Genomic DNA, 144,179 nt, shown 5'->3' with positions numbered 1-144,179 from the left:
AAAGCAGGTAAAAGTGTAAAGGATATGGATGCAAAGATAAGGGTGCAAAAGGGTTTAGCAGCACTTAATCATTGAATTCTTTAACATTTACAATAGTGATTCAGTAGGGCTCACTACAACAATGGCTTAACCATAGATTTGAGACAGTTACATTCATACCATAATCAATTCACAGGCACACAGGTAAAATTATGTGTACACTGGTTTCTATGGGTGTAAAGGTTCCTATCAAACGTTCCCCTCAGGTTCAGTGAAATACTCACACCAAATCACCAATACTCACACCAAATCATCAATGCTCACACCAAATCATCAATGCTCACACTTTGCATTTCCTGACAGGCAAGGGTTTCACTCTGAGGAATGTAGGGATGTGGTGGGGTGGGGAATCAGCCTCAGCCTTGTTGTCAGAGATGGTTCCTTGAGTACCACAGGCTTGGCTTGGGAGCTCTGAGAGGTGCCCCAGTCACAGGGAGGTGCTGGTGCAGCTGCTGCAGTCCAGGAGAACTCAAAGGGTCTCACTTAGGACCACCATTTACAGGGTCACAAGATGACTGACTTTGGCCATCAGTAGGTTTCCCTCCTGACCATAACCCAAGCCAATAATTGCTGTGCTTTTTTTGCAGCTTCCCAGAGTGCTGTGACAATGGTACCATTCCACCCAGGCTACAATTCACACTGGTGCCACTCCACTCAGGCCACAGCCCAGGTAAGAGGTTTACCAAGGTTACAAAGGCTAATTGCTTATGCTTTGTTTCCCGCCTTCTTTGGGAAGCTGATGTTTCTGGCACTTTCCACCTCTACCATGCAAGAGCTCCTGGTACAACCAGGGAGTGATTTATGGCTGCACTGGTGTGGTCAAGGGACACTTCATCCCTCAGCTGGTTCCACCAGGGTTTATCAGGAGCTTCTGAGGTCACAGAGCAGGCCCAAGGATGAGGAGGGTGGCAGATGCACCACCACAACAATCCAGAAGCACATCACCAAAGGTGCATGAAAACCAGTCTGTGAGATGGATGGAAAACCAAAGGGAAACTCGTTTTCCAATTTTGTCTCAAAAATTTAAAAAAATGAACATGAATTTAAATTTTTCCTAAGGTTGGTATCCTTTACATATTAGAAGATGTTTTTATTAGTCTAGCTTGCACAGGGATGAATCCTGGAAAAATTTGTAAGGGAAACCTTGCGGAGTTCTTGTTCTTTCAAATTACCTTCCACATTTTTTTTCTTCTTACTTTAGTGGACAAAAAGTAGAAGGAGATTCATCCTGGCCAGCAATGAGTTGGCAAATCATGAGCTCTGGATTCAGATTGGATATTGGGAAGAACTCCAGCCAGGACACAAAGGAGAGAAAAAAGTTACTGAGGTCGTATCTGGCTACAAAAATGCTGTTAGAGAGAGAAGCAAGTGAAGGACAACCTGGTGTGTGTACAGAAGCATGGAAGGATGTCCTCATGGCTTAATTCAAAAGCCATGAAAATTAAGAAGAAAAATTAGGAAAATTAAGAAGACAAATTCTCATTTTTGCCAGAATTTGTCCGATTCTGAGAGCACTGTTAGTCATTGGCCAGTGAGTTTCTATCTGCTCTCCCTCTGAAATGAGGATGTTGATGCTCATCTAAACCTATTCAGAGGGAGGTCTGAGTGTCAAGTACAAGTGTACTGAAATAAAGTTGAGGCAAAATTGTGATCAAAAATTTGACAGCCACCATAGTTGACTCCAATTCAGTGTTAGCACTCATTGCCTCTTGTTAGCCCTGATCTTTCTTCCTTTCTTTATTTTCTTGCCTGGTCTCTAATTTAAACCTCCAAAGGGTGTCTACCACTAGACAGTTATAATCTCCTTGAGGCCTCTAAACAATTTCATAAACCAAATCCTAAATGGAAATTAGAAACAGGCAGGAGAGTGAAGTGTCTGTTGCCATAAAGAGCTGAGGAGGATAAATAGCCAATCCAAGGCATCCTGAGTGCATGCTCCAGGATAATCTCTATATTTCTCTGGACACAGCATTGTGAACATCCTCAAGATCAGCTGATTACTGAGATGAATTAGCAAATAAGAGCCCATTACATCAGGTGTTGAGGAGGACTTTAATTGTGCTCAGGCTCCAAATGGGAAACTTTATACTGTGTCACAGCTGTTAAAACAGCAGAGCCTTATGGAAACAGTCTTGGATTACTGGCCCCATGGAGTGAAACATTTTGAATGGAAGGGATTATGCTTATTATTTCTCAGTGCATTGTGTTTTCTTAGATGTTTGTACTGTCATTATTATTATTTACCAAGTTAGTTGATACATACACATGCTTAATGATGTTTGCATGTATATTTAATACTTTCTTCACTGGTGTAATTTGAGTGTGATCGTAGGGAAAATAACATGAGATACATGAAATAGTTGCCCTTTGTTAAGATTAAGATCCTAAGAAACTTGGTGAGTTTGCTTCTTATCCACTTGCCAAGTGTCCTACTGCATTTTACCTGATGAAATCAGATCCTCAGGTAGAGTTTAAATGGAATTTGGTGAGAAAATGTCACCATAGAGGGACTGCCTTCAGTCTTAGTATAGACCATTTGTGTTCAGAATAAATTTCTGTTTTATCAGAAGAGCCAAGTGGGGAAAAACCCAGAGTAATTGATTAAAACTTTTATACATGGAATTTGTCTGTTGCAAAGGGAAAGCACCAGACTTGTAAGTTGCATTTCCAGTTCATTTGTTATTCTGTATTTCATTACAAATATGAGCTCCTGAAGCTTCTGGGTAGAGATATGGCAACCTGATTTAATGCTCCTCAGGGAAATGCCTTGGACTCTGTGCACAGACTTTCATAGAAGAAGGGCTAATTTGTGTATATAAAAGAAAAAATGGCCATCTAATAATGTAGTAAAAACTTTTCTATTGCACATCTCAAGTTTCTTAGAAGCATGTTCAATGCTGAGAACAAATATGTGAAGGTTATTTGAGAAGAGTGGATAAATGTGGAAAAGATGAAAAATCAATGAATACAGTATTTATCATGAAACACGGTTATAAAAAAGGAACCAAGTAAAGAAGAAATATTTTCAGTCTGTTGGAAGATGCTCAAATCCAGCTGCCCAGGTATGTCTATAGAAATTTCTCCCTGCAAATAGGAGTTTTAAGCATGTATTTACTTTCTATGGGCTCTGTGGGCCAGTAAGCACTGTTTCTGTGCTGAGATGGTGCTACTGCCTCAAAACTTCATGAGCCAAACTTTGCATCCCTCTGGATATGATTAGTATGAAACATGAGGTGTGAGCTTTATCTCTATCTTTTTATCCACAGCTAAGGCAATTGTTCTAATGTTCTAGCTAAATTTTGGCATGTTGTTTTCAGACAATCGGACACATGAATCAAAGAGGGAAAATACAATGCAATGCTCCAGAGCACCAGCTTAGCCAGAGATGCCTCAAGGCATAAAAATTTCAGGCAAATGGTCTTTTTCTGCAAGAGTGCCCTAAGCACCACTGACGCTATGAAAATGAATTAACAGAAATATCAATACAATTCCTTTTATGTGTAACTGCTCATGTTCAGAGAGGAACCTGACAAGGTCTCTGGTGTCAAGATGACCCTGAGATGTTAGAAAGTCTCTTTTTTCCCAGCCTCAAGGCTGAAGAAGAAGACAGGATTCCTTGGCTCTCGTTCTCAAGGTTGTTTATTTTTTCTTACCTATAACATTCTTTCTCTGACCTGCTGAGATCTGTCCAGCAGGTCGGGTTGAGGCACACTGACTGCCTCAGGACAGTGTTATCTTTTTATACTAAGAACTATTTATTTAGTGCACTTTATTTACAATAACTTCCCAATACCTATCACCTATGTTAGACAGTCTGTCTCTACTCTAAACCAGTCCAAAAGTGCCACCATCACCCAGAAGATGGAGGACAAGAAGAAGAAGAAGGACAGAACTCGCCCAGGTTCCTCCATCTTGCCTCTTGAACCCCCATTCTAAAAAACACCAAAATTCTAATTTTCCATCCTGTGGCAAATTAACTATCATTCTACTCAAACCCTTGTGGCTTGTAACTCCTCACACAAAGTTGGTAATTGTTGCCATGGGTTAAAATCGAAGGCACAGGTGGTTTTGACTCCGTGCCAAGATCTCAGAGCCCCCTACAAGGGTCTCGAGTCCTCCAGGGCAGTCAGAGGGATGTCCTGGGTTCTGACAGAACCGATGCACGCCCAGCCGTGCTGGTGTGGGACTCGCCTTGTGCCCGATGGAGGCAGAGCCTTCTCTGCAGGCAGGGCCGGGAGCTCCGGGGCCGCTCAGCACCGCGGACAGCGGCGGCATCACCGCGGGGCCGGGACGGGAACGCGGACGGGGCTGCGGGAACGGGACCGCGGGGGGAGAATCGCTCCCACCTCTGCAGGGCAGGTCTGGCACCGACACCGGCACAGGAGGGAGTTTAAACGAATAGATCTGAACGTCTCACAAAATGCGGCTGTAATTTAAAGGCAGGTCTTGATAAAGCCAAAATGACAGGTCAGGGATGAGGTGCCATGTCATTAATTTCTTTAATCAAGACAGATAATTCAGGAAAGGCAAAATTGTTTCAAATGAAAGACTTTGTTGCTGCAACTCCCTTTTGATACCACAGTGCACACCTTCCTTTGGCAGGTTTGCCTGCTGGGTTCAGCCCTACAGCTCTAACCACAGAGAGATCTTCTTCCTGCAGGTTTGTATGCTGAGCATGATGCCACAGGTAGGAAATACCCCTGTGAGCAGCTGGAATCAGCTGTCCCAGCTGTCCCCCAGCCTGCTCACTGGTGGTGTGGGCTGAGGAGCAGAAAAGGCCTTGATTCTGTGCAAGCACTGCTCAGCAGTAACAAAAACATCCCTGAATTACAGACACTGTTTTCATCACACATCCAAACTGTGTCCCACATCAGTCCCACATCAGCTACTGTGAAGAAAATGGAGTCCACCACAGCCAAAGTCAGCATACCATGTTTCACAACCTCCATATAATCCAAACGTACATGAAATACAGTTTTGTCTTGTCACAGTTAACAGGAGCAAGATTATTTCCTTGACATCACTTAAAAGATATTTCTAAGATCCATAGGTGATCAGGATCCTTATTTAAAAGCATTAAATTCTCTTTCCAGAACTATGGTTGCATGTCTGGCAAACATCTGTGAGAAAGTTCAACATTACAGAAGTTCAGTGGGGACAGAATGTGCAGACCTTGGCTGGTAATCAGAGAGCTCCACTTTATTCATTTGCTTTCCCTTTCCATTCTGCTCCCACTCTTATTTAGTTTATCTGTAAAATTTGCAGGTAGAAATTCTCCCCTGCTGTGCATTTGCATAATTAGGCCAATCAATAAGCACTTCTTTCATATGAATAACAATAATAAATAGCTTTGAATACTGTAAACAGTGGAAAGTCTACAGCCACAAGTTCAAACCCTTTAAAGAACTGTAATGCTAGTTTATATTAAACTCAAGATAAATGATAATTTTCTACCTGATCATTTGTTTTCACAGTTTAGAGGGCAGATATATTCCTCTCTAGATGAATGTGAGTACATTAGCACTATAAAATATTCCTGCTAATACCTGTGGGACTATTTATTGAAAAAAAATATTCCAGAGTTCACCTATCTAGAGCATCCAAGAAGTATAATATCTGGATATATGTAAACACAAATATGCTTCTTCTAAGAACAACCCTTAAAGCAGCCTGCACTCTGTAGGTAATTGGTGTGGATATGCAGATAACACAGAAAAAAATTCAGTGGCAGAGGAGATTTGGCAATGTCTGTGCAGGCTAAAACAGAGAGTATCCCTACAGAAGAGCAAATCCAGGAATCAATCTTTGGTGTAAAGCTGAATCTTTTTTCATTGTTACTCTGAAATTTATTGCTTAAGATTTAAAAGAAGAGACTAACCTAAATATCCAGATCAGGGGTTTTGTGACATTTTCATAAAGAACTATCAGGTGTTTCATTGCAAGTTCTTGATGTGTAAAAATCAAGAGGTGACAAGTACCAGAAAAAGAAGAAAAACCATTCAAGCTATGTAAAATAAATATGTCTGCATCATAATAAGAGGACAAGGGACTTCTGTACTTTCAAGGTGTGCTTTGGTGGGTGGTAGTATTGTGGGCATTACCCGAGTGTGTATGGGTTAATATTGAGTCTATTAACTCTTGGTAGTCTGGGATTGGAGATGAACCAAAAATATATTTTGCAACAATGCTAAGAAGGCAACACTTTCAGTCTTGATTAATTCAAGAGTTAATCTACTGGTGAACTCCTGAATGAATTTTCCAGAACTGGTGAGTTTTTTACCACAAAACACTGCAGGACTTCAATTCCTTCCATAGCTAGAACTGTGTTCAGTTGCTAATTAATATAATGCTACTTGGTCTACGGTGTTATGTAAGAAATATTAATCTCCATGCACACAGTGTGCTTTGAGAGAGGGAAAGGGAATAGCACAGGCAGCACCACGTTCTCATGAGTTATCTTGCAAACAACCATGTTGAAAGGACTCAACAGCAGTATTTTCTAAAATTATAGGGAAAATAGAGATGTCCTTAACTTAAAGGAAATAACTTACCAGCCTCATATGACCACCTGTTTTTTTTTATAGGGAGAGTAAAATTTTAAAAAGAGAAGCTTGAAAATCTCTCTGTGGAGAACTCTACCCTGCATCACAGAGATGCATTGCAGAAGGCTGGAGACAAAGCAAAGGATTTTGAAGACTTCAAGTACAAGACACTGTTTAGTCAGTACTTAACAGTGGGGCATGATCCCACAGCCCCACTTACCACAAACTCTTGCTGACTGTATTTGGCAGCATAAGGCCTTTGAGGTCAGGGTGCTCACTTTACAGTTTTGCCCTTGGAGGCTCAGAAGTAAGGAAGCATTTCAAACCTTGAGCTTCAGAAAGAATTTAAGAAATGCACAAGAGAGCCAACTTTTAAATGAACTGGAAAGATTTTATGAGGACAGAAGATCAACAAGTGACCAGGACTCCAACTGTGAAAGAAAATGTGAGAAACAAGCACCTCTTCTAGTGTGAAATTGGTCTAATTCTTGGGGCCTTTAGAGTGGCAGTATCAAACAACTGGCCAATATCGTGTACACTTTCTGCCATCCACGTGGCACCAAGTCCATTACCACACTCTGTGAAGCAGTCCAACCTGCCACAGGTTTGTTTAACCCCTCATTTCAAGGTGGAGATGGAGATTTTCCCCCCTCACCCACAGCTGAATGTGTCTTAATGCACCTGGAAGCCAGTCTTGGCATGCACCTCAGTGCTGCACACAAGCAACTGCAGGAAAAACCTCATCCAGCCAGGGGCTGAGTGAAGTGGGGTTGCAGGTGCACCTGATCTTAAAGGGGGTTTGAAAGAGAGGTGAGGACAGAATTTTTCATAGTGCTGGTACAGATACAGCAAGGGGTAATTATTTTAAATATACTGAATCATTTTTTTACAGTGAGGGGGGCCAAGCAGTGGCACAGGTTGCCCATGGGGATGGTGGGTGCCCTGTCCCTGGAAACATTCAAGGCCAGGTTGGATGAGGCTTTGAGCAACCTGGTCCAATGGAAAGTGTTCCTGCTTATTCCAAGGGGGTTGGACTAGATGGCCTTTAAAGAGCCCTCCCAACCAAAACCAGTCTGTAATTTTATGGCTGCTGGGTGGTGGCTGTATTGGTGGGCAGGTAACTACAGCTGTTGCTTGAAAGAGGCATCTACCTCAACACAGCTCCAAGCAAGCTGCTGAGCTGTTGATCACCAGCATGGGGCTCACAAAAGCTGTGAAGGCTGGCCCACCATTTTGGATATTTAGACATCAGGTGTATTTGCTGGTTTTTATTCGGAACATCTGACAATGCATTTTGAGGGGTTTCTAGGTGTGACTAATGAAACAAACCAGAGTTTTGTCAAACCCAGCTGTGAACGGTGCTTCACAGATCTATCATGCTTTTCACCCTGCCCTGCTTTGCAGCATCACCTGGAGGAAAATGTGTCCTGGGTTTGCTTGCTGGATCTGCCAGTACTCCCAGCCTGTGCTTGTGTTATTGAGAATTCAAACAAATGTGCTACTGCAAGATATCTTGACAGTGAAAAATGCAGTCTGTAGATAACTCCTCCCAGCTCCTTCTAGTCCAGCTGCTTTTACTGCTTCACTGAGAGCATGCAAGAGGAACACTTTGAGGTGTGTGTGAGTGACTGTGTCTCTCTCTGCTGGGCAAGGCAGGTAACACTGCTCCTCAGTAAACAGACACAGATTTGTTGAACCACTGCTCTGATGCCCTTGCCAATACCAATTCCTATCAGATCCCAGTCCACAAAGCCATATTGATCATCTTTCTAAAGAGTGGCATATCCACACTGATATTGTTGAAGGAAGGAGGAACATTTTTTTGAGAAGGGGTATTTCAAGGCAAATAAGCCTCCAAGGAGCATTCATTTTCAAATCAGTAACACACAAGTATGGCTAACTCACAAAACAGCAGCCAGTTATATATACAGATTTCAATGAGGCTTTTAGGAGAAACAATGGGGCTGGTTTTAAGGGTGGTTGGCCTGCTGAAGTGCATTTCTCTGAACAGATACAATGCTGTAGTGCTGAATGGATTCAATAGTGCTGTCTCAAACATGGCCAGGAGTGTCTGGAAGTGGGTGGAGGTAGAAAGAGCTACTGGGACTCTTCTTGTGGTTGGCTCAGGCTGCCTCCTCCAACCCTTTCTTTGCCCTGGCAGGGGCCATGGTTTCCTTCCCCTTTCCCTCTGTGACAAGTGTCCTTCTCTGCATGAACAATCCCCATCTGGAAATAATAGACTGAAATTTTTAAAAATGTGGGCTTAAAAAATTCAGGCATAACTTTGTCTGAACAAGATGTCTGGGTTGCAGAAGGCTCTCCTAAGGGAACTGAGTATATCTTGGTACCTCGGCTGCTTGAAACTGGGAAGGAAAAATACATACACGGATAGAATATAATGTAGGAATCAATCCTGCCTTGGCCTCTGTAAGGAAAACAAGTGACCTTAATGATCTATTCTCTCTCTAGAGCACTCACAGGGAAAGCCGTGCTCGCTCCAATTCAGCTGTGTGCCCAGCACATAACACAATGGACCTCACTCCTCGGGAAGCTCTAAGTGCCACTGGAATAAAAATAAACAAGTCCTGCACAAGATGGTGAGGGCACCAGCAGCCTACAAAAAGCAGCTCTTGGGGGCCACACAAAGTCTGGAAGTGGGGGGTTGTGCAGCAGGAGAATTTACATAAGGAAATTCACTTCTCTCGTTGAAAGATACACTTCAAAATGCATGCCTCCCTTTTTGCCAGTACAAATTTCACGTGCACATTCCTATCTATGTCAAAATAGAAACACAATGACTGCAAGCTTATGGGTGACACCACTGAACAATGCCATAAAATGCAAGACATGAGACAGAAATACATAAATAGCTGCAGGCCATGATCTGCTCTCAACTGTTTATGTGCTGCTCCATTAATACTAATAGGAGTTAAGTGTGCAGAATAAAGCGACAGCTATTGCCCCTCAGCTCTGCCAACAGTCCTTAAGGTCCAGCCAACACTTCTTGGTGCTACACTGCCACTGGACTCTGGGGAACAGCACAGTCCATCTGCTCTAACACCATGTGGGCTGTTTTTAGGATTCCTGTCTCCAGTCTCACTATGAGCTGTTGTAACGTGAAAGCAACAACAACAGTAATAGCACAATCCTGGTGTGCTCATACCTTTTTTTAGGAGAGGAATACTTTGTCAGAGCTTTGAAACTGAAAATGGTAGTAAAAGGCAGATTTGGGTGTCCTGAAAAATGTCCTTGAAATTTTTCAGCTGAGAAGCCTCAGACAATACAGGTATAGGACTACCGTTGGTAGTATTATATCCCAGTCATCTCATGGTTTAGGGGTTTTCTGGGGGACGAATGGTAATAACTGTTTTTCTTTTTGGTGACATTGTCCATTACCTCTCTGGGTTCTGAGAAGGAAATTACAAACTCTGCAGGAGCAGCCTTGGGATAGTCTGCCCTCCAGGCAGTAAAAGAAATGACAATGATCTATTGTACTGGATAGTTCTCAGGATGTGCCACTCTCTCCTTACCAAAATTCTAAAAGCCAGGCAGCTAAAATACTCCCAGTGGCACAGAGATGATGTTCAGCTAACCTCTCCTTCTAGTTACTCCTCTGTTCCTAGTCCACATTTTCCAAACAATTTTCCAATGAGTGTTGAAATAAATTTTTAAATACAGCTCACCTAAACTTCACTGCTGGAGTTTCTATCAACTTCAGACACATGGAATCAGGCCAACTGCAAGAACTTACCACCATGTGAACCACTTGAAGCTTTTATTCCTCCTAAGGTTCAAAACACATAAGTCTGTGTTCACACATGCAGAAAAAAGAATCTTTTGTCTGATCCACCTTAGAAGAGATCACATTTGGATTTTTTGCACACTGGGCTATCCTTGCTCTGCTGCAAGCTCAGAGCTGAAGCAGTGTGGGAAGGAGGTTGCCCTGCTGCTCCCTTTGCTGGTTCTGGGCTTTGCTAGCCCCAGCTCAGCCCCACACCATCACAGGCCTTGCAACCTTAGATTTTTATGCAGAAGAGCCTAGATTTTTATGCAAAAGCAAACAGAAACACTCATGGGCTTGGGGCACCGGGCAGACTACCACCCCTTGAGGGGTTCTCAGGGACCTCAAAAGAGACAGACACTGAGACAAAGCATTTACTGCTATATGAAAACTAAAGTCAGACCTGCAAGGTAGATTTGCTTTTAATCCACAATTTAAAGGGAGTGATTTCTCCCTCTTGCCCTACTGTGCTGCCCACTGTGCAAGCTGGGCTCTAGAAGCAGAACTTGAAGCTTACTGTGCCTTTTGAAAGAAAATACCTGAGGGCCTCTTTTATCTCTTTATTAATAGGTTTTGACTAATCCTCTATTCATTGATGTCCATTATAAGATTATACAGCTAAAATTAAGTTAGTGCATACAGTATGTCTACAATGAATTCAATAATTGTGTGTTTCCAAAGAAAAAAAATTGTTCAGTTATTATGGCTGAGATCAGCAACTGGCATCACAGTCTTTGTGGCTGAAATGTGGCAGCATTTCTTTGCCTGCACAAGTTAAACCCCCAAATCAAGGTGGTTGTGCTCTCTTGGAAGAAAAAGGAAGAAGTGAGTAGCATGCACAGGGTGCAAACATGCATTTTGAGGAGGAATCAAAAGCCCCAAGCTGGCACCAGTGCTAAGTGTGGTGTCAGGAGCCATTCTCAGAGAAGGGATGTATTAGCAGCTCTATTCAAGGTTTATTTCTATCAATAGGATTTGATGGATGGCAACAGGTCAGGAAGGCCAAGTGGTCCAGGGCATTGCTGCTTTTTTATGATGAGGTACACTTAGATGATGCTGAGTTAGTTACTTTATTTTGTATTCAGGGCCCATTATCAGGCTTGATTGATACAGGAGTCTTCCATGCTTCAGTCATGAGAAGATGAAAAGAGCATGCCTAGTGTATTCCTCCTGCCTGTCATCACACAGGTAGGGAAAATCTGGTTACAGGTGCTCATATGAGGAACTTCCAGGAAAGGCAAAAGTTCAGCATAAAAAATTGGCAGCTAAATACAAAAGGGAAGTTAATTTTTTCAAGAAAAGTCAATACATTATACTTCAACTGTTGCATACTGCGCTGAGCAGGTAAATTTTAAGAGCTTCACAGGACACTTGTTTGTAACTAAAACAGCTTTTTGGTTTTAAAATCTCTCCCCTGTTTTCACAAGTTCTCCAAAGTGATTCCCTGGTCCTGACTGGCTGGTCCTGCTCTGCCTACCTTTGCTGCTTATAAAACAATTCTCTTGGGGGCTGTCAAAGCACAGCGTCACATCTGCAGCCCCTACTCAAGCAAAACTCACATTGGCTCACCCACACTTCACAGAAATAAGGTCTGCAGAACCTGGCCTTCCCTCACAGCCAGAGTAATATGTCTCATTAAAAGGGGAATCACTGAAGGAGCTGCTCCAAAGAAGCCAACAATGAGAATTTCACTCCATCTGTGTTTATAGGGAGTGAAACTCTGCCCTCTTCAAAGCCAGGGCCATAATTGACTCTGACGTACAGAACCAGAAATTTCACATTTTAAATAGATTTGATATGATCTCTGCAGATGCCTAGAAGAGCTGCAGGACCATCACAAATGATTTCCCTCTCTGAATATGATACATTGAGCAGACTCATGCCACTCATATTAGCTGTGCTTCTTCGCAAATCCAATCTTCCCATTTTATGTCCCTGGTATATCAGACCTGAATAGTCTGGATTTTATTTTCTGTTCCTCCATTTATCCTTGCATTTAGAATAGACACTGACAACTCCCAGACCAAAGGATGACTTTGACACAGTGCTTCCAGACTTTAAGCTGGGGGTTCTGTTTAAAGACCATCTACATTTTTCTCAGTTACATTCTGCTACACAATATTTTGCTTTCATTCTGGATTTTTTGTCGGCAATGCAGGGGATGTAGAGCACCACAAGCTGGCTAAAGAGCCTCATAAAGAGAGAAATTCCCCTTGGAACAGTAGGGAAAGGCATTCCCTCCCAAAGCCATACAGAACCTCCTAAAAACCATGGAAGAGCAAACAAGGAAGGAGTGGATCAGACCAGGCAGCTCATTGGCAAGGCAGGTCTGGGGTCCTGCTCTGCACGGCCTGGAGAATATTTCCCTTTCACTCAGTTCCTCCATGAGGGTGGTATCTGCCCCATCCAAAGATCAATGCTTTTCTGTGGATGAATTTTACACTTTCTGAATTAAAAACAAAACAAAACAAAACAAAACAAACAACGAAAAACATAGAAAAAAAGCCCCCAAAACCAAACCAAACCCAACCAAAACAAACCAAAACAAACTAACAAAACAAACAAGAAAACAAAAACAACCCAACAGAAAACCCTTCCAGAACCAAGAGTAAATGATGTGAGATTTAAATAAGAACTAACCATTCGGTACTTTGAGGCCTGTATTTTAGGAATACATGGAAAAGGACATTGAGTTCAGTAACAAGGCTGCCTGGAGCCAGTATTTCACCCCCTGTCACCGTGCTGGTGCTGGCAGTGCCTTGAGACAGCCTGCCAAGGTGAGGCTGCACAATTACTGGAGCTTAACTTCTACAGCCATAAAGTGTCAGATGGTGATTTGCAGTTCCAGGATTGCTCAGAATATTCTTTATTCTTGTCCTACCTCTCCAAAATCTGGAGCAATTCAAAGCATAGCAGGTAGCTGGAGCTCCCAGTTTCCTTCCTTGTGATTGCAGTGGCTCAATGAGATGTTGTGGCACTGTGTTTAACAGTGCTGGTGAGCACTAAATCCCCTGCCACATGCAGGATCTGGAGTGACATTCATGCAATAGCCATTCTGAACAGCAGATCAACTTGAAAAAAAGAAAGGCAAATACTTTCTTTCCTATATCCACGAAAAGAAAGAGAGATGAAGTCCTTTTATTTCATGTTGCTGGCTATAAAGCAGCCCAGCCTTCATAATCACACACAGGGACAGAGCAGAGAGGCATAAACACAAGTGATGTGTGTCTCTGTTTGTAGGAAAGGGGGAGTACCAGAAAAACAACTAGGAAAAAAATCCATTATGAAAATATTTTACATTCTGTCAGCTTTTGCCTTTGTCAGGGAAGAAGTAAAAAGGCAGGAGAGCATGATATTAAGATGCCACTACCTAATAATTTCTTGATAATTGCCCTTCAAGAGCAAATGACAATGAAATGAGTAAGGTAGAGCTTTCACCCACTCTATCCTGATTTAGGCAGCATGCTTTGGTACACACTTCCTTTGAGTAAACAGTACCTATAGTTATAGAGGATCTATTCTCCCATTGATGTGCCAGGGATTTATGTAGGTGAGCCCCATTAATGTTAATGGAAGTTATGTGTGTAATTCCCCTTTTTCAGCAATGAGAGAATAGACCTTTATGTTTCTAAGGTAATTACAGCCTTAGCTCTGCCTAGGCTGTTCTCCCCACCCTCCCCCCTTTGAGAACTTCCTTGCTTCCCTCCCCAGCATTGACTCGGGGAGAAAAAAAAAGGGATAAATTCCTCCATTCAGGAAGGAAAATTGGAGAAATAGCTGAAAGGTGAAACAAATGTAACTAGATCCACTCATTGTGTGAAGGAAATGCAAATACAGGAAGCCAGTCCACATCCGCTACCTTTGCTGTGCTTTTGGGGACAGATGTAGATTGATTTTCCCCAAATTGTGTGTTCACTGGGTATTCACTGTTTTCTAGGCATGTAGCTTATTTAGAGAGAACAAGGGTGGGTTTTTTGGTACTTCATTGTTAAGCAGTTTTAGAAAAACTACACGTTTTGATACTGCCAGACTTTTGCAGAAAAAGAATAGAGATTTTTGGAGAAGGAATTAATTGATTCACAAATTCACTGTTATCATCTGAATCTGAGCTGGGGGATGGTGTATCCCATGTGAGAGGTTAAACATTCTGGAGTTTTGTGAGACCTCCTTTAGGGGGTTTCTCAGCCCTGGGTTCAAGGCCAGCAGGTTTCAGAGTGTGCTGTAGGGCCAAGCCCCCCCAACAGCCCTCTGGGATTTCAAACATTATGTGTGTGTTCTGTTCCTGATTATGTGACAGATTTTCTCTGAAAGCCATGTGCCAGTTTTGTATTGAACCTCCTCATTTCTAAAACACAGATACAAGTGTTTCCCATCTGGAGTAGGGTGGTAGAAGTTTATATACCCAGAGTGTGCAGAGAACACCTGTATTATTTAATTACTTCATCTTTCTAGGCATTTCTGACAATAAAATGATGGCAGTAATATTCTGCATCTTTCTGAGGAGATCAGGTTAGCTTTGTAGTCCTGCTGCCTCCGTTTTGGTCCCTGCCACTGGGACCAAAACTGGCCCAAGGCCCCTCACAAGGGATGGGGGCACTGGGGGTCCCTGAGTCCCTGCCTGGGGCTGGGGGAGGACCCTGGAGGCTCTGAGCTCGCTGATTCTCTGCCTGCTGCTCCTGGTGTGCCTTTCTTCCCCCAGCACAGCAGCTGGCACCACGCACAGCACGGCCCCTCCTTCCCAGCCCAGCGTTTGCTGCTTGCTGACATTGACAAAAAGAGGAACAAGGACATTCTTTACACCCTAGAATTGTGCTGCCCTCCCCAGCTCTGCTCTGCTGGTGCCTCCAGCCAGAGAGGTGTTTAGAGTGAGCAGCATCCTTTGAGTGCCAGTGTAAACAGGTTGTGATTTCCACCAATGCCCCTCAAGAACCTCAGATGTAAATTCAAAAGCAAAAGCTGCAACTTTGGAAATCTGGAAAACCTGGAAGCTCTGCAGCAGACAGTTCAAAGTTTTGTGGGTGCAGCAACAGAGGCAAGGAATGCCACCTCATGCTCACGCTCATTTTTCATTTTTTCCCCTTTTTGTTCAAATTCTTTGCTTTATCTCTTTTTTTCCCAGTTATTACAGAATTCAAGGGGGACAGACGGGTGCCCATCAGGATCAGGCCCTCATTTAGGAATCCTTCTATTTTATTAATCTCCTGCAAAAAGGAGTTGTATACTCTTGTGGTTCTCTGCCACCTGGCAGGGATAACAGAAAATATCCAACAGTGTCTTATGGGCTCACCCAGAGTTTAATGCCCCTCCTGCCACATCAGGAAAAGAAAGGAGGAGTGGGTGGAAACTTTTTTTAAAGTATCAAATCAGTCAAAATGCTGATTTATTTTCTTAAAAGCTTGGTGGAGATTAACCCCTGTGACATTTACAACACTGGATTACAACATTAACTGGATTGAAATACCACTAGAGCTGTAAATGTGAGGGGGAGTGGAGGGAAATGATGGGAATTGGGAGAAAAAAAAGCTTGACATATTCACCATACACTCACCTCCCAAAAGAGGAAGGAGTGGTTTTCAGAGGCTACTTCTCTCCCTTTTATATATTTTTTTAAGTGCAGGAATACTGAGGGGAAAGTACAGATCACACACACCAGCAGCAGCTCATAAGCAAGGCTTCATCTGAAAGCTTTCTCTGAGCAGTCCAGTGAAAAATGAGAACCATTTGGTGCCCTGGAGCAGTTAATTTTCAATCCTCTTGAAAATAAATACTACTTTTTAATATTTCTAATGACCTGCTCTGGTTTCCAGGGACAGCCTGGGGTAAGGTTTGTCTTCTGCTCTGACTCTGTGCAGTGCCAGAGAAGCTTGCAGAGCTGGGGGAAACACAGTGGGGTTTGCAGCAGGATTTTTTGGGTTAGTTTGTCCAATCACTTCTGCTGCCTCAGTTCAGGCAACTTGAGGGCTGTTCTATAATGAGAACTCACATGGATGACCCTGGTACAAGCCCTGCTCACCTTACTCATGTGAATAATCAGTTCGATTCAGGAGACAGAGCATTATTCACCTGCAGATCACTCACAGACTGAGGTCTAGGTCTGATTCTGACTGATTTTTTAAATTAAAACTCCTCAAAAATGCCTCCTTTTCAACCAGCAGGTGCTCTGTGCTTACTGAGCAGCTCTTGCAGCACATCTTAGGGGGTGAACATGGAAACACTCACCCAAACCCTGTCTCCCTGCATCCCTTTGAGTTCCTTCCTGCCTTTGTTTTTATTGCAAAGTTATTTGAAACAGAAATAAACCCATAAAACATCCAAAAGTATTAAAATATGTCTGTATACTTTAAAAAGACATATACATTTTGGGAAAAGGAATGTTATCAGCCATTCTACTCTGCACTGAGGTTTTAACATTTCCCTTCATTTAACTTTTCAACTTCTGAGGGAAATTTTTTTATCCTGAACATCTTCATTTTCATCCATTTTTAATGTGCTTCTGTGGTCCCACTTTATTTCCGATATATATATTTCTGAGATATACTTTACCATAACATTTTTAAACAGCTGATCCAGAACGTGCCATGCCAGAGACAGAGTAATTTTATCATGATGAGAGCAGTGATTCAGGCATTCAAATCAAAAAGGCACCTTGAGATAACTGACCAAGATGAAATTCTGACAGCTACCCTTTCCTAATTTGGCATTAAAATATACTCATATTTTAATATGAGTCTGGAAAATGCCAACAGTGGGATTTGCAAACTTTAGCTGCCCAGAAGTGCTTTAGGAGGTCGGCAGGAGAATGCAGCACTTTTTGCTGCTCTCTCCAAATGGATACTCCACATTTCTTAGGCGCTTTGTGTTCGGGGGCTTGGTTTGTTTGTTTTACAATAATTGTGCAAGAATCGTGGCTTTGTCTTACCTTCCAACTCTAACCATGGGCCCCTGTTCTTTGAGCAGAAAATCTCTGCTGATTAAGGAATCCAACATTTTATATGCCCTTTTTTCCCCCTTGCACTGCAAAAGCTCATGAAAAAGTACATCTGAGTAGTTGTTCTTTGGTGAAAGAATTGCTACTGTAGCTTTTTTTCTGTGTACATTGGTGTGCTATGGAAGCTTTTATTACTGGGTTTTTGCATTCAACACCTTGAAACACTTCCATGAAAAGAGTCTCCTAAGTGTTTTGTCCTTGCCTAGAGCAGTGTCTAATGAAAAATAATCATTATGAACGAATTCGGAGACGAAAATAACCAAATATATCCTACCCAAAAACTTGCATTCAGCAAAATTATAATAATACACACAGACTGTATATCTCTCTACTTTATCAGGCTGTGGGAGGCAAACTCCTTTGACCTATGAAGTTGATCTGTGAACTGTGTCAAAAAATTCAAAACCTCACGGTTGAGGTTTGTGCATTCTATTAGCATAATTTACCACCCAAGCTGTAAATGTACATTTTGCACAATGGCATGCTGGACAGATAGCATTTTACAACTTCCTAAGGGGGAGTGTTTATATCTAACATTTCTTGTGTACATTTGATTATAAGTTTGCCATAATAGCTGCCTTTTTTCCCTTTCCCTGTCCTTCCCATCCTCCCCCTCCGCCCCTGCCCCTGCCTGATTGCTCTGGAAGTACCTAATAAAAAATGTCCTCTCTCCTTCAGGTCCTGGATGCTTATTTAAAATGGGCCAGCAGAATCCTTAGGGAAACTAACTTTGGGCTGGATTTACCCAGTTCCTCCTGAGCAGGACAGAAAAAAGGATGTCAGACCCTTGGGTTGCTTTTGGGTTCCTTCAGCTCTCCGAAACAGAGTTTGTGCATTGGGAACAACAAAATGGAAGAAAGATCCAAACCTGAAGTTGAAATATAAGAATATCTTGGCTTTTTTTTTTCTTTTTGGATGTGTGTGTGTGTAAAAAGGGTGTTTGTAGAGCTTACTTCATGGTTACTAAAGCTTTGTATGACCAATTCAGAATCAGCAAGATGATGTGTGCCATCCCCCCCTCTGCCCTAACCCCTCTGGCTACACCCTCCCCTCCCCTCGCTTTTTCTTTTTTTTTTTTTTTTAATTCCTGAAATTAAAATGTGTTGGAATGCTCAGTGCTGCTTTTCACTCTCTTTTCAATGGGCCCTTTAGTTTTTCACACCAAGGTGTCCTTTGGGGTGCCAGGTCAGGCTACCAAAACAGCTTCTAGGAGGGGATTAGGACCAATTAACATCTTTGTACACAAAAGCCACTGGCAGCTGAACAGGCGGCCTGGTGGCCTGCTCGGGAGCTGCATTTTAAATAGGGGCCTTCTGTACTTGAGCTCAAGTGGGAAGAGGCGGAGAAAGTTTTTATTTATAATTGAAAATGCTGCTCCTGGATAAAGTCTAATGAAAGGCAGAGTGGTGTTCAAAAGTATCTAACAAATACCATTTGAATATTGGCCTTTATTGTATGATTTCCATCAAGGATAGCATAACAATATAGTCATTTCTCCTACATATTGAGATGAAGTGATTTTTCCTGTAGAGGAAAACAGCTTCATCCACACATAGTGTCGACCCTTCTGTTTTCATTTCATGTTTTAAATTCAGCTTTATATTGAAGATGCCTGGTAGGATGGCTACTCAGGAGTGATATATTTCCATAAATCTGTTTTTGAAGAGAATTCTGCCCTTCATTTACCTGATCCAACAAAGCTCAAGTCCATGGAAGAAAAAAAAAAAGAGAATTTAAGTATATGCATCAGGATGGAGGGGGAGGGAGTTCTACAGGGAATCACAGTGTTTCATATGAGTAAATTTGCATTTATAACCCTTGGGTTTGTGCAAAGAGAGAAAAAAAAATAAAGAGCTCCAAGTCTGAAGTGCTGAATTCAGCTGAGTCAGACCCTTAGCAAAGGTAATGGCCTTAGCAGCTTGGCCCTTGGTGCTTTGCACCTGACTTAATATCTTTACTTCTGCTCTGCTTTGTTTTCAGTGTGTATCACTTCTAAATCATCACTCCTGCAATCTGATCAGGCATTAAAGCAAAGGGAAAGGGAAAGAAATATATGGTGTGAGAATTACTATGGTACGGAACCTAGCAATTTACAAGGGCTCGTAAGTGGGAGTTGTGCGAGCTCGCAGCGATGCCGTAACGCTGGTAATAAAACTGATTTCTGTGTTTTGGGGATGAGCTGCGTTCAAACACAATATTTCTAATCACTGCATAAGCATTCCTCCTCCTGCTTTCATAACAGTAATAACAGGATGCTTCTGTGTACTTTTATCACTCGGCTAGAAAAGTAATTTCTAGGAGTTTTCTGACTGTGTGTATGGTAGGGGAAAGCTTCATGGCAGGAAAGAACAGCACAAAAGTGATAAGTTCACTGGGCAAGCGGGTACTGACATCCTGATTGATATGATTTCAAATGAAGGAATTGTAAGGTGGAAGGATGGTGCACAGAAGCTTTTGAGAGGCTTGCAACTGGCTGGCTGAAAGTAAATGAAAGGGAGATGAGAACTTCAGCCAGCCTGTGCTGGCTTGGCTGCACTGCTGCACATGAAGGATGCAGTCTGCCAGAACAGCACTGGAGGAGTCCTTTGCCACTGCTTTTTATTCACATATTTTTGGTAAGCAACAAAAATATGGATTTCTCTCTGGGCTGACGTGAATAGAAAAACCCTAATCACGATCATTTTCAACCTCCTGGTTTATACAAATAAAGGGAGATTCCACTTAGCGCGATGTTCTGCAGCAAACATTAATACACTCGCTATGTGTGGCTTTGCTCCTTCCTACCCCCTCTTTAGTTTCAGATACTGTATTGTATTTCTTCCGACATGTTGATTCTACCTCATGTTAAATGGTAATTGGCAGTAGTATAGGTGGGGAGAGAAACATTGTTATATTTTGTTCATTTTTCACACTTCAGCAGTTATTCCTTTCTCTCCGCGGCTGTACGCTTATTAGTGTATGAAATGCAGGTGTGTGGGAAATGGCAAGCACACATTGACAGGTTATTTTGTTGGCCACTGCCTAATTAGTAGCATAGTGGATGCACCCTGCTAAGCTTTAGTGTGGTGCAGTAGAGCTGGTCTGTTCTAATTTCCTCACAGCTTTGATATTCAGCAAGAGATTGACGGTTAGCACAAAGAGCCAAAGCGCGACGGAGGCCTGCAGAAACAATGGCCCTTCTTGCTTGTAGACACCACAGATGTGAGAGAAAGCTGACTAAAAACAATTGGCCGACACTGTCTAATTGTCTCCAATGTCAGCATCATTAATGTTTTCCCATGTAAAAAGTAAAAGGCCAAGGTTGTATCCTCCCTTTATTTTGAGTCACATGATTATGTAACTTACTGAGATTCAGATTAAGTGTTAATTGTATTTGTGCAATAAAGAAACTGAAGCTACCTTGAATTTAATGAATATGTACTTAATTAATTTTGACAGCCTTTATCTTTATTACCTATTGAATAATCACAATCAGAATTAATAACATTTATAGGCAATTAAAATTACAGCCTATTTAATGATAATATATGTTTACATCTTTTGCTGAGATACAAATTATGAATACTTATTAGCAAAGAAGTTGTTTCCCTGCCAGGAGGGTTTCTTGTCTGTGTTAACAGCAACAAACAACAATAATCAGTTCAATGTGTAATAGTGCCTTTCACATCAGACAATCTCCCAAAGCACTGCACAAGGGCACATGAGAAAAGGCTTTGTGGAATTTAAAGGTAATCACCAAATGGCAAAAATTGTAGTGTGCCTGGAACAAATGCTTCAAAATTACATGGAATAAGGCAAGGCCAACAACATTTGAGTAGCTTCTAAGCTTTATTTTCTCGCAGAAAAAAATAATGAGAATAAAAAGGGTCCATTGAGGACGCAACATCAAACTCTTTGCTGACCCAATAATATCAGACCAAATATTCAATATCTTCACTGGTACCAGCATGGCTAAAAGCCTTTTGGCTCTGAGTTCTTACATAGAAATCCTACAGAAGAAGCACAGACACAGCTCTGATTCTACCAGTGACCACAAGAGTAGGCAGCTTGATATGAAAGAGAGTAAATCATACAAATAAAGATGCTTTGGAACAGTGAGTCCTATCTGCCACTGTCCAGGACTAGTAGGGCTTTTTTGCAAAATTAAAAGAGAAAGGAAATAGATGGTCCAAAGAAAGAAGGAGGTTCAGGCCTGGGGTTTGACAGGTATGACACAAACCACCAAATGCAACAGAGAGAACCCAAGTGGTGCACGTGCCCACAGAGGTGCTGCACACACCTGCACACAGGCTCACTGTGTCAGCCTGCACAAGCCATTTTATCCTTTGGATGTTTGTTTTCTTAACATCTCTCCTTTGTCTTTGTCCCACCACATAGCCAGAGAGCTGCACAACTTTCACCAGGTGCTGGGACCTTGCAGAACCTGGCTCAGGAGAGAACTGGGTCTGATGCCACTGACCCATGAGAAACCAGCAGCTACCTCACTGTGCCTGAACACATGGCAATGTGGTAAATCCCTGTGAAGGATTCAAAAGATGCAGGTCCAGACTCTCATGCTCAGAATGAGCTTTGCTTTCCCACTCTGCCATCCCCCAGTGCCCACCTTGATTTTACAGGGAGAAGTTTCTTTCTCACTTCTCACCCAAATCATCAGGCGCAGCTACTTGAAAAACCTGTGTCAGCAAAGTAATTGTGAGTGCCTAAAATCTCAGTGCAGGAAAGAGCAGGGGGCTGGCTGATAGCTGGGTGACACCCATGCCTCAATCCCACTGCCCAACACATAGGATGGTTCACACTAATTTAAAAAAACCAGACCAAACCAAACCAAATACAACCCCCAAAACACCAAACTAGCGAGATGCACCACAGCCCTTGTGCTGTTTCATGTATTTTGAAAGTTAAAGAGAAGCCCTAAAACTGAAATTATTTCTGTCTCAAGCCACAGTGTACCTAAGAAACACCAAGGACCACCTCCATGGCCCATCAAGACAACCTAGCCCTGAGCAGCAAGCTTATAAACCAGGCTGAGCCTGCTGACCCTGGGGACAGTGATTTATTCCTGGACTTCCTTTGTTTATCAGCAGAGATTCAGCCTTTGTAACACCTTCTGAATGGTCAACCACTAGAAAACAGCATTGCCTTCAAGGTAAGATTCTGCCAACTCCCTTCTTGCACAGGGAGACAAATAACCAGTTACTGCTGGGCACTGACAGAACAAATAAACAATACATCACTTTAGAACAGCTACTGTGCATGAAATCATTATGTTATATTACAAAATCAATCTCTATATATTGTTATGTTATTTGTTAAGCTGTGAAGTGCATAAACAGTAGTTTCACAACACTGATTGCCTGCTGCATTCTCTTTATTCCAATGCAAGATCTGCCTCTTAAAGCCCATAATTCATCAACTTTATTACACTTAAGACATTGACTTCTATTTTCCATCAGGCAGGAAGAAGTGAATCATTCATCCTTTATGCAGCTGTATGCTTTTAAAGCATCTTTAAAAAAAAAAAAAAGTGTACTTGGTTGTATTTAAGATAATTGAGAGCTCAAAGCCAGATTCCTTCAATCTAGGGCTGAGCATTAACATTTCCTGCACTGCAAAGAGGATGAAAGGAGGCTGTGCTACTCACAGAGCTACTCAGAGAGTGCAAACCAGGAGTAGATCCTGCCTGTAACAGAAAGTGACCAGTGAGTCCGGGGCTTGTTTGACTTCTGGTGGAATTACAGACAAAGGTGAGACCCTGAGGATGGTTCTGCGACTGATTATATTCAGGGATTTGGGGTTTTTTACTCATTATAAATGTGCTGGATTTCAGTCCTAGCCAAGCAGGTAATTTTCGGTTATTGTTGCAGTTGGAACTACAGGGATGAGAAATGGAACTGTCATAGAGCGGAGGTCCTAGCCCATGTGGAGCGATGTGCCTTGCTGGCACATGGGACATCCCCAGTGCTCCTGTGTGGCACAGCGAACATGGGATAAGCAGGGCCTGCAGCACAAATGCACTGCTTAAAGCACAGCAGTGGGCACCAGCTCACTGAGCAGAGCTGCCCAGCATTACTAACCCAGGCACAACATTTGTTCTTGCTGCAGAACATATTCCAATAATCCTTTTCTCAGATAGCACCTGCCTTGGAAGCCCAAATATGAGATATCAGCTTGGTTTTCCTCAATTCATTTACTGGTAAAGGATAAGCTCCAGGGCTTTGCAACTTCCAGGGCATTTTCTCTTCCTTGTCATGGCAGAGTAAGCAATGTACTACTGAATGACTTGTTTGAAGTGAAATTATGCCCTTATAAACTACCCTTGCATTCCTCAGAGACATTCAGTGGCTGCACAACACACCCTGCTGCAGCCATACCTGACAACAAAATGACAGGGGGTGAGCACCTTGGAAAAAGTGTGGTCATAAAAAAAATCACAGGTTTTGTCTGAAGTGTACATCTACAGGAAAAAGGTCCCTATTAGTGCAGAACATTTTAAAGAAGTCTTTAGCAGTGTCTTCACCATCTGCTTTGGGAGGCTCTGATGTCCAGATGTTGCTGCAGAATACAGAAACTAGGAGCTTCTGCACCTAATAAATCCTAATGTTCTTCTTAAAATCCATTTGGATCTTTGTAATATACAGGTTACACTGAATTTCCTACCAAAAGAACAAACCTTAGCTATGTTTCAAAACCCAATCCTCCACAAGTACTCCCCTTACCTGTTTTCAGTGCCTATTTTATCTTTCCATTCAATTTTCACCTGAATGCATTTTGTTTAACTTAATAAAAGGAATTTTCAATAAATGGCCCTGTTTCATCCATTGCTATGGTACCCATCAGGGAGATCAATAAATGAAGCAAATCTTAGTAGAAATAAGGAGGCCAAGGAAAAAAAAGTAGGCGAGTTTTGCAGTTTCATTCACTCAGATAATGGCAGTCTGCAGTAATGTATGCAAGAACAACAGTATTGACTTGTAATCCATTATGAACGAAGGTGTTTGCTTTGCTGCACGGTCTTGCTTTCATTTTTTAAGATTTCCCAGCGGCTTTTAGTACTTTACATCTTCATTAAGGATTTTAAAAGCAAAGATCCTTGCTTACATTTGAAATACTTTCCTGGTGCTGTGATGAAGCACAGCTAATGGATTTCTGAATGCCGTTTTCATTATAATATTTTTATAAGACCCCTTTTTTTCTCTATTATTACATTTGCTTTTGCAAAATGGTCGAGACTGCTCATCATGTACTTTAGATTCTTTAAATATTGTTCCTGTCTACCATCATGGGAGGCAGTTGGGATTTTATTTATATAAGAATAAATATTCCAGTTTGTATTTGGCAGCGAAGTGAGTTTTTGCAGAGCCTACATTTATCTCCAGGATGGGTTAAGCCATCCTTCAGTAAGATCAGTAATGCAGTTAACTTTAAACTATTTTCATGTAATATTGGCTGAGGCATTAGTCAATGCAGTCTTCATATTTATAAGTGTCCAGGGTTCCATAATTCCATAATTCCATAACAGTAAACTTGACTGCAGGGGATAAATTACATTTAGGGCAGCTGAAGTACTGAGAACCTCACTGTGGTCTGTCTATGACCAAAGGGAGGATGGAGCATTGCAGTGTCCCTGCACCTAGAGACACCTGCTAAGAGGTGGCTCCTGCTCTCAGCTCTGAGTTGCCCAGACACATTTGTTTTAGTTAAGGCTTTTTTGGGTCATTCCCTGTTCCCGGGCAGGAAGATCTCCCACTCAGACATTCTCTGCTGGTCTACAGACATAAAGATGCCCTTTATTTAATCAATCAGACCTGACTCCAGTCCAGCCCAAAAGCCTCTCCTGGGGCTGCTTTGCTCCAGCCTCTTCAGGCAGCCCTGCAGCTCAGAGGCTGAGGGCTGAGAGCCCAAACCTCCCTGATCCACACAATCCAGGAGCTGTGAACAATCCCTCCACTACTGCTGGCTGTGTTGGACTTCTTGCTGGCTCCTCCAAGGTGTCCACTAAACCCTTGAAAGCACAGGGAAGGCAATTGAGCTGGTTATAACACCAGTATTTCAATGGCAGGCTCTCTCTGTCCCTGTCCTTCCTGCACTAATCTCTCTTGATTTAATTTCATGGGAGGCAAGACCTGACTTTTGTTCCTTTGATGTATTTCTCCAAGTTCATGTCAATAGAGATACGCTTGTACTTTAATAATCTGAGTGTGGTTCCCAGCTGCCCAGGACACTGAGCAAACCTATGAAGAATGACTGCTGCATATATCAATAATGTTGAGTTAAGATACAGAGGTTTATTACAGAGATTTTGCAATGTTTTTTCACAAGTGTTTTTCAGTCATTTCTGCCCCAGTATGTCAACAAGCTGACTCAGAGGCTCAGGATTTGCTCCAATGGGTAGAAGTCAAGGAAAGAAATGCATATCTTGAGATTGATGTGTGTTATATTCTGCCTTAATGCATCTTTTAGCTGACCTGTCAGAAATATTTCAGACCTATATATCCTGAAAATCTTACTTCGGTTCATCTGTGATATTTGTGCTGATAGCTCTCCTCTTTTGGACCAATGACAACAATGCTTTATAGAATTCCTGCATAGTTAAAAGCAGATGCTACCCTTATGAGGGTGATGAATCCCACATGTTGAATGTGCCAAAGCAAGGACAAAAGGGCCAGAGTCATGAGCTCAAGGTCTGCTGACAGGCAAAAGGAAATGGAAAAAACAGCAACAGAGGCAGTCTAATGACAGCACTGGTATTGCTTCCTTTATAGCAGCCTCTGCATTATCTACTGAAGCTGACTATTTTTGGGGTGGGGGGAGGGATTGGGGTGGAGAGGTTTAGCTGGTGTAGTGCCTGCAAGAGTTTTTATAGCAGTTGGGATGATGAGCACAGGGTTCAGCTGGGCTTGGTCAGGTGCCACTGCAGTGCAGACAGACTGAATACAGCCCTGAGCAGCTCCAGGTATGAAATCCCATAGCTCCAAAGGGTGGGTGGTGGGCTTTATGAGCAGAGGGAAACTGGAACCTGAAGGGACCTGGAAAATACTTCATCAGTGCAATGTTTTCCATTGGCTGAGCAGCTGAAAGAAATGAAGAGGGCAGAAATGCAGGGGAAGACAGAGTGCACACCAGAATGTTGATTTCCTATGCTAAATACTGCCCACCTCACTGTACACTCATTCCTACTGGGATTTGACCTAGTCTTTGTTTGTTTGATATTTCCCCTGCTACTCCTTTTTTCATACATTTCTGTCCAGCTTCCATTACCATTTGTACACACCTTGAACCTGCTGCCACTTCACTGAGGCAGTTGGCTTCCTCCCACACATCAGAGAACTGGAAAGCAATTGGTATTTTGAAGATATTTCCTCCTGAGCTCCTGATGGGAGGATGATTTTCTGTTGTTTGATAAAATCCAGTTGGTTCTTAACCTGGAACTCAAGGCTAAGACATATTTCAAAAGTGTTACTGAGATACTAAGACACTAGAGACAAAGACAGTAGAGCATTAGAAAAACAGCAGAGTTAGAAAATGTATGTTTACTGAAAGTGTGGATGGCTTTCAGTAGTTCTGGACACACAGGAATGTGTTCTGGTGAGACTGCACAAGAGAGGAAATTGAAATTCAAACTGTTCATCTTTAGGTTGCCAACTCAGACTGGCTCAAGATTTATTTGTTGATAAAATAAATCTAGCTTCTAGAAAGAGACAGAAAGGTATTAGCATCTGCCAGCATGGGTAAATTGTATGAATGACTTGTGAGAGGGACAATTTAGAGTGTTTTTTGACTGCAGTCTGTTGTTCTTCAGCAGAAAGAAGGGAGACTAAGTGGCCATTGGTGCCTGCCAAGGACTTTATCAAATCTGGATGGGCCTGAGACTCATTACTGACCCTGATGCTGGCACCAGAGCCAGGGCTGGAGATCTGATAAACCCACAGTGCCAGCTCTCCCCAGATGGGAAGCTATTCTCACTTCTGCAAGCTGCTTTCATTTTCAGACCCTTTTACCAATGGATTTGGTCAGAAGATCACCCTTCCTTCCATAAAATAGAGCTGGTTCCTTTAGAGAAGTAAAATAGTTATTCATAAATGATAGGGCAGAACAGGCTGTTGAGACAAGCTTGGCAAGCTGGACTGTCTCCCACACAAAACACAATTGCCTGTGTTTTTCACTAACCACACCAGAATGCCTTCCTTACCAGATTAATAAGCACATGCTAGTTAAACAGACACCATTCTGAGGCACTGCAGGAAGCAAAAATGTAAAAGCATTTTTTTGCCAAGCATTTGTTCCAAAGAAATCTGCTGCTCAATACAGACTGCCTGGTTTTGGCTCTTCTGATGCCTCTGGAGTGGCTTGGAGGCCTGTGGATGTGTTTGGTGGAAGGGAGGGTTTCTTCAAATGCTGCTGTGGCTGTAGGTCAGTTCACTTAGGGTGAGGACCCAAAGCCAGGGTGGAAGTGTGTTGGTATCATGTTTTTGCTACAAAGCCATTCTATACCTATTTTCAATACCTAAGCCACTCTATACCTATTTCAACAGCTGGTCTGGAAACATCTTGGCGCTGGTGGTGCTGCACAAAGTGTAGGGATGAATCTCTTGTCTCACATGAGCTGTGCCACAGGCATGGGAGACTTGATTTCAATCCCAGCAGAGAGTGAAATGGCTCTGTAACTTCCCCTCTCTGGAGGGGATGCAGCTGCTTGGACTTGCAGCTGTAATCCTGTCCTGAGACAGGAATGCAGTTACAGCAGCCTGGCCTAATAGAGGGGTTAGTGCCCCCTTCACAGCATTCCCTTTCCCCGTCCCTCATCCTGCACCTGCAGCTGTAAATTCCTGCTCCAGTGAAGAATTGTCAAGATTAGAACCTTTGTTTAGGGCACACATGCCCAAATCTTTTCTTTGGAAAGTGGAACACCTGACAGGTCATCTTCAAAACAGGAGTTGTTTTGGGTTTGTCTTATAACATCACCTAGAGGTATTTCCTAATTTATAGCATATTAAAACCTAGGGAGGGGAAGGACAGGAGGCAGGTGAGGATAGTGTTCAGCTTCACCTTTACAATGAGTGATCATTTAGGATGGATTTTCCAGAGCCCATATCTGGGTTGCTCTGACCCAGGCAGGGCAGAGCCTTTGCTCTCCAGGATGCCCCTGCCCATCTCTCCTGTGTTGTGCCTTGACAAAACCAAACTCTGTGGCCAAGAAGTCTCCTGGCCACCACAGGATCCCTGGCTGGGTTTTAGAGCTGCCACAAGGTGGTGAGGTGCTACAGCTTCCCAGCCAAGCAGCAATAATTTGTTTTGGTTTAGGTTTGATTTTTTTTTCCCTTAAGGAATGAAAACTTAGTGGCAGTGTAATCACTGAAACAAATCCAAAATTTGGTTTTACTCAGAAACTTGCCACTGAACGCTTTAGTCCACATCATTAAATTTTGGCAATTCTATAAAAGAAAAGTAAACTTCGTAAGACATGTATGCAACACAGCTTTACAGTTAGTCTAAAAACTTTGACAGTAGGTACAGAAGCGTTTTGATTCTCATGCATCTGAATCTTTGTAGGAAGTGTCCAAAAATTAGTCAGTTACAGGTTTTGGGGTTTTTTAAATTGTTCTATGGCTCTCTATTTGAAGACAACCTTGTCTAAAGACAAGTTCACATATACCATCCATCAGCCCAATCTTTTCCAGTGCCTGAGGCCTTTGGCATTATGTATGAGATCATTCACTGAATGGTTTAAAAACTGTTTTCTGTCAATTTTCAGTGGCACTTAGCATCAGCACATCCCACTGGTATCAGCACCTTGGGATTCAGGCCTTAAATGAAAATAACTAAGGAAAGAAACACCGTCTCTTCAGTTTCCTTATTTGAAGTGTAAAATTTTTAAGATCAAAGCCAACTTATTCTGTGTGAACTCCTCTGCAGTATTTTGGCTCAGGAATGCAAAAGCAGGATTATTTTTTTACTTTTTTATGTATTTCAGCTGGATTTCTGCACATCTCCTCTAAGTGGCTTTTACTGTAAAACAGTCTGATCTCTTCTCTTGCACCTTTTCTCTAAAGCTTCATCAAGTGCTGCCAATCAGAGCCTGGATGGATTCAGAACTTTGCCTGTGGAGGTGTGGGAGTGGCAGGAGAGGTGTCCTCAGGGAATGTCAGGACCTCCAGCCATTCTGGTGGGCCGTGTGACTCCCAGCACACAGTGACACACACACAGCATGGTGGTTGCACATGTGCTCCCCAGGCTGTGCTGAAATATGGGTCAGAAATACTGCTTGGGTCACATTCTGCATATGCATTTTCTCTAAGATAGCCTGATAAGACCCTCATCTTATCAGGAGAAGCTTGGTACAGCCAATGCAAATTACATACTCATCTTCCTGCAGCACCAGAAGGAGAAAATAACAGAATAAGGGATTGGGTGCTTACTTTGGCTTTTAGTGCAAAGTGTAAGTGGCTACCATAGCAATGTGAAGCATATTTTAATAATTCTTGTAGTTTAGCAGATAATGAACAATGGCAAACATTGCTGCTTCACATGTAAGGCAGTGTGGGGAGTGGATGAAAGCAGGAGTTGGGGATGTCTCAGGTGGTGACAGTGGAGCAGCCTGATGCAAACATCCAGCAAGATGCCCCAAATCCCTGAGCCTTACTTAGGCAAGAGCTTCTCAGTCCCTGCAGAGCAGGGATGTGGCTCAGAGGCCAGAGCTGTGAGTCTGAATGAGGGAGTGAATTCAAAAATATGCAGCACAAATCAGATCACAAGCCTCTCATTCAGGGTTCCTCGGTGAATGTGAGTGGCAGGGAACAACACAAGATGGCTCTGCTGAAGGCTGCAGTGGCGCGTCACGCTCTTCACATCAGCTGCTTGCAGAATTTCTTGTCTCCTTTCCACCTTTTATCCTTGGGAATAGTGTTCTTAATGAATCTTTTCTTTTATAAATGTTCATCATTATCTAAATTGCTTTTTGTCTTTCAGTTGTCACTGCCTCTTCTTGTAGGTGGTGTTCATAGGAACTTCTTCCAGGGAGAGAAAAATGATGAGTAACCCTTTGTTTGCCTTTCCATCTTTCCTTGATTTTAATAAGACATGAAAGGCAAAAATCTGAGACATCTGTTGTTTCTTTCAGCCATTTCCACAGAGACATTAGATAGCATTTCAAGCACTCAACTGACAAAACAACTCACCTTGTGAGAACACTCTCATTTATTAGATTGTTTTATTGCACTAGTTTTGTACAATGTAGGAAATAGCCTTCCTCTCTGAGACTACCTCCATTTTTTTGCATAAAAGCAGTATTTTCACATTGCTTTAGGGTATTGTATTATACTTATTGTATATTGATTATATATGAGTAATGATATGCTTGATATTTGGAATGTGAAGCAAGTCAGTTAAAAGTAATGCAATTAAGCCAGCACATAACTGACTGATCAGACCCAGAGATGTGGCTAATGCCTGATTTGTCATCTATTTTAATTAAAAACCTTAATGTAGAAAAATAATACAAATCAAAAGTACTTGCAGAGTGAGACTATCATATATACTACTTCTGGTGATAGAAATAGTATACACTGTCATTCAAAGAATTTGTTTTGATAAAATGGCGTGAAGTGGGAATAATTTTAAACTCATGATGGTTACTGGGAACCAGCATGACAAGCAGGATTTTTCCCTTCAATGTCACTCTTAGGAGGCATTGTGTGACCTGCTCTGAGAGAGAAGACACACTGGAGTGTCTGGTTGACCAAAAGGCTCTGTGGGAGCAATCCCTTGTGGGCACACTGTATTCCATTTTCACTGTCTGTGATTCTTGGTTCCAAACTCTGGTGGGAACTTGCAGCTTTTTGAAAAGCCATTTAATGCTGAGAAGCCACAGGGCAAATCAGGGAGTTCTCTCAAATTTTAACATTCTGGGCCAAGTTTAGTATCAGTAAAACTCCACTGAGAGCAGTTTTTTATCCTTCCTGAATAGCCCTTTATAATCCTCTCAGACTTTCTAGTTCAAGGTTCATTACAGAATTTCTTTATCTCTGTTTATAGCACAGCCAGGTAGTGCTTGTGTGAGCTGTAGGAGCTGGCCTGTGGCACTGCAAATCAGCAAAATCAAGTGTTGCAAAGGATGCATTTCTCTGTCACCTGATGATGGGCAACTGGCAGAAAGTTTGTAGGGTATTTTTATGGAAATAAATTTGCTTACTCCTTGGTCCCTTTCCTTCTGGATTGTCGAAGGACTTCCAGAAATGCTGCTTAAGCTGGTGAGAATCCTTATGGAAACTTTGAGGTTTGTCCTTAAATTCTTACAAAGAACCCAATTTTCTGCTGACATGAACTGATAGAGTTCCACGGCACACAATAATGCCATGGTAATTTTTATCAGCAAAATACCTGGCATAATTATCTTAATGTAGTAAGTGTGGTCAAGTGGTGTAACGTAATCCAACAGCAGCTAAAGAATGCATGTGACAGCTTTGTTTTGCAAGAAGGGAGTAGAAAGGCTTGTTGGAAGGAGAGCCCAAATGCCTTTTAATTCAGGGAACTAGCATCTGACCCTAATTATGTGGAAAAATGGAGGTAGTGCAAGCACCAGAAAAGGGACAAGTCTGCAACAGGAACAAAAGCATCAACTGCTGTTGAGCTGTATGCAAAGTTCAACTGAGAGGGAGAGAGAGACAGACAAAGTGGCTCCAGTTGCACATAAATACTAGATGGAAAGTGTGTTGAGGAAGCAGGGCAATGGGTTATTTTTCATAAGCTGCAAAATTGCTTAATAAAAGTAAAATGACTTGCCCTTTCTGTAGAAATTAATTATGATGGCAACTTTGCAGATCAGCATAATAAAGATGTAGGCAAAATAACAGTGGCATTGAATTCAAAAGCTATGCATAATGAATGGTCTTTTAAGATGCTTATGATCAGTACCAAAAGACCTTGACTGTTGTATAGTAATGTATTTAAGTTCCTAACTAACTGATTTTATTATTTAGTTTGACATGATGTTAGTTGTTTATCAAAGAACAAGGTATGAAACAGCACTGCAAGCTCCAGGAATAACTTACTAAGGAATAAGTTTTTGTATTCAGTGACACTTCATCACCCTGCAGTGTGCTGTTTCCCTAAGACTTCTCCCATCATAAACATCTGTCCACACCAAAATCAGATTATGTCTATGTGTCACCATGAAATTATGAGCACAGACATATTTGATCCTATGATCCTATATGGCTAGGGTGTTTTGTTTTTTTGGTTTTTTGGGGTTTTGTTTTGTTGTTGTTGTTTTTGTTTTTTTAACAGCTCATCCCTTCCTCCTAGGGGAAAAAAAAAATGAGCTTTTTTTGCTATTGTCATTTACCATCACATAACATCTAGTGGTTTAAAGATTCCTGTACAACCTCTCTTCTTCTTTACTCTGGCAGCCCAGTTATCCAAATCGTTGCAGAACAAAGCAAAGAACCCCAGAGGAGCTCATAAAAGCCACTGCAACAACAGCCTCCCCAGTGATGGTGAAACAGGGTTCCCCACTTGAGGAAAGGAGTCTGAAAAGTGACTCAATTTCCAACTCTGCAAAAGTGTGGTATTTGTCTCTGACAGGCTGGAAGCATGGGAGATCTCACTAGTGAGCTATTTGTTATCTCTAAATATGTCTCCTTGCAGGTGTTGGCAGATGTTCACACCTCAGTGGGTGAAATCCACCACCTGTTTGGGCTTGAAGATAGAGGATGCACCCATTTCAACCAAATTATATGAGGTGAGCATCCATAAAGTACAATGAACTGCTAGGAAGGGTGAGCAGATTTAATTTGCTGAGTTATAGTTTACAGTTGAAAATTTAATGTCCAGGATTGTCAATTATGGTAAAATTAGAGCATTTTAAAATGCCATGATAAACACTTAATCTTCCTCTGATTTATCCCCCAATCAATTTGTGCCTTTTTGCTGGCATGTTTGCCATCCTAGATGGAGATGACTAGCAAAGATCATGCTAGTGTCTCTAATCAAATGGTTAAAGTTTTTCAAACGAATCTGTATTATCTGAGTTTTTTTATCTTTAATCATACTTATACTCCAGTTTGAATGTGTGCTGATTAGTTAGTTTCTGTCCTAGGGAGACAAGAAGTGCTTATATTTACCCTGATATATTATGCCGGTCATTATTCAGCACTGATTGGTTTGATGGAAAAATATACATTACCCCAGCAAGACAAGCTGCTTAGTCTTATTCATCCTGTTAATTAGATGCTCAAATAGCTACTGCCATTTATTTTTTTTTCCAGTTTATTGATAGTTGTTTATCTGTGCAGTGATTATGTAGTTTATTTTATCTTGTCCCCCCACTTCTCATAAAATCTGTGTGTTCTGGAAGTAGTAAACACATGGCTGTAGTGGTGCCCTGAGGGTGTGCTCAGCCTGCAGTCACAGCTCTTTCCACCAGGTAGCTCTCCTCAACAGGAGGGTGATGAACCCTCAGGAGTCAATTCAGGCTTTGCAGGGACTGATGGGCTGCACTGCTTCTGAAGGGAATGCCTTTCTCTCCCAGCCAGAGGGGTCCCCTGCTCCCTTCCTTGCTCTTTGTTCTGGGCGATGTTGGGGGTTTATTTATGTGGGAGAGGTAAGGCTGCCTTGATATTCATTACAAGGTCTGAGTAAATTTTATCCCAAAATGAGGAATGGAATATGCATATTTTAGATAGGATAGATAGATAGATAGATAGATAGATAGATAGATAGATAGATAGATAGATAGATAGATAGATAGATAGATAGATAACAACCACATCAACTTCCTGACCTACTTGATAGGGTATCAAAATCTTTAGTTCTGTATGCCCAGGTACAAGTGCTGTTATGCTAAATAGCTGATATATGAGAAAAAAAATTTCTAAGGATTTCCACATAAAGTTCACACTTTACTGTTTCTAGGTGGTCCCAGGACAAAGTTGTTCATATGCATGATAATGGTTTCGATTATCAAATTTAGTTTATTATCAAATTTAACTATTCAATTAATAATTATTCAAAATTTCAAAATGTCGAAATCCAAGAATTCTATTATGCTATGAATCCCTAGGTCTTCACTCTAGATCCTATGAATTTAGGAGTCATGTGACTAATCACTGCACCTGCTCCATCACTTGACTACTCATCAAAGTCCCATCCAAGAGGTGAACCATGGAAAAAGTTGAAAAAATTATATGCAAGCAGGTACCTCAGCTTGAGTTACACACACCTGTTGGGAACTGATCATTTGCATCAGGTTCAAGCATTAGTCAGAATAACAGGTGTGCAACACCTCACTAAGATCTATCCCAAAGTAAGACAAAGTTAGAACTTCCAGTATTTTTTATTTTCTTTCTTTTTTTCCCTGTAATTAGATTACTTTATATGATTGATGGCTACTGTGTAATTGAGATTATGAGAATATCAGAATATCAGATTCTCATCCATTGCATCCATGAGTTGGTGGAATTTAGAGCTATGATGAATCCATCTGAATTTTGGACTCCCAAAGGACATCAGTTATTAGTAATAGAGTTAACTTTTCAGTGATCTCCTAACTTAGAAAAGTATGAACAACAATTGATTAATATATTATTATTATTATTATTATTATTATTATTATTATTATTATTATTATTAGCACCACTACTACTACTATAGTAATAATAAATAATACTACTGCAGTGACAGCCATCCTATTCTTGCAACCAGCATGGTCTGAAACAAGGAGATTCTTGTTTTAAATGCTGACTTTTCAAAGTATTGTAACTAGATGTAAACATAAGTGAATAAAAACAAAAAGAAAAATTATGAAGCCCTAATATAGAAACTATGGAAGTGAATTCTTTTGATGTGGACATATTACTTTAACTTGAGTAAACAAATAAAATAATGGAAGAATTGACTTGCAGCCTTTGTAGCTATCAAAGGGATTTTATGCCCTGTTCTGGCAGCATACAACAGACAGAACATTGTTGAAGGATGAAAATGTCCAGTGCCTTGGCACTGTGCAGGGATAAGCAACCTTACAATGACTCTTTTGCAAATCCTGCTATTGCACTGCATAGAGGAAATTGGTTTGGAAATGAAAGGGAATGATATCGGCAGTGGGAAGAGGGACATGCCAACAAGGCAGCCCAAGAAAGGACACTAAAAAGTAAAGCACTGGAAAACTGCTCTGACTTAAAGTGGGGGCTATTCAAAACCAAGGTCATCCCAGAACTCCAAGGACCTAAATAGGACCTCTGTGTTCCTTCAAACTGAGGCATTTATTGATGTGTGGCTTTATTTGTAGTTTTTACATTCAACTTCTGGTTACAGAGATTCTGGTTGACTCTTTTCCACTAGGCTGAAAAGCCCTCAAGTATTGAAACTGCCATAACCAAGTAATTTGTTTCCTTTTTGCCCAATTAAAAAGATCAAGGGTTTAAGGTCTCTCATTGCAAAGCGTTCTCAGACCTTAAGTCTTTTTTGTTCTCTTGTGTTTTCTCTTTAAATTTTTTGTACCATTTTTTTAAGAACTGGATAGAGAAAATTTATTTTGGTCCTGTCAGTGTTACAGAAGAAACTTTTTACCCTGCTGTCAGCATACCCCCATTCTTTTGCAGCAGTAACTTTCTGACAGCACTTACATAATTGCTTGCACTTTGCCTCCCACTTCCTCTACAGAGCCTTCATTTTCCAAGGTCATTTCCCATTCTTTGCATATGATTAGGAGCACAAATCCATAATTTTGTATTTGGTACAGTTAAAGGTGTTTGTGCTGACTAGTTGAAAATAAGCTGACTAACCTATGAACTTGCCTCTGCCTTGGGGCATACCACGCCTCTGAGACATCAGCACAGCTCACATGGTTCTTATGGCTTCTCTCCAGGATGTTACACGTGTCATTAACTATCTGTAGGACAGAAAGTACTGTAAATCATCCATATAGAGTCTCTTCATGTTTTAAAGGTTTACTAGGTAAAAATGGGAAAACTAGAGGATTCTGTATGGGAGGAAGGAGGCAGGAGGACTGAGCAACTTTTTGTAGCAGGATCTTTTTCCTTTCACTCCCGGGTATTTCTAACTAATGTTGCCACGTCCTCGGTGTGTTCTGACCTGCCTGCCACAAGGGTTGATGGGTGTTTGCCAAACAAGGAGGGAGGGAGGCGTATGAACTGTACCTTTGCCCATGTCAGTCTGGAGATATCTGCTGCTCAGCTGACTGCTGCTGGAGCTCAGCAAAATGTATAAACAGAAGCAAACTCTGCATTGCACTTACTGTCAGCCTTGGAGTAAACTGGGTAAGGTAACCATTGTAACACAGAGATTATGACTGGATCCCCTCCTTTTTTCAGAAAGGGAGCATCAGAGAATAGAGGAGAAGTGTGTTCTTCTGAGGTGAACAGAGCAGGTCTCTGTCAAAGCCCTCTGCCCTAACGTTGTACCAAAGTTTCCCTAAAGTGCTGGACACCAGCATGCAGTTGTTTTCCCTTGGATCCTCACAAACAGTAATGCAAGCTTCCAGGGGTTTTAAAAAACCTTTTAGTTTTCTTTGTACCAAAGCACTCAAACAACCATTTTATGTCCCCCCACTCCTCTGGGCAAGGGCTCCTCAGTGGAAAGCTGTGCTATGCAAGCTGTGCAAAAGGGCACATTAAAAATGCAGCAACACACGGGCAGCAGTGTGGGAGTGGATCAGGACGGCTTAACCCCAACTCATGGGGGACTGACGCTGTGGGAGCCCTGCCTGGGGTCTGCAGCAGGACCTGGACAGGCGGGATCGATGGGCCAAGGCCAAGAGCACGAGGCTGAGCAAGGCCAAGGGCAGAGTGCTGCACTTTGGCCACAGCAGCAGCAGTACACGCTGGGGGAGAGCGGCTGGCAAGCAGCCCGGTGGAAATGGACCTGGGGGTGCTGGTCTGCAGCCAAGAAGGCATCCGGGTCTGGATCAGGAACAGCGTGGCAGCAGGCCCAGGGAAGTGATGCTTCCCCTGTACCCAGCTGTGGTGAGGCCACAGCTTAAGTGCTGTGTCCAGTTCTGAGCCCCTCAATTCAGGAAGGACACTGAGGTGCTGGAGCGAGACCAGGAAGGGCCGCAAAGCTGGCAGAGTGTCTGGAGCAGATGTCCTATGAGGAGAAGTTGAGGGAGCAGGGGTATTCAGCCTGGAGGATGCTCCAGGGAGATCGTCTCACTCTACAGTTCCCTGAAAAGAGGTTGGAGCCAGATGGGGGTCAGGTTCTGCTCCCCAGAAACCAGCGACAGGACAAGGGGGCACAGTCTTAAGGCAGGGGAGGTTTAGGTTGGACATTAGGAAGAATTTCTTCACAGAAAGGGTCATGAGACATTGGAATGGGCTGCCCAGGGATGTGGTGGAATCACCATCCCTGGAGGCGCTGAAAGAAAGTCTGAACGTGGCGCTTGGTGCCATGGCGTGACTGACACGGATGTGTTCGGTCACAGGTTGGGCTCGATGACCTCCGAAGCCCATTCCAGCCGAACGGATCTGCCATTCCGCTCCCGCAGCCGGGACCCCCGCCCCGGGCCGGGCCCGCCGTGCCCGCACCCGCACATGCTCACTGGGGCGCCGCGGGAGTCTGGGCATGTGCAGAGCGGAGCGGGCCGGGCCGCTCGCCGCGCCCGCCGCGCCCCGGGGCTGCGGCCGCCGCCGCCCGCCCGCTGCCAGGTGAAGCCGCGCTCGCCGGGGCGGAGCGCAGCAGGGCAGCCGCCGGCCCGTGGCGGTGGCGGCGGGACAGGATGAACAGCTCCGACGAGGAGAAGCAGCTGGAGCTCCTCGCCAGCCTGAAAGACCAAGGTAGGGGCGGGCGGCGCCGCCTCCGGCGCTGGAGATAAGCGGCCCCCCCCGCTCCGCCGCGGGCCCGGGCTCGGCCGGCGGGAGCGCGGCCGCCGCGGGGCGAGGGCTCCGCGCCCGCCGGGGGAACGGAGCGCGGCGGGGCGGGCGCGGCCTGGGCGTCCCCCGGCCCCGCTCCCAGGCCCCTTGCTCTGCCCGTGCGGAGGGAAATAATAAAAGCCTTAATGAAATAAAGCAGGGCAGTGGAACGTGTTGGCTCTTCCCCATGTGGGCGGCTGCCTCGCCGCCCCGCAGGTGCCCGCTGTGGCTGCAGGTGGCTTGGAGTCGATGATCTCGGAGGGCTTTTCCAGCCCCGCTGGCGGAGCGGCTCTGCCGGCGCGGCCGTCGCGGGGGCCGATGGCGGTGGCGGGAGGCGGCGGTGCCGCACATGGGCCGTGGGTGCCCGGTGCTGCCCTGGCGGGGAGCTCGGAGCCCACAGCACCGGACAGCTCCAGGGGTGACAGTGTGCCCGCCTCGCTGTCCCTCCGAGGAGCTCAGCCTCACGTGGAGCTGAGCCAGGCCGTGCTGAGCTGTCAGCGTGTCCCATGTCCCGCTCCGTGCTGCAGGGTCCGGTCCTGGCCCGAGCCATCGAGCTCCTGCCGTCCCTGTCCCCATCAGCGATCAAACTTCCCGCTGATCGCTCAGGACTGTCGGTTTGACTGACTGATGCGCTGTCGGTTTCTGTAGCACTTCAGTACTTCCACCCTGGGCTGCCTTGGTGCCGTGTGAGTCACTTTCGGTGCTTTAGTAGGAAAGGCCAGAATTTCAGCATGTTCAGTTTCATTGAGTGCATAGTCTGACTCAGAAACCAGAACACTGTAATACTTAATCCTCTGCAAGAAGGCACATGGAAAGGAGTTGGGGTGCTCATGATCCATTTTTAACTCCCCTGTGGTCAGTCTGTCCCTGTGCCAGGTTGATCCAGCAAAGCTGCAGCCTTAGTTATTCAGGTGGGCACATTCAAGCGTTTGGAGATCTGTTTGAATTGTGAACATCTTCCTGTGCACCAAAGTGTTTGAATTGTGAACATCTTCCCGGGCACCAAGTGGTCGGTGTTCCCTCCTGCATGTGCAGAAGGTGTGAAGGAGCCACCCTGGAATTCACATCTGGTATTTCCCACTACCGAGCTCTCCTGGTCTCCCGTGAGCTGGGGAGGGGCAATTTGGAAAGGAACTATTGGGCAAAATTGTGTAGAAGAGTGAAATTACAGGAGTGTGATCAGTGCCCATCTTTCTGTCATTCATTCTGACCATAAAGGTGCTCCATCACTTTTGCTGTATTGCAGAAGCTTTTCCTAACCAAGTTTCATTTGAATATTAATGGACTATTTATGACATGCTTTGTCACTTTTTGAGTTTTTCCTGTATGCTCAGCTTTGGAAAATCACGATTACCATCAGCACAAGGTAGATTCTGTCTTGGAAGGATTCATTAGGTGTAAAATGATAATCTTACAGCTGAGCGTTTAGGTAATCTGAGACCAAAAAATAAGGCTCAAAATCTGGTTCACTTGCTGACTGACTGCTTCCCTCCAGTACTGTTGCCTCCAAAAGAGCATTTATTAAAATGACAATAATAAGTTGCAAAAAAGACAAGTTTGTGTTATTCTTTAGAGAAAACTGAGCCTGTTGAAATTTTTTAGAGCAGGGCTACAGTTCTGCTCTCTGAAAGTCTTCTCCTCCAGTGGGCTGGGTATCCATTAATGTCTAAGGAAATTTTACAGGACTAGAAGAATTAGTTCAAGGGAAAGTTACTGTAACTTGAGGACTGGCTGTCCCAGATCCACCTGAGCTGTTGAAATAGAAGCTGTACTTGGCAGACCCAGTCCTGTAAGGCTCTGTTCTTTGTGGATGTTCATCCTTAAACACAGGAGTTTTGGTGTGTTGTTGTTAGGCTAACATACACTTTTGTGATTATGTGGCTGGTGAGAAAGTTGTTTTATGTAGGCAGAAAGTTAGCTAGTGGGGAAAAAAAGAAAATACTCTTCTGTTTTACATCTTAAACTATCAGAAGTTGTGTTAACTGATGAGTCTGGTGTCTAGAGTGAAAAACTCAAGCAGTGAAAAGGTAGTGACTTAAATGAAATTATTCTTGTAGTTAGATAAAATACATTGTTACTGTAGACAAGTAAATTTGCTAACTCTTTATATAATGTAATTTGGAATAGATAGTGTCCCCTCCATTTTTATTGATAACAAAACAAGACTATTTTAGATACTACCAACTTCCCTCAAGTAATTTTAGGATGGTCTGTTGAAGAGAGTCTCTTAATTTTCTTGTTTATTGCTTCCAAATGCAGATAGCAGTATTATTTTGGGAATAAATGCAGTTGGTGGAAGGATCTGCTGGATCTGAATATTTGGGGTAATGGGTACACAGACTTATCCTATCTTTATTTTGTTCAGAGCAGTGTACGGCTTCAGGTTTTTGTAACATTTTGATGTGTAGTCAGATTTCTGGAAAATGCAAATGGGTTTGGAAAGGCTTCAGAAAACATTCATTCAGTAGCTGTTGGCTTGGTTTCTTTTTCAGGATGTGTTTTTCTACTCTTGAGAAGCTTGCCTGGCACCAGGTAATGAAATGTCTGAGGAGTGGTGCCACAGCAGCGTCTGTGGCTGACTGCTGTCACATTTCGGCTGCTGCTCTTACTTCTCCTCACCAAGGTCAGGAGATGGAACCTGAGGCAGGTGTTTTGTCGCTGCCCATTCAATTCTCAGTGGCAGCTGTGAAGCTCTCTGGGGCTTGGGCAAATTTGCTTGGCTGCTTGGCAAAGCTCTGAGCAGCAACAAGGACACTGAAGCCGTCTGTGTGTAAGATACTCTTATCTTTCACCCATGCTGAATTTTCCAAGTCCTGTGTGTTAGACTCAGATACCTGATACTGATCATTCTTCAGCTTGCTCCATTACTAAGTTTAAGGTGAGCATCATGAAGAAACAAGATCTCTGTATTGATGATATTTTGGATTTAAAAGTGTTGTTTGAGTTTTAATCCTCAAATAGTTTTCTGAAATGTCATGGTTTAATACAGCAGTTTCACTATAAATATTACTGTTGCCTCACTATACTTTAGGTGATGTTTCCAGTGATGTACACTTCTATTCAACTGGCCCTTATATTTCTGTGGGTAAGACTTAAAACAAAACAACAAAAAAAGGCAGATTGGCAAAACTTTGTGTTATTTTAGTGGTTGGTTGTAGAACCTGAGGAATGGTAGCAAACTTGACTAGCAGCTGAATCATAACAGTAATGGATTACCTGCCTGGAAGATTGCCTTGTTTGTCTTTGGTTTTATTGGCACTGCTGGAACCTTGCCCTTAAAAGACACAGTCATCTTCTGCAATAGTCCATTTTTTGTTCAGTTGAAAACAGAAGTCAGTGATCAAAGTATCTGGGAGTTATAAACTAGGTAAAATTACACTTCAGCGCTGCCATAGCCACATTTCTGGTCACTTTGGTAAATTAAAGTGGTTAACAACTGTGCTAACCACACATACACTAAAGGTATTTATATTGCCTGGGTTTTTTTTCTTCATTTTCAAATAGTCTAACTTTGCTCTGTGTTTGTTGGCTGGATTTGATGAAGTGTGATGATTTCCAATCTCTAGTCCCAAGCACTGTGGCAATGTATATTTTTTTTTTAATTATGATCTGTTTGATCTCTTTAAACTTCTTCTTATAATGTCAGTACCTTTGAATAAGGGAACATCTTATATATATCTTCTTAGGAACAGACTAGACTGCCAATCTGACAGCAATATCTCAGAGCAGTACCTTTTAAATGTATGCTATTGACAAGTTCTTAATGTGGTTTGACAAATTTATTCTACATTGTGGCAGATGGGTAATTTTTATGGCCAGAGGAATTTCTTAGGACAACTTCTTGGCTGCTGTCTTCCCTTCTATAGTCACCTGCTTTATAATTTACTTTTTCCCCATGTACCTGTGTGTATATCTCAATACACAGCGTTAATTCCCCAGCAGAACCCATCCTGCTTGAATGTATTAGAGTTCAGATGTTTTTCCACTTCCGTTTCTTGTGTTGAACCCTATCTTTTTTTTTTTCAGAAACTTGCGAAGGCAAATCTTTTGGTGTGAACTTAGTGCTTGGTCTTTATCAGGCAGTGGTGTGTTTAGTTTTCCTGCCCTGTTTTTTCAAGGAAGGTGTAAGACTGCAAGATGCAAATTCGGGGCTTATTAAATTGACTTGTACACACTTCACAGATTTGAGTAAAATCAAGGCATATGGGAACCCAGATGCAGGAGTTGACTTACAGTACTTGTACCTAACACTTACCTTTGTGTACTTACACAGGTGCTTTTTATTTATTTTTTAAAGAACTGTAAGGTAATTGAGCCGTGTAGGTTTCAGCAAATGCAACTGATACCTGACCCAAAGCTTGGTTTGCCCATGTAAGCTTTAGGCCTGCTAATAGGTTTGTGAGTCAAGATTTGGAGTCATTGTAAGGTGCTGGGTGAAATGCTGTCCCATAGATTGCCCTGAACAGAAGGAGGTGTTGAAAATGCCAGCCAGGCATTATTTGAGAATAGTGTGCACCTGGCTGGTGCTGCTGGTGCCGTACTGCATCCTGTTGAAATACTGATAAGTTGGTTTTAGAAAAAGGGATCTTTGAGCCCAAAATGGTGGAAAGGGGGGAAATTGATCCCTTTTGGTTTTTTTTTATCCTTTTGACAGCACTTCGCAGTCTTGTGCATGCTGTACATGCAGGAGGCCATTGTTGTTCGAGAGTTTTCACAGCACTCTTGGCCTGATTGTTCCTGTTCCATGTACACTGGGAGGAGCAGTGTGGTGGCAGCAATTCCATTAAAGCTTCTGGTGCTGACAGGAGTAATTCTGTCTCTAATGATATATCCAAAAAGCCAGGTGTTAGTTTACTTCCACCACCAAAATATGACTGAATTGGGATATCTTGTTTCATCTGGAGCAGAGGACTTCTGGCACCATCAGCTCTTTCTCCTGCCTGTACCAGTGAAGACGTGCCTGGCCCATGGTATGGAAGCAAAAAAAGTGAAGTGACACTTGCTTCCTTTGGCAACTCTATTTATTTTTTGAGTAAATAAATAGATTTTCAATCCATTGCTTATTGATTTGGCATGGAACGGCTCTCAGTCGTCTGGAAGGCTACTCTGGTTTGCAGTATAAATACTGAAGTATATGCAAGTAGCATTTTTAAAGTTTGGGGTTTTTTTCTTTAACTTGTGGGGTTTTTTAATATGCAGCTTTAGGAAAGGGATTGATTACTTTTTTTAAATAAAAAGAGTAGGAAGAGTCACCACCTCACTGTGTGTGAATGAAGGTGTCTTTCCTGTTGTTCATTGTGAATTATAGTCATTTTATACTTTTACCCTTATGGCCTTGTTTAATAATAAGTCCTATGCAGCCATAGTAAGTACCTAATATATAAAACATCTAATTTAGATAATACTGACATTTTGTTAGCAAATTCAGGTTCAGGAGACACAGGTTCACAACTGAAAATCAAAAGACTAAGTTATAATTAAAGGAGCTTCTGCATACAAAGTTACCTGCTTAATTTAATACTGATAAAGGGTATTGATATGTTTCCAGGACAGTCCCTTCTGGCCAGCTGAGCTGTGGAGTGAGTAGTTGGTGAATAAGTGAGGCCATTGTTCTGGAGGAACATGCTGTGTTCACTCATGTTGGCTCTTTTGGGGTTTTACTCTTTTTACTGTAAGAAAGAGCAGGGTTGGCTGAGAATACATTTTGGGTGGGTTAAGAGCTATAGCCCAGAATATTCTGTTATTTTCTCCTTCAGGGCTAATGAGTCAGAGTTCTCTGTTCATGGAGTGTGTGAAGAGAGCTGTTGAGGGTGGAGCAAATCTGTATTTACATTTTTCAGTCATTTGTAAAGTATTGAATGTCAAGAACGACTTTGCCTTAAAGGCAAGCAAACATGAGCAGTTTTCAAGTATGAAGAAACTTGAATTGCATCTGTTGGTACAGTTTGCATTCCTTTTCAGGCATCTGAATGGCAGAAGTCTCCTGAAGGGAACAGGAATAGCTTGGCAGTGGAGCAGTGACCAAGAGGCGCAGCCTTTGTGCTCCTCTGTAGGAAATACATTGTTTCACCAGTGTGGTTTCTTGTTTATTCTACCTGTTGCTTTTTGTTGGGTTTTTTTGTTGTTTTGTTGTTTGTTTTTCCTGCAATTTTGAGTACATAAGGAGAAGTGGGAACAAAGTAAAGGGATGGATGGGAGACCCTGGTTTTACTGGTGCATGGGTCAGGTGCTCTGCAAGTACCCATAGATCACACCAACCATTCTTTATAGGCTTGATCTGTAACCTGAGCCAGTGTGGGTTTAAAATGGTCACTGCAAACCAATATATCCAGTTTGTCATTTTTAAACTCAATCAATAAAACTGTTTAATTCTACATTGATCAAAAATTGATTGTTTTGGGAGCTACCATCTTTTTCAGACACTTCCTAATTGCTTCAATTCTAGAGGGGTGTCCAGTTCATAGGATATTAACAGGCTATTAATGAAGTTTATGACCCATGTTATTTAAGAAGTCTGCATAGACAAAAGAAGAGTTTTCAATTTAATCAAATGGAGAGCTAATTTGGGAAGAGGTACTGCTATATTAACTTTTTTTCTTTTTTCCCCTTTGTTTAGCTATTGGCGAATATGAAGAGCTTAGAGCAGAAAATAAGAAAACAAAGGAAGAGGTTTGTATGAATCAATTATTCATTTAATACTGAAATGCTTTGTGGACTGTGGCAGATTGTTGACTGCTTTTTTGAGTTCACTGTTACATAATAATAATAATGAGTATGACTTGTACCCATGTGTTTTATGGAGCAATGAATGCAACTCTCACAACTATTCTGGCTGTCCCACTGCAGAAAAGTTCCTGTAAATATATTTTAAATGATTGCTGCTTTACCAGGTTTGCCTGTGATAACAGTGGGAACATAGACCAAGTCATGTGTTCAGATACAATTGTTTCTCTTTGATCTAAGTCCTGTTTGATTATTACTTCATTTGCACAGGGGACTTAATTACTGAAAAGAAAAAAAAGAGAACAACTTCCCTCAGCTTCTGAACATTCATAATGTAGGAATATGATTTCTGAAGGTAGGGAGGAATGCAGGGGAGTCAGTGCTACACTGTATTGTAAGCAAAATTCTCCTTCTCCAGTATGAGTGAGCTGAAGATATAAGAAATCTGTTAGTTTTTAAATCCCTTTTAGCTGCCAGGATACGTAGGTTTAATTCAGCTTCTTTTGAAATAATTTTGGAATGGTCATTTTTAGTTACAATGTTTCAATTCAAGGCTCTATTGAGAAGACCTTTTCCTTAAGTCTTATTGTTGTAAGAAAATTTGATACTTATGTACACTTATGATTCAGCAAAGATTATTTGTATTTCTACTGAGGTCAACACAATGTGCTTCATTCCCCCTCTGCTCTGATCTCCTTGTCCTTTTCACTTTGGTTGGTGCTGCATTCCTGTTCTGCTGATCTTATCCCAGGAAATCTGTCCTCTCTCTTTGCTGTTTGGAGGAAATGCACAGAAGAAAGTGAGAAAAAGGCTGACTTGGACCAAGACTCCATCCAGCCCAGATTGCTGTCTCTGGCAGCAGAAAGGGAGGCATGTGGGAGCGTGTTTAACACCTGGGCAGGTTTCTCTTGCTGTCTCCAAACCATTTACAGCCTGGGAATTGTTTCAGCATCCTGCCCTGCAGTGCTCTGTTCCTTTAGTTTGTCCCATGCTGGCTGTTGGCTTCTGTCACATGTGGGGAGTGCCATGCCAGGACATGAGTACACCCCATGAAAAACAGGCTCCCCAGCTTGCCCTGAACCCAGGTTACATCAGCTTTGGTATTTCTTCAGCAAAACTTTGTTTAGCTTGAGAAGGGAGGAATGGGGAGACTTCCCTTGAATTCCTTTTTGATTTTTTTTTTCTTCAAAGGGAATTTCAATGAAAAATTTTATTTCTGAAGTTGAGATGGAACGAGATGTTCTGAGGTTGTTTTTTCCGTTCTGCTCTTGCTTCCTTGCTCCTCTTTCTCACAAGGCTTCTTTCCTACAGCTGCATATCTCTAGCTACTCTTGTGTGTTTCATCTGGAGACTGCTTTGAACTTTTGCAGAATTCTTGCATAACACCCAAAAATCCCCCAAGCCTGAGCCTATGGGGATTACATTCCCAGCTGAGCAAACAGTTAAACACGTGCTCAAGGCTGGATTTTCAGTTGTTATGCAAGTTTTCCTCTTCCAAAAACTCCATCCTGCAAATTGGTGTGCTTGTGTAAGCAGTCATGGTTCATTGTTCAAGTGCTTGGACTCAAGTGGTTAAGTGTGAGGCTCTAAGTGCATTTCTTCCACAAAAAAAAAAAAAATCTACTGATACAGAGTTCATGGCTGTGTTGCTTCCAGTTGCCAGTACTGGAAGAAACTATTCCTTATGTTATGGCAGGGCAGGGTAATCCTAAAGGTCCTTAGCATCTCTTGCTTTGTATCTTAGTTTGTGCTTTGCCAGGATCAAACCTGCTGCTGGAAAAATGTAGCACAGACTTTCTCTGCCTGTGGGTCTGGGAGGTTGTGGGTGACTTCTGTTCTATTTCTGCCACTGTCTGTCACTGTGAATGTCAGCAAAGACTTCCTGTGTATCAACTGTGGTCACATAATTACGTGGATAGGAGAATGGGATGTTAATTTTTTTAGCAGGTGGCTTGCAGACTGTGTGTGGAAAGTGCCAGAGAGGAATTAAATAGCAGTGTGTGTGAATATGCTTTTGGTACACTTGGAATACTTTCCTAGGTCGCTGCTGTGCTTTTATGTCTCTGAAAGATGAGCTGTGCATGCAGAAATTGTCCTAGTTTCCATTAGACACATGGAACTTAGTGGATAATGGGCAGGTAACTGAAGATATAATTTTAAGTTTTGAAAATTTATGCTCTTTGTTCCATATTTTTTCCTTAAAATGAGGAAGTAAATTGACTTTTAAATGAGTTACTTTGTTCAAAGCACCGCTGCTTTGGAAGGGATGCTAATAACCATGAAAATTCAGGAGCAAAAGACAAGATCTTTCATCCACAATGTCTCTTCCTCATTGCCTTGCAAAACTGCCAATTTGGAGACCACTGGTGGAGTCTGACAACATTGCCCCAGACATTTTTTGTTAGTGTTTTTAAATACTTTTAGAAACAATGGAGGCAAAATTATATTGGCAGATTACGTCTCTTAGGTCACCTTTTTTTATTGATGCAGCCAACAAAACATTCATACCAGCCCCCCAAAAATGGATAACAAACGTTCAGCTGCACACAGATGTGGGTAACTTAATATGCAGTTCTGGCATATTCAGAGTCAGATCATGAATAAATATTTGACTACTTGCTAATCAGACAGAAATTACTCTGAACGCTGGTTTTGACAGTGTTTTGTCATGCTGCCAGCAGGGGAAAAAAAAAAGCAAGACAGCTATCCAAAACAGTAGGTGTAATACTGTATCTCTGATACCTCATTCATGGTGTTTGCTCTGCTAAAGCACAGGGATGGAGTGGATTATATGTTTTGTCACCAAGTGGGAATGGGGAAGGGACTCTGCCTTGATGACATGCTCATTGTTTCTCTGAGTAGAGTACTGCAAATGTCATTGGACACTTTTGAGCACTGCACCAAACTCACAATTTTAGAACAAGCATTAAATCTGCATACATTTCAAAATCTGTGTAAATGGGAAAGAATTGTGTCTTGTGTTGCTTAGCAATGGTTTAATTGACTATATGACTACTACGTGAACTTCTTGCATCTTAATATCTGGGCTGAACAATCTCCCTGTTGTTTTTGCCCTTTGAAGGCCTTTTACAGAAATCTGTAGGAGCTTATGTGCAAAATAGTTGGCAAAAAAAGAAGCCTGTTAGTAGAGAATAGACAAGAAACTAGAAATTAAAATATTGCCTTGTGTATTGGCTACCTAGAAGGCTAAAATCTGAAAGGAGTTGGATTGACAAATCTTCTGAACTTGTGCCTGCAAAGATGAAGAATATATGGAGCTATTCACAAAATTAACTGTGGCAACTGGACTGTTAATTTCTAAAAATACAGATGCTGTGTATTTTTACTGCTGGGAGATTATCTGACTGACTCCTGTAGCCACTCCAGCACTGCAGTATTGTCTCTTTACATTGTTAGGGTTTTATAGGTGAGATAATGGTGGTATAAATATTAGATTACTAATACTAGATATGTTAAATAAAATAGAATAAATGCTTATTTTACTTTGCAGAGAAGCTGGAACTCTTAATTAGGTTAAAAACTGAAAATTTACTGGCAATCCAGGAGCTGCAAACTTTTTAATTTTTATTCAAGGGTACTCTTTAGTTTGGAGCTATCCCTTAACACTGAAAAGTGAAAGCTTAGTAAATACATGGAAACTATTTCTCCTTAGCAGTTGCATGTGCTTGAATGTGGAAAGTGAAGATTTTATAGTAATTTTATGCTATTTGCCTTTTCATATTTAGGAATAGTGATACTTTTGTCCATTAGTGATTCTATTGTGTATGCCTAAAACTGCATTTTTGAAAAGTGAGATGGTTATGAACTTTTAAGACTTATCTGGAGCATTTTAGGAGCAGCTCATATGTCTAAATTTTGATTTTTAAACTTTTCAGTTCTAAAGGTAAGGTCAATTTGTTTTAAAGGGTGGCAGTATTTTTTTATTATGAAACATAGTTTATAGGCTTTTTATTTTTGTCTAAATTTCAGATTTGAAACAGTTTAAGTAGTTAAAGAAAATGTCAAATTTTTCTAATGCTTAGAAGATAATCTAGAGTATTTTTTGGAAAGACCTGTAACAGCTCTGCTTGCATGGCTCTGATTGCAAGACAGAAGGCAAAGTGCTTTCCATTGATCATTTCAGCAAGGGCAGCAATCTCCCACTCTCCTTTTCTTCTTCTTCTTTCATTCTGAAGCACAGTAGCAGCAAAAGGAAGGTATTGAGAAAACTGCAACTGGGAGCAGGAATTGCTCTGCAGAGACCCAAGCCTAGAGACCCTGATTGTGCAGAGAAATGTGGCAGTTATGAGGAGAATAGTCAGCTTGCCGTGGTCCAAATGGAGCTCTCTCTGCAAATAGCACTCGAGGTGAAGTGGAATAGGTCATTTAACTTCCCCTTTCACTGCACAGGGAGAGCTGCTTTGCCTTACAGCCTGCTGCCTGGAGGATTTTAAAAGGAGTTTTTGCTGCCTGGAGGATTTTAAAAGGAGTTTTTCCTGTCGTTTGGATAAGGGAGTGGGCTATGTCCTCTACATCAAGGTTTCCATCAGTAGGAAAGTTGTTGACTTCTACAGGCAACAGATCAGATCCTTAAAATGTTAATGTTTCTGGTTTTTAAATTGCTCATTTAATGTGCAGTGGGCTGAAAGCTTGCAGTGTGCAGACAAATCATGTGTGGGTGAAATATGTCATTGTGGCTCCAGGGTCTTTCTTGGGAAACCCAAGGAGGCAGCAGCTCCCACCAGTTCCCTTTTGTGGCAGAACTGTGCTCTGCACAACAGCCAGAAACACCTTCTGCATCTTTCACTGCCTTCTGCTCTTCGACTGCACTTCTGCCACAAAGGTAACCCAGATTTTTTCTGAGGAAAAAGAGGGAGGGCAGCAAGATTCATGCACAGATTTCCCTTCCCCACTTCTCCTCTGCAAGATTCTCTTCACAGGTTCTTTGTTAACAGGGCCCCAGGAAATGGTGAGTCCTTGTCCGGTGCTGCTTGCTCAGCGTATCTTTGCTCCTTCTGCAGCTCTGTCTTATTTCACAGTCCTTACAGCCCCTGGTGACTGACCTGTCCCCCTACTCAGCCCCTGTCCCTTGAAGCTGCATCACCCCCGTGCCGTGAGAAGAGAGATTGTTGTTGAGTGCAGCTCCTTCTGCTCCCACAGAGAGCCATCAGCTGCCCCAAGCCAGCACCAGCAGCATCCTCACCTTGCCCAGGAGCAGATCCTTCTTTGGGTCTCATCCAAGGTCCTCTGTAGCTGATAGAAGAGTTCTCTTGAATTTGGCTGCCTTTGAATCAGACTCTCCCCCTTCTTGTTGCTTTACAGCAGGCTCCTTTCCCAGCTAACTCAAAGTGGTTCCTCATGTGGAAAAACCGAAAATCGAGCAAAATCATTTCAGGGTTTTTGGGGGTTTTTTTTGTCTCTTTTTTTTTTATACCCAGTTCTGTTCCAGTGGCCAGCATCGTTGTAATTGGAGTTGCACTGTAAGGAGCTCAGTCACACAGACCCCTCTTCCAGAAGTTAACTCATGGTCTTAGGTTGATTTATTGCTGTGAACATGCCCAGCCGCATGTGAGGAAGGATGTGTGTGTAAGGCACCTTGTGTGCCAGTCATACTTCCCCCTGGGTCATGTGGTTTTCACACTGTGGTTAATCACTGACTGTGTCTCTTGTGAATTTTACTCATTTCTTTGAGTTCTTTCATTTACTTACAGAATGGGTTTTCTTAGAGGACTCTATTTCACATCTGTTTTATTCTTTGTGAAGAGCTCGTTCCATCATAAGATCAGTGATTGCAGGCCTATGTAGTGTTAGGAATAACCACAAAATTAATAAAACTGAGGTAATGGGAACTCTTTAAAGCATAAAAATGAGTGCCTTTCTCTCTACATACTGAAACTTTGCTCATGATGTAATGAAATTAAACAGCATGTCCCTGATGGTTGGCTTTGAGGTTTTTCCCTGCACATGGTGGGTAAGGAAATGTAGGCCTCTTTTCTGAGTCTATTTGTGTTAAAGAAACTAGACTTAAAGCCTGTTTTTGACATGCAAAGTATTGCTTCTGCTGTTGGTGTAACATGGATAACTGCTTATGTCAGTTTTGGACAATGTGTCTCTTTAAAATATTTTCAGAGTAGCTCTGAATCAGAACCTAAATCAAGTACAGTGTGCCAGTTTGGCTGGGAAGTACTCTGAGTAATGAATTTTTTATGCATAATTTCCATTGATCTTACGTGGCTGAAAGGAAAAAGAAATGCTTTGATAGGCTTCTGTACATTATTGTGCTGGCAATTGATCTTGGTTGATTTTGCATGTTGTGACTGACTGCTAATTAAATAACTGGGATCAGTGTTTCATTTCAATTTTCTCTTTTCCTACAGTGTGACAAAATCAAGCAAGAACGAGATGAGGCTGTCAAAAAGCTGGAGGAGTTTCAGAAAAGTAAGCTGACAATGTCAGTGGGATTTTCTTGACGTAGACAATTATGAACATAGTTCTGCACACTCTACAGCAGTGTTAAGAATGCTGAGATTCAGGTCCACTTGCTGTTTCTCCTTGAAAGCTGAGTTTAAGGAGCTAATCCAGTGAGGCTTTGCCCACAGTAGTCAGAATAAATGCTTTTACAGCATTTGTACTCTCTGGCACGGGTAGTCACTCTCAAGGTGCAAAGTGGTGAAAATACAGTGGTGCAAATGTGGCTCTATCTCACCTAGATTCTACAAGTGACTTTTGGAATGGTGCATGCTTGAAGTGAGTGGGATTTGATGCTGAAATTCCTAATAATTGTTATAATAATAATAATAAAAATGGCAATTCTTTTCATGAAGGAGTAATTCTACTTTAAGCATAGACACACCAGGAAAGGTTTTTAGGACGAACTGCTCTCAGGTGCTAATTTTTAGCGCAAGTTCTACCTCGTCTGGGCTGTGAGAACCTCAATATTCAGTTTTGCACTTTTATGGTAATGGTTCTATTGAAACTGTATGGTGTCTGGAAGCAACAAAGCACATCTAATGGGAGTGGAAGTATCCTAGTGGAATAGCTCCTTAGAAGAGACAATTACAGTGGGATTGTGGTCTGTTATGTCTGGTTTGTGCCAGTACAGTGAACTGCACGGTGAAGCATCAGAAATGTGGATGAAGTTAATGCAGGAGGAGGAAATCACATGGTCTGTACTTTTGTGTGACTGTGTTAAAGAGGAATTTGCTCACTTCAGTTTTATAATAGTTCGTGTGATACAATTATGGAAAATAATCTGAAATCAACAGGAATTGTCTACTGCCTTGAATGATCTTAGGTAACCAAGAATGTTCTCTAAGAAGTACAATTCCTCTGGAAAAACGGCTGCCTGTTTTGTTTTTGTTATGATACGAGGAATACTGGAGTGTGGCAGAAAATGTCAAGTAGTTAAGACTTAAAATTTGAGGTAATATTTGATGTTGTAAGATTTTATAGGTTTCTTTTATCTTCCTTTCACATTTTTAAAGGACATACCTTGTAAACATAGTGATAAAATGCCAGGAATATTAGGATTTTAAAGCAATAATAGAGCCCATTATTTAAACGACAATATAAAAGGCAATTATATTGATGAAGAGCTACATTGGCTTTGTGTCTGTGAATAAACTTGGCCTGTACTCAGCTTCTATTTGTTCTCCTGGCATAAACACATATTGTGTGTGATTCCAGTTTAATGGGGCCCCGTTTGTATGCCAAGCAGCTGCATTTTAGGCCCTATTGCGTGATTTCATAGCTCTCTGAAAATTGGTTCTATTGAGCACAAGAGATAGAAGGTGGTGGTGGGGGGGAAAGCTTCAACACACAATCATTTCTTTTCAATTGGAGCCAGCAAGGTTGATGACAACATGACCATTGTGTTATAATGATAAGACCACTAAGGATCTGTACCTCTCATCAAGGCTTTCACACAACAGCAGATACAATTTAATTCACTGCTCTGTCAGCAGTGCTGATACCATTATGCCGTCTGTCTCCACAGTTATAATCACTGTCCTCCGAGAAATGCAGTTGAAATGATCTTGAGCAGTCAAAGAAACTCTCAATTAAGGCTGCCACTTCCAATGTGTCAGATTGTGTCTTATGCACTTGGTACAATTTTCACTTCCAATCCTGTTTATTTACAATGTCTACCAGTAATTATGCTTAACATGTCATTTAGTGAGGGTGCCCCTGCCAAGGAGATTGTTGGGTGCTGCGGTACCATTGAGGGGGAGTTTCTCGCAGTCAATGCCATCAGCGGCTTTTAGTCCCTGATGGGATGCAGTAGTAATGTTGATAATGCAAGTATCGTGCTCATCAAGTCATAATTAGATGCCACTCAAATGTGCCACTTGTAATAACAGTGTTGATTCATGTTTTCTCGGTGACTGCAACTACTAATTAGTTAAGTGGTTTTTGGTTGGCCTGCATTTGCTGCGGATTATTATTACCCCTGAAAAAAACTGTCAAGGTTAGAGATGTTTCAGGCCACTTAGTGCTTCTTTATGAATATTAATATTAACATAATAAGAACTTTGGACAGACTTAGGAAATAATATATTTTTTGTATTTAATTTGGAAAGACTTTTTTCCCCTGAGTTAATCATAATTGCAGGTTAATTAAGTTTAAATGAACCAAGAGTAATCCCTAGCTCTGCCATGAGAGCCCGATCCTTGTTTCCTAACTTTAGCCTTGCTTGAGGCCTTTACATTCCTGTCTGTAAAATGGGAGCAGCACTGTATCTCCACTGCTCCTTCATCCAGCCCAAAGTATCTCACTGCTCAAAGCTCCCAGGGCTCAGAAGAATAAAACCAGAAGAGACAGGGAGATGTACTGCCTGAAACTTTTCCTCTCTCAGATTGTATGTATTGTATGTCTCTCAAATGTAGCAGCTGGTAGGACATGTTTGGAGCAGATCATTTCTCCATAGAGAAATGAAAATAAAATAAAATGAAGATAATTTCTACAGGAGAAATGGAAATAAAAAGACAATCAAAGAAAGAGGTCTGGTTGCACTGCTGGTAGAAGACTTCATGTAAATATAGTTTTTAGACCAAGATTTACCGGTACAGTGCTCCGCCTTTTCTTTTTTGTAGATTTTGGGTCTTTCGTGCAGCTACTCAGCAAACCAATGTGTTGCTGGTTTCCTCTGGCAACAACAAAACTTCAATAATGAAAACTTCAGCTGATGTTAAGTATAAAGCTACCTAAATAACATTTGTTAATGGCCTCCTTTTTCCTATCATGAAGTCCTGTTTTGTAGTTATTAAGATGACCTCTGTATATCAAAAATGGCTTAAATACCTCTCTTTACTCTTTGGTCAAAACTCTTGGAATAGGGCAAGGGGGGTTTTCTACCCAGTGGTATAAAATCCCTAGATTTTAAAGCTTATCTTGATAAAAAGGAGAAGAAATACTAGGAAAAAATTCCTCTGTATTTACACTATATTTTCCAGCTTTGCTCCTGCTCCGAAGTGTTGTTCAGCTGCAAGTAACCTGTGCATTTTTTCAAGTTTTCTGTGCATTGAAATTGTGACACTGGGCTGGGGAGGAATTTGTACCTTGCAATGACTTGCAGAATTAAGGTCCAGGCTGCTGTTTGCGATCAGATGAAGGTGCCAGAAGCCAAAGGGAAATTGCATCAATGAGCCTGAGAAATGGAAAACTATTCTTGGGTTTTCTGCTTTGCTCCCCTGTTTAACCTAAAACCTGTCCCTTAAGACTTTGAACACTCATAAAGTACATATGTACTGCTGGAAGATGTGTGGAATTGCAAGATAAAATGTATCTGTGCTTTTAAATTCTTTCTGATTCACATTGGTCTCCCATGTTACAAAACAAGATTTGTTCCAGAACTTTTTGGTCACTCTTTTGCCTGTCTTTGACAGAGTGCTGTGTACCCACAATTGTAATAGGGATTTTCTAAGTGCAGAGGACAGATGTGTCACTTGCTCCTCCAGCTGTGACATCAAACATACAGCCATGCATTCCAGCTGCAGTCAGACAGCCCAGTCTTGGTTTCAGGGAAAGATTTTGTGAGTATGTTGTAATCTGTGTTGTGGACTGTGAAGGTAGATGAGACTGTGGTGCTCATTTTGGGACCTGCTTAAGCACAGAGAGACTGCCAATAAGAAATGGACCAGAAAGAGAAAAGGAACTCCCTTATCCTAAAGGTGTCATTCTGATTCCTTGAGTGTTAGTGAAATAAAGATGGTGAATGAGGTTTGTCAAGGAGGCTGGTCCTCTGCTTCCATAAGTTTATGCTCAGTTCTACAGTTGCCTCTCTAATGCTGCAAACATGGCTTGAGAGAATTGCTTGAAGGAACAACCCAAACATCCAGTGCTCAGAACAGTTCCTGTCCATGGAGATTATCTAAGTATGTACTTCCCTGTGTTTGAAATGCTCACAATGAAAGTTAGCAAAGGAAGATAGGCTATTTCTGATCATGGGAAGCATGTGTCAATCTCAGGAAAATAATGACTAATTTTTGGACTCTTCCCTTAGTTTCTCACATGGTTATTGAGGAAGTGAACTGTATTCAGAACCATCTTGAAATAGAGAAGACATGCCGTGAAAGTGCTGAGGCTTTGGCTTCTAAGGTGAGAAGAATTATGGTGATGCTGGGGTTTTCTATCTATTTATTCACCTGTTTATCTATTTATTTATTTAAAACTTGAGATTATATGTATGACCCTTATATATTTCTGTATAATCTCGTGGAGCTGTGAAATAGTTTGGAAGTGGCAAAAAACTAACAGCCAGATGCAAGATGCAAAATACCATTCCTGCCTTTAAAGAAAAAAAAAAATACCCATTTTAATGTAGTTTCTATTTTCATGGACCAGCATCCTGATCTCTAGCTTTCATATGCATTTAGGTTAAATGGAAAATAAGTTTTAGAACTCCTCTGTGTGAAAACAATAATGAGCATTTCAGTGTCTAAATAAAATGGAAAAAGTCAACCACTGCATTACATTTCAGGTGATTGTTTATGAAAGCAAAGCAAGGGCAGGGGAAAGGTGACCTCCACTGCTCTGTTGATTGCGTCTAGTCTGATGAATTTAGCAAGTGTGTAATTTTCTATATTCCATCTCATCAGAAGTGCATTATTATTAAAGAATGTTTTTATCTCTCTTATATATTTTTGGTTGTGTAAAATGCATCTGAGCCACTTCATCAGAAAATGGATTACAGCAATTTTGAACCAAATTTCATTAGCAATGCTGACTGCCTTTTTTTTTATTCTTTTTTTTTTCCCCTCCCTCCCCATTCCCTGCCCAAAGTACATCCTTAGATATGGTAAAAATCACACCAGCAAGAAATCACTTTAATTTAGATGCATTAGCAATGTACTTTCTGGAGGTATTTACTTAATTGTTTGCATAATGACACTATATTAGAATTCATAAGATAGACAATCAGCATATAAGTAAGAAAATGAACACATTTATGCAACTTGTCTTCTTCTCTGCACTTTCCCTGTAATGCAGGGACAAGGGCAGTTCAAAGACTCCCTTTGCTCCATGGGACTGTTTGTCTGTGAGCTGTCTGCACCACATAGGGCTCCTCACACCACTCTCCCCACTGTCTCACTTTCATTCCTTAGGAAGCAGATAAATTCTTGAATAAATCTCCCATAGTTAAAGGGCTCAGGATAAGGGGGATCAGAGATGATTGCTCAGGTGAAAATTTGGGGCCAGATGAACTGTACAGTGTATGTTTTCTCTGAAGATGCATACTGGAGTTCTGAAGTCTGTGTTGACTTTGGCTTGTGGTGTGTCTTTAGTAGGAAATTGAGTTTCATTCTTAAACCTGAGCACGGGGAATACTTGGCTGGTGGGTGAGCAGTCACCCTGACATTTACCTGAACACTCCTGGGGTGTCTGGGTGCAAGACAGTGAAAGAGAATTAAACATTTGCAGTGATTCCTGTTCAGTTTTTGTTGATCAAGACAGAGATGCCATGTAGAATCTCTTCTGTACCATCCACCAACCAGCCACGTTGGTGGCATCCAGCCCAAAGTGTTTCTGACTTGTGGTCTGACCCATAAAGAATTGCTTCATGAGATGGCTCTCATCTTGCATATGTTGACTCTGTAGTAATAACTCCAAAGAATTATGAGATAATTCTGTTGTGACTAGGAATATAGAGGTGGTAGTATTTGTAGTTTATATATATTATATCTATATAATATATAATGTACTTTATTATATTATTTATTATTATAGTTTATATATTATTATATATATTTGTAGTTTATATGTAGGAGAAAGTAAGGATTTTTACTTAACCAATTGATCCAACTTGGAAAACCAGATGAGCTTTCAGGGGCACAAACTCTTCTTCAGGTCATTCAGGTGGGACTCCTGGTACATGTTTAAAGGTGAGGAGCTGAAACAGCTGTCACAAAGCTTGTGTAGCATTAAATCAGCTTGGTAGTTGATTTGAGTGATTTAAACCTACACAGTATTTATTAAACAGAAGTACCAGAGAGGAAGAAAAGACATGGATAAAGCATCATGTTGAATTGAAGCCTCTCAGAGGAAAAAGTGGATAACCACCCCATCTTCAGACCATTCTAATGTTGAGTGGAACTTAATCTAATGTTACTTTTGTCTTCTTTGCTTGATAGATATTTTAATGATAAAGGACAAAAAACAGTTGACTTTTTTTTTCTTGCCCAACATCTTAAAGACAGACTAACTAGGTTCTTACTGTTTGTACTTCTCACTTTTCAGCTGAACAAAGAAAATAAAACCTTGAAAAGAATTAGTATGCTTTGTATGGCCAAACTGGGCCCAGAAATTATCACTGAAGAGATTAACATTGATGAGGATGAATCATCCACGGATACAGAAGCTACCTCTGGATCATGCAATTCTGTGCACTGTCAGCAGCAAATAAAAGGTGAGCATTGCTGCTGACCCTACACCACTTGCAGGGCAGAAGTTGTCTCAAGAGCAGCAGTGTTGGTGTGGACCAGAGACTGGTCTTTTTCCAAGTCATGCTTCTGGGAGTGGTCAGAATCAAAGGATTTCCTGGAATGACTGAGAACATAGAGGGCTGGTAGTGTGTAACATAAATGGTGGGGGATACACAGCCTGCAGAGGAAGTTAAATGCAGTAGGAAAATGAGACTACCCAGCTAAGAGAGTTCAATGGTACTGAATCAGTAAAAGAAACATTTCCTAACCCTCCCCAAAAAAAAAAAAAAAGTTAAGTAGAAGGACAAGGTCACCTTCAACTGCAGTGCCATTATTTCAGAGCTTGTCAGACAGAACTCTCCATTTCTGTTTCCATTATGTACCTTTGTATGCGCAAACTTCACTCATGTTCCAGAGCTATTACCAAACGAGCAGCCTAAAGAGGGACTGTTGTACTGGGTAAAACAGCACAGCTGGAGAACATGGAAATATATTGATAAGACAGATCTGTGGGGATTTTTCCCAGAAATTTCTGGTTCTTTTTTGAAAGGCAGTTAATATTTCCATTGTCTAAAATCAGCCTTATTTCTCATCCCTGTGATGAAGTCATCATGGTTTTCTATATTGTTGTGTCATAGTATCCAAAAAAGGGGAATGCCAACATTCTGGATTTTGTGACAAGATTGTTTGACTTCTTTTAAAAAAGGCTTTCACTTTTTTTGATTGTAACTTGGAGCAGCAGATGATGTTTAAGTACAACTTTTTTGAACTTTCTGTTTGACCTTGTCAATTGTTGTCTTTTTGAATGCTGCAGCTGTAAGGAGTGGTACAAAGTATCACTGAGGAAAAATGGTGTGTGTTGTAAAAATGCTTGTGAAACAATCCCACTGAAGAAATAGGGTGTCATGGTACTATTCTGTAATCAGTTTTCCATCCTCTAGATGTAGGAAAAGGCAGCAAATGGTGTGATGCACACCATGCAACCCATCTGAATGGGAAATGAGACTTTTGTACTGGAGAAAGGTGTCTAGAATACATTAGAGAATAAACACTGGCTGCAGATCAGATGGGAGTGTAGCAGGGTCAAATTAGAAAAATACTGAAGAAAGGTTTTGATGTATCTGCTTTCTATCTTAATGAGCAATTCATTAAAGCATGAAAAGTGGTATTTTGGGGATCATCTAAGTCATTTAGCCTTCTCATCATTCCAGAAAGTATTGGATGTTTCTTGGAGTGATTCCTTCTCTCCCACCACTTTTCTGTAAGGATATACAAATAAGGTAGTAAAACCTGAGGCTCTCTGTGGTATGTGGATATGATTTTTTCTCTGCATAGTGAGGTTGACATATGTATTGTAAAACCAGAATTAATCCAAGTCTCATAAATTTCAGTGAGACTTTTTTCCCCCATTAATTTCTCTGGAGAGCACAAATCCATAAAATGGACAAGGTGTATCAAAAATCTTCTGGGAAAACAAGTCTTTTTATTTACTTTAGAAAGTGTATGCTTTTAATTTAGAGGAAAATAAATCTGAGGTTCCAGAACTGGGAGGGGGGATGCTGGTGTAGAATGGACATTTTCAAGATGTGAGACCTACCAGAATGACATCCAGCATGTCATCATCATCATCTGCAATTGATTTGCCACCATTTTCTCAACTCATGGCTGGTATTCAATGAACAGCAGTGCTGTGAAATACTGGAAGCAGGTGGGGAATGAGAGCACTTACTGAAAGCTAATATATATCAATAAATTTTGATTTTTGTGGTGATTTTATGTTAACCTAAACCTTGATATATTATGTATGCAAACTGATCTCCTGTTAAGAAGTGATTATAATCAAATGTTTTATTCCATTGTGAATTTAATTTATTTCATATTTTAATAATTAAGGAACAAAAATTCTGAGGGGAAAATTACAAGCATTAGCTCTTCCATCAGTAAAGGTTATACTCTGACTCTGTTCACATAATGTTACAAAGGCTATAAATTGGCAGCTGTTCAGGACAATTTCTTCTGTGAAAACCTCCCAAGTATTAACTGCCTGTTGTTTTGTTTGTTTCCCTTGTGACAAGAACTCATGATCCAAAAAGAATTGAAGTGTATTAATTTGTTTTAAAGGATGCTTCTTAAAAATTGCTTTCTGCTGCCTCCATACCAGAGTCTCTGTGATGTGACAGTCTCAAGAGCAGGACTGAGGACCCTCTGTGGTGGCAGGACTGGCCCTGTTATAGCAGGAAATGAATCATTCAAAATGCAAATAAAGACAGCAGGACTGAACAAGGAGCTTACCTCAACAGAGTAAATCTGAAACTGTGACCCAGTTATAGATCTGTTACTTGACACTTATGCAAAGCTCATAAATTATTGAGGATGTTCCTTGGTTACAACTGATGCTTGATACGTAGTTCAGGTGTTTCATACTCAACTGTACTTGCATTGCTGTGACATTTCCTTTGTTGTTGTTTTTCCAATAAAATATATTCTTCATTTCCTTCCTCAAACCATAGAGCTGCGAGATCAAATCGTATCTGTTCATGAGGAAAAGAAGACCTTGGCCATTGAACTGGAAAACCTGAGGTGCAAACTTGCAGAAGTAATTGAAGAAGTATGTATTGTACCATGGAAGGCGAGACCATGTTAGCCTGGAGTCTGTCCTTTCTGTAACTTTTAGCTTATTTTGCTGAAAACAGTTGTGAAGTTAATTGAGTACTGTCTAATCTCAAGTCCTGCCAGTGATGGATCACTTAGGGCATGTCCCTGGAAGGGACTCTCTGCGTCACAGTCCAGTGCCACTGTAGCTGGCACATGACTTCTCCTTACCTGTTTGATCTAAGCCCATATTACAACTGTCACCTCCTCTTCCTGACAGCCGCTCACCCATCACAGCCTGCAGGTTTTTTTGGATTTCCTTAAACCCATACATGTGTCAGAAATACTTTTGTAGGACACATAGTTTAATCACTGGTGCTACTTCATTGAGTATATCCTTAAGTCCAGCCATTGGCAGTGCTGTGTCATCATAATTAGACCAGCAAATTGGCTTTTTAAGCCAGCAGAGTTTCATTCCTGCTTGAAAACTGGGTAAGCCATGTACTGATGCAAATCAGGACTTAGTGGCTCTTCCTGTCTATGCAGCACTTGCATTCAGAAAGACACAGCTGACAGCACTTGGACAATAAACAGAGCCCAGGGGAAAAAAAGACCAAAACAGGGCTCTGACTATATTAAAAAGCAAACAGTCAAGTAACTTTCCAACCAGGTGCTATGACACCTGATCCTGAAAGGTTCCAAAGATCATGTATTTGCAGCTGTGACTGGAATGTGCCATGGGAGGATTAGTTCCTAACCCTTTTATGACATCTGTTACAACATCTGTAAGGTGGAGTAAAAATGCTTTCCATCCCACTGGAAACCCCAGCATCAAGCCAAACCTAGGAAACAGAGCTACTGACAGCAAAATAGTGCTTGAATTATGTATGTGCTGTGTGCCTTGTGCCATTTACTGAAATGCTCTTTGTTTTGATGGGTTCTTTATACTTTTCTAGGTAAATAAGTTGAAAGAAGAAAAAGCTGTTTTGACGACCGAAGTTAATAAGCAACAAAAACTGTTGGAGAAATGTAACAGAGGTGTGTAGTCTCAGCAGGTTCTCTAAGAGAACTGCTTCTCTAAGAGTTTGCTGCATCCTTTGCTGAAGTGCAGAGCTTTTCTGCTGCAGTACAAAGAGTAGGTTACAGCACAGTGACTGTGGTCCAGATCTGACACTCAACCTGATTGCTGCAGGCACTGCATCAACTCGTGGGGTGTTCCAGATTCTGTACTCCAGGAAAATGTGACAATGTGAACAGCAAGTGTTATGTGAGAATGGGGAAACCTTTTCCCGTGTGCCATAAGTGGGAAACCAGGGCAGGGGCACAGTCCTTCACAGAGATGGACTGTCTGTCAATTTGAACCTTAATCTCCTGCTTTCCTAAATTATTACACCAGTCTTCCTTTTCATTGGGGTGCAGCTTCTCATTTTGAATGTCTGAGGTCTTGGGAGCAACTTGTTTTATGTTCAGAGGATGATGGGAAACAGGCAGGAGTGCTGGAATGTGAGAAATAAGATTTCCAGGTTATGGAAGAAAATAATGAATTTTCCTTTACTGGAAAGAGAAGAGAGGTAAAACTAGAGCAGGGAAAGACTAAAAAGAGATATAGCTCAAAAAAGGAAAGCTTTTGCTTCATGAAGGTGAGTGCTTCTACATGAATAATAATTGATCCCAAAGAAGTTTAGAGGAGAGGGAAAAGTTTTTAGTTTGTAGATTACTCTGCCCTTTCCTTTTGCTGCTTACTAAGCCTTAAAAAATTAAAAATTGTTTGGTAAAAATCTGCATTGGGTGTTTCCCATTTTCCTGAAGTGGCTGAGATACCGTAAAGCATATCCTGTAAGCTTTCTCCAGGTGTCTACCCCTTCCATGTGTCTGCATTTCTTAACCTATGACAGGCAGTACTTGAAGGCTCTAACACCACCAAACTTCAGAACAGCTGATTAAACAGATTAGCTTGAAGATTTTGATGGGATAATATGACAGATGAAAATTTTTTGAAATTTTTTTCTTTTTTCTAAGCATTATGGAAAGAACAGCCCCTAGTTTCACATATGCCTGTTTTCCTGGAAGGAAGAGTTAAATTAAAGCAAGGGGGTTTTTTTATGCATAAAATGAGCTACCAAAGTATTCAGTACCTCCCGTATCCTCTGTTCATGTGGCACTGTGTTGGAGCTGTGCACTCAGTGCATTTCAGTCAGAGTTTATGAATTGATCTTAAATATTTCTAAGTACATGGGTTGTATGTTGGGTATTTTTGTGTGTGTGGTTGGTTTTTGTTTATTTGCTTTTTAAACTTAGAATCACTTTGAGAGTCAGTTAGGCTGGGATGTGTATCCCGCTGTCTAAATTACCACTTACTGTTAATTAAATTAAATTAACTAAATTAGCACTTTAAAAACTGTTATGCTCATCTCCAAACCAGGTAAACAAATATGGATTTCTCAAGAATAACCTAATCTTTGATAGATTCAGCAGAGCTCTTTTGATTCAAAGAGAGGCAAAATCTGGTCTGTAGTACTTGATGCCTGTTACTGGAGATTTTCAGTCTGAAAAGGAGGAGTATTTCTCTGTTCAGAAGATTAGTAATTGTGCATATGTGTGGTGAGGTTTAGGACAAATACTGCAAAGAAGATTGTATATGGAAATGTAAAACTAGGTCATGCTGTCAGTCAGGGATCCATGGTACTAGGGAATAGCAGCTTATCTGGGAAAATCAAACAGTACTTCTTCTTTTGATCTGTTCCACTTTTCCTTCTGATCTTGTTTAATTCATATAAACAGTGTCTGTGCTGGCAGTAGAGGAATATGAAGAGCTTCATGAAAATTTTGAGCTGGAAAAGAACCTGCGGAAGAAGGCAGAGTCATTTGCACAGGAGGTGAGTAGTCAAGGGAAAAATTAAGACATTGCAAGTGGGCAAAGCCTTACCAGCTTGGATGACTTGATTTCAATTCCCAGCTCTTGTCCAGCCCCAGATTCTGCTTAGGTAACATCTGTATTTCATCCATAAAAATGAGTTTATTGTTTCAAGAAGCATTACATAAAATAAATATAAAGCACTTTGGAATTACTTATGCAGTCTTACCTCTGTCCCCTTTCAAGGCAGAGCATTAAATTTATCCTGGTCTTTGTTTGCTACAGAATCCCAATGTGGAATATGTAGTGGTTGGAACCGGGAGGGATTAGCTGTCTTTCTAGTGATATAATTTGAAGGGCTGGTTTTTTTTCCTGAAAAATATGTGGACTCCTAAAAAAGATGTTGCAAAACTACAGTATCAATTGAGGGACACATTTTGAAAGATTATGTTGAAAGTACTTTCTGTAATTGACTAACAAGCTGACAGGCAACTTAGGTACAATGCCAAAGAAATGCTGATTATTTTTAAACAGCTATTTCTTGGGTTTTGTCATTATTTAGTTGTTGCTTCTTCCAGACTATGGGCCCCTGCTGGTGCAGACTGTCAGAGTAGCTGTTCACTTGAAGTTTTCATTCCATAAAGTTCTCTTATCCAAAATGGAATCACTACAGCAGTGAACTTCAGGCCTGCATTATTCTTCCCTTTCTGTACCTGCTTGTCTTCCTGTGGTATTGTGCTGCTCAGAAAGATTTTTAGAACAGTTCTTAAAATACATGACCACGTGACAACAAAGGCATTGCTGATTCATGTTTGGGGAACCAATATTTAAAATTACTTTAAAAACCTGTTGTCATTGGCCTAGTTTCACACTGGTGGTGTCCTCTGAGTGACCTGAGGCATCAGAGAGGCTCTGGCCACAACTGCATCCACAGCAGCACAGCTTTCTGCTCGAGTGAGGCTGTGTCAGCTTCCTCTCACAGGGATCATGCTGCAAGGTCACAGCTGTGTTTGGAGAGCTAAGTTTTCTAGGATGTGCTTGCAGTAGCTGTGTTTGGATTATGGTAAGGATGGTCAGGGATTTTCTGCCTGCTTTCATTAGCCTGTTTTCTCTGTCTCTATAAAATGTTTCTTTTAAACCTCAAAATTTCTGCTGGATTTTTGCTTGGATTTTGCAAAAGCCACAGTAGTTAAGCTGTGCAGTGTCAACAGAAGGAAGAGCTTTGAGTAAAGGACAACACTGCATGTGCAGTGCTTTGTTCTTGATTTGTATGGAGCACTTGGAGAAGGGAAAAGGGCTCCAAGTAATGTGGCTGTCGCTGCAGCTTAAAAATGGCACATCTTAGTGTTTTGTATTTTTGTGATGTCTCAAACAGCCAAATGTGTGTTTTAGCTCAGTAAAATTCAGAACTACAGCCTGTGGAGGTGCCTGTGTGGTGGTGGGCACGTTGTCTGTCCAAGGGGCTGAAGCACATTAAATTTGCCTTTATGGTGTTGTCAGCCCATGCATTCAGACTCAGCCCTTTCCCTTTCTCCATGGCGTGGCTTCATCTTCTCTTTGCATTGTGGCTACCAGGGAAGTGGCTGCTTTTCAAAGGGCTGCCCTTGGCCTCCTGCCCTTGTGCCAGGTGAGGAGGATTCTGCCCAGAACAGGAGCACTTGGGAGTGCAGGTGTGAGAGGGAAGGGCAGGTGAGCTGTGTGCAGAAGCCAGCGCAGATGGGGGAGAGCAGAGACATGGAGGGAGCAGGCACATATAGGAGTGAGGGAACACTTGAAAATCAGAGCTTTTGATTAAAATTTAAAAAAAAAAAGCCCAATACAGCTTTAATTATAGTCATGCTGCTGGCACCACCATAATATATATTTAATTAATCAAAAGTGATCCAACTTCAAACATTAGAATTCATGCTCTTTAGAAGTTCTAAAGAAACTGAGTAAATATTGTCAGCCGTGGTGTGGAGAGGGGGAAGGAAAAGGAGAGAGGTTTTGAAGTGAGTCACAATCCATTGTGAAAGGTACAGGAATCTGCATAAAAGAACTAAATAAATAGAGTGTGTAAGGGGCGGAGGCATGGAAAAATCTGTACCTACCTGAATAAAACAGGGCTGTTAACACAGGAATCTTGGCAAGCTTAACCAGAATTCTAGTGTCAGGTTTTAAGAGACACTTGAAGATCTCTCAGCTGTTTGTGAAGCAGTTTATAAGAAAACAAAGGAAGGCAGAGAGTATCTTGAAGGCCATTGCAATAATATAGAGGTAGCCCTGAAAAGCACTCTCCCACAAAGATGAGCAAAATACAGTACATGCAGCCAAAGCAAGCCAAAAGCAGAAGAACACAGTGTGAGAAGCAAATTGAAACTCTTAGCCATGCAAAAATCTCCTGAGTTTAACAAAATAATCTTGCATAAGTTGTTTATTAAACATACATCCTGGCCTCCAACAATATTTTGTAGTGATGTTGGGGTTGAAGCCCAGCTTGGCGACTCAGACCCCACACAGCTGCTTGCTCACCTTTCCCCCAGCAGGATGGGGGAGCAGATTGGAAGTTAAAAATGAGATAACTCTCTGATAAAGACAGTTTCCTCAGTAAAGCTAAAGCTGCACCCAAAAGCAAAACAAAACAAGAAATTCATGCGCTGCTTCCTATGGGCAGACAGAAGCTCAGCCTTCTCCAGGAAAGCCAGGCTCCATTGGGTACAGCAGCCATTTGGGAAGGCAGACACCATCACTCTGAGTGTCCCCCTCTTGCTTCTTCTTCCCCAGCTTTAGAGGCAAAGCATGGTGCCACCTGGTCTGGACTGTCCCTGTGGGCAGCTGGGCTCAGCTGTCCTGGCTCTGTCCCCTCCCAGCTCCTTGTGCACCCCCAGCTCACTCACTGTGGGGTAGGGTGAGGAGCAGAAAAGGCCTTGACTCCATGCAATAATGAAAATATCTTTCTGTTATCAATAATGTTTTCAGCACAAAACACAGCCCCATACCAGCTACTGTGACAAAAATGAACTCTTCCAGCCAAAACCAGCAGAAGTGAATGGTTTATTATTAGTGTACTCTGGTGGAGAGATAATCCCTACACCTGAAGTGCTCTGGAAACCTCATGGAGAAGAAGCAGTGTGCTCTCAAAGATGACATTGAGCTGATTTTTTCCCTGCCCTCTGTATTTTGGACACATGACAGAAATGAAGTGTCAAACTGTTGAGCAGTTTGTTGGGGCTCCTTTCACTTCTGAGGCTCGCACAGGCGTTTTGCTCAAAATGCACAACTTGAAAAAGAAAAGAAAGGTTTCTCAAGTGTTTATGGTAACCTGTAAAACAATTTGCAGTGAAGAAGTTGAAAGGCTGCATTCAGAGGAAATATGATCCCGACGAATTAAAACAATTCAGTAAATCTCTAGTGTGCATCGTTCATCTTTTCATTGACTTTCCCTCCTCAATGCTTACACCATCCTACAGCTGTTTGTGCTTTTAAGTAACTGCTGCACAACAAAATATGTGTATTTAACTTGTTTTCATCAAAATACCTGCATCCCACGCCTGGGCCAGTGCACAGCTGACTTAACTTACTCTGGGACTGAATCTTCCCATATTGAAAGATAAAAGGTGGCTGTCAACTTGGGGAAAATCATTGTCACACTTAGCAGGTGTCTGCACTACTCAGGAGGTTGAATGCAATGGGTTTGGTTATCTTGATGACATGAGCTCCCAAAGACCTCTTCCTGAGATGCATTTGTGACCTTTTGGGTTAATTTGTGAGGACTTTTGCATTAACATATTACCTCTGTGAGTGGATACTGCAAAAGCAGCTCTGGAGAAGCAACTCCGTGCTTGCAAGTGCCAGTCTCTGTGCTTTACCCAGGATAGTTCAACTGCAACTGGTATCTGAAGATAATTAATTTACAGTCCAGCTGACTGAACTGGATTTAATAATTAAAGAGACATAAGTAGTTAGTACTTGAATTCTCCTGAGCTTGGATGTTACCACTTTTGAAGTATGATGTAATGCTAATTTGTTTCATCAAGCTTTTTCCCAGGAAGAGGCTTGGGGAATGGTAGCAGATGTATGCTCTAGGAAACTCTTTGGTCTCTTTTCCCCCCATCTCTTTTTGTTCAGGCAATTAGTCTGTGGGGAAAAAAGTGAAGATGTTTCCTCCTTTTCCATGTGGTGTATGATCTACTTGTGAATCTGTTAGATGGTGTCTAAATGCTGTGAGGCTGTGAGCATTATAGAATGTATCACTGTGCTTCTACCATGACAAAAAGAAAACTGCAGGAAATGAAGAAATAAATAACAATAGAGATTATATTTCCCCTGTATTTCATGCAGTTATTCCTCATAAGTGAAGAATGAGTGCTGTAGTTTAAGAAACCCTTTAGTACAGAGCAGGCTGGTAAAATAAATAATGCTCTGTTTTTAAGGAGGTCACACTGTTGATGGGAATACAGTCTGCTCACACTCAAAAGTACATGCTCCAAGCACCTCTGTGGTGAGAAGCAAATGATGGACAGAAAATAGGCTTAACTCATCCACTCCGATTCTTCCATTCTGAATGAATTAGACCTCTTCTTTTGAGCCACAAAACTTTCTAATGCTGCAGCTTGTAGCTCTTTAAACAGTCCCTTCAGAAGCTGTCTGGCAATTAGCCAGGTAGCTAAAATCAACTGGATTTTATCCTTATTGGTCAGAAATATTATGAATCATTTTTGAGTGACTCTGGGCTATCCATATTACGTAAATGACCTTTTTCATGGTCACACTGCTCACTTAAAACAACTAGATTAGACTTTGACTCCACTAAAGGAGTTTTTTGGTTTTCTTTTTCCTGATTAGCCATTGAACTGAAAACCATACCTGGAGTTGTATTTTAATCCTAATTTTAGAGCCACTTAGTGCCCTGTCAAGCTATAATTAGACATGATCATTCTGTCCTCCCCATCACATAAAAGAGGCTTCAAACAGCCTCTTCTTTTGGGGAGATATAAATACCTTGATCCTACTTCTCTTGAGACTTAGTTGAGGTCTGAACACAAGCTGTAGGGCTTTGGGGTACACAGAATGCAAAAGGCATCAGCTCCTGTAAACTGTGACAGATGTGAATGGGTTACCCCTCTGTGACTCACTGATTCCTCACTAGGTTGTGGATGGGATGGGGCAGTGCTGCTGAGGATTGAAAAAAGGACCAGCTGCTCAGCTGAGTGATCTTCTCTTCTGTTTGACTCTCCCAAGTTTGACTCTGCCTTGCTACTTACCTCTTTTACTCTATTTATAATGGACAGCATGCCACTGATTTTTATTTTACTTCATGCAACCATTGATTACCTTATTAGAACAACACCTATTGGGACATTTTTCTCCCTTAAACTGTAACTAAGACAAAAAGGTTATTGCTCAAATACCCAAAGGATGTATAGATGGAAGTGCAGTTTCACGTGGATATTTAAGAATTCCCTTTGTCATTGTTTTGCTCCTGGGAGAAGGGTTGGTTGGAAAGTATCCAGTTTTATCCTGAACCTTACTTGAGCAAGGCTTGGTGTTCCCAGGGATTTGACACTAACAGAGTTGCTTTCTAACGTTTTTAATAAGGAAGAATTCCTTTTTCAGCCCTGCTGTAAACAAAAAACAGCTGCAGTGAGCGCTCTGTCGGGTAAGGGGCTGAGCATGAGCTGTGGGCTCACTGAGGTCGAGGGAAAACCTTCTATTATTTTCACCCCCTTCTTTCCACATCCCCAGCTCTTGTGAAAACTCTGCTGATAGAAAGTGGCCAGCTCCCAGATTTCCTGTACTTTGCAGCTTCCCTTTGTAAACTCAGGGAGAGGAAGATACATAACTGGTCTGCACAATAATGGGTGATTTTAAAAATGAGACTGATAGGTGCAACCAAATTGTTTTTCTTTGTGGTCTGCCTTCAGCTGCAGGCATGGTTTTCAGCAGATTCCTGCACCATTGACTTGTGTTTCCAGCATTGATTGGGATGCTCTGCAGATAATTGTCTAGCAGGTGGCAAAGTTGGAACTAATCCATCAATTGGTTAAATTCCACCTAGTCCAAATAATCTTGTTGGTAGCTGTTTTGCCCTTTCAGCAGTCACTTTAATTAATATTCAGGGTTGTGCAGACAGGCAGGTTTTTGCCCTGCTAAAGCAGGAATTGATTTTTTTAAATTTTAGGTTAAAATTAATTTGCAAGGGTCTTTTTTGTCCTATGTCAAACAGTGCAGCCTCTCAAAAACTTGGAATCAGTACCACCAGCTTGCTTGACACAACTGTCCTGTCTGGTTTTATCCCTTCCACTTAGAATATGTTGGCACTTGTTGAAATTATGTAAGTAACTTCTGAACTGGATGGGACTCCCCATGAGAATTTGGTTCCCATGTGCCTGATTGCAACATTACCTTATAATCAGAATTATTCTTCTGTGATGTTGAAGATGCTTTCATATTTGTGAGCAGGAAAATATTTGCAATATCATTAAAGCAGTTTATAAAGCTAATTGAAAATGCAGGACTTGATGTGAAAGCTTCTGAATGAAAAAGTTTTCATCCAGGTCTTCAAAAGGATTTTTATCATTCTGTTGCAGAAGAACATGAAACAAAGTGAATATGAATTTTCTACACTTGGTGAAGTATTTCCTCAAGTTGAAGAAATCAAGTTGCTCTACTTGATTTCTTCTTGTTTTGGCAGCTTTCTGCTCCCTCAGGCTGGAACAACTCTGGTTGGATTTAGTGGCAGAAACTTGGTGAATAAAAATCTGGAATTGATCACCTTAAAATATTTTTCAGATTAAAAAAAAAATAAAAAAAAAATCCAGGTTTCACTTTGCTTTGAAAGTGTGTAATGTGTGATGTTTGCTGAAGTTGGCTTCTGGAGAGAGCTTGTTTTCTGTCAGAGTTAAATAACTTCTGTGAGTGACTTGACAGGAGCACAGAAAACTTAGAGACAGTATTGAGTTGTTTTGCAGTGATTTAGAGGCCTATCTCAAGTATGATGTTCAAAGATGCTGTTTCTTTTAAGAATATTCCCAAGTGTTAAATGAATTTGTTGCAGTACGAAGGCAAACCTTTATGCATTGTTGTGGGTAGCTTTGATTCTCAATTTCTCTTGCCCTTGAATTGTTTTTGCCCCAGCCCTACTAGTAAAAGATAACACAAGCATAAATTGGTTTGGCTGGCAGGATTTGGGGACAGAGAGCTGATGTCCAGTGCACATTTGACTTTGCACTGTCAGCAGTTTGTTCCTGTTTGCTGTATAACAAATTGCAGCACCAGTGCCCACGTTCATCATTTCCTCTCCATCAAATGCTTCCAGTGCTTTGCTGCCTGCCCCCGTGGCACAGCTTTGCCCAGTGGAGTGTTCACTGCAGGTTTTCTTGGTGTTAGGGCTGCATCAGTTGACTCCTCCTGGCATGCAGGGTCACACAGGCTGCCAGGGCAGGTAAAAGTTCAGTGATTTTCTCAGTCTGTCTGCACAGGGCTGCTTGCTGGGAAAGCTCAGCTGAAGTGTCTGTGCATAGAATGCTTGCCACAAGCATCAGCTCATACTTAATATCTAATTGTATTAAAAGAAATAAATCACAGAGCATTGCAGTGGCACCAGAGGGGAAGAAACCATGTGTTTTATCTGTAATTCTGGTTTGTGAATAAACAGGATGGGAATCTGAAAAGATGTCATGGCACTTTTGTATTTCTAACACTTTATTCTTAAAATATCTCCTTGCTTTTGCTGAGCTCTACAACAGTGTTTTTGCAGTCTGAGGGAGTACCTGCATTCTCAGGCTGTTCTCTGTTCTGCTGCCAGAAGTGGCTCTGCTGACCTGTGCACACTCATGTGAAACCTCAGCATGACCCAGTCCCTGTTTCTGCTCTAAGAACAGGCACAGCTGAGTTTGTCGAGTGGAAGCCCTTGTTGCCTGGGGGCAAACATCCACCTGAAAGAGATGTCAAGGTGCAGAACAAATTCACTAGGAATTTTTTGTTGTTGGGAAGCAATCTTTTTTTTTTTCCTAGTTCCTAAACAGTCTGGTAGGAACAGATCTCTCAGGGAAACTGCATATGCTGACAGCTTCTGCACCTCTTAAGTGAAGCCTAGAGATGTGTGGGATTTTTTTATCAATGTCAGGTCTCTAGACCTTTGATTTTTGCCTGCCCCCCACAATGTATTTATTTGCCACATCAAAAATGTAACTTGGGAAGAGGAAGGAACACAAGGATCAGGACTAAAAGGCTGAAATTGTCCTAAAAAGCCTTTTCCCAGGGCAAGTGCCTACACTGATTACACAGCCATGGACTGAAATTTGTTTCCTGAAGAAATGAGTTTCCATCATTCGCATATCCAGCTAACCCTCAAGTGAGTGGCTTTGTGCCAAGGCTCATAGATGTGTTTGAGGAGATAGTCTGTGAATTGATAGGTATTTTATCTTCCACTTAGAGTTCTTTTAGTCTTTCCAGAGTTCCCAGAATGGGGATCAGATTATTCCCATTTCCAGGAAACAGAATTGAGAGATGTGTTTAAATTCTGAATGCTGCCAACGTGTGGGTAATTGAGGTGTAGCAGTGGGTGGTTCTGAGCAAACACCTGGTTCCTTTCAGTGTGAGCCTAGCCCTTGTGAATTTTGCTCTCAAACTTCCTTTCCCCTTCCTCCTCAGCTTCTTCATTATTTCTACCTCATTAACACGATGTTAGTATCTCATTTTCTTTCCAGTTGCCTTTTTAGCATCAGACCGTGCTTGCCTGACTGTTGTTTTTGTTGGGTGTGGGCTTGTTTTGGCAGATGTTCATTGAACAAAACAAGATGAAAAGGCAGAGTCAGTTGCTTCTGCAAACTTTTGCTCCTGATCAACAGCTTTTGAAGGCTTTGGATGACAATGCTAAGCTAACCCACACATTAGAAGAAGAGAGGCTTCAACACCAGCAAAAGGTAAAACAGAAATTCTTTTCATCTCATCTGGAAGTCTTTGAAAACCTCCTGAATTTAAGGAGTGCTGTGTCTTAATTACATTCAGGATTACTTGAGATCATATCCCCTGTAAAAGCTTCGAGTTTAAAAACTAAATTTCAGAGAAAGTTGTGATTTCCTTTTTCTGAGTCACTGTTCAGATATGAGTACAGAACTCAAAGTCTCCTGAGCCTGAAGAGGCTCTGTTTTAGGCAAGTATTTTATTTGGGGTGCCAGTGAAGTGCAGTTACAAGCAGTGAATCAGGTTCCATTAAGTGAAGAGATAGCAAGAGCATATTTTGGACGTTGAGTAATACTAAGGGTGTCTTGGGGATGTAAGGAAAGAGCAGGAGGTGACAGGTAGGCAGTGCACATGAGTGGTTTGGTTCTTGCTGAAAAAATGGATGGGGGAAAGCCAGACACACACTGGAGCAGCGAAGTGTTAGGTGAATCTGCAAAGTGCTGGGAGAGGATCTAAACTGATAGGATATAAACAAATTTATTCTCTGAAACTAGACTAAATCAATCTCTTTACTGGTAGAAATCGCCATTGCTTCCCAGGAAAGCCTGAAAATGAGCTCTGCTTTAGCCCTGAGGCCTGTTCCTAAAACTCTGTTAGTAGAGTAGTGCTAGGGATAGGTAAACAATTCCTGCTCTTTCATCAATGCACCAGTACTAAGACTGCATTCTCAAATGCTCTGAATGAATATTTTGGAAGAATCATTTCCAGTTCATAGAAAAGCTTTGCATCTTTGGCTACTTTGAAGTCTAGAAAAAAATGTATATATTTGGGGAGCTGTGAAGTTACTGCTACTCTGCATCTGAATGCTGCCTCTGAATCAGATATTCCATAATTTCCCCACTGGCATCTGCATGAGTTGAGACAAGGGAGTTTAAATAATGAGCCTGTCAGTGGAAGCAGTAAAAGAACAAAAATGTCAACGTTCTCGTGCTTCAAATGAAGAAATGTTCTGAAATTAATTATGTGATAAAGCTCTATAAAAAGAAGAGGGAACAACGTAAAGCTTAAGTACTTTGAAGCTAAAGATATATTTTAAAGAAGAGATAAAGCAAGTTGGGATCATAGCAGAAAATTCTGACATCTCTCAGAAAAATCTTTCCAGTTCTCATTCAAAATTTTTCCTTTTGCTGGGATTTTTGCTTCACTCCTGTACTATAACATGATGTTTTCAGGCATAACTGTGCCTAGTGGATTATTTGCCAACAGGAGGGACAGAAAATGTCTTTTATTGTGATGAATGCTCTTGTTTGCCAACTGCAGATAAAAGAATTAGAAGAGCAGCTAGAGAATCAGTCGCTGCACAAGGAGATTGGTCGCCTTAAACAGCAACTAGAACTTTTGGAAGAAGATAAAAAAGAACTGGAGCAGAAGTGTCAGCATGCAGAAGAAAAAGCTAGGGACCTAAAGCATTCAGGTAAAATAGTGTAATAACTTTCATTTTAGGGGTGAAGTGTGTGTATGGGATGATTGGTGCACATCTACATTTGAGACCCTAGAAGCTTTTGTGTAGCTGTGACTCAGACCTTTGCTTCACTAGACAAAGTACAGCAGCTGCCTGCAGCTGCAGAACAACTGTGTCCAAAATGTGCGTGAAGGAATAACCTCGTAAAACTTCTGTAAGGAACAAAAATCCTGTGGTTAGGTTGCCCTGAGTCTTACAGATGGATAAATATATGGGAATAGGTGTGTGTGTGAAAAACACAAAAGATTATACCTGGACTTTAAAATCACTCAGTTGATTTTTATTACATTTAATTTACCAGTTAAATTTTTTTACCTTTTAAAATTTAAAAGCAAGTTTAAAATACTGCAATTTTAATTTGAATCCATCATTGCAAGAACAAAGAACCATATCCACTTTGGAAATCATATTCTTACTTCTCCCATAACCTACCGCACTCAAAACAGTTGCTAAGGATTTTTGGAACTAAAAGAAATTCAGGATTTTTTTTCTCTGTTTCTGCCCCTCCCCAGTTAATTATATTTGACAGCATTTCAAGTGCAGAAAAGTAATTTCCACATTTTAGGTCTGACATGAAAACAAGAGAGAAAAAAATCCATTCTACCACGACCCAGTTTCAACCATTTTTATGGGGAAAGCCCACACCATCAGCAAGGCAGAGACAGGTCTGGAGGTTGAAATTGTCAATTTCTTTGATCTCTTGTTAGTTCATTCTCAAATACAACGTCAGATACACTGTTGCAGACATGGGATCAAGTTTTCCCTGCTCTGTCATTTTATATGAAGAGTCCTGTGTGAGGGAGAGTTTCAATAGTTACTCAGGTTGGAGGCAGCTGTTTTAATGGGAATCCTGTGCGTTGTGGTAGAAAATGTCCAAAAAATTGACTTTGGGCAGTTGTGTGGTTTACTCTTGTTTGTTCTTTAGTTAATTAGTAGAGTTTTTTTCTCAAAGTTGGTTTTTAGAGGGGATGAGAGAGCCCAAGAGCTGACTGTGGTTTGTTTCTTTGCCCCCGTGCAGTTGATGAGCTCCAGAAGCGAATCCAGCAGTCGGAAAATCCTGCCCCGCCTCCGCCGCCTCCTCCTCCGCCTCCTCTCCCTCCTCCTCCTCCTCCCAACCCCATCCGGTGAGTGCTCCCAGCCAGGGCAGAGCAGAAACAGAGCTCCTTCATCGCTGGCATCCAGGCAGAAGAGTGTCTTTAAAGGCAAAAAGGCTTTCTCCACCTGTCTGGGGCTCCTGAGCTGCAGTGTGGCTGCATTTCTCCTCACAGAGAAAAGCAAGGCACAACTTCCCAAGGATATTTCTGGGAATCGCAGCAAGGAACCTCAGAGAAAGAAAAAAAATTCTTATCTCGTTGGCTGTGCCTGTGTTTGTGCAAAAGTAGAATGCAATATGGAGATTGTTTACCCAAAGTGATGGGGTTTTGTTTCCTTGGCCTGTCAGGGCCAAGTGTGTGTCCAGGCTGTTGGTCAGCAGACAGTCACAAGATTCTGCTCTGTTCAGTTGAGTGGAGTTGAGTGCTTGTGCAGATTCAGTGTAATATAATATAGTATAATAAAGTAATTAATTAGCCTTCTGATATCACTGGAATCAGATGCATAATTTTCTCCCATCATCATTGGGGCTGTCCTGTATTTACTGTGCTGCAGGGCATGCTCAGTGCCCCCCCTGCCCCCAGACTGAACAGCCAGGCCAATTCTGAGCAGTGCCTGCCTTGCCAAGCCTAACAGATTGTCTAGACTGTGATTTTGGAGGAGGAGGGATACCTGTCTCCTCTAAATTTAGGAGATTATTTTTTCCCTATTCACCTGATAGCTGTAATTATAGACTTGTGAAATGCTTTCTATTGCCAAGAAAACTCCTTTGAACCAAAGGATATGTTAGATTATTGTGTGTCCCTTCATGTCAGATACTGGTGATGAAAATGCAGACTCCATTGAGTTCCCACAATTACTTTCATAAGTTAAAAAGGAGGGGAAAAAAAATAACAAACGAAAATCACCACCCAGTCATCAAGCATTTTTGGGCAAAATTATCAAAATTTGGCTAGATTTCTACAAAGGACTATAAAAGAGGATGACCAGTCTCTGCTGATGTATCAGACATTAGACCCAAATAAATTAACAAAACACTAAAGGGTGCTTAGTTAATTTTAAAAACTCTGCTAGTCTTCACGTTGTCTGTTTGGTTTTAAAAATAAATGGATTTGGATGACAGTTTGGAATCTTCTGTAATAGAAATGACATCCAGGAGTCTTGTTAACTACTGTGTTAAACTTATGAATAGATGTGATTATTAGGGAGAATTCATCCCTTTGTGCATCTTGCATTGTTTTTAGAAACTAAGCATGTTCAGGAAGATTGTGTTTGGCCTTTTGCTTCTTTTATGTCCATTAACTCATCTGGCCTGCTTGCTCCTTTCTCACTGATGGATAGCATGAATTAAATGTGTAGGGGTGTCGTGGGATTTTTTGTTTAAATTTGTGCCTTTTACTGTTTGGAGTAGGTGCAACTATTAATTTTAAGCCCTGTCATAGCAAAGTCAGACTATTTCCTCATGCACTGTGATGTGTATGTGGATAGAAGTTGTTTCAGGACAGAGGCACTGGCTGCTGCATTTTTCTGGGACAGAGTTTTGACCTTTTAGGCAGGGATGTCACTCTGCTGTGTAAGGAATGGTGTTCAGTAGGGAGTGACTGGCCTCACTGACACATCAGTTGTGCACAGGAGCTTGTGTTGTTCTTGAAGATGAATCATTTGCTGGTGTGGACTTATACATTGTGAATATAGTGAGGGGATAATTATTTGACACCGTAAGAGATTACAAACTTGGAAATGGTGAGGAGATACTGATCACCATATTTAAGTGTCCTCTGGAGAACAGTACTTCAACATCTACAGCTCTTCTTTTTGTTTATTATGCCAGAACAGCTTCTGTTTGTCATGTGTCACAATGAGACCCTGGCTTTTAACATTCAAATCTGGAGTGTTTTGATTTGTGCCTAATGCCTGTTAAAAAGAAATAAATTTCTCTGGTGCATTTTGATGGGAGGCATTGTGGGGGGTAATTCAGTGCATCTGCATTCAAGAACCATTAAATGAGTCTTTTGTAAGAGGCTGTATAATCAGGTGTAGGCAGGCTGGTGGTGTGTCATGTTCAGGCTCATTCTGACAGTGGGGGGACCCTGGACAGAATGACAGTGGGGACCCAGGACAGAATGACAGGACAGAATGACAATGTGCAGTTTCATTTCCCCCCAAGGTCTCTCATGTCAATGATTCGCAAGAGATCTCACTCCAACACCAACGTGAGCAAGAAGGAGAAACCTCCTCAGCAGGAGTCAGGTATGGCTCATCCCTTCTCAGGCTGTGTGAGTTATCCACTGGGGCTGCAGGAAAGGAGCTGGGGATAAAGATGGTGGTTCAGATTGTCAGCATTAACTGCAGCTCTGCATGTCCAGCACAATCCCAGAAATGGGATTGCAGCCCAGGAATATGTGCACCAAGATGGGAAGTGGTATCTTTGGGACTGTAGCTTTGGTTTTCCTAGGAGGGGTGGCTGAGGACTCTGGGCTTGTGTGGTTCAGAGAAAAGGAGGCTGAGGAGTGACTTTATTGCTCTCTACAGCTCCTGAGGAAGGGACAGGGAGGTGCTGAGCTCTTCTCCCTGGGATCCAGTGACAGAGCACATGGGAGTGTTTAAAACTGCATCAAGGAATGCTTAGACTGGACATAAGGAAGAATTTACTTATGGTGAGAATGGTCAGACACTAGAAAAGGCTTCCCAGAGAGGTGGCTGGTGCTCCAAGCCTGTAGGTTCTTGAGGCTCTTAAGAACATGCTCTAACTTTTGGTCAGCCCTGAAGTGGTCAGGCTGTCAGACCAGATGGTCACAGCTGAAACATTTTGTTGTATTCTACACCAAACTTCCTCGAGATCCCAAGTAAATTTGTGTGGCCCTCATAGCCACCTCTGCCTCCACAACTGAAGTGGTCATAGGCATCCAATTTACTTCTTCCAAAAGGATTTGAGTATGAATAGTCTTTGAGGCTGCAGGTCAAAAATGAAAAGGGAACACCTAGCACTTGCTGTAACTGGAGAAAACTTCTAATCTTCCTGCTTGAGCTGCAGCATGTACAGGGCTTTGTGCTTCCACAAGTTGCCTGCAAGAGGCAGAAGACCAAACCTAAGGGCGTTAAACAGAGAGCAGGTTCTATTCAGCATAATACAGGGAAATTTCTGAACTTCCACATGGCAATTTCTTCTATCCAGAGCCTCTCCACAGAGCTTGTTTGTTAAATACTTCAGTTTTTGTCCCTCAGTTCATATCTTGTGAAATTACCACTCAGAGTTGACTGTAATTCTAATCCTTTAATAACACTGAAAACCTAAAACAAAACAGTCTTGCACTAAGGTGGCTCTGCATGCAAAGTAACAGCTGAAATTGCATTTTATTGTTGTTAATGGAAGCTGGAAACTTAGGAGGTTGAGAACAGGAGTTTAAGTACAGATTTGCAAATGACTGTGAGTGCCTGAGGAATCGGGGCTAGTTAGACAGGCATTGCCAGTTAAATAACCAAGGGTTTTCTTGCTGTTTCTCTCTTCCTTCTGAAGCAGCAGGAGTTTGTTTTTAGTGAATTGCTTAACTCATTTGCTGCCACTTAAACAAAGAAGGGAACCTGGCTGAAATTATAGGATATAACTGTTAAAAAGACCCCTGCTGTTAGCAGACTAATGGTATGTAAGTCAGGCTGGATTGTTGCATGGAACCAACGGGCAGGAGGTGGGGGAGAGGGAGTTTTACTCCTCCCATTCTCAGGTGAGGAACTGAGGAATGGAGTGACTTGGGCAGGTCCCTGGGGGAATTTCTGGGAACTGGTTACCAGTCTGAGAGAAACAAGGTTGTTGGTCTGGATAGAGTAGTTAGAGAGATGACCTTGTCTGAGATCTCTGATGAAGGGTCAGTCTTATCTTTCAGTACAAGTCCAATTACGGTGCCTTGATTTGTCAGGGTTCCTTGAAGCACCCTAGATGTTTTGATTACAACTTTTTGTTGAGACTGTCACAAGCAGTGATTGCATGAAATTCACTCTTAAGTTCTCAACTCCTCATGCTTTCATTATTTATTAGTAAACGAACAGTTCTGACCTTTCTTCAATTACATATAAACTGCTTTTCCTCTTAATAGTTGAGCTGTCCTTAAAATAAAAATTGAAAAAAGGCAGAAAATTCTTTCTTGATTTAGTTATTATACCAAACTTGAGTCTTGTTTTAACCTCTGTTAAGGACTTAGAATGAGTGGTTTCTATCCCATACCACCAATTAAGCTTTTATATTTGAAACAGCCTGTTTGTGAAATTAAAGGCTGACATTAAATCAGCTTAGAATACATAAACCACATTTCTGTGAATCATCAAGAGTACCCTGACAAGTGAGAGAGCAGAAGTCTTTTTAAAATTCCTGTTACATAAGGTACAATGTTGGCAGCTTTGAATAGCATCAACCCTATTTCTCCAAGTATTTAAGTGCTCTTCCCCCCCTCCCCTTTCTGGTATGTTAAGGGTCTTTTCTTTTGTTATCCAGAATGCTGATAAGTTAACAGGCATTATTTAGGTTCATCACAGAGCTTCCTATGTCATCTCAAAAATTTGCAGTCCTGATACCAAATCTCTTGACAAAGCAGCCATTTCCTTTCATGCTATTTCAGTTTTTCCCTTTAACTTGATGCAGTGTTTTTAGGAGGGATGGGTTTAGGTCAGGCTGAGGTGTTGGTGTGCTGTTCCTGCCAGGTCCTCAAACCCATGAGAAATGGGGGAGTCCCCTGTCCTGGGGCATTATCATCTTCTCCTGTGTCAGTGCAGCTGGGGAAATTCCTGCTGAGCCCCAGTGCAAGCAGAGCTGTGTTCTTCCAGCCCCTGCTGCTTCAGCCTAGAGCACTGAGCTTGTGCAGTTCCCAAACAGGTCCTGGAGCTTTGTGTTTCTCAGGATGAGGGCCCTGCTTCTGTCCAAACTTCTGCAGTTGGGCATTGGCAAAGTCAGGATGCTCAGTGCAGGGTGGAATTTTATCCTTGAGGAGCTGGGGGCAGCTGAGCTGAGAGCAGAGATCCCTGTATGCAGAATGAGAACATGGTTTTTTACTTTGTACCATTTCTCTGCAGTTCCTGTCTGAAATGTGATCTGTTCTTTGACTTTTTTAGCAGGTGAAGAAGTTACAGATCTGAAGAGGCAAGCTGTGGAAGAAATGATGGACAGGATTAAAAAGGGAGTTCACCTGAGACCAGTCAACCAGTCAAGCAGGCCTAAAACAAAGGTTTGGAATAAGTAGCAGACCAATACTTTTAGCTAAGTATAGTAATTTACACTGAAAATAAACTTTTCTGTTATATATTCAGAAGAATACATTTTCTCCCCTTCATTTACTTTGCTTGATTTTGGATAAAATGAATTAGAGCAGCATATACCTGAGGAACAAAAAAAAGAAAAAAACAACAAAAAAAGAAAAAAAGAAAAAAAAACCCAAAAAATAAAGGAAAAAAAAAAAAAGGCAGCAGTAAGTAAGTAAGTAAAAAAGGCCAGTTTCTTTGACACAGAAAAGAAGCTTGTAAACAAACAGCAGCTAAGAAACAAAAAGCACAGAGAGAATACCTGAAGTGGTTAAAGGGGATGACCAACAAGTAGGCTGCATTTACCCTTTTTTTTTTCTTTTATGCAGCACAGTTTATACCTGAATGTGGCTACTGTAGCACGTTGCTTACCTCCTTCACAAAAGCATAATCTTTACTTGTAGTGTGTGGTTCACAGTGCTGAGAGCTGAGGCTCTTCTCCTCTTCTGAGTAAGGAAATGGATGGAGTGTTAGCTCTGTGCCCAGGAGAGGAGGGGACAGAGGAATGTCACACAGCCACAGGCCTGGGCAGCAGCCCCTGGGTGAGGTCTGTCTGCAGGTACAGAGTCTGTCCTGGGCCACTTCATGTGACTTTTAACATTTGTGTGTTGTGTTTGCTTACAGCCAGAAACACCAAAGCCCTCTGAAAGTGCAATGAAAGAACTAAAAGGGATTCTGGTAAGAGGAAACTTTCATATTAAATTTAATTTTCTTCTCATTGAGCTGAGAGGGCCTTCTGTGCAAACTGTGAAACTTCTGCATTTTGGGTTGAAGCCATAGAAGCAAATCCCCCAATTCCACTCTTGACTTTGGTTTGACTTAAGGACTTAAGCTAGGAGAATTTGTTTCTGCACTCTTCTTTGGGTTTGTGTGCTCCTGCCACTAGAGGGGATTTTGTGGTCTATGTCTGCCATAGATTCTTTGGAAAAATTCCAAATACAGTGGAGATGCTTAAGGATGGAGAGGCAGCTGAGGATCTATACCTGGTCCAAAGTAAAGCCCCTGGACTGCACAAATAGTAGAGGTAGAGTTGTCCTCATCAACTGGTCTCTTTCCTGTGGCACCAGATTTCTTGTTCGCATAGGTGAGGTTTAAATAAAGCAATAGCTCCCGTCTGTCTGCATTTATATGTGGAAAAAATGGTTTCTGAATAGCTGTGCACATAACCCCTTATCACAAAATAAAAACATTAGGCATGTTTGGTCCAGCTGAGAGCAGTGTGCCCCTGTTGTGTCCTTTACTCAAGTCATTGCTTGTTGCTTCTTTTGCACAAGAGCTAAAATTGTGTCACAAGGAGCTGTAATTCTTGCTCCCTGACTTCTGTAACCCTGAAACTTTGAAGTGCCACTTTGGCAGGTGAAATTCTGCCAGTATTGAAGCAAAGTGCTTCACTTCCACTCTAGAAGGTGAAGCTAATCATTCTCATCACCTTGTGGTTAAACAGCCCATACAAAAAACAGTTCAGTGGTGTTTTGGGGGATGCAAGGCAGTACAGCAGAGTGTGATTTAAAATCACCAGTGATGGGTTAAAGTTGTTCTCCAGTCATGTGAAAGCAGGGGAAGAAGGGAAGAAATGGTCTAGAGAGTCACCAGACCCTAATGCTGAGCCCTAATTAGAGGGACACTTCATTAAATGTGGCAGTAAATAGGAAAGGAATAAAATGCAACAGTGAGACTGTGCTTTAAGCAGAATTCCATAATTACAGGAGTAGTGGGATGTAGTGTGCTGTTTGCAGCAGTGAGGGTTGGACAGGGCTGTCCTGCCCAGGCTCCTTTGTCCAATAGCTGTTTTATTTCTCCAGCACTGTGTCACTGACATCAGGGGAAGCTTGATTGTGCACTCAGGGGGAGCAGGGAGAAACCTGCAGGCACTGCATTTCTGTGTCAGGCTCTTTGCTTTTGAGCCTCTGAGGGTATTTGCAGTGCAAGACAAACTCTATAAAATGCAGCTCCAGTCTGTTCCTGAGAGCAGTGATTATGCACAGTCAGACAACAAACATGGGGGTGGAATGTGATGGAGTAAACATTTGTTGTTACTATGCTAATTATGCATTTTGTGTAGACCTCCATATAATTGTTACAAACAAAAAACATTTATGTCGTGTAAATTCCAGAGTTTGAGTGACTCCCTTTTTTAAGTTGCTTTTGTAGATGTACATTTGTACACATCTGGAGCATACTACTAATGAATAACCTGCTCAGTTAAATTTGAAATAGTTTTGAAAGAAAATTTTTTAACTTCTAGGCAGGAGTGAAGAATTAAGAGCTTCTTTGCAGGGCTCCTGAAAATAGGACAGCTTTTGCAACTCGCAGTGCTATTTCCTTTTTTCCTTGGCTATTTCTGGTCAAAGGTTATGTGCTTATCAACAAAAGATGTCAATACAATGTTATTTACGATCTGGAAAAATGCTGTATGAGTTTAACATGTTCTGGAAGGCTGAATAAATAAGATTTATGGAAAGACTCAGAGGGAAAATGAAACAGTATATGGGTACCAAATTTCCAGTTGCATTATAAACATTTTGGGCAGATTTTACAATCAAGTATGTTCTGATCCAACAACTGATTTTTGGGAGGGGGGAAATGCATGCAGCAAGCAATAATGTGTGTTTAAATTCCTGTAGGCAAGGTTGTGAGGTTTCAGGCTTTGCTTAAAGCCTCTTTTCCTCCCACTTTAAGAAAAGTGCTCCTGGACTTGCAGCTTCACTGATATCACATGCTAGCCTTGGCATAAGGCAGTAATAGCATTTATTTATGTTCTGTATGTATAAAAAACTGTTTCAGCTTGATATCTAACTCTGTGCAGAAGAGAAACCTTGAAGTATATAGATATAGAGTCAGGTTTATGGCAGATCAGTTACATTATAGGATATATAATCTGCTGCAGTTGTAGCTGATAAATACTGACTTCTGCACATGTATACACCAGGATGCAGCAACACAGGACAGTGTTAAAATATAAAACCCACTGGAGCAGTAAAAGATGGATCTTTGGCTCTTTATTAGCAGAGGTTAATTATGTGCATGATAACTCTCTAGCAGTTTCTTAAGATCCTTCACATGTTATGATGGAGGAAGTTGGCAGTTTCCCACAAACCTCAGAATTTGTTCATCAGTGGCAGGGCCAGGGCATCTCTCCTCAGCCTGATATCACCCTCTTCATGTGTAGTGAGTGTGGTTTGTCCCTACATCAGGGAGGGGATCCCAGCTGCTCCTGTTGTACCAATGGCAGAGCTTGGCACACTGCTCTGGAGCTGCAGTATGAAAGATTCTGAAGTCGTACACATGAGCTGCTTGGCACAATCTGTCCTCAGAGAGTTTCTCATGCCTTTCTCTTGCTGTAGGAAACACTGAATAAATCCACCAGTTCCCGGAGCCTGAAGTCCCTTGAGACAGACAGTGGTGAAACAGAGCTGGAGCGAGTCCTGCGGCGCCGGAAAGTGACCACTGACCAGGACAGTGGCAGTAAGTGCTGCCCTGCAGGAGTCCTCTCCTCTCCCTGCATCCAGGGACTCCTGAAGCTGTACATTCTCTTCCAGACCACTGCCATTGCAGCCATTATGAGAACTTCACCTTCTTCTTCTTCTTCCCTGTCTCACCTGTTGCTTTTCATTCCATTTTCTCCAAGAGCTGCTTCCGTCAGGATTTTCTGCACACACACACATACACTCAGATTCCTCTTTCCATCCTGGAGCTCAGATGTTATTTGCTTGAACCTTGTCTCTGCTTTGCTCTATTTCTGGTCACATCTCACAGTAGACACTAGGGAGAATATATTTTCATGGGGGCACTGGCATTGCACCAGCATCAAACCAGGACAGACCTACTGTGAAAATACTCTTGAGAGTAATGCTAGCCAGAGAAATGAGATTTAGGACTGGTGCTTTGAATTAACCTCCTCTGCAGACCAGGCGTCTCCAGTTTTTATGCTGTGCTTCACTGTCATCTTCTGTAAGAAACTGTTGATGTTCTGTTTGGCTACAAACACAATTTGTGCAAGTGTGAGTCCATGCCATAGTTGGTGCAGGTGTGTCTGGTTTGAATGTCACTGTAGAGCTTTATCTTGGGCTTTGCAGACAGCTCACTGGCTCCTCAGTAGTACTGAGAGCAGCTTTTCTGCAGTCAGGCTGGGAGAGCACCAAAGCTGTGCCTGGGTGGGCAGCAGGACTCACCCCCCCAGAAAGCAGGAGGATCAACACAGCCAGTGCTGCCTGTGGTACAAGGACGGGAGAGCAGGAGCTGTAAATGCAGTATTTTGATATTCTCTTGCACTGGATGCTGTTCATTAAAATTCCATTTTGATTTCTGCAGTTAGTTGAATTCTGCTCTGCTCTTGTGTTGTTTCCAGACCAATCTGGGTAACAGAAGCATTAAACTTTCTTTGGATTTTAGGTCCTACTGGAATCTTGGCCACATCAGAATCAAAGTCTCTGCCTGTGCTGGGTTCAGGAGCCAGTGCCCCACAGGCAGCACTGAACCAGAAAGATGTGGAGACAGATTTCACTTCCAAAGTACCCAACTCAGGTCCTGTCCCCAACCAGCCTAAGGGTGCTACGGGCTCCAAGCCTACCTTACAGTAAGTAGAACATGGATTTCTAGATACATTGTAGTACAAGATGTGTTTGGAAAGTGATTTAATACCAGTTTTGGTTAACAAGATAAATGCACTGTCTGCAGCTGTTTACCACCGACTCCCCAAATAATTTGCAGTCACATGCGAAAGGAGAAATTAAATTCTCTTTAATAAAGTTATTTTCCTCTAAATTCTTCAAAAAAGTGTTGATTTTCTCTGTCAAAAATAAAAGACCTCGAGAGATTTTGAAGAATAACAAGGTTGAGGGTTTTTTCCATACCCTGAAGAGGGATGATAGTTATATTGTTAACTCTTGATTAAAAATAGTTCTGGCAAATACTTTAAAAAATACAGTCATATGAGTCATCTTGGTCTATATGCTAGTGTGCAGGGCAGTTTCTGTTGAACCAAAACAAGTCCTGACTATTACTCTTAAAAATTTGTTGGTAAAAATTTTGAATTACCTTGAAATCTCAAGTTAAAAAAAAAAAACCAAAAAAAAAAGTGCTGCATTTGCACAGATGGGCAGCAGAATCTTTCATCATAGCAAACTGAAGACCTGAAACCAGCATCAGAGTTAAACCAGCATCAGCAATATTTATTTCAGATTCCCTGCAGGATTGGTTTGTTCTCCAGCAGTACCAGGCTCCTTTTGGAATTAGGCTGGGCACTTGCTTCTGCTGCCTTGCCAGGTTGCTTGTCAGTTTGTCATTTCAAGAAAAGGAAAGAGACGAGACAAATCAGATTGGCAAAATATTGTAGTTATGGCTAATTAAACTTCTGATTTCCTTCTCTGTCAGTTAGAAAATACCACCAGTACCTATTCTAGCAAATATCCATTGCTTTGTTCAGAGGAGGAAGTCATGGCAAATGAGCTGAATATTCAGTTTGCATCTATTTTTATGAACTGATACTTCACTCTTGTGCAAGTACTTTCATAATTTATTTTTGAGTGGATAAAGAGCCCAATTTCCTTTTGTGCTCTGCAGTTGTATTTAATTCCCACAGAGAATTAAAAGCAGAATACCATTTTCAATCATATGTATTTTCCCTTTTTATTTCATTTAAGTATCCTTAGAAGAAAAATGATCTTCATTTTAATTTAATCAGAAAGATGAAGATATTTTCAGCAGTTGTTTAGGCATGAATAATGCCACTGCATTTTCTTGAGCAGCTACCCTTGACAGAAAGGTGAGGTTGATCCTGAAAATTGTGTTTGTAGTTTGTGGATTTCTGTGATTTGGAACAAACCAGAAAACACAAGACAAATCCTGCCACCTTTTGTGTACCTTTATTTCAACGAACTAAGTGGAAATTGCATTTACAAGAAAGGAAATGAAATAATTGCAGGCCCAAGGTCTCACAGAATGCGTGGTGAATTGGCTGTGGAAAGGATCTTGTGCTGACAGTCACAGTTGTTATGTGTTAGAAAAGCATATGTGAAGCTGAATTTATTTCTCAGCTTGCCTATTCAGTGACATCCCGAAAGACACATTTCACTTAATTTATCTGTTTAAAGCATTAAAACAAATGTGGTGGGCCAGAGTCCTTAGTGCTGCAGGGCTTGCTTGCACTGAGTCACTGGTGTAAACCTGCTTAATTGGGAACACTCATCCTTGGGGATGGATTTCCAGTGAGGGAGGAGATGCTGGGGCTCTCCTTCTCTTGTGTGCCAGGCTGGCAGGAGGAGCAGGGATAACCTGCAGGCCCCACACCACATTACAGAGCAACTGCTTTTCTTTTCTCTCCTGGGTGCTGTTTGCAGCAGAGGTTGGTAGAAGCAGTCTCCAGACTCTGAGGTGTGAAAGCTGTTGGAAGCAAAGCTCCTTGGAAGCAGGCAGCAGAGGGGAGTTCATCTGGCCAGCAGGTCTGACAACTCAGCTCTGTAATTAGGCATTTTTCTGGGCTTCCCTGCAAGCAGCTTAGTTTGGATCAGCAGAGCACTTCTGAAGCAAATCTCGCTATTGTCTGTGTTTGCTATGCTTTGATTTGTAATCTGGAGTGCCCTTAGTGCATCCTGGATCCCTGGATTCATGGCACAAGTGAAGCTAAACCAGGGCATGTGATCCATCCATGTTTTTGGATGTTCTGGGGGGCCACACAGTGAATCACCCTGAGCTGTGTGCCCTGCAGCAGGGGGTGCTTCCCTCCACACTCTGCTCCTGTTGCGCCATTCCATTCCTAAAGGAGCACGGAACAAACACTGCCCTGCCTGGACTGGACACCCTGCAGGAGAAATCCTCTTCTCCTTATTCCCACCTGAGGTTAAAGGATGCAGCTCCCATCATTTGCAATTCCTTGAAATCTAACCAAGGTGTGACTTCTTAATCTGTTTGCAGCAGCTGAGCAAACCTTTCCCATCACAGGGGAGCACTGCATGTCTCATCATTGCCAGGTGTCTCTTGCAGGGCAGAGTTTATTCTTTTTTCTTCACCTAGTTTTTAATGTACAGCTTGCTGTAGAAAACCTGAATTTAGAGCCCCTAGGTGAGGTGTTACTTCAGTGCAAGAGGTTCTTGTGTGTCTGAAGCCATCAAGGAGATGGTTTGGAATGTGTGAAATTTTGCTGAGGTGGTGCTTAGGGGGGAGACATCAGTAATTGTGTCCTGTAGAGAAACTGAGGCCTCACCTCAGTGTGCAGGTAACTTCCTCTGCAGATCTCTTCCCCAGTGTTTAACCCAGCATGAGTGTAATTTTGGGACAACTGCTTGAAGAAGAGGTGACAATTTATTTTCCTTGGCAGCAAAGCCAGTTCCCATGACCCCTGCAGGGTGTGGGCACAGAAGGGAAAGGTGTGTCTGGCTCTGCCCCTGGGTTTTTGGTTATTTGGTGGGGCTTTTTTTCAGCACTTGGTAAACGTTGTGTTTCTGGGGTGCAGAGTTCTCTGCTGACAGAGTGCACTACAGAGAGGGTTAGTCTTAATCTGATGATTTTATACAATTAAAGGATTTGTCCTCCCTCTCCTAGCTGTAATCTTAGTACCCCAAATCATCTACCAGCCCTGCAGGGAGCAGCTCAGCCTCAGCTGGAAAGAACTGCAAAGGTTTTCCAGTGCAGCTTGAACGTGGGCAATTTAGTTTAAACAGCAGATGAAGAAAACAATGGGATGTTCTGGAAGTTGGAGGTCTCCTCAGTTTTAACTGTTTTAAAAGCTACTGAGGCATTTTTCTTAGCTTGTACTCTTTGTGTGCTCTCTCAGTGCAGGCAGAAGCTCTCCAAGATTCTTCATTTAAGTAAATTTTCTGATCTTTTTGAGCTTTTTCTAAAGAAGCACCTGAAAGTGGGAACAATGTCCATGCTAAAGATTGTCTGCAGTTCTGTCCTGCTGGCTGCCATGCTGACCACCTTTGTACTCAGCTGGTTTAGCAGGGACATTCTGAAATGGAAAGGTTTCTTGCCCTTCCTTCACAGATGTCTGGTGTTGCAGGTAGCACTGGTACTTCACTAGGGAGCAGAGGGCTAATTCACCACTGTCACTCTGTATATTCCCTGTAATCACTGCTGGACAAATACTGGTAGTGCTGTGATGGAATTCTTTGTTCATCTCAGACTTTCAAAACTTGGATGGAATTGGTGTCTATTTTACTGTTGCTCAGTATTAGCCTGTGCTCTTCTCTGGTTTATTCTCCTACCTTGTTAAGAATTCTGAAATAATAGACACGTGTGCAGTTTTTTGCTTTTATTCTCAGTGAATACTGACATAAAATTCTGTTTTCTAATGGATACATATTACAATGATTTTACAATGATTTCATTAATAGAACACTGACCCAGGGTATGTAATGCCAAGGTTCTAATATTACCAGAGGAAACAAAGAAAATCCAAGTCTCAGTTGACAGTCTGATCCTTAGTTTGTCCTTTTGTACTCCTACTGTAAATTTTATGCAAAGGTCACAGCAGTGCTATGTCACAGGCTTTAGTAACCCTTTAGTATTTACACTTTCTGTAGGTTCTGTAACTATAAACAGAACAGATTGCTTCTGATATTCTTACATTAAAAAGCATGGAACATTGCATATCCCATAGAATTAATCTCAAATGCATTTCTCATTTAAATCCATATTTCACAGTGCAGATTTGATGTGTTTAGTCATAAAAAAATACATGCAGACTTGTGAGCAACTGTGTGAGAATGAGGACAATAGAACTAGGGTCTCAATTTCTGGTTTAAATATATAGCTGGACAAATAACAGGAATATTGATAACAGCATTAACCATCTCATTGAGGGAAGAGCTATGCACAGAACTAAATGCAAATACCTTGGCTGGACAAAATTGAGTTTTTCAGAACTGTGGCAAACTCTGTCTTTGCTCATTGCTTTTCCCAGCTTTATTTTTATGAGTAGATGCAGTTTTTTGAAAAGGAGCACCAAGATTATGTTCATTCTTCCCACTGAAACATTCTGCTCTTGGTAAACTGTTGAAAGTAAGCTGTGAATAACTGATAAATAGGGTTAATAATTTTTAACAGTGCCTCAGCTGTAACAGCAGCATTGTCAGGCTGGTGCTGCACCAGTGTGAAGGATTTGAAGAAGGCAATACTGGTACAACAAAGTCGGATAGTAATTCTTATTTTTATGCTGCAAACACTGATTGAATCACCGGTTTTCTCCATTAAACTACTTTATATCGACATCTTTCATTTTTCTGTCCTTTGAAGGTGGTAAATATGATTGCCATTTTATCCATTTTTGTTATAAATGAAACAGACTTCAGAGTGTTTGGCTGTGCATCAGTTGTTGGAATGCTGCCATACACTAATGCAGACTCCCCACTGTGAGCCCAGTGAAGAATTATACTTTGATTCACCAGATTGTATTAAATAGTCCAGCTGTTGGGATTTGAAAGATAGTTACCTCCAAAGTGAAATAAAAATGAACTTGGCATTTATGGCTTTGACCATTTTTATAGTGTTGGGCAATCAGCTTTTCAAAAGTAGCACTTTTTAAAATAACCCTCTTCTGGTTACACTGCTTTAAAAAGTTTAATTTGCTGTAACATTCAAAATACCCCACCTTGTATTTTTCTGGAATGATTGACAACTTTTGCATAAAATAAGCATTATTTTCCTTTTGAAATCACTAGCTTCTGATGATAATCAAATGAGTCTGAAACTGTATCTATTAGTGCCAATTTCTGCATTAATTAACTTATACCAAAATTCTAATGTTAAGAGACAATTCTTGTAATTAAAGCTTGAACATGGAATTTAATTTGTCCTATCCAGTGCTGCAGCAGCAAGCTGAGTAAATTCTTTCTGAAATGGAAAGTGCAGCAACTGTTGTTTCTGTGATTATTTTTTGGCTTTAACCTGTTCATTTACTCTCTCCCCATCAGGTGGGAGCTGGTGCAGTCCCCACCCAGTGTTCTCATTGTTGAGTGGGGTGACCTCTTTCTTCTTTGTCATTTTCTTTAGGACAAAGACTGTCACAATAAAGGGCAGTTCATGGCAGATGGATCCTGTAGCTGAATTTCTTTCTCTGGCCCCCAGTTGATTCTACCTTTTCCTCTGAAGGGTGTTACCTTACCAGAATGGAAGACTGTTCCTTAAAGATAAACATGAAAATTTAGAGGAAAAAAAGGAATAGTGGGGGAAAAAAAAGGGACAAGCCTACAGTGCATGTAGGACCTTCCAGCTTGAGGGATTTCAGCACCTGCCCAGTTTGGGCTCTGTGGGTGTGGATGGTGCATCCATAGTGGCCTGTATGGCTGAGCCTAAGGATGGGCCAGTGCAATGTGGCTGCCATGCCTGAGCCTGCCCAGCTCCCAGCCCACAGGCACTGGGCTGGGGGCTCTGGGGGCTCAGAATCTGGGGGTCTGAGGCTTTGGGGTCTCAGGCTCTGGGGGATCTGGTTCTGGAATGCTCAGGATCTGGGAGATCTGGTTCTGGAATGCTCAGGATCTGGAGTGCAGGGTGCAGGAGGCACAGCCTGTGCTCCCAGGCTCTCTGTCTGCCCAGCCAGCAGGGTTAAGGTGGCAGTGGGAACACACCCCAGTCTGCCACTTGTTCAGGTCGAGCATTCCCAGTGTTTGCCATGTTCTCGGTTCATCTAAGGATTTGCCTGCATGTTTTCAACATCAGTACAAAGCTTCTGAATACACACAAGTGCTGTTAGTGTTTATAGGCTGATGCCAGCTTTGACAAATAACCCAGGTGTCTCTGACCTTTCCTTCCTCCCTGCTCAGAGGCTTTTTATCCCCACGAATCCCTGCACTGCAAACAATGGTGGTGTAACCCCATTTCTGCAGCACAGAGCGTGGGTCAAACGCCCTTGACAGCTCAGCAAACCAGTAGGTGAATTTCCAGAAATCATCAGTGCTTGCTCCCAGTGAGACCAGCAGCAGCCAAGGGAATGAACAGCTGGTGACTCTGTGCCTCAGAGTCATGCAGTGCAGCCCCCAGGCAGGTGGCTCTGGGATAGAGGTGTGCAGAAGCCATTTTTCAGTGCCTTGTGAGTTCATTTTTCATCTTCCATGCCTGGCTTAACAAATGATTCAGGAGGGGGAATGTGACTGTTGCATTTTGTGCACTGCTATCTGTACATAACAGCTGTTAAATCCATAAATCTATTTATTAGCTTAGCAGACCTGTCTTGGTTGTATGTGCTACTAACAGAATGGTTTTCTGTGTTTTTATGCTCTTCTGCATATGTGAACTGTAATTTGTATTTATATATTTATTCTTTTTCTTCTAGATCAACTAGTCACACAGAATTGACAAGAAAAGCTTCTAGCAGTGAAAAAGAGACAGAATCCGTGGTAGTTTTAGATCCTGTGTCCACCAGTGGGGATCAAACGTCTGAAAATGCCCTGAACCAGAACAAAGTGAAAGAGGAAAAAAGCAAGCCACTGCATAAAGAAACTAACGTTGGGAAAATGAAAGAAACAGATAGTTCTAGCTGTTAATTGTTACTCTGCAAGGCTGTACTTTTTGGGAATCATTATCTGGACATGTGAATTGCTTAGGTGTGTTACTAGGGGCCACGGTCTGTACTCCAGACAGAAATAATACAGATTGAAATGGTCTTTTGTATGCAGCTTTTGTTACATGCACTGAAGTGTTAAATAACTGTGTGTCACTCAAAATCCCTTTCCCATTTTAATTTTGCAGGTATGGTTATTAATTTCTTAGCTTGTGTCAGTTACCTTTAAAAATGGATTTGAAGAGGCTTTTTACACTCTTCTTTTATTGAGAAGATGCCTTGTTGAAGGTCTGTTCCAAAGCTTGCCAGAAGCCCCTTGCATCCCTCTTGAGCTGGACAGGTTTGGGTTAGACCCTGTAAGTGATTACACCTTCATCAGCTTCAGTATGGGGGTGTTACTAATTATTAATAAAAATGTGTTCAGACACATTGCTCTAAAGATATCCACTTAAACCAAGATCTTGTTGGTCCCCTGCCTGCTGTTCCCACACAGGCACAAAATGAAAAGCACAAGCACAACCCTTCTGTCTCAGATTGTCAGGGGACAGAGACTGAAATGCAGAGGCAGTGCAGCATCTCATTGTGGTACCAAGATTTTTGGCAGTGATAGCCAGAGTCAGGGCTTTGTGGGCTGGGCCTGGTGCTCTCATTTGGGTTAAAAGCTTTGCAAAGAAGGACTTGCTTCTGAGTTTTGTTTTAATGTTACACAGCAGCTTTTGGAACTGCTGCAGCTGGAGTCTGTTTTTACTGCTGCACAAAAATAACTTGCCTTAGGCTCCAGTGGGTATGGGCTGCATTTGGGATTCATTCTAGGACTGAAAGTTATTGGGAATCATCAACATTCTGAGAACTCCCAGCTGAAAGCTCACTGTGCTCACAAATGAGCCCTTGCTTTGAACCTGGCACACACTGGTGGCATTAATTTCTTTATTAGGTGACACTTCAGGTGTCTGTATTTGATAACACAAATCCCAGTTTCCCTCAGCCCTTACTCCTATGACAAGGGTGAGATAGGAACATCATTGATTTGCTCCACTGCCAATTCACATTCCATTGTAGTCTCTTTAAATTCAGCACAGTGTCTCATTCTTTTATAATGAACAAATGGAATCAGGGATTTACCTAATGATTGGTGTAACTGAAATTGGGTGGGCACGTACTTGAATGCACTTGGATTCTTTTTTATTTAATTATTTGAAACAGTGATAGTATTGAAAGGATGAATGTTCTGAGTTTGTTGGTTTGGCTCTGCATGCAACTGTCTGGTGTTTTTCCTAAAAATAAAATGATAGTAATGAGTGTGGTGGTTTCACATCTATTTTGGTGGTTTTTGCATGTTTGCTACGAAAATCTTGGACTTGATCTAATGACTGAATTACATACAGTTCATAAACTTGCAGGAATTTATCTCTCACTGATATTTTCATTTCTTGGGGCAGTTTGTTCTGGTTGTTAATTTTTTACTTAGTTGTCTGTTACACTGAACTTAAAATGCAAAATTTCATATATGTATTTTTTTCCTCAAATGATTGCTGCTGTATTATATGTTCAGATTTTCAAATTATGCAAAACCCAGAAGTTTTCAAAAAGCATTTCTTTTACTTAAACTGTTTTGTTACCTAGAACATAAATTATTTCTTTAACTTTTCATTGTTGCTTATTAAAAAGACTCCTGACAAGTTTCCCAGACCTTGTGGAATTGACTTGTTACTCACTGCTGCCAACTGGAGCAGGCTTCCTACTGATGCCAGTCACAGCTCTGTGCCCAACATTTGGGGTTTGCACTTGTCTTGAGGGCTGCAAGTGGAGCAAAATCTCCTTTGCAGGCTGGATCTTGGAGCAGCACTGAGGGGGTGGGGAGGATGGAGCAGCAGAACACTCAAGGCCTTTGTTTTTTTGTAAAATGTGGTGTTCTGTTTGTGTTTGGGGTTTTTTTACTGTTTGTCAACAGCTTGCTCTTTGTATGGAGGGAGATTCTGATTTTCTCAAAACAAACATTTAGTTTTGGACTTAACACAGCAGTATTTGTTTTGTCAATTTGTAAATGCAGCACAGAATTTTGTGGTATTTTCAGTGACTATAGTCACTGCTCAGTTAATTTGCTTTCAGCTGAAGGGAATGGTCCCTGGGAAAAGAGAAGCCAGTAATTGAAATTTTTTACAGATATCTGGCTGAACTGCTCAAAATTAAATGGATTTAGGAATCGTTAATATATGAGTTTCTTAGTAAAATGTTTTTTCTTCGAAATTTATCCCAAAGTTAATGTTGACAGCCTAGGTTAGTGTGCTGTTCTCTGGGAGCTGAGCAGGCAGGCTGTGAATCTGCAGGGCTGGCTGAGAGCTGGAGGCAACTAATTCTGCTCTGGGGCAGGAAGCACATCAGGAAGTTGTGCTGGCTGTGATTCTTCAGCAAAATCAACAAATTCGAGTTTTGCTTTACCTGAAATAGAAGAAAAAAAAAACAAAGCAGCTCATGTTTGCTGTAATGGGGTTTGTTGTAATGTTCTTTTGGAAATGCCACATGATGCTTACAAGTCTGGACACACCTTTAGAAGTCTGGTCCTTCTTTAGAAAAGAAGACCACTGATTATAGGACCAGGACATAGTGCACTGCAGCCTGAGCTGGGATATTTACTGCATTCCCTTCCTCACTGATCATCTCACCTTGCTGCCTTCTGTTTTCCCCTGCACGGGTGCTCTTGCCAGGTTCCCACCAGCTGACTGTGCTCACAAAGCCCCTGTCCCAGTGCTGATCCCATCACTGGCAGTCCAGCCACCAACAGTTCAGCTCCCTGCTTTTTCCCAGCCCTGCCCGGTGTCCCTGCCAGGAGGGCAGTGCCAGGGAGGGCAGGCTGCGGGAGCTGCGGTGGCACAGCGGCCCCGGGCTGCTCTGAGCACGCCGGGAGAGGGGCCAGGCAATGGCAGAGCCGGGCTCGGTGCTCCTGAGCCCCGAGCAGGCTCCTCACACACTCCTGATGTCACCCAGAGTCACCTCGCAGCCACTGGAGTGCCCTGCCTGGGCTCTCCTGGGTATTCCCAGCCCCAGCCCGGCAAATGAGGAGCTTGCTATGCAGCTCAGACCTGCTCCACTACTGCCCTGCTGTTGATTTAGCTACTGGATCTTATTTCTGCCAAGTGATTAACGGTGTCGGGGATTGTTGCTGCTTCATTTCATCAGATATAGGTCTAAATATCTGTCAGACTCGAGAGCCTTTCCTTAGACTATACCATTTGAGGAGGCAATATATTAATACTGAAGAGGCAGTTAAAATTTATAGTTCTAGAATTACCTATCTTATCTTTGAAAAGTGCATTCTGTGAAACTATCAGCAAAAAAAAAAAAGCAAATGTTTCTGTTTTTACAATGCTTATTTATGAGCAAGGGGGAGCTTTCAAAAAGCTCAACATATCTTCAGTTAAAAAAAAAATTCAACTAAAAACTTTGTTCTATAGCGTGCATGTCAAGTGCTGCTACCCTATGTGTAGAACACTGGAAATTATTACAAACAAGAGGGTAAAATGACTTAATTCTACTTCGTGTTTCCTTTTCTTAGGCATAATACAATTCCTGCAAACCCTTTCCTTCCATTCTTCCTCTCCTTGTCTCTCTGCCTCCCCTTTAGACTGCATGTCTTTATTCTGGCTTGATTGATACCTGAGCAAGTGAGAAGTGGCTCTAATGAACTGTTAAGCATTTAACAGTGCCTTGGTACAGTGTAAAAAGAAGATGCAGATCCTGAAACAGGCAGGCAGATGCATACAAGTGGCTAAGGCTGAATGTGCATCGTCAACTTGGGGTTTTCTTGGGTTTTATTTAAGGCTTACCCACGCAATTGTAGCTTTCCAAACACATTTTGCTGGAAATGTAACATACAAAAGAGGGTCGTGAAATGAAGTTTTGTTAGGAATATATGTTTCGGGCCTCGAGGGAGGTGGGTATTTGGCCTAAAATTCCATTTTGGCAGCTTTTGGACACATTATATGCACGGTTTTTTGTTTTGTTCCTTTTTGCATCGTGGGCTTCAAGACTCCAACCAATTAATTCTGGGGGGAAAAAAGCTTAATGTAGGCTACTCCTCAAGAAGGGGTCTATTTTAACATTCAGTAAACAGATAATCCATTAGGACAACAATATACATTGTGGCAAGTGCTATCCTAGGCTTTTTTTGTCAGCCCTTATTTATGGCCTTTTGATTCCGCTTCCCTCCTGGGGTGCAGTTTCAATCATTCTCCCTCCAATCTTTGTGCCCGTATTCATGGCAGGCTGAAAACAAAGTAAGAAAGAAGCTCGTACGCAGCGCTCCATTCGCGGCCAGTTCCTCCTCTATAGCCAGCAGCCGGTTGTATTTGGCCACCCTTTCTCCGCGGGAGAGACCTCCCAACTTGAGGAACCTGGCACCCAGGCCCACAGCCTGCAACGAGAGAGGGCCCGGGGTAAAATCCTCACTTGGCCAAGTGAAGTCATTCCCAAAAATTAAACACGGTAATCCTGACTCTAACTGAACACCCTCCCTCTCGGCTGAGAAAAACGGGGAAATAAAACCTCCCCGTGAATGATCTGCCCGATGCAAACAGTAATTTTAGCTGGCATATGAAGTGAAATTTTATGTGCAAAAGATTAAATATAGTATTGTTAAGGATATTTGCTTAAAGCGTTGTTACTACGCAGGAATGTTGTAAGTAACTCACAGGTTTTTATAAACTAATGCAAGCAAATGGATCATACACACTTTTGAATATACTCCCTGCTTTGGCAAATTTCCTGTGTGCTCTCTTTACACTCAAAAGAATAACCATTCTCTGTGGGGGGAAAAAAAAACCAATCCCCTAGAAAAAGCCCATTTTGTAAAATGTTGTTTCTTTCTCAAGCACAAAAAGGCTTTCTCCTTTTTTAAAAAATAGTACATGTTAAAAGCCAGTATTTTTGCAATTCTGCAATTGAACAGCTTTCAATACTTACCAGATCCACGAGGCTCTCATCTGAAGATTCTCTATCTGGACTTCCTAATATGGAAATATGTCTTTGACCTATATATAACAGGAGGGAACACCTTCATTAGAGTATAGAGTATATTTTATTATTTGACACAGAAATTGTTTGGACTTCTCTTGTTTTTTTTTTTTTTTTTTTACCCTTGGGCTATCCAAGCTTAAATACAAACAGGAGTAAACCCTACCTGACAAAAATGTAAACTGTATTGCTATATTTGCTGTTTGCTACATTAGCATTCTGTTTTATTTTCAGATGGATAAGGGAACATTTAACATCCTGTTCTGGCCTCTGCTTCTCCCTGATCTGTCTGATCAGGCTGTGCTATTTATTTTAAATGTGTTCCTCACTACAGTAATTATTTTTCTTCTATTCAAAAAACGAATTTACCATCCTGACTGGATGGAATCTTTTAGTTGCTATTTACTCACTTCAGTACAGCAATTCTGGGTGTTTTTAAGGAACAAGAAAAAAACTAAGCTATATTAGATTTCTCCATCTATTTCTTAGGTATAAAAATGAATAAAGGAAATCTGATACAAAGAGAAATCTTACATATGAAGCTGCACAGGTTCTTAATACTTACCACAAAGGCTCAATAATATGTAGTCAATAACCTATCTAAATGCAATTTTAAACAGTTTGTGCATGTCTGAATTTTTAAATTATTAATGCTAAAATAATGCAAATTTTAGATGAATTGACCACATCTCTTATTTTCTTTAATTCTGATATCTAACTGCATGACACTTAGCTGCAGTGTCAGAGGGCACCCAGGTTCAAAACATTCAGTGTATTAACTGACAATAGTTGAAGCCTTGACTGCTGTTTTAAGACCCTTGACAGGGATTTGTGAATCTTGAAAAAAACACTTGAATTTCAGTTTCTTCTGACAAGTGCCTTCTAAATTAGAATTTATTTAATTAGAATAATTAAATACAAACATGTAATATTTACAGGTGTGGCTTGTAGGGTTTGGTTTCAGCCTTTCCCCATCTACTCACCATCCAGAATCCCAGTCAGTTCTATGAGGTCTGACACCGTGGTCTGGTTAATGTATTTCAGGACAACACCACTGCACATTTGCTATGTTTATGTTTTGGTCAGTTTTGAGTTTGGAAATTTGTGTGGCAGCATCTTCAGCAATCCAGGAAGCATTTGGAACCAAGGGCACGACAGATGCTACTCCACTGTTCTCTGTCCTGCACAAACAAATTGAGCAAACAACTGCAGTTTAAAAAACTAAACTTTATGGAAACTCTAACTGAGGAGGTAAAAATCAAATAATAATCTGGGTTTAATCCTAAATATGCCCTTCATATAAACATACTACATTTTATACTGTATTTTAAATCTTCTGCCTAAGAAAAACATACCACTTGGATTTTCCTTGAGTTTTAAGATTTTGCCAGAAAAAATAAATTTTAATCTGAAATTAATCAACACTATTTGCACAAAATATAGTTAAAATATTTAAATTAAATTAAGTGTAGGGGTCTGCTATTTTGATTTTTCTACTGAAATTTATTTCATTTTGATGGAACACAAAATAATTTTTATTGTTTTATTCAAATGACTCATTTTTGTGTTATATTTCAAGTGTCATAGTTGTTTGAATGTAAAATAATGAACAGGAGACATAGACTCAATGGCAGGACCCATAGGGAACAGAGGAATACAATGCTCTCTTTTCTAGCAAAGCTCCATTTTTCAGGGTCTTTGTTTCTTTATTTTAATGCATTGTCCACATGCTACATGGTCCAGGCTAAATAAAGGACAAGGATATGTAAAGAATTTGAAAGAAGAAATGTACGAATTAATTTGCTTGCTCTGTGTCCACAGAATGCAAAGTTCTCACATTAAAAACATCTCTACTTCATAATTCTGCTATTCTTGGTCTGTGGATCAGTTTTTTGTACTTATGTACTTGCAATCAACATCAGGTGCCATTCCTGTATGGATTTCAAGCCTGTGCATAAGAGGAAATGAAGTTTTTGACACCAGAACAAATGTTTTAAATTTTAACACCAAAATGGTCTGGTGTCTGGCAATGAATTACTGAATTGGTACCAGAACTAATCCTCAAGGATCTGATTATCAGGGGCAAAGATGTGGCATAGGTAAACCTTGGAGATTCGGGAGGAGGAGGAGGAGTAGGAGGAGAGGCATTTCCCTTAACTCTGTACTCTGTTCCCAACTGCCCTGCACTGTGTGCTGTAATTCTCCCGCTGATTCTCATCTTGCACATATTTTCCTCCATAAGAATTCTCAAGGAAGTTTGCAGCCCTGGCAGGACTGGGGAATGACCTGGTGTTTTGGAACGTGGTAATTCAGGGAGTCAGACTGAAACAACACAGGGAAGCAAGGCTAACCAGAGTGAGGTAATACCAAACACAGTTTTTCAAAAAATGAACTTTTAAAGTTCCAGTTAAAGACAAAATCAGACGGATTTTGCAGTTCATCAGTTTTAGAATTACTGATTCAGGCACTGGGCAGATTCACAGAGCCAACACCACTTTGCTTCTCCCTTCAATCACAGTCTTTGTGTTTTGTTCATGAAAATGAACTCTCTATATTTATTTTTAAGAAGATAAAGTGAAATTTGACACCAAGAGCAAATTTTAAGTTGTGCAACTGCAGAATCTCAGTCTAAAATTGTAGGTTCTGCAGCAATTAAGTTTTTATTAACGCATGGAAATTTAACCTCATGTATAAATGTGAATATTTGAAGTTATACAATCTCTTTTATCCATCTACAGCTTGATAACATGCTTAATATTATAGTGCTTTATTGTTGTAGTTGATTGGCCACACTAATTAACTCCTCTAACTTTGATCACAGAGGTGTCTTACTCCCACCTGAAAAACTCTGCTGAGCAAAGCTGCCAGTGACAGGACTTTGGTTATAAATATCCATCACAAAGAACTGCAGCAATAACATATTCTAGTGTTTTTTGGCAGGATATACAACAATGTTCAAATGTTTGCTTCTCCAGCTTAATATAACATTGCATTGCACATCAATTTTTTGTAATACACTTAAATTTTACAATTTCACCTTATAATTTGAATAGTGTACATAAAGAGGAAAATGTAATCAAAATAACAGTGGTTTAGCAAGTAGAATCAGATTTAAAAAAGCAAATTCTTGTAATTCTTTAAGGTATGTGCACTGACTGTATTCTGTCAGGATTTTCCATCAGAAATTATGTAAAAAGTACTGAAAAATCTGGATATTGCCAAAAAATATATTCAAAGAAATTGTTAGATGTATTTTCTAGTGATGTTTTTGTGCTTAAAAACTTGAAAATCAGAAGCTTTGTATTTTACATGTTTTGTAAAAATGAGAAAAGGTCAGTGATACGCCACTGAACAGTACCACCAGTTTTTAAAGGACTGCACTGTGGTATCTTACCTCTTTTCTTAAGGGATCTATTAATGCAATAATAAAAGGAAAATTCTTAATCATTTCCACATACATGGCAACCATTTCATCAGGACTTTTGAATGTTCCAGTGAGTATTTCGTATTTTCCTTTATCCTAGGAAGCAAAGTAAAAAGCATGAAGGAGAAGGAATTAGGACCCTGAAAAGCAGAGTGTACCCATCTCTGTGAAGGCAGGGGCTGTGTGTGCTTCAGTCAGGAGGCATTCACTCATCTGCCCCACCCTGTGTCTGAGTTACAGAAAACTCTGCCTAAAGTGACACCGTGGGTTCCAGTGGGCTCATGGCAAAGGCTCTGAACAATGCCACTGCCAAAGGAAGAGATCTATTTCAGCATTTTCTAGGCAATGCTGCCAGTTTGACACAATTGCAGCATGAAGTTAGCAATATTTGACATTTTTATTGAATCTCGTATGGAAAAAAATCTCATTTTTTTTCTCTTTAAAAAAAAAAGGGATTTTTTTCTCCTCATTTTCATGAAGAAAATATGGCTGGGGCAAGGAGTGCACTCTCAGTGACCAAAACCAAGATACTCCTTCTTTCCCCTTTAAAAAAAAAAAAGACTCATTTAAAACCAGTCTCATCATTCTGGGAAGCACAAACTGCAGCCTGGGAGGAATTTTAAGGGCACGCTGTAAAACTGTGCCAGGATTTCCACTGCTTTAGCGGCTCTGACAGTTCAATAACAGAAAGTTACAGAATTACTGGTAATTCAATGGTTAAGATTTTGCACATTCTGGTATAGGACACAGATGTCACAGCCAGGAGAGCAACTGCTTTCACAAAAGATATTGGTATTGGAAGCTTTGGCACTACAGAACACCCCAACACACAAAAGCTCATGAGGGACTAAATGGAATTGGAAGTTCCTTTTTCTGCTTAGAAAAAAAACTGATTGATCTCGGAATAAGGGGCAAGAACTGTAAAACTTGGTCAGGAGATAGGTTTTTGTCAAATAAAAACATTAAAAAACTGGTATTAAAACATAATGTTGATGCACAATGAGATGGCCACTAATGTGTATATAAACACACCATAGTAAAAATACAAGCAAATGTTAGGATAGTTTGAAGAAAACAAGAGATGTAGCTTAATATAATGGAAAAACAAGCAGATTCAGGCAGAATTTATAAATGCAGAGATAATTATTTCTGTTTGCTTGATTGCTACCTTAAAAAAATCAGTTAGGAGCTTGTAGGTGAGTCTGGAACATAATAATAATAATGTTAACTAACAGTTACATTTATTTTAAAACCCAAGAAAATTGAAATTGAAAAATAACTTACATAATCCATTAATTCATGAGCAGCACAATTTATTGCTAAGTACAGGTCTGTTCCCAGCTCCAGACCTAAACTGTTGCAAGCTGCTTGCAGTTGGAGTAGCACTTGTTCTAGACTATCATATCCTGTTATCAGGCAGCCTAAGTGTGATATTCTTTTTAAGGATGATGGCTGAAAGCAAAACAAAAATAATAATTTTATTTACACACATAGGTATTATACATATTTATGGGCTTTTTTTCATTGTCATTTCAGTCTGCATGTAGTCATCAAATTATAGATTTGTTCTCACAAATCTCCTTAGTGGCTTTAAGGACAATTCTCTAGGAAAGAGGGATTATCAAGTGCTAATGAGTAGAGAGCAATAGTCCTTGGAAATATGTCTAGTGCAGATCTCAGTCTTGTGTGGCTAGCACTGGTTTAAAAAATTATATTAAAGGCACTCTTAACAAGTGCTGGGTTGCCATAAATGCTCTGGTGCTATGAACCAATCCTTTTCCACAAAAACATGTCCTCCATTTTAAATAGCTTTTACTCATTAATCCTCAACTACAACATTGATATTGACTCTGGAGAGTGCTCAAGAAACCTCAAGAATCTCCCAAGAGTTCTAGAAGGAACAAATTTCATAGAGGGGAAATACCTCCAGCCCAGCTGCACACACTTGTCTGCTTCAGGGACAGTATTGCTGGACATCAGCCACATTTGCAAGTATTGAGCAAATTCCTTCTGTTGTCAGTTTTTCTGTAGGTTTTCCAAACACTGATTTTTAACTTTAAAGTCTGGGAAATTTTGGATTATAAAGATGCAGCAATAGACAGCAAAATATGCTGCAGTCTTCCTGAACTTCAGATGGAGGTTAAATCTGCAGTTTCATGTGGTTTTCAAGATGCCCATATGCTGTGCCTTGTTACATTCTATTAAAAGCATTGTTTTTCTGTATAAAAACATTTTTCTCTGTCTAGTTTTCACTTCCTTAACCTAAATAAGTTCTTTTTCACTGCCTAGTTTGTAATTTCTCCTTTTTTCCCCTCACAAAAAAGTACCAACTAACATGGTGCCTTTATCAGTTTTAAATTCAGTTTCACTACTGTCTCCTTTAGTTTTCTCCTACTGAAATAAATGGATTTTTTTCAGAGAATCTAATGCATTTTTTCCTTGTGTACATCTTACAAAAATATTCTACCTTATAATTGCTGTACATATTGTGGTACTGATATGGAAACTACCCACCAGGAAAACATTGGCCAGCACCTTCATGATAATGAGTTTTTTGTTGTTTTAGCAACAATAAAATAGGAAAGCTTTTGCTGATCCTTTCTTTTTATATTCCCAGCAATAATGACTCTCAGCTGATAATATTTAAATCATCTCAGGATGAAGAGCAAAACCTGCATGGCATTTCCATCCCACTATTTGGAAAACTCATCAACAAACTACCAGTTTTGAAGGGATAAAAAAGATCATTTGAGCCATATAAAATAATGTCCTGTGCAATATTGTGAATGCTTCCCTTTAGCTACTGGTTTGTTTCTGCCGTTATCTATAACCTCAGACTGGACCTGGGAACTGAATGCAGCAGGATAAAGAGGGGAGTGACGCCCCCAGGGTTGGGAAACAGCACAATCCACAAATCTTACAGGTAACAGTTTTATGGTCTACACAATCAAAAGTTCTCTGCTGGTGCCACAGGCCTGCAAAATGCTCATTTGGATAAATTACCAGGATTTCCATCTGAGAAAAATTATCAGATCCCAGAAATTTCTCCCTATTTCCTCTCTGCCCCCGAAGGGAAGGTATAGTCAGAAGAATTTAAATTTTTATGTAAAATATGAGCATTTGGAATATACAAGTCTTGCCTTGACCTTTCCAAAATGGTGATGTAGATTAATGCTTCCTTTCTTAAGAACATTTTAAGTTCCCTGCTGCTGTTAATACCTTGTTGAAGGCTTAGAGATAAAATCTCTTTTCTTACCTGAGGTTTTTGCCCTTTTCCTTTCCTACTGTCTGCTCGTGAAGCAGGCTGTTGGGAGTGAAAGAAGATAGAAATCAATTCCAAAGGAAAGGAAAGGAAAGGGAAAGGAAAGGAAAGGAAAGGAAAGGAAAGGAAAGGAAAGGAAAGGAAAGGAAAGGAAAGGAAAGGAAAGGAAAGGAAAGGAAAGGAAAGGAAAGGAAAGGAAAGGAAAGGAAAGGAAAGGAAAGGAAAGGAAAGGAAAGGAAAGGACAAGGGTAGTAAAAGATGAAATTAAGTACATCTCACTGTAAGAATACATTTTTTATTGTACCGTTTTGCCTGGAGACTCCATCTTTCTTGTCATTTCTTTCTGAATTTCCTGAACTATTTCTATGCCCTGAAATTAAACAACAGTAATCTTCAAAAGAAAGTTATATTAATTCATTTTAGCAGCTTAAATCAGAAGAGAGACAACACTCGTTCTAAATGCAAATTTTAATATAAAGTCTTCAAAAAAGTTCAAACCATTACAGACTCCTTAACACAATCTCTCCATCCACAAAATGTCAAGTCCAACAATAAAGGGTTAGTAGCAGTGGAATGAGCAGGAATATTTGATTATGGGATGTCAAGGAAAGCACTCTCCTCCCCAAAAGCAGCCCTTCAGATATCTAACAAGTAAAAAACATCTGGGTCTGCACCTATATCTGAGAAGTGGGAAGGTGATAATCCCTGCTCCCAATTGTGGCTCTGCCTAAGACTTCCTAAACTGACAAGATTGAGTGCATTTACCTTCAGAATACTTCCAAGGAGCAGGGGAAAAGAAAAAAAAATCACTATGTTGATTTTAAACATTGGGGGATGCTCCAATTAAAGGAATGCATTGTTTTTAACGCAAGGCTCTTTTTCCTTTTCAGCTGAGCTAGTAAATGTTGAGTGTGAACTTCATAAAGGACATTTCAGATTTCCTCAAACGGTGCCAGTACAGGAATACTGAAGGGGGCAGAAGTCAGTCACAGCTGGCACCAACACAGGACAAACAGCTTTGAGTTCTGCACTGCAGCAAACACCTTGCTGCTCTGCCATGGGCAGTGGGCAGCATCCTGGCTTTGAATGGGGCAGAATCAGGGACCTTGTTAACAGCTCTGGGGGACAATCCAGAAAAGTTAAAGGAAAAGCAAAAAGAAAGAGAATCAAGCTCAGCTATTTGTTCAGGTCAGCAGCACACAAAGTAGAAATCACAGCCCTAATGGAGGCATCTTGTGCAGATACATTCTTTATTGCAACCCATGGCTAAACAAAAAGAGAGAGGGCTGATCCCATCTGTCTCACTCATCTTTCTTGCTCTTTGTATTCCCTTCTAGTGTCACAATTTCATTTTGAAGCAACTTATTCCCAAATATTTCCTGCTTTCCTGTGAATTTGTTATGGGTTTTGTTGTTTTGTATGCTATATCAAACAACTGGTAATATTTATAATCTACTAATGCAAAATCGATTATTGTGTAACACAATTCCTTGACATCTTCTTCAATGCACTGATTTTTTCCTCTATACAAACATCCATTTTGAACTTAAATCTTCATGGTTCTTTTAAATCATCTTTTTACCTACTTTAATGTTATTAGTGTTAGAATTCTGCACTAACATTTGTTAAAACTTTGGACAAACATCCATTTTTATCTTAAATCTTCATGGTTCTTCTTTTAAATCATCTTTTTACTTAATTTAATGTTACTAGTGTTAGAATTCTGCACTAACATCTGGTAAAACTTTGACCTTCTAAGCTAACAAAAACTGAAAAATATAGTTTGTAAGGACTATATTGAAAAGACCTATATGCTTATGTACATATGTAGTTATTATGATGTCTATAGAATACATTTACTTAAAAAAGGAAACAGTACCTGCTGGAGTGATAACTCAACTGGTGGTATAAGCATAACTTCTTTGACTAATTTCAGTTTTGTAGGTGAATTTTTTTCACAGTACAACACAGTAACCATTGGGAGTGGTAGAGTAATTTCTTTAGGTGTCTCCTGTAATTGGGAGCGCCGGGTGAAAATAAAAATGTAAAAATCAGAACAATTTCTTATATATTTGAGTTGTGGTACAGGATTCAAACACGGGCAATGGTGTTAAGGGTGTGTTCTATGAGGCAAATTTAATAACACTGTCACAACTGCAATAATTATGATAACAGGGATGAAATAAACCAAATGACCAAAGCCCCATGTACCTTGTGTTTCAGCAGTGCAGTATGTAAGTACAATGGGACACGGCTGATGGTGGCCCCAGCCTTTGCTATGGCAAGTGATGTTCCCCCAATGGCCAAGCTGCCACACAGCACTGGCTCAGCAGGCTCTGCAGGTGAGATGGGAGTACCTTCTGACACCTTCTTTCCTACAACACAGAGAGTAGTAGCTAAACATTTTCTTGGTGCTAAATATATGCTTGTGGATCAGAGTTATGTGAGTAAATATTCACTGTGTACTCAATGCACTAAAAACCAGTAATTTATTTTTTAAAAACTTAATTTTGTCAGCTGTTTTATATGGAACGACCTTACAAGTAAGAAGACTACCTGTCCTCACTCTGGTTTCAAATGCATTTCAAGTCTGTTTCTTTTGGAGATCTTTCAGCCACTTAAATATGTATTTTTATTTATCTGTGTTTGAATCTAATAACATTATACCATTTTTCAGGTTCCTTTCGAAAGTATTGTTTTCAATCTTCTTTATTGTGTTCCTTAAATGCTCAGATTTTGCATTAAAATTGCAGATTACATTATAACCTGATTGGGAGTACAAGCATTTGATTTCATCTAGTAATGACTGTGAGAAAAACTTCAGGCCTATTACAATTGGAATTCCCAAAGAGAAAACAGGTCTTTTAAATATTACACATTAAATTTTCGTAAGAATTTATTTCCCTTTCAGATACAATAACTTTGTCCAAAATGCTTTAAACCAAGCAGTTCCCATTATGTTTTATTTATTTACTGCCTACAGTACTTACATGAACACTTAGAGGGAGCATCTGCTGGAGCTGCAATAAGCGATCTGAATCCCAAGAATCATTGCACTGGGAACTGTTTGATATTGGCTCCAAATAGTCATGTACTAAGTCTGACAATAATATTACAGCCAATGCCACAATTAGTGAAAACACATAATAGATGTATCAGCAGAAGCTTGACTCAAATATCAAATACACCATGATGATATCTGGATGGACCTGACAACTGCAGAAGTTAAATTTCAGGTGAAAGGTGAGCTTACTGTGCACACATCCAACATATGAAGTGGGAGGTTTTTTACTGACAGTATATGATACTTGCAAGTAAACGGATAAGAAATAATAATTTGCCAAAATTTTCTGCCCTTCCAACAAATGACAACAACCCTTTTTTGTCTGAGTTTAATGTATAGATGGACATAACATGGTGGTTTTTTCTTTGGGTTGTTTTATTTTGGCTGTGTATTTTTACCTTGTTTTTCTAGTCTCACATAATTTTTTCCTTTTTCCTCTAGTAGGATGTTTGCTTATTTCCTTTTACTCTATACTACCCTTCATTCCTGTCTCACCCTCTTCTCTCTTTCTCTTTTGCTTTTCTCTGTATTTCCTCCTTTTCTCAGTGTTAGAAGGAAACTTTCCTTCCTCTTTCAATTGTTTTCAGCTTCTATCTTAATTCTATTTCCTTTTTACTACTCAGTTCTGTGATTTCCTTTTCTTTCCTTATCATTTTCATTCTTCATTTGCATCCTCCTCCATTCTTATTCTTCACTCTGAAGAATAATAACCTCCTGTCTAAACCAACAGTAAAACAAAGGCAGAAACTGTTCAACCAATGCATGTGAATGATGAGGAAACTGTATTTTCCCCTCCCTCATTTTACTGCAGAAACTGCTGTGATCAAAAAGGTCAGGAGAGAGTAACCAAACCCTTTGAACATGAGACAGGGTGTCTTTTAGGAACTTTTTCAATATCTGTATTGCAGAAAATATTAAAATTAAATAAAGCACAACCTGGTTTTCGTCCCTTTTTTTGCTTAGGTGTCGCGGCTGAACGGCATGAAGCAGGGGAAGTAGTGACTTTTGCTGATTCTTCTTCCTCTCTTATTTCTTTTTCTTGCCTTTCAATTTCCTTTTTTTCTTCTACCTTGTTTGCAAAGTATTCACTGAGGGAGGATGCATAAAAATTACTGGGTCAAAATTTTGTTAGACATGCGACATATAGACAGATGTGATGCAGGGCAAAGAACATGCTAGGAAGAAAAGTGCTTGTATTTGAGCTACTGCCATAGATTCCTTGTGTGAAGCTGGAGAAGTCCATAAATTTATTATATCATTCTTTTTTGGTAGTCATCTGCAGCACTGATTAAACAAAAAAGGACCACAAGGATTGCAAACCTTAGGACAAGCTTTGTAAATCACTCTGGTTTGAAAGTCAGCTCTGAGCAGACAGTCTGAGCATGAAGGATTTATTTCCTTTGCATGGGTAGTAACAGATCCTGTCATAACTTCATGACATCCATCAGCCTGGCCTAGGTTAAGACAGTGAGGTGAAATGAATTTCAATTACATGCATGAAGTGAAATCTTCACCCATGGGTCACAGAAAGCCAATTCAGGCAAACTGAGTATGTGAGATACATAAAGTAGTGTAAACAGTGCATTAAAATCTTATTTTGACTCACTTACCAACTGAGTCCTTATTCCCTTTACCAAGGTTTTCCCAAATGCATGTGGAAGGCAATTAGGTCTGCTTGCTACAGCCTGTGTTCAGTGTTGGAGCCCAAAACAGCATGCTTTTTATATCATAATTATGAAAAGCAGGCAATAATGTAGTGAAATGAGTCTGAGACAAACCTTATATTCTAAAAATATTTTTTAAAAAGTAGAAAACATTGAATATTCTACATGTCTTTTATTGCAATATAAATTAATAGTGAATATTTCAATTATTCAAATGTAATAATTTTCATCATATGCAAGACCTACCCAAGGATCTTATCAGCCTGACACTGGTCAGTAGGATCCAAGTCCCTTAACATTGTGTTCAGTGAGTCACTGACCCATTCCACAGCAGTATAAACAGAGTCATTTCTTTCTCTCTCATCAGCTTCAATTGTTTCAGGTAAAGAATTTTCAGGTATTTGAGAATGAGTAGCCATCACACTGGAACAAATCCTCTGGAAATAAAAAACAAAAAACACAACAAAAAAACAAACCCACCAAAACAATGTAAAAGGGTTAAAACACTGATTAATTTCTAACTTGGAAATGTCCTTTGAAAGACTAAGAGGTATGTCCTTACCAACTCTACAAGTACATATTACCAAATCTATTTGCTCCATTTGTCTTTTCTCATCCAGCACCTTCTTTATAGGCTCTTATACTTTGTTAATTGCAGACATTATTCAAGCTTTTTGACCTAAAATTATAACTGTACATAGGCAAAACCCCTCTGACAGATCTGCCTTATGCTATCAGAATACAATGGAGTTATTTTAAGGACCATACAGCCATTAGGACACTTTTTATTGCAGATGTTGGTAGCCTGTTGTACCATGATTCATCAGCATTCATGCTTAATGCCATCCCTCATGATCAATTACTTTTGTCTTACTTAGATAATTCAAACCTATCTTTCTGTACTGATGAACAACAAATGATATTAAGAAAATTCACTTAAAGGAAGACATAATTTACAAATTTCCCACAGTTGCCTCCATTAACAGCATTAACTTTATATCCTGTGAATATCTATGAGGTTACATGTAATTCAAGAATTAAGTGAACCAGAGTTCAAGCGAGGGAAAGTAGAAATAATTACTCCACAATAGCTAGAGCTGCAAAGACATAGTTTGAATATTTCAGGTTGGGGAAGAGATGAGCCATCAATTCTGCACTGCAGGTGCTAAATGGGTATGTTTGACTCTACTGTCACCCACATCAACCTATTAGCTCAGTGTAAAAGAAGTGCCTATATCCATACTGTTTTTCAGCTGTACTTTTTCTGAAAGTGTCACACAAAGAAAAATATAAAGATCTGAAAATTAAAGAAAACGGTGAAATAAAAGTGAACATATAAGGTTAGTATGGGGTGTAAGGAAAACTTACATGATCATTAAGATAGAAAAAATAATTAATATACAGAGATACACCATCAGGTCTCACTCACAAAATATTGTCTAATTCCTGGAAAATAAGCTTTCATAGCTGCTGCCACTCTCTAACTTTTCACTACACTTTTTTTTCAGAGTTACAACACTCAACTGGGATTTATGTCTTGACATAAAGATGGAAAATAAAACATACGTTGGGATGTGAGAAGAATAGTACCTCTCTCAGATATTGTCCTAGTAAAATAAATAAAACAAGAAGAAACAGCTCATACCTTCTCATAGTTTTTAACTGTACAATATATTTCCACTTCTAATGTTGGCTCACCAACTCCATCAATAACTTTTCTTCCAACTAATTTGCATATTACTGGAGCTTTTGAAAATTTAGAAAAGTAGTTAGCCTTAAATGAAAGAGAAAGAACCCAATTAAAAGTCAATTTCCAGGCAAAGAGGCTTTTATTCCATGAAATACCTTAGAATCAAATCCACCACTAAGCAAATCCATGACGGGTCTCTTCCAACCCAGCATATTCTATTATTCCATGATTTATATGTTCCAGCAAGCTTTGAGCCCTGTGAGAAAGTGGAAACCATGACTTCTGCTAGGCAGAGTCCTCATTCTTCTTCCAACATGGTCCTTATTGGGCCTGATGAACTATCATAACTCAAGACATTTTGAGTCTGTGCTCACAGTTAATAAACACTAATGTTGTTTAGAAAAAGGATTATGTTTTCACCTGAGGTTTCTCCATATTTCGTTACTAGTTTCATTATTTAATCCAGTACTGGAGAAGCACCAAACCATGGGTTATCAAGTGGGAAAAGTACGAAACACTTAGGGCTACGAAGAAGAGGAACATGCCAACTATCAAGCAAAGCAAGGAAAGGTGTTACCAGTTCCAGTCCCTTCCACTGATGATGGCAAAACACTTGGAGATAGGAAACAGAGTAAGATGGAATGAAATATTTCCATCCCACAGCCACTCTGCCATCAAAGACTATACTAGAAATCTTTTTTTCCGAGAGCTGCTCACTATTCTAGTATCAGCAATTCCAGTATTGCCACTAATTGAAGTTTCATTATGACTACTGTCAAAAGTATTTTGCCAAGTGGGAACAGATAAAATTGGTCTGATTTTTGACCCTTCTGTGGGGGCCCATTTGCCTTTCACGAGCAGCTGCAGCATGAACAGCACCCAGTCTCTTATCGCCGCTGGCCCGGCAGCCATCCCTGCTGAGCAGCAGCTTTGTTAGGGACAAATATTAGTCCATCTGTGGACTACTTTTTGTGTCGAGACAAGCAAGCAGCAGAGGACAAGAATCCCGGCTGCTGCGGACATGTGCCGGCACAGCCCCCAGCTGCCACGGGCCACAAACACAGAACCATGGCAATGCTTGCCCGGGCCAGGGGACAAAACACCGAATTGCCACCACAGAGACGCCGAGCTCCTCGCTGCACGCCCTGGCTGAAGGCAAGGGCCGGGAGGGGACACGGGCACGGCAAAGGCACGGGCACAGCGGGCACAGCGGGCACCCACACGGCCCCTCCGAGAGGCCGCCCTGCTCCCGCCCCGCTGCTTCCCCGCCCCGCGCTACCAGCTCCCCGTAGAGATCCTGGGGGGGCAGCGGGAACAGGGCGTTTAGCGCGTCCTCCATCCGCTCCGGCACCCGGAGCCCATGGTAATACTCAGCCGCCTCCCGCTGCAGCCGCCGCCGCTCGCTCGCCTCCATCGCGGGGCCGCGGCCGCTGCCGGGCAACGGAGCCAGGGAGCGCCCGCCCCTTCCCCCGCTCCCCGCCAGGCCCAGGGCGGGACGGCGGCACCTCAGGGCGCTGTGCCCGGCCCCACGTTCCCGAGGCTCTGCTCCCTCAGGGAGCACCCCGGGTTGGGGCAGAGCTGGTTCGGTCTGGCCCCCTTTGGTTGCTCAGCGCCGCGTGGTGCTCGCCCTTCCCTCAGAGCCCGGTCACCGCCTTCCGAGTCGGGACGCCTGACTTTTAAAACCAGCTTTCTCGGTTTTAAGAGCCTCCGAGCAGAAAAACTCTATAAGATTATGGTCCTGAAATAGGGACAGGCTGTGGTTTGGGAAATGTCTGGTGAATGTCTGGACGCTGCGATACGCCCGCAGTAACTCCTGCGTTTGAAAGCCCTCCATTTTCAATGAAAGGAAACATTTCGCGACCTAAATGATCATTTTTAGCCCGCAATTTCCTACAAAAACTTTCACTTTCTTACACTGGTAATTTTGTTGAAGTAACTGAAAATGGAGATACTTAAAAGCTGTTAGCTGCACACTTCCCCAGCTCTAAAATCAATATGTGTGGACCTTTGCTCATTGTGTGCTCACTTCTCCAGGTGGGGTGGTAATGAAGAAAAATCCCTAAGGAATAATTTTCTTTTCCTTTCACATCCCTTAGAAACACTATGGTACCTCTCCAGAGACTTAAACCCTCTTTTTTTTTAAAAGCTGTTTCCTCTGAAAAAGTTTCTAAAGTGACACTACCTGTTCCTTGAGGAGAGTGGGTAGCGAATGCCTCATTAGATTTTCTTGCTTCAGGAGGAGTTGATGTGGTGGGTGGCTGCTCCTTTGGGCACACGGCTGCCTCAGGAGGGGCTTGTGCAGTCAGAGGCCTGGGTGGCAGAAGTCACATAGTGCCAGATATTTGTCATATGCACAGGCTTGCCTCAGAAAGCTCATTTTAATTAAATGGTCCTGGAAGAACAAGCTTCTGGAGGTAAATGGTGCTGGTGTGGTGGTCTCTGAGCATGATCATATGCTGTGTAATACCATCCATTGTGAGAGCTGTGCCTTCTGATATGTTTAAGCGCCTTTATCAGTTTCCCCCTTCTGCCCTTTCACAGGCTCTAAACAAAATGTGAAGTGTCGCTATAGGACACGAAACAACACAAGTGCACACACCGCTGCTCTCAAGGTGAAGCAAAAAGGAAGTTTATTTTCTGACTCCAACATGTATAGTTTTCCAAAAATGGCAGTGGATTGGAGGGTGAAAGTGCCACCTCTCCAATGACACTGGACAAACCAACAGTCCATCGAATTTCTCCTCCTCCATAAAAGAATGCAAAACAATAAATTATTTACAGGAAGTGTGTGAGAAAGTTTGCTACAAGAATATAAACATCGGAAGGCTTAGAGAATCTTAAAAAATCAGGGCGACAGTGAAGGAACATGTTGGAGATAAAAGGGAGACTAGGGAAAATGTTAGACTTCTCTGGGAGGAAGTGGGAGAACTGATTGCCTAGGATTATGAGGAAGGCTGATACACTCAATGGCTGTTGTGCCTCTGTTTGCTCCAAGTGCTGCTGCTACACCACCCAAGTTGCAAAAGAAAAGTTAAGGACTGAGAGAACAAAGGGGTAACAGTGTTGGTACCTGAGGGAGGAGTAACCAATGTCATCTGCCTGTACCTGTGCAAAGCATTCGACATTGCCAGCATGACATCCTTTTCTCTAAACTGGAGAGATGGGTTTGATGGATGGACCGCTTGGCTCCATGTCCAGGTGGAGGCCAGGGATGAAGGGTGTCCCTCAGAGCTTTGCCCTTGGCCCCAGGGCTCTTGAATGGCTTTGCCAGTGGCACAGGGCGTGGATGGAGCTCCCACTGTGTGGCATTTGCAGGGGACAGGGAGCTGGGCAGGGCAGGGGCTGAGCAGGAGCACTTGGGCTGTGGATGCAGAAGAAGCTGAGCCTGAGTCAGCAGTCTGTGCTGCCAGCCCAGAAAGCCACCCTTGGGCTGGGCTGCATGAAAGGAGTGAGGAGCAGCAGGTCCGGGGAGGTGATTGTGGCTCTCTAGTCCATTGTTTGAGACCCCCCTGGAGCACTACAACCGTGTCTGGGGGCACAGCATAAGGAGGATGTGGAATGTTAGAATGAGTTCACAGGAGAGCAGCTGGGATCCTCAGAGGGTTGGAGAACCTCTGCTTTGGAGAACAGGCTGAGGGTGTTGGCATTGTTTAGCCTAGAGAAGAGAAGACTCCAGGGGAACTTTAGAGCCCTGCCAGTACCTAAAAGGGCCCCCTACAAGGATGATGGGGAGAGACATTTTACAAGGGTATATGCAGTGATAGAAGAAAGGGCAATGGCCTCAAACTGAAACAGATACAGATTAAATATTAGGAAGAAATTCTTTGCTGTCAGGCTGGTGAGGCATTGGCACAGCTTTCCCAGAGACGCTGTTGATGTCCCCTCCCTGGAAAAGAAGAAATCCGTCAGGTTTGCCTTAAGTGAAGCAATGAGAATGATACTCAATAACCCTGCACTCTTGTTTTCAATAAACTGTTGGAAATACTAGTAGCGAGTCCCTCAAGTATTTTTGTTTCCTGATCAAGTGAATGTTACATGAATTATCTGTATGGCCATGTAATTTCCATTAACAGTAATAGTAATTGTAAGCATGTAGAAAGAGGATGGCTTATCCTGTGATCCTCCCTATTACAAAGTAGTTAACTGATTAAGGTTAGGATACCACAAGCCACTTCATACCATCCGTGAACTCTCTGCAACCCCATTATCTTCATTAGGCTTGTGTGGGTGTAATTAATTGGTGTTTAGTTACCAGTTGTGTTGAATGAAAAGAATTTAGTTCTATTTCTCTTAGTTTTATTGGCCCCATGGTGCTAACAGGCTAAAGTGTAATTAAAAACTCTCTAATCAAAGTATATGTAACAAGAGCCAAGGAACAAGCCCAGTGAGGAAAAGCCTGTGATTGGTGTAACTCTGGCCTTTGAAAAATGACTGGGTACAAATGACACCCTGTAGCTGTTCTTTTTTTTGTTTGTTTGTTTTTAAACAGTGAAGATACTTCACTTATATCAACACATACATTAAAACCCCATCTGTATAATTGCAGTCATGACATTCCTAGGGGTGACATCATATTTTAATGTCTTCTCAGCAGATTTTGCCCCAAATTTTCTAGATTGCCTCTTATTTTGGTTTCAGAGAGAAATGTGTTGTGTTTCTTTTGAGAGCAACCGTACAGAGTTTTATCTCACCTCAAGCCTTTATTATAACTCTTGTGCCAGGAAAGAAATGACAACCAGTTTTTCCTCGTTTGTGATACTGTGTTGTGTGTGTTCCCTTTTTCATCTGCCTCTCCTTTAGGTATAAATACGTGGTGCTAATGCTCTAAACCCAAGTATAATACCACATGCTTAAGGGTTGCATGAAGGATTTGCTTTTTGCTGTTCTAAAATGCTTATTTAAAGATATAAACTTGACCCTTAAATCAATTAAGATCATGGTCTCACTGCCATCTGTGTTCTTGTAGGATTTCACAGAGGAGTAATGTGGGCTCATTCCACTGACAAGGGCTTCTTTGAAGTCAGCTCTCAGTACATAAAAACTGCATGACGTTTCCAATAAAATCAGGATTGTCTTTTTAGCTTGGTTATACAAACTCTCTTCGACAGATATATTACTGCTTTTGACGCATTTTAAATTTTTAAAGGCTTTTTTTAAAATTACTTTTTAGATGTAAAATGCTTCTGTAGTGTTTCTTTTTGTTCTTAATATTCTAGATCCTCTAAAGAAAAAAACTCCAGTAACAAAGCTAAATATAACTTTATGTATAAGATTAAACAAAAGATTTTGTCCTAGGATGTGGCTGAACACAACATTTAGATTAGACTTTTAGTCTAGATAAAAACTTGCAAGGACTTAAGTAACATATATATGGCATGCTTGGAAATTGCTAATAATTATTTAAGACTTCCCCCAGCTCCCCCAGCACTATTATTTTAATTTCCCAAGTACTCCTATGTGAGTTCATTTGTCTTGAGTAATCATTCTCCGCTCCAACGGTTACTTCAAGTTGAGTGGGCTTTAGTACTAATTTCTTTCTAAACTTTGAGGATCCTTCCTGTGGGTCTGTTCAGCTCCTGCTGTGCGAGGGTGAGCCTGGCCTTGTCTGCAGGAGCCTGCTGAACTGCAGGCTGAGAGCTCACAGGCTTTATCATCCTAGCTCCAAAGGTGATTTGGAGCACACAGCATTTAAAGACAAGTTTTTGAGCTGAGTTTTGAGTTTACAGAAGGTTATCCTCAAATTTAGATATAGTTTTGTTGTGTGTGGGGTTTTTAATGTAATGCAGGGGTTATTGTTGAGTGCTAGGTTTAGTCTTGGATATCAGGAGTTTGCTACAGGATTTCTTTGTGCATTTTGAAGTAACTGTTGTGAACTTTAGGCATTACTAAATCCTACATAGTTCAAGGACCCTGATGTGATGTGAGGGATTTTTGTCTGCATTGTCAATATGCTACTCTGAAATGTTAACACACTTAACAAATATATACAGAGTCTGAGTGTTATCAAATGATGTGAAATTCATATTCAGTACTTTACATGAAATGTATGCTAATACATCAGTTATTGCATATGAGGTATTGACTTTATTTCAAAGAGGATGCAGCAACATGGCCATAATATATTTATAGTACATAAATCATGATACAATTTGTACAAATGTGCAGTCAAGCTCAGAGATAAACAGAGAGTTAGAAAATGGCAGACAGAAAAATTATTACAATGGAATTACTCTTTTCTACCTGTTTGTTGAAAGATGAGACCTTCCTGAAAATAATTACTTCATACCTTTTCAAAGGTTCTGAGCACTAAAGCACCTTTTCTTCTAATACTTTCCATATATTACTCTCACTATGAAGAATTTTGCAGAACATATTTTTTTAATTGAAATGTTTTTAGCTGCACCTTTCAGGTTTTGCATCTTCTTCTTTTTATATTGAATTAGAAATCAAAATTTGCTTAAGTATTGGAGAAGTGGCACTTGCAGTTCCAAATACAGAAACTTTTGGGGTGGTGGGAGACAATTTGTAGGTTGTGTTACTGATCAGCAGAGCAAAGATTTCCATGGCTGAGAAATGAAGCCTGACTAGTGCAGATGAACTGGTAATCCATGGGGTACATGAAAAATAAAGTTTGAAATCTGAGTTAGTTACAAGTATGTAATAGCTGAGAAGAATATCACCAGTGAGAAAGTGTTAACTGAGTTCTCAAGTTCTTGTGGACAGATTTTTAAGAGAAGCCTTTTTGTTTCTTTCTAGGTAAAATGAAGCTGGTGGCAGAATTCTTTAAGGAGTTCAAATAAAAAGATAATTTGTTCATTACTGTAGGGAATTGTGGTATTCCTCCATCCTGTTATTTTTTTGTCATTTTGGGATTTTGGTGTTTTGTTTGGATTTGGATTTTTTTTCCTTAAGCACATTTTTTTGGGGAACAAACTGAGTATGGAAGAAAAGGAAGAGTGGCATTTTTTTCCTCATGGTATATCTCCTGATTTTTACAACCTTAATCACTTGGGGCATGTCTTGAACTTTTAACCTTCTTTCCCCAGCACTGATGCAGTGAATAATGGACTCTCCTGCCTGACACATAACTAGATTGCAGTTCAAAGTGGATGTCGCAAGCACTATTGCACCATCTGGAGCAAAAGCTTGACTATCATTTCGTGATAAGCCCATAAGATCATACGAATTTATAACTGACTTCATTTCTTCCATTTCACTAATCTAGGTTTCTTTAATTCAAAAATATGGTCTGTTTTTTTTCAAAAACCTTGCTTCCTATTGTGGTATTTTTTCACAACTCTGCAAAATTATCAGATCTTTTATGAAAGTCATGACATTTATAACCATTTTGATCCCTTTTTTTGTTACTAACAACTTTTAAATAGTTCCCCTAGGGCTAGGGAAATGCTGTTTGAGGTCTGGAGGCAAAATTGCCAATGTTCCCCTATTTCTGTTGTTACCTTTAATTGTTTCTTCACTTCAAGACCCAGTTAATTAAAAAAAGAAAGGAAAGGAAGTAATGATCTTACATACTCTATGCACATTTTTGAAGTGAGATGTGGTTGTAAACTGAAAAGCTTTTCAAAGTCTGACTTCTGAAGAACACATTATATTGCCAGTTCCATATAAGACACTCAGACATGTTTGAATGACATCCAGCTTATGCAATGAAATATACCTTATTTTGTAGGAAAAGAATCCATTGACTGGCATTAGTGCTTGGGGGTGTACTCATCCATGAAATACTATTTTTAAAAATTTTTTGTACCGAGAGAATCCCATTAGAAGCTTGTTGTGTGGCTTGTCTCAAAGCAGAAGATTTTGAGTGAGCCTGTGCACCTTTGACTTCCATTGAAAATCGATGACACTTGTAAATGCATAGCATTTCTGACAGAAAGGCTGGAAATTAAAGAGTTCCATGACCATGAGGTCAGTCTGCTGGGTTTGTAGTGTTTTGGAAGAGATGTGACTTTTGGAGCAATAACCAGGCATGGTGCATTTGCACAGAAGGGATTAGTTCAAATTTCAAATATCTCTGTTTTCTAAAATTAAGCAGTGGCTGATATAAATATAGAGATAGTGAATGTTTCTAATACACAACCTGCATTCATTATCTTCAGACATTGATAAAAATGCTTCAAAATTCAAACACATATGGACCAATATAGAAATATTCTACTTCTGATTGTCGCTTGGTTTTGGAAAATATTTTTGGTTCAATTGAACAATTGAAAACTTTATTAAATAAATAGGGTAATTAACATGATGACTTTTAGAAAAAAATGCTGTTTAATATTAACACAGCATTTCAGATTCCTAGAGCACAAGGGTACGGCTTTCAAATGGATTTTCACAAAATTTGATCTTTCTTTCCTGAAGCTATCCTATGATGTAAATTACAGACTCACAATAATTTCGGTTGGAAGAGTTCTTTTGATATCATCTACTCCATCTCACCTGCTCAGGCAGGGTCCACTCAAGCAGGTTGCCCAGGACCATGTGCACTCAGGTTTGGGATGTCTCCAGAGGGAGATTCCATACCCTCTCTGGGCCACCTGCTCCAGTGTTTGACTGCACTCAGGGCAAAAATTATATTGTTGTCTTACACTGAATGGGCTATTTTTTAATTTGTGCCTCTTCTTTTGCCAGTGGGATCTGCTGAGAAGAGTTCTCCTCTTCATTCCCTCCCATCAAGTATTTATACACATCGATGAGAGCCCCCTGAGCCTTCTCTTTCCCTGACTGAAGAGTTCCAGCTGTCTCAGTTTCTTCCATTATGAAAGACTCTGCAGCCCTTTAATCCTCCTTGTGCTCTGCACAGGACTCACTCCAGTAAGTCCTTCTCTTTCTTACATTAATTGCACTGATGGAATTGCACAACCCTGTTTGGTTGTGGTGTATTGATATGGTGTATTTCATTATGTTAGTGTAAGAAAAGTTATGGCTCAATGGAGCGTAACTGGAATTGTGCTGAAGAATAGAATTCAGTGTCAGGTTTCTACCAGGATGTATTATTTATTAGAAAATATGCTCGTTATCCACTCAAAACATTGTCTACTTGCTGTCTCTTACAGTGATAGGAATGTACCTTTAACTTCATTCTCATCTCAGTTTCTTACAAATAGCTGATGTAACAACATGAGGGGAGGAGTGAGAAAAAGAGGTTTTTGACAGAAGACTCTGGAGAACAGGAAGAAGATAGTAAATTTGCATTTGTGTGTTTTGTGAAATGTACCTAAAGCAATGAGAAGGACTGTGTAAAACTCATCAGGCTTCAACAAGAAAACAATCACTACACCTTATGCGCCCAAACAGCCATCATAAAATTCATCACATTCCTCAGCAACGAAAGAGAATGTATTTTTTGGCAATTGCTGATGCTTAGTGGTTAAGCCAAGCAAGACTAGTACCAATTGTACATAGTTGTCTTTGTCAGAGTGTAAAACCTTCAGGTTTTTTGACTGTGCCAGTTTAATAATTCTCAGTTACCTGCTCCATGGGGAGAGAAGCAGTCCATCACACACAGACTAGAACATTCTGTGTATAAGTAGGTGACACAATGAAATTATTTTAAGAAGTGCTCACTATTGCTCTATTGTAAAAGTTAAATGGTATCCTGGCACTTACTAGCTGAAATCCACAAAGGGCTGTTGGCTCATCTACTCCTCACCTCCTGTGTATATCAAGAATATGATCTACAAGTTGAAAGGCTTTTAGGCTTAAATCTGAGCTGGATTACTGCCTGCTTGCAGCAAAACATCTTAATAAACAGCATGGCTCTCAATTTTGTTTTAATTCTACCTACATTCGGTGAGGATAAGAATCAAGAAAAAGAGCACAGGAACATCTTAAATCCCCTAGCTCCTTGTCAGGAGATAGCAGAGCTTTTCTTTTTTGTTTCCTGCTTCTAAAGGGTCATTTTTTCAGGACTGTCATGAAGTGTTTGTGAAGCTCCTGCACCAGTCTGCCCTGTAATGGGAGTTCATTCAAAGGCCAAGTTGTTTCAGGACAAGCATCAGTAGCAATTACCACTTCCAGCTTTTCTCCAGAAGTGTGAGTTTTTGTCAAGGGCTCCAGAGTCAGACTGCTAGCCTAAGCTTCAGACACAAAGAGAGATCACTTACTCTCAATTTTCTGTATGGCAGTTCTTCATGTTGACGTTTTAGGCAGAATTTCAACTTTAATTTTGACAAACAAGTTATGGCACTATTTTAAAAAATTGCGCCTCCTGCAATGATCAAGTTTTCAAACTATGCTCATGAAAAGAATAAGAGGAAATTATATTTAATGTCAGAAAACAGAATATAAACAGAGTCCTTTTACTTCACTGCTGCAGAACTTATCATCCAGCAAAAGCCTCTAAGTAATTCAGAATAAGTTTTAAAATGGACTTCAAAAATCAGTGCTTGGTTTAGTTGATACCCACACTATGATTAATTTAAGTTTTTGAGGAGCAAGTCCTACTGCACATAGCTTTATATAGCAAAACATAACCATGAAATTAACTCTAAAATAGTGTTCAGTTTCTGAAGCATCGAATGTATAAACAAGTTGTACATCTGGCTCTCTACATAGTTAAACTAGTGTAAGTTTGGTTGAATAATATTGCTAGACTGGGGCCTGTATCTCTCCAGATATCAGTCACTGATTTGGGTGCTGGAATCCCATGATGCTGCAAAAATCAACTGTCATATGGTTGCCTATGTTGGAGTTCCTCTCCAAATAAGGAATTTCCCTGTGTTGGTTCCTCAGTAACTCAGCATATGAATAGCCTGTAATGATCCAGCTGCTGATTCAACTCTCTGCTCTTTTCACAGAACTCTAAGAAGCTGTCAAAAGCTATTTATTCTTTATGAAATTCACAGTAAAAAGAATTGATGGCTATGGCTATGTGATGGTGTGTTATTGTTGACAGTGCATACACAGTATAGGAAAATGGGAAATGGAAAAGGATAAAGGATGAGGTTTTGTGCAGTTTTTCCAATTGTGCACTGAGTAAATTTTTGCATGTGTGGTTTTTTTCTTGCTTATTTGCCCTGTCAGTCAAATAAATGGAGATCTTGATGTCATACAAAATCTCTAGAGCCTGTATACTTTACTGATAAAAAGCATTATGTCTGTGGGTTTGCTCTCGAATTGTTCATCAGGGCGTAACATCACGTGGTTTTTGGCAGTGGCAGTGTGTGTTTCAGGTGAAGAAGTGAATTAAATAGTGGCCCAAACTATTTCTGGTATTTTAATTGTACTTATATTTGGAGTACAATATTTAAATGATCTTCTCTTGGTATGTCACTTTTCTATCAGCTGTCATTTCACCTCAGAAACTTTTGTATGAAGACAGTATTTTAAGATTAAATTTTAAGATTAAATTTTAAAATTAAAAAGAAATTGCATTAGTTTGGTCTCTAGAAATTGAATAGGAATTGGGGGAAATGCAAACCAGGCAGTTCTATAATATTGTCTTCCAAAGCTGAGGTAAATGTGAGAAATACTTGGTGTGTATGTTTACATTGTTTAAGTTGTTTTAAAAGTCATGAAAATATAAAGTATGCTCAAAATGTTGCTTATAAAGTAAAATCACCCAGGAGAGCTGGCCACTGCAAACTTGCTAAATATACACAGATAGGTACCTATAGAGGAGCTGCCTCTTCTCTGCCTCCTTGTTCTTGAACTTCACTAAGAGCTTTCAATTGCTCTGACATTTTCAGCAAAGGAAGTAATAGTTGTTGCTGAGCAGTATTCTACAGGCAATTATCTTATCTGATTGTTGGAGCAATCCCCACTAGAAAGCAACCAATGCGATCAAGTGAAATCATTACAGAAAGGCAGGAGAAGCAGAGGGAGGAACAAATGGAGGGAAAAGGGGCTCATCTCATTAACGGGTGCCTGTGCTGCAGGGTTCAGAGCAGCAGACAATGAAGTTAGCCTGTAAGACAAAGCTGTGCAGTTGCCTCCTGTAGCTGTTGACAGGTCTGAATCCTCTCTTCCAGAGCCTATTGTGGCTATAGTGCGAGGCACCTGCAGAAAATGTGCCAAAACTAGGCAGGGAGCAGTGGCTTTTCAATAAGCTGTCACCTCTCTCTCCCTTCACCCACCCCTCGAGTTCCCAGCGGGAGAGGAGCAGCCATACTGAAGAACCAGACTGGAAAATAGTCATGTGATGGGAAAAGGGGTCACTTATAGACTCTTTACAGTTACCAACTTTCTGAGCCTTGTATGATTCTGCTTTTTGGGCAATTCCCAAGGATTTTTTTTTCTGAAACTGTTTTCAAGCCAAAAACCTGCATCATGGGGATAGACAAGTCACCAGATGAGTATCATTAGCAAATAAATTTTTAAAATATCTATCTCATCTTATTTCTGCTCTAGAAAGAAAGACGTGGATTTTTTTTTAATTCACTGATAAAAATTATTTCAGTGCTGCCAAAATTACCTGCTCGCTTGCTGTCAATAGCTGAATCAAGAGATCAAGCCAGGCTTCTTACATGGATTCCTAAACTTAGTATTGTGCTTTAAAAATGTATATCTAGAATTTCATGTTGTTTCAAAGGCTACACATGCTTGTCTACAAAGAGAATGCAAACACTTGTTTGTGTATAGATACACACACAAAGAGAGTAAGAATTTACATGGCATGATCTGTAGATCTCAGAGCATTTATGAAAGAGAAACAAATGATACACAATGCAACTGCTTGCTATCCACTGAGCCATACCCAGCCCATCCTCCTGCAGTGACCAGTGGCTCCTGGCCAATTCCCTCCACTTCTGTGGTGTGGAATATCCCATTGGCAAGTTGGGGTCATATCCTGGCCCTGCTTCCTCACAACTGCTTGATCACCTCCTCACTGGCAGAGCATGGGAAACTGAAAGTCCTTGACTTAGAGTAAACACTACTTAGCAACAGCTAAACACATCAGTGCATTATCAGCATGATTCTCTTGCTAAATCCAAAACATAGCACTGTGCCAGCTACTAGGAAGAAAATGAGCTCTATCCCAGCCCAGACCAGGAGGAATGCATAGCCAAGTTTTGGGTTTGGGTTTTTTTTCCCTGATATGGCATGTACGTGACTTGGAAACAGTCAGGGACTGGAATCTCTGGGTAAGCCAATGTGTGATAAAATGATAATATTATTATTTCATTTTTTTAAATGTGGTTCTGAGAAAAAGGATAAACTTCCATGGACTTCAGAGCAAGATTGATGAGTTGGGTTTTGAACCAATATCTTCATTACCTGAGTCCCAAATTGTGGGAGGTCTATTTTAATTTCTTAATACATTTGTATTTTTTTAGAAAGCATAAGTGATAGGTCATGTAGCTAGAGTGTAATGGAATGTATGTAGAATGTAATGGAATGAAAAAAACTTTTCATTGGTGGAAAAAATTGTTGCTGGTAAGATATGGCTGTTATAGACTGAGGGAAGAAATTCCAAAATCTGGGGTAATATGGGCTTTATCTGCCCTAAGGAATCAGCCCTAGAACTGAATTTTGTAGCTTCCATTGGAGGAAGAAGGAGATAATGGGTTCAAAGAAAATAAAAGTTATTTGTTCCTAGGAAGCAGACATAAAATATCACAGGGCAGTACACGTTTCTAAGTCCTGTCCTATTCTTTATTAGGTAGTATATTTGTAATAATTTAATTTTCATGTGTCTCTTATTTCCAAAATCTGTCCCTGGATTTTGGGCAGGTATTGATAAATTATGGAAACTCTTTAGTTAAATAACCTGCAGAAAAGAATGGAGTACTAATAAAGTGCCTCAAGGCTGCATACTCTTCTGTATGAATAAATAACTTTTCACAGATAAACTGCTGCTAGTGGGGACTTAATTAAGGTAGGTTGCTAATATGCTTGAGTGGTATTTTTTGGTAATCTTCTGTCAAAGGTAATGTGCAATGAATAAAGGAATTACAAAGAAAGAGGAGGACAGTATATTCTTAGATGTTCATTCTTTTCTGCTGCTGTAGTATTTGATAGCTGTGGCAAAGGGTTGCAGGCTTACTGGATTAGGCACCTATTCTTGGATGTAACAGAAAAGAACAAGAGCACAATGAATACCCTTGGAACAATCAGATGAACATGTGATTTTGTATCTCTGTGCTCAGGTGTGGGTTATGCCTGCCTTCCCTTTCAGACATCCCCTTAGGCATGTTGCAGGTAGGATTGCATTTGGCTGTTTGTTCACTCCCCAACACGCTTCCCAAAAGGCAAGAGTTTGTGTCTGATTGTTTAAGACCTTGTTTCTGCTTTGAACATGTCTTGTTCCCTTTGAAAAACAGTCTCTACCTCCCCATCCCCCTTTAGAGAAAACAAGTGAACTATTCATGCAAAAAAGTGTGTGTGTGGTTGGGAGAGCGGGGGGGCGTGCAATGCCACCGACAAACCCTATTGAAATGCATTGGCTGTTCATTTACATTCACACTTTTTTTAATAAAAATGTTAACTAATGATGTTAAATGCTTTGCCAAAGGTCCTGGCGGGTCAGTTGCCCAAGTGCCATTTCTGCCTAATTAGGGCTCTTGTGGCAGCCCAGGGGCCTCCTGATGCAGTGGGTGACAAGCCGGGAGCTGACAGCTTCAATCGGCTCCTACAGGAAGGTTGGGCTGGTCATGTTTTCTAACTCAGCCAGGTGTTAGCTGAATGTAGGGGGGGTCTTGGCCAGACCTGAGCATTCGTTTGATCTTCCTTTCTTGCACTTGCTCTATTTTGTGCTCTTCCCTTTGCCTGTCCCATCTTGTGTCAAGGTCAAGAATGAGCTTGACTAAATCAGCAATTTCATTTATCTCTGGGAGATCATTAGCAGCCCTTCTCCCTCCCCTCCCCAAATAAACCTTAGGCACTGGTGCAGAAACAGCACAGGTTCCAGGAGCCAGGCACTGGGCAGTCCAGATATGGAAAAGAAAAGAAATAAATGTAGATCCTTGCATAAATAATATCCCTCCTACTTCTTTGTTGCAAACCTATTCCTTATTATTAATGTATATTAAATAAACACCTTGGGTAACGCTTAAAATATAAAATGCTTCTGCAGTCACAATAAAAAGCCTAGAACTTGTTTAAAATTTTATTTCATCACTACTGTAGAAAAACTAGTTTCTTAAAAAAAAGCAAGAAAAATAGAATACATAAAGTTTTCCTTTGACCTCACCTGTTTTTTAGTGGCACACTGACTGTCTTCATATGTGGCCACATGCTTTGGAACAGTTGGCCAGTTTTAGGAGTCTTGAAAATTGGGTCACAAGCATATTGGAGAATTGGCTTTTTAAAACATAAATTCTCACTTAGTTAGTTGATAACACTTTGACTTCAGCTGAGTTATTCTAGTTTATGTTAACTGAGAAAATAGCCCTTAAAACATAAACGCATTGCTGACCATTGTAAACGTAAGTCCAGATTTTCAAACTTGTTTACCCAGAAATGGCACAAAGCATTAGACTGATGAACGGTGAAATAATTTACTGGATTTCTTTAATGTAAGGTGAATATAATTTCCAGAAAGTATCTGGTTTATAGAACTTACAACCAAGACTTGTGACTCCTAAATTTAGGCTGATGAATTTAACCATTCCCCATTTACATAAAAGTCACTACGTGCAGGAATTGCTCTGGCCTCTATGGAATGAAACCACTGCTGCAGTAAAAGGCAGCAGTTGGAGAATTACAGACTACTGGTTAATAATGCTCAATAGTATTAAGGGCCGGAAACAATAAAGGAAATTATATCACTTGATAGTTGTAGCTATATTGCAATGATAGGATGTGTATGGTTTTTTTAAACAGGAAGACTAAAATAGGAAACAGTTGCATCCCTTCTTATTAATGATGTTAAACACTTCCTTGTTTTTTAAAATTTATTTCTTTTGTTTGTCCTTATCTCTGATCCAAGAGACAACTCAAAAAACATTCCACTCTGGAGACAAAAAATACTCCTCTGTTGCCTTCGGCGAAATTGAATAAGAAATTGAAGAAATTGACAAAAAGACATGCACTGGCTGGAAGAATTCTACTTTTGTGCAGAAATCTGCTGTGCTCAGAGCAATTGCTCTCACTGCCACAAGGTAGATGTGAGTGTTGTTCAGAGCTGGCACTTTAGACTGGAGCTGTGTGTTAGAGTAGTCATGACCTTGGGGATACAGTGTGTGCTAGCAGTCCTTCCTGCTCTCTCCCACTCAGAGGAAGGTAGTGCCAGTCACCTTCTTAATAGAGTCTCTTTAATTCTTTTGCAGTTTAGGGCAGGAACAAGCTGTGAGGCCTGACCAATGACCCATGAATCCAGTGAAGATTCACCCACTGACCTGCACTTAGGAGTGAATCAGGGCTTTAATGATTCTATATTTTTCCGCTCTTTTCATGTTTTCAATCTTTTATTTCTATTTTCATATCAGATCAGTAGAATCCATCTGTTAAAGCTAAATACAGTGACATGAGGTCTGAAAAGGTCAGGAACAGAACAGATTTCTTTCCTCCAGATGGAAGCTTTAAAACAACACGGAATAATTACATATAAATGCAAGAATGGTCAGGTAACTGATCGGATTTTATCTGCCTGATCCTTGCATGATGCGAATAGAAGATCGACCTGTCCCTGAACTCTCTTGGCAGCTCCTCGGAATGACTTAAACAAGATCAGCTAAAACGATTATACTGGATGGGTTTTAATGATTAGTCAAACCAATTTATCAGCTTGTTTCTCATTGGTACTTTCATTCCACCACGATACACTGGCTGACTTTACAGAGCGGCTGCATCTTGTTGACAAAACAGTTTGGAATGGTGGAGGTGCAGCTTTTGAGTTTAATTGATAAGTCACTTGAAAAAATACCAGTGCATGTGGCATGCATGTTGTGATAGAGCAGCAGTAGGCAGTCACTGAGTTAAGCTGATGAAATTCTTGCCTTCTCAAGAATGATTTTTTTGGCAATGCTAGGTTAAAATGCTAGAACACTAACACCAAATAGGGTGAAGCCTTTCCAAGCACACAAAAACATCCACTGAATTAAAGACAGAGTTAAATAGGGAAAATCTTAAAAAAAAAAGAATCAGTCTAAATATTCAATCCTGATCTTGAGTATCTGGAAAGATGAAAATAAAAACCCCATAGTGCCTTATTGTGTTCATCTAAACTTTAGGGGGTCTGTTGAGGAAAGAGGATATTCCAGCTGAACATAATAGAGCAAATTCCAGAATGATTAGAGACTGTGATGTCTAATTAATTAGCTTTTGTGGGAGTTAATTAAGTGGTCAAGAGTAGTATATGAGGCAATAAAATCTGCTTCTAGCATTTAGCAGAGCCAATGGTTATTTTTAGGATAGTGATAGTGATGTAATTCTATTGTACTGCAAAACTTGCATAGAAACAAGTTCATTAATATGGCTTAAGATTTGTAGTATTTTTAATAATGAGAATAACAGTTAAGCCCATGGAAAAATCTCATAGTGAATACCAGTGCAAAATTACTATCTATAGACACGTTCTAAATTATTTTCACAGATATTGATCCCTGGCATGTAAAATTTCCATCAGTAAAATGAGCAGACAGAAAAAAATTGCTTCATAAGAACAAAGATGAGAATTTTCTGCTATTTTTAGTAGCTTCATGTTTTTTATATCTATCTATGTATAGATAGATGGAACCAGGCTTATCTCTAGGATCACTTCTGGGGTTTCTGAACCTAAAATTCTGGGGGTTTTATAGTGATTCTGTGATGTTTAACATTGTGAAGGCAGTAAGATTTGTGAACATAAAACAACACAGTACCTCCAGGACATCTCTAGGATTGCTAGGGATATCACTATGAAATCCTTGACATAATTTTTAAATTTCTTGCAAATATCCAGTAAGCTGAAAACAGTGGATATGACTGAAATATGACTGAAAGCTATTTAGGGTGTTACTGAAAGCAATTTAAATGTCTCTGTTGACTACTCGGAGTTGATTAGTCATCTCAGTTTTTATTTTTGTGTAATATGAAAACTGCATAAATTACTGCAAGTGCTGCCTTACCTGACATCATGACTGGGTACAGATAAACAGTTCTGGCATCCAAGTTTAGACTCCTGAAGAATAAATGGAAAGAAGAAGATTTTGTCTTAGGTGTTCTTCATCCTTAAACTTCTGGAGGACAGCCAGGTCAGATACCCAAGGCCCCCTGCTTTCCCCAGAAGGATTTCTTCATGCAGAACAGCAGATTTCAGCAGTGTTTAGAGTCTTCATGTAAAGTGTGATACCAATTCTTACCTTTTCCATACAAACATTTTCCCAAATTTGTATGGTTTTTCCATTTCTCTGTCCAATTCAGAAATCCCACAATGTTCCCTTTTCACTTATCTTTTTATTGAGACCTTCTGCAGCCTGTGGTAATAAATTTCTTTTTTTTTTCTTATTTTTCTATTATTCACACCTAAAGACTCGTACTGTATCTCTAAACTGTTCTGATAGATTCCATAGAGAAGAAAATGGTTCAGGGGAAAAAATCTTTGAGTGCATTTTTTGAAAAATATTGGTACTAAAGCTACCTTAAAACTCCCTGCAGGTTTAATGAGAGTGCCTTGTTAAATTTTCTGGGTATAGAAGAGTAATTTGCTAAACAAAATCTCTGCAATCATACCTTAGTTGCTTGTCTTTTTTGTCTTTTAAACTTCAGAATAAATGAAAAATCGATCTGTATGGTCACCAAAACATTAAATTGTCTTATCTGTCACTTGTTCAACATCAGCTTCTTAAAAGGGAAAACAACAATCACAATCAGTAGTTTCTCAGTGCCTAGAAGAAAATAGAAGCTATAAATGGACAGATGAATTATGTGCTTCCAGCGGTTTTCAAGGGAAGCATTTACTGAGGGAGAAAATTGTTTTAATCTTATAACAACTAAGGAGTGTAGAGTTTGTAAAAACATGGAACACCTACACATAAAGTTAATTTTTGTTGCATAGGAACAAATACAAAGTAGCTTTCAACAGAAATGGTTGGGGAAACAAGCTCTTTCATTGTTTGGTGTGCTATTTTATATCTTTAACAAATCTCTGTGAAGCACTCAGGGAAACCTAAACACAGGGGGTTAGTTGAGTGTTCAGCCTTTACAGTATCTAAAAAAAAGAAAGCACGAATCTTCTTTTAACTGGAAATAAATATAGTCATGGGGTGTGTATCTTTTCTTTCTTTATTTTCAAATAGTGGAGGAAATGAATAGGAGGAAGTAGAATCAATCCCAAACACAGAGCAGCTTCTGCATTCTTTTCATTTCCTTGTCCTGTGTTTAAGTCTAGATTTTGCTAAGGATCTGCTGAAGCAAAATACAGAGTTGCAAACCTGCCAGTAGGAAACATTATTCTCATCTTTCTTTGATTAGTTAATCCTGTCCATTAGAACACTCTTTCCACCCTTGTTTTATCTTGTCCATCTGTTTTACGTTCAATAGCAGAATGAAACAAAAAAAAAAAAATGGGGAGGGAAAAATTAGAAAGCTTTCAGGAATCAAATTGTTTATTCTCTCTTCAGGAAAAGAAGTAAGTAAAGTACATCCAGAGCAACGTGAATTATCAATTAATAAAGATGGAAAAGTAATATCTGAATCTTATGTAATAATGAGAAGGTAGCAAGAGTCATCCTTAAAATTAAACCTTTTTTTGACTGAAATCTAGAAGCCAGGTAAGGCTAAATAGAGATGCCCCTTTTATCACCATTGTAATGTACTGCACAGTGCAATAATGAGATTTTTTAAAAGCTGCCCTTTGTGTAGCTGTGGAAGAACTGATTAGCTCTCTAGGAATACTGGGGGGAGAAGGGAGGAAGGGGAGAGAAGATTGCAGAGGACTGGGAAGTGAGGCTGTTCCCTTGGGCTTAGTTCCAACATGTGCACTGCAGGGAACCAAAGCAACCAGGTATTTAAAACTTTGACTTTTGCACAAGGTGGCTCATCTGCCAAACCTACCCATTGACATTTCCCTTTCTGAGTGGAGGCATGAGGGTGCATTACTCAAAGCTGAATAATGCCCAGGAAATGTAGATCCCATTCTTTCTTCCACTGGTGTTAAAGTAGATGTGTAAGATCACCTATTGTTAGAACTGTGAGAAAAATTAAAAAAGAAGAAATGAACTGGTGGGAATGTTTTTAGAAGAGGTGCTTGGCTCTGGAGAATTTAAGGTTTCTTGAGATCTTCTTGCATGCAGGTTACAACTTTAGCCACATAAAAAATGCCTGGCAAGTTCCCATCTGCTTCTGCTTTATTTTACTGAAGCCCCACTGTGGGAGTTGCCTCAGACTCCACCCATACAACAACTTTGAAGACAGAACTAAGTTTCTTCAGGGTTAGTGAAATGACAACAGCAAACTCACTTGTTGCTAGGTGGTGGTAGCACATGGAAAGACAGCAAGTGGAATATAATGGGTGAAATATAGCAAATACAGGTATGGGAACAAGAAGGTTCAAGTTCTTGGAACCTGACAACTGAGGATTTAGATCTTGTGTGGAATTCTGATTGCTGGTTTTCCTCCTGAGTATCTGGATTTATTTGACCATAGGAAAAAGGAGGGTGAACAATATCTGCAAGGGCTAATATTTATTTCACTTTGATCAGATATAGCAGTCAACAGTGGAGGAAATTGCTTAGAGAAAGCAGATACACATTAAGTTCTGCAGAATACTATTGTGGGCAGACTGCTATTGAAGGTTAAGCATAATTAATGACTCCTCTGAATATGGTTTCCTTACACACTGAGGGGGGTTATTAGTACACCTGTCTTTGAAACATACTCTAAATTCTTGAAGTATTTCTTACTCTTTATATCTTTTTATGTTGCTTTGCCACTGCTTATTACCTTATAAGATGGATAGCAAACTTACACATTCCATTTAAATTTTTTTTACTGTGAATTACTATTTTTAACTTTTAAAAAGGCTGTCTGACTGGGATTTTCATACAAAATAACATTATTGTTTTAATTGGATTGGATTATTTGGATAAGGTGGCCTGTTTATTGTTTTTTATGGGGTTTTTTTATGTTTGCACCTCTAGATGAAATGAAATTTTAAAATGCACTAAGATTTTCCAGCCTCCCAGATGTTTAGGGCTCAGGACATAAAAATAAATGCAATTGCACATTTCTAATTGAGATTCAGGAAATATAATAGAAATTATAAATCTTTAAGATCACATCCTTACATGTGAGGACTGTGGGTTTTTGTACAATGAAAGATTTAATGCCTTAAAGAACAGATATCTATATTCTAACATATATGATACCCTAAACAAAATGTGGTTGTCAGTGGAGACTGTGCCACAGGAAGTTCTTCTGACAAATAAAACATATGATTCTAATTACAGTAAAGCACGGCTTATCTAATTTTTTCCTCAGTCTTATTTTACTGGATTTCAGGGCTACATTTGTGAGGAAAATTGTTAAATTCTGCTAATTTATTATGCCTCTGTTTAGGCAGTGCTATTCCTGTTTTTATGGAAATACCACAGAGGGTCATGTGCAGCAGTGAAAACTTGCTGCATCCATCACTGTGGAATAAATGGTACACAAGACCAAATGGAAGTTTTCTGCATAAAGATATTTCCCAGTTCTTGTTCTTCCTTAGCATAGTACTGAAGGTGATGAAAGATCAGGCCAGAAAAAGAAATGTTAGGAATAAATAAATAATTGTTAAAATGCCAGTCAATGAAATAGAGTGGGAAGGTTTATGGTGAGGAGCAGAATTAAACATGTGGAAGAATCTAGAAAATCAAAATTTGTAAATAACTACAGCCTTGAGGCTTTTAATATGTCAGTCACTGGCCTCCTCTACTGAGGGCAGCTAAAATGTTAACAGTTCTTTTTTTGGGTGGATGACATTTAAAATCTCAGGAATGAAAAACTTGCCTTTTTCATTTTAAGTAACTGTATACAAACATGTATTTATGAAATGTAATTTTTGATTGCCACCAAGAGAGACTCAGAAATAAGCATAAATCAGTCCACAGCTGTTACCTTCACCATAAGTACTACTTTATTGCCTTTTTATTCTGTAAATAAAAAATAAAATAAAAAAATCAGAATTCATGTTGTTGTTTCTGCGACTCCAATAGCTGATCAGTAATAGCACAAGGGTAAAGGTAAGGTCAACAAAAGGTTTCTTGTGGAAATACCAGCCAGATCTCTGAGGTCTCTTCGTGTCCCTTGCAGAAACTTCATGGGAAAGCTAAGCCTATGAAACAAACCTTTTAAGGCTCTGGTCCTTCAGACATGAGATTCCATGTGCTGGGGCACAGATTCCAGTGCAAGGTTAGGTGATAAGCATCTCTGCAGTCATTACAGAGCCAAATCCTGCAGCACACAGCCCTGAGAGGGGAGCATGCCTTCTAGCAGGGCTCCTGTCAGCACTGGGTCCTGCTAAAGAGCACATTCCCCAGCTGCAGAGCCAGGACTGTGACCTCTCTCCTGCTCCTTGACCCTCAGAGCAGTGCAGCTGGTCAGATAATCACCCAGCACACTGAGCACCTGCATCTGTGTGGGACCCAAAAGTGGGAGCGAAGCCGCGCTCCGGCCGTGAGGAAATGTGCGGTGCTGGTGGTGACAGAGGTGGCACAAAAGAGTCAGTCAGTGCATGAGACCTGACAGGTCTGCCTTAGAGAACAGCTGGGGATTCACCAGATCCCACAGCATGGGAAGGGGAAGTGCTCTGTGTGCTGCCAATTCCCCCTCCTGGCAGAGCACTCCTTAGAAGTGAGTTTCTATCTAGCATGCCTATCTAATGAGATTTGCACCACGGACACCACAGCTGAGGCTGTCTTGTGGATAGTGTGGAAAGCAGTTTAGCCTAAGAGAACATGATTTTTAGCCTCTTCTCCATTTATTTCATAGAGAGCTCTTGTTAAGCCTTCAGGTTTTGAGTCAATGTTATCAAAGCTACATGTTTTGACAGGTTCTCTCCTGTGTGTGTGTGTGTATATGGAAAGGTTCTTCATGCACGTCCCAAGTTGAGAGATATAATTTGAACAGAGAAAATTATGGTTCATAAAGTGCTCTTGTTATGTGACATGGCTATGCTTAGTCCACTGCAGGACAGCCTCCAGAGAGAAATGCATATTTCCATACAAATTACAGTATACTGCAGCCAAGAGATCAATTAGAATGTCTGCGACCAAGAACTCTCAAGTGTCTCCATTCACTCTGCCATTCAAAGGAGACAGAAATGCACTCAATTGGTGTAAAGAATTTGAACTCTTTCAGGGAATGTGCAGAGACTGCCACAAAGTGGCATTCTCCACGGGGTGGGACTTGCAGATTCTGTGAGATCCAGCCGGGAATTTTAAGGGTTCTGTAACCTAACATTTTGTGTCCTGTTGAGAGAAAAATTGCAGGACCCGCTGAATATTGTGGAAAGAATGAGGATTTTTCATTGGTCAGATATCAGGGACTATGCCAGCTCTCTGATGTCTTACAGTGGTCAGCTTGACCATCTTAAATCCACATTATATTTTAAAGGACCTCAGAGCATTTTGCAAACTGTCCTGCAGACACAGCACCAGCATGTGAGGTTTTGAAATGCAGGTCTTGTGGAATGAAACATCACAGAAATAAAAGATTGTAACTGCTTAACTGTGTATCATAACAGTTCACAGGTCAAGACAGGAAATTCAGGTTTAAAGGACCTTGAAAAACTAAAAGTGCATATTTCCCGGGCAACAGAGTATGACATTGTCTAGTCTTTTGATAAGTGCCTCAAGATATTAATTTTTTCAAAAGTTATCAAAAACTGTGTTTAGCAATTCAAAGTACCCACCTTTCATCAAGATGAACTAAGATCCCTCCCTCTCACTAGAACTGCAAAGTTCAATTCTTACTCAAGTCTATGGAAAAGCTGCCCTTGACTTCAGTAATACAACAACAGAATGCATTAGAAGACATGAAAGCTATCCTAGTTTTCATTTAATAAAAATCCTTACCAAATCAAATAAATGAAAAGCAATAGAATTTAAATGTTAAAAATGCCTGTAATTGTTATTTCTGCATAAAATGGTTATATGGACATTGATAATATTAAAAATACTTCACACTTTAAAAAATACAACGTTCATCTACATTATAATTTTCTTTGCATATACCATTCCTTTACATTTTCTTTTATTTTCATCACGGAATGGTTTGAAATATATTTGCTGTTTTAAGGAAAAAGGCTTCTGCCAGCTGTTAGTGAAGCTTTTTTAACAAGTCTAGCTTCTCCTATTTAAATATATTGTTGTACTGTAGGAAAGATGTTAAACTTAAAAGAGAACTTTTATTCAAAGGCAGGATTTGTTTCCTTAATGATTGTTAAGGGTTTCCAAAGGCATAGGATTGATAAAGTAAATCTCATAAATTGTTGGGGAGGGCAGAGTGTGCAGGTATTTCCTTTGGAATTCAGAGATCCAAATCCTCTGATAAGCTTTTTGTGTTGGTTCCTGTTGCAAAATTTCATAATATTTTACAGAAAATATTCTGAGTTGGAAGTAACCCAAGGATCATCAAGTAAAACAAGGATCATCAAGTCCAACTCTAAAGTGAATGGGCCCTACAGGGATTGAACCACAACTTTGGTGTTACCAGTACCATGCTCTGACCACCTGAGCTCATCTTTGAGATGTCCCTTCTGTTTACAAATGAGATCTTTTTAATGACTGTACGACCTGCTAAGTGTCCAATTTTGAACAGTCTTTCTCAAAAAGGGATATGACAGCTCTTTTCTGGTGGAAAAAGAGCTTAGGTTCAATATTAAATATGTGTTTTCTGCAAGTTCAGCCTAAAATTCTGAGAAGCCATTGGTGTTTAGCAGCTCAGACAACTGACCAGGTTTAAAACATTCACCTTTCACTGCAGACCTCCCACGCTACAAAGCTTCTTCAAATCTAGGGGTCGTTGTGTGATGATTGGCTTGGAGAAATCCAAGGAAGAGCAAGGGCAAGGCTGGGAGCGCAGGGATGCGGGAGGGCAGCATCCCCCAGAGGCGGGCACAGAGAGTACTCTGCCCGGGGGGGAAATTCACTGTCCCGGCTTCCCGCACTCACCTGCCTCCCCTTACACCCAGGAGCTGCTCCCCATGCTGGTTTTGGGCTCTTTGCCCCGGATTGTGCCCGGGCTCCAGGGACACGGTCACTTTCCGAAGCCACAGCACGCCCTCCTCTGGATCGCCGTGTCCAGCGGCACGTCCTGCGCACTCGGGGAGCGATCAGAGCCATCCATGGGAGCAGCACAGGGAAGGGCGATTCCCTGCTGGAGCCCGGGATACTGAGAGCTTTGGGCTTTCTGTGCGGAAAGGCACAGACCCTCAAGGGAACACTGCATTTGACCTGAGGCCGTGGAGAAGGCTTCCGAAATGGAATGGATAGCGCTGGGATTATGGGTGTGTAGTTTGGAAAGAAACGAGACAAGAAACTGACAAGAGTCTATGAAAGACTGCTTCATAAACTCTGTTTTCTGGAACATAATGGAAAATAATGTTCTACAATGTATGGCATAACATACCCGTGGGATATTCTAGTGTATCTGTCCTCCTGCTAAACTATAAAAAAAGGAAACTGAATATATAAAGGTGATGTAAATGTGTATGCTTATATACACATAAATGTATGCACATAAATGAGTTTTAAATTTTTGAATATAGAAGTGCCAGAAGGAAAGCAAATTTGACCTTTTATTAACTTCAGCTCAGAAAAATATCCAGGATGTCATGTACTCATGGTAGGGACTGAGTCAGGAAGACCTTTTTCCATGGACATGCAATAACAAATACCTGCTTTGAGCTCTGAATGTTATCTTCTCCAAGCAAGTTGTTTATTTGATAGTAACAACTGAGTGTCCCTTGGAGGTGCTGCTGCAATCCTTGTGAGTAAAAATAAAGCCAGCCTTTTAGAGTGAGCTGTTGCAGTAACAGCTATGAGTGACTACTGCTGACAGCCCTCCCTCTCAAAGTCAAATTCCTAAAAAACACCAGAATATCATCAGTGTTCCTCAGAGCTCAATTTTAGAGCCATTTCTGTTCAATGGTCTGGATGTAGGAGTGGAATGCACCACGAGAAGATTTGTTGATACCAAACTGGGAGATACTATTGAGTCTCTTGAGGGACAAGACATCCTGCAGAGGGATCTTGATAGATTGGAGCACTGGGCAATAATTAATGGGATGAAATTTGACAATCCCAGGACTCCCAGGATGGAGCAAAACCAGGCACGAATATAAACTGGGAGAGGAGTGGCAAGTTATAATTAGAAAACTTATCCAAACTGATTGAGGGAATGACTAGAAAGTTCATTCTCAGTTTAGAGGAGCAACTGAACAGATCAGTAAAGTTATGTGCATGAAGACAAAAATATAAAAAATAATGTAATTATTTAAATAACCCACTAATTTTGGATCAGTTAAAGGAAATGGAAGGATGGCAGTGGTCTGCATTAGAGATAGCCCACTATTAAAGTAAAGCAAACAAAATACAGTTCATTTTGAATAATGATACTGAATATTTTTGACTCTTCTAGCCTGAAGATGGAACCACATTAAAAACTTTCATTTAAAAAAATCTTTCAATAAATACCCTGAAAGTAGTAAGTTGGTACATTATTAACATAATAGAAGTTAAAACTAGGAAAGCTCTGCTGAAAACATCCCAATGTTCCACCAGTTGCCGGTGGCAGCCTGAACCACACGATGGCAGTGTGCTGTTGGCTAAAGACAAGGACTGCTAAACTGGGCTGAGCACCAACTCTGCTGAATGTACTTCTACCTAGGGTTACTGAAACTTTTGTCTTTTAGGCTTATCGAATCCTCATTTTAGCCCCAGGAGGATTTTTCCAGGGATCTGGTTAAAAATAACCACAAAGAATCTCTGAAAAAGAAGCAGAAGCTTCTTTCCAATAAACCCTGTAACTTCAAGAAGTGGCAGCTTCTTCTCAGTTCCAGACTCTGTGACCTTGTGAACACTGGATCATCTTTGGATGCTAAATATAACTCCATGTTTCCGCTCCTGCTGGGGCCAATATTGAAACTGCTGTAACATTTAGTGAGAATTAGATTAGCCTTATAATTAGGAACAGCCAAGAAAGATCACCATTTTAATGTGTTTTGTAAGAAGCACCAGAGAATGGCTTTTGAAGAGCCATTTGCAAAAGTCTGGGTCAATGTGTGTGACTCCCTTCAAAAGCTGGGCACTCTGGTTTCAGAGGCCAGTGCCTCTCCTGAGGTGGGGAAAGAGGCAGCAATTAACTTACTGATGGGGAGAAATGGAGTGTCTGAGTGCTTGAAGTCTGATCTTTTCTTGGTGTCAATTAGTGGCAACTGCTAAACTGAGTGTTTCTTGGAAGCTGAGATTTTGTACATGACCTTTTGCCTTGGTGATTAACTGCCAAGTCAAATATTCTCTGCAATGGGCTTAGCTGTTCAAAGCACAGAAAAAGGAGAGTGGGGAGAATGACACTGCAGGATTGCTCTGTCCCATTTATTTATTTGGCCTAAAATACTCTTATCCATAATCCTCAGCATAGTTTTAAAACAATTGCAAAATACAGTATGCAAAAAGCGTGGCAGGGTTTTCAGTGGGGAACAGCCCATCCCTCCCTCCTCTCACATTTGTTGAAATTTAACTTTCTTCCAATGTGTAATGAAGGAGTGTCACAGTGTGGTTTGATAGTTGAGTTCTGCTAGATTAGAGGCAAAACAAACTCCAGAATTAAGACTCCTTCCCTTCCCCTAGACAGTTCTGAATGGTGAAGTGTTGTAGCTTAAGACCTGATGAATCTTTGCTGCTACCCAGATTGCTGAGAGGGACTGTTTCTGAGGAAACCAAACTGGTCATTTGGGCTATTTTCAAAGATGGGCAAAATGCTTCAGCTTTAAACTCTGCTGGGTTGTGTAGCCCAGCTTTTTTAAGAGCTGTAGAAGAATCCCAGCTCTGTGGGTTTACAGGCAACTATGCAAACACAGCCATTAAGAAGAACTTGCGCAGGTGCAGCCAGTATGTGCAGCACCTTACAGAGAGCACGAGGGCTGATTTCCAGCCAGTGGGATTCCAGCTGTGCAGCAGAGCAGTCACAAAGTCCAGGAGCTGCTTGGGCCATGCCTTTCTTGAGAGTGCCTTGGGGACAGGCTGCAGCCTGGGTGGGCAGTTGACAACAGCCACCCACTTCTATCTTCAAACTATTTCCTAGGTGACATCATCTGTTCATAATATCAGATTTAAAGTTTTTAAATACTTTCTGGTATTCAGTATAAACAACTTTCATCCTTTTATCCCATTAAAGGTTTTTTAACAGTAAAAAATTACCTCCCATTACTGTGAGTCTGACCCCATATTCCTTGGATTTGTGTTGAAGGTTGGGTAACACTGGTTACACCCACGTTAGTGAGCTGCTGCCTTCTGAAGGTAATTAAATATGTACTACCCAAGCACCTTCATAATTTTCACTCTTCTCTGAATCCCTTCCAATTTCCCATTAGGCTTTGTTACAGTCATAAAGATTAGCAACAAAGATTTAATCCTGTTTCTCAGTTTTCAAGTCATCTTAATGTAGCTCAAGACATAACATAGCTATCACAAAGAGAACAGCAGGTTCAGCAAGAGATTAAAAGAGCAGCATGATTCTGAATAAGCTGTAACTTCTTTAGAAAAATAAAACTGAAGGGCCACTAGGAAAGGATTAAAGGAGCCATCCAGAGAAAACACCAGTGCTAATGTGTTTCATAGTACCAAAATGACATTAAGAATTTTCAACAAGCTAAATCTATGGGATAGTTAACAACATATGCAAAACAAATGTGATATGTGATAAAGTATTTGATAAAAGTATGGACTTTCCATGATGATATTTCAGCAGAGATTTTCCAAAAGAAGGTGAGAATTTGGGTCCTCTCTGCCCTTTTGCTTCTGAAAATATTTTCTATGAGAAAAGACAACAAGGAGCAATCAACACAGTTCTTAAATGGCGTGTGTTTATGCACATATTCATGTAATAGATACATGTGTTTATGCACATATTTATGTATTAGATATATGAGATCTTTTGGGTCAGTTTGGGAAAGGAAAGGTCAGATTTGTCCCACTGATGTGCAGCTGAAAGCTGTTCACTACATTGTTTGGGAACTCCTTGCCCATTGACTCTGCTCAGAGTTTGCAGGAGGTAGAAGAGCTCAACACCTTTCATTTGGAATTTACTGTATGTACAGGATATTCAAATTATTCTTCCTGAAGCTTCCTTGCATTGCTTTCCTTGTGCACCACTGGGACATTGTTGCTTATCTAAAATGTAATCTTTCTGCATTACCAGTGTCTGATTCTAGATATGCATCACCTTTCACTGTGCTGTAGGTCTAAAATGGAACACTGGGAATGGAACAGTGAACTGCCTTCAGTTTTACACTGCTAGAATTGTAAGCAGAACTTCACTGATTTCCTCCACAAAATTAAGCTTGCATATCAACTTGGCTGAAGAAAAAGATCACATTGTAGGGCACAGATTAATCAGCTGGAACAGTGTCATGGGCTATCAAGAAAGCCCTGGCTCTGTGTTTCTGCAGCTCCTGTCATAGTAGTTTTTTAGGCATGTTTAATGCCAAGCATGGGGATGCCCAAAAGCAGATACAGTGAGAATAACACTGAAAAGGCACGAATATTTTTGTCAGTGGTTGAGTGCTTACAGATTTTGTAGAGAGAACTGAATGAAACCTCCAGGCTGCTTCATGTATGCTGAGAAGAAAAGGTAACCTAAGGATACAAATTTATTGTAAAATTCAGGCCTTGGGAGGGGTTTGGTCTGAGCATTGTGGCATTTGTGAAATGTCAGGGCATGGTCTCAAACTTATGCTCTCTCAGATTGGTTCAGATTTTTGTTGATCTTGAATTTGGATTTTGTGTGTGGTTTTGTTTCTGTTTTTAGCATATGTTCAGTTCATTGCCAATATGTTGGCAATTGTGGTTTTGATTCTCTGTTACATGTTTGGGTCTGGAGGGGCAAATCAAAGTGATGTTTATCCAAAAATGTTACTGGATTCAGGTTTGCCTGTCAGCCCAAAGATTATGTATGTATGTTTTGCAAGGAGTTGATTTCCATTTTGTTCTTGCCTGAGTATGTTTAACATCCATTAGCTTTAAATAGGGTCATGCAAGGGTGCTGAGGGGCAAAACAAGCACTGCACAAACAAAATAGATAATGGGGGTGGATTTCTGAAGATGATATTGTGCCTTTCTGAAGATGTCCTTGACTGTTCTAGAACGCTTAGATAGCAACAGCTGCCAGGAATGCTTTTATCATCCCTCTTTGCCCAAGAATCTGCAACCTTTCCTTTCAGAGGTTGGCCTTACAGGGTTTTCTGTGCCTCCACCACCTCCTGAGGAGATTAGGGGAGTACATGGTATCTGGAGTAACACACTGCAGTCATTGGGAACTTGGGCTGCTGTGGAAAGTGGTGGCTGCCTTATTTAAAGAGAATGATTCAAGTGTTCAAAGTCCTGAAGGATTTGGATCCAGCATGATTTTGAAGTTACCTGTCTAGATGACTTCTAACTGCAGAGTTGATGCTACAGTAAGAGTACAGGCTTAGGGGCTCAGGTGCATCCTTTCCCTTCTTTAAACCTCGAGGGAGCTGGGTACAAGGATTTAGGGAACTTTGAGCCAACGGGAATGTGTTTAACTTGCATTCTGTGCAGCTTTTGAGCTTTTGATATTGAGCATAGTATTTTTCTGTTCTCGTGGATTTTCCTGCAGAAATGATTGTTTTCAGTAGGAAGGAGCAAGGAACCTCTGCAAAGAATTCAAATTGGGTCTTTTTATCTGAGTTCTGTAGGTTTTTAGTTTAGTGGGGGTGGAATGCCTGCTGGTTTGTGGGGATGGTTGTCAGGCAAACAAGTCTGAAGCTGGAGTCTACCTGTTGGTTACCTGCAAATAAAGAGACTGAGCAGAAATTCACCCCTCAATGGATTCATAGTATTGCCTCTCTTTTCATGTTCAGGGTGGGTGTCTCACATTGACACTAACAAACTCTTCTGAGTTCTCATTAATTTTGTATTTCAGAGAGAGTTTAGGTCATCTTTCCCTTAAAGATTTAAAATTGAAAATGCTTTCCAGGCTTATTGTTGTGATTTATTTGTTGTGACAAGCGACATTACTTACATGAAGGTATTTAAAAGACCTCTTGCTGGGATAAAAAGAAATCCAGCTGGCTTCAACCTAGACCTTTAAAGGTATTTGAACACTTCAGTCCCTGGCACTGCCTTTCTCCATGTCTCCAGTGAGCCTTGTAGCTAAACCAAGTCCTCAGCTCTAGAATTCCCTCCAGCAATTTATAGGGAAGGGCTGGCTAACCCAGAGCAGCCCCACATATGTCAGCTGCATGGAGAGAAAATCTGACTGAACAAGACAGGAACATCAGGAACTGAGATGAGAACAAAGATGGTCTTGGAGCAAGCAGACACTTCCGTTTGGATTCCTAAATGTGGGGATTTTCTAGAATCAGGGGTATGTCTGAATCATATTGTGTGAGCACGCCATGAGTGTGTGAACAGGAGCCATGAAGGGAGTGGTAAATATGCCTGCAGAATGCTGGTATTTCCTCAGCATGATTTGGAAAAGTCCTGAAGCTGCATATCTTGATAGCAAGAGCAAGTTCAAGCCTCAGTGTTGGAACACCAGAACACCTGTGTGACAGGCACCCTCTACCCCACCACACACATCTGGACAGCTTTTGGCTTAGGTGTGCTCAGAGCAACTGAAAGGATCAGAAAGCACAGGCAGTGAAAACACACAAAGTCACACTTTCAAAATCCTGCTTCTGTTCCTGAGGCCTCAGCTGGAGCTGAAGCTGCAGGCAGCTTATTAACTGTGCAGGAGTATCAGCAGCTGCCAGCTGGCAGTAATTCAGGTACCTACAGACTTAGAAATATGCTGCAGTAGCACTTGGTGACAGCAGTGGTCCCTGACTGGTGAACAAAGGGACCTAGAAAGAGGCCAGGCCATCACTCTTATCTGGTGCTCCTGCTCAGAGAAGGGCCAGCCACATATAAAGAAATATTACAAACTAAAGTGTCTATAAAGAGGAGACTTAGCAGTGGACTGAAAGGAATAATGATTGTAATGACTCATCTGAAATTGTATTTTTTCCTATAAACTTTACCACATTGGTGGGAAATTATGGTATGTACCCACACAAAACGTGTTCATGCATAACATACAAGATTTCATATGTAAGTACAGCTGCTTCCCTTCTTTGTCTGTGATAGCTGTTTGTACCCAGCCATTCAAGGTCCTTAAAATTGCAAATGCCTGCAGGAAGTCACAGATTTATTTAAGAGCATTACCTCAAGGCAAACTTAATTTTCTTTCCAGCAAAAATCCTTGTAATTGCTAACAGACTTTAAAATCTTGCAAATGCATGAGTACACAGAAATACCTATTGCAGGGAAAGACACTTGTGCCAGTAAAGTTGTCAAAGGACTTGGAAATGGAGATGACTTTACAGCTGGCTTTGAAAAGCAATTTTACAATTATCTCCTGTGATTTTCACAAAGGATTAGGTGCCTCTGTGGGTTTGAAAATCAAGACAGGCACCTAGCTGTATCCAAGAACTCTAAATGCTCTTTCTGATATTCAGCAGCTGCAGCTCAGAGGAAGCAGCAGTAAGTTTGGCTCTGTGAAAATCCAAAAGTAAGCACTGAGAGCTAGTGAGCACTTCTGAACTATTGTTGCCCCAGCCTTAAGTCTTGAGGGATACAGAACCCTCACGGCTCCCATGCAGTGCTATTGAAAGTGAGTTATAGATTCCTGGGAAAAACTGACTTTATAAGCCCTTGTTTAAGTCACCTCAAGTGCAAAATTGAGATGATGAGAGTTAAGTGTATTGCTCTTGTATGGATTAGATATTCAATATTGAATAGTTCCAAGAAGGGAGGGTAACTATGAAGAGTTATTTATGGCCACATTCAGATTGCTTACATGTCCATTGTCTGCATGATCTGTTTATAACTGGGAACACACTTTTAAATTAGCATCATTCCAGGCCCATTTATCTGCAGAAAGGGCCCCTCAGATCTTGCATCAGTGAACAGGAAAATGTATTTGATACAAGCACCCTATTTTTCCCTGTAGCCATATACATTATTTCATGTCTTATTAACATAATCTGTCTACAGTGAGGTTGATAGGCCTTGACAGATAGCACCTCGGGTGAGAAAAAGGATGACAGAGAAAATTTACTTTTACAAAGTCAGTCCTTCTGAATCTGTTTTTAGGCAGCTTGACAGCAAAGGCTATAAACATAGTCTGGAATCTGAAACCTTTTCTGCAATGACCTTGTTTTCAAAAATACTATTCTTATCTCCTCATGCTTATTCTTCTCCAGGCCATGACTCCTCGCTGTAAATTCCTCACCATGTGCTTCTTCTGTTTCTTCAGCAGTACTTTCATAGTTGTTTTTTTGTTTACTACCCATTTTTGTTTAAGCCATGCAATCTGAAGGCCTACTTTTATGCTAGCACCAGAATTATGTCAGTGAACCACTTGATGTGATTTAAACTTGTCGTCTCTGACTGTTTCTTTTCCATTTCTTTGGAAGAAGGCTATTCCAGGAGGAGGACTGCTTCTGCATTCAGCAGTGCACTAAATTATAATTTAATGGCAGTAGTTTTGTACATTTCAATTTAAAATTGCCCATTCTTTATATTAATAAAAGAAGGTCACTACTTTCTAAATAACAGAGCAGTCATATGCAAGCTTAAGGCAAAAGACTGAAAATACAACTCAGCCAAAAATACAGTACTTTGGAAGAGAGATGTCAAATAGATTTGAAGAGTATTTTTACACATATTTCACTATTTATAAACACTGTCAAGCATTTCTTTTTATAAGAAATGTTATGCTGCCATTCTAAACAATCCAAATGCAGGTTCCTGTGGTGATGGCTTTTTTGTTGTGCCTGCACCCTGCCCATATGACAGATGCTTTTTGCAGAACTGATTTAAAGAAGCTTTTATTTACATTTACCTTCATTGCCCTGTGTTTCAAAGCCAGGAGATCTTGGATGAACAAAGATCACCTGAGGTGTGAATGCATTGATCTCAGTGCATTTCCTCTGTCTGGGTTTCCAAACATCTTTCCTGAGATCTGCTGGTCTTGCAGGATTCTGAAAACAATCCAGTCTCCTTTCCAGCATGACCTGTCCCCGTATTTTAAAACCCAAATTCCTAATATGTAGCAGCCTTCTTAAAAAGCCTGAATCCAAATTCTGTGACAGCCATTGTGGGATGTACACCCAGCTCCTGTGTAACAGCACAGGTGAGGGATGTGCTGCCTAGAGAATATCTGCATTAAAACATCAGCATGTATTACACCCTCTATTATACAGTTCCAGGCACCAAGGCAGCTATCACCTAACCTGATTTAAAATTATTGACATAAAAAAAATTAAAAAAATAAGTCACTGGGAGATTTTCCATTGATTTAAAAAGACTTGGGATGCAGAGGAAGAAGCTGTAACC

The 144,179-nt window shown here is 40.7% G+C and overlaps 2 protein-coding genes across 3 annotated transcripts; one reads left to right on the top strand and one right to left on the bottom strand.

Annotated features, from left to right (window-relative positions):
• Nucleotides 1–37,999: 37,999 nt before the first annotated feature.
• SHTN1 (shootin 1) lies at nt 38,000–93,255 on the top strand. Of its 2 annotated transcripts, none has more exons than XM_030951638.1 (17): nt 38,000–38,133; nt 44,825–44,877; nt 51,309–51,369; nt 55,434–55,528; nt 57,668–57,836; nt 60,363–60,460; nt 61,401–61,482; nt 63,226–63,320; nt 72,058–72,204; nt 73,505–73,658; nt 74,725–74,830; nt 76,966–77,048; nt 79,899–80,011; nt 80,709–80,762; nt 83,429–83,549; nt 84,477–84,660; nt 91,354–93,255. In XM_030951638.1, the coding sequence occupies exons 1-17, from the start codon at nt 38,076–38,078 to the stop codon at nt 91,562–91,564; spliced, it is 1,884 nt and encodes a 627-aa protein (XP_030807498.1). In that variant the 5' UTR covers nt 38,000–38,075; the 3' UTR covers nt 91,565–93,255. The 2 variants fall into 2 exon arrangements, with proteins under 2 accessions (XP_030807498.1, XP_030807499.1); XM_030951639.1 differs by having other exon boundaries at nt 79,902–80,011; nt 91,354–91,564.
• Nucleotides 93,256–93,931: 676 nt separating this feature from the next.
• ENO4 (enolase 4) lies at nt 93,932–111,109 on the bottom strand. Its single transcript, XM_030951761.1, is given in 16 exon segments — nt 93,932–94,020; nt 95,875–95,992; nt 96,541–96,608; nt 97,575–97,653; nt 97,655–97,717; nt 97,719–97,772; nt 99,986–100,111; nt 101,300–101,467; nt 103,272–103,319; nt 103,582–103,647; nt 105,157–105,288; nt 105,489–105,652; nt 107,278–107,429; nt 108,252–108,442; nt 109,651–109,779; nt 110,975–111,109. Coding segments are annotated over 16 exon segments (1,782 nt in total).
• Nucleotides 111,110–144,179: the final 33,070 nt, after the last annotated feature.

The sequence above is a fragment of the Camarhynchus parvulus genome, chromosome 6, assembly GCF_901933205.1.
Source record: "Camarhynchus parvulus chromosome 6, STF_HiC, whole genome shotgun sequence".
Taxonomy (NCBI): Eukaryota; Metazoa; Chordata; class Aves; order Passeriformes; family Thraupidae; genus Camarhynchus; species Camarhynchus parvulus.
This window is presented reverse-complemented; position numbering and strand designations above follow the sequence as displayed.

Coding starts and splice junctions, on each gene's coding strand:
- SHTN1 (XM_030951638.1), top strand. CDS start 38,076: ATGAACAGCTCCGACGAGGAGAAGCAGCTGGAGCTCCTCGCCAGCCTG. Junction 61,483..63,225: donor GTTGGAGAAATGTAACAGAG/GTGTGTAGTCTC, acceptor TCATATAAACAG/TGTCTGTGCTGGCAGTAGAG. Junction 84,661..91,353: donor GGCTCCAAGCCTACCTTACA/GTAAGTAGAACA, acceptor TTTTTCTTCTAG/ATCAACTAGTCACACAGAAT.